Source organism: Pelodiscus sinensis, chromosome 1 (assembly GCF_052426305.1).
Source record: "Pelodiscus sinensis isolate ZL-2025 chromosome 1, ASM5242630v1, whole genome shotgun sequence".
NCBI lineage: Eukaryota > Metazoa > Chordata > Testudines > Trionychidae > Pelodiscus > Pelodiscus sinensis.
Genome location: NC_143052.1, coordinates 103552986 through 103668846, shown reverse-complemented (window position 1 = coordinate 103668846; position 115861 = coordinate 103552986). Strand labels below are relative to the sequence as shown.

The 115861-nt window shown below is 43.3% G+C and overlaps 1 protein-coding gene across 2 annotated transcripts; it reads left to right on the top strand.

The window, feature by feature from the left end:
* The first annotated feature begins 15502 nt into the window (after positions 1-15502).
* KDM7A (lysine demethylase 7A) lies at positions 15503-102708 on the top strand. 2 transcript variants are annotated; one of them, XM_075939680.2, is made up of 20 exons: positions 15503-16023; positions 41608-41693; positions 51718-51835; positions 52811-52971; positions 56589-56730; positions 57002-57188; positions 57782-57944; positions 61492-61579; positions 63488-63594; positions 68440-68531; positions 75710-75799; positions 77191-77400; positions 79501-79625; positions 80277-80437; positions 85261-85358; positions 86497-86642; positions 87015-87220; positions 95206-95291; positions 96728-97004; positions 97593-102708. In XM_075939680.2, the coding sequence occupies exons 1-20, from the start codon at positions 15917-15919 to the stop codon at positions 97685-97687; spliced, it is 2745 nt and encodes a 914-aa protein (XP_075795795.2). In that variant the 5' UTR covers positions 15503-15916; the 3' UTR covers positions 97688-102708. The 2 variants fall into 2 exon arrangements, with proteins under 2 accessions (XP_075795795.2, XP_089638078.1); XM_089781952.1 differs by lacking the exon at positions 15503-16023 and adding an exon at positions 16133-16467.
* The last annotated feature ends 13153 nt before the right edge of the window (positions 102709-115861 follow it).

Sequence of the window (115861 nt, the reverse complement as noted above, 5' to 3'; positions counted from 1 at the left end):
TGTTCTTATTTCAGGCATAAGCTTCAAGACAGAGACAAAGTCTTTTACTCTGACTTGGGTCTCCAGCTCTTTTAAAAGTTCTTTATATCCTTTTAGGGTGTGCCAGGCAGTTTGCAAAACCAGCGCAAAAAAAAACGGGCTTTGCTTAAATAGAATTTCCGCCATGGTGGGAATCTTTTGTTTGGCATCCTCCCTTCCAATGAAAAAACACCAAGTTCAAAATGGATTCCAGTACCAGGTGGCGTGGTCACATGTTTTCCTAGGACCAACCACCATTTAGACTTATTGGACAAACAAGGATGTTTACAAGTCATTGAGTCGATCGCCAAGCCATTAGGTTTCCAGGGCACCAGTAATGGCTCTCATTAGCACATTTAAAACTAAGCAGATTCACACTTCGTATTTCTAACTTCACATATAACGATACATGCACCAAAATAGGAAATACAGATCCAGCGGATTGTAACTATGAAATTGATGGGTGACATGAGGTATTTTGCATAAAGCATCTTTGAGTTATACAAATTCATATTCATATGCCAATGTTCACATCATGGGGGGGGCCTCACAAGGAGGAGCTCAGGGCAAGGGCCGGGAATGTGATGGGGTGCTGCAGGAGTCAGGACAGATGGTTGGAAGATATGGGGGGCTCAGGGCAGGGAGGGGGGATGTGTGACGAGCTCGGGGCTGGGGATTTAGTGGCTGTGCTTTCCAAGCATGGGAGCTGAAGCCTGGATGTGCTATGGTCAAGTAGCCCAGGGTGCTAGCAGGGTTCAAACCCTGCTCCCAGCTAGTCAGTCTTACTGGTGCACCACCCTGGGGCTCACTGGCTTACTTTCACCTTTGCATTTGATAGACTTTGTCATAGTGCATTGGTGTAATCTCCAGGATGTCAACTAACCAGGGTGATGAGGTACCAACAGTTGGTCTGACCTGAGATTGGTGCAGAGTAAAGTGCAGCTAGCTCTATGTTCCAGAAAGCTTTGGCAGCCTGCCAAAATCATAACGAAACTCAATGTCCAGAAGCTCAAGTTCTTCATATTCAGAGGCTTTCCCATCATCAGACAGCTCTGTAATGGATATTGAAGCCAAGTGAGGCCAGCTTTGTGATATAACCCTGAATTCCGCCAGCGACATGCTAGGCTTTAGCATAAGAAGACGCTGACATTGGTTTGACAAGAACGACTCAGAGATTGCATGTACTTAACTGCATGAGGTGCATAAAGCATGTTTATCTGATAAGACTTCGAACACTAAGAAAGCTGCCTATCTCAGCTTCAAACAATAGGCCCAGTCTAAGCTGCGTGTAATGAAAGCACACAGTAGAAAGTATCCAACAAGCTGCAGACCAGGAACATCTCTTCTCAACTGCTTTTACTCTCAATTCAAAACAGTTTTTGGTTCCAAATCTCACAGTAGCAATCCCATCCCTGGGGCAGATTGCAGCATACTACACACAGACAAGAAAGCCACTCTTAAGTCTATTCAATTGTCTGTCTGCAATTTTGGAAGCTATTGACGGTATACCACAGTTCTTGATACACAAAGAAGTTGTTGGACTGCCAAGTACTATTCAGACAGAAGCTGACAAACAATTGTTGTGAGGGTAGGCAACTGACTTGGAATACCACCTGAAGTTTGTAAGCATGGTGGCTATCACATATCTCAAATCTCATATGGTTCTTCATTGTCATCTGGGAGCAGGAGCCCATGTCTCAAAACTTTAGTTATTTATATGCACAAAGCAGTCTGCCACAATAGTTATGATATCTTGCTTCTTTCCATGGTTAGGATGATTTGGTGCATTTCTTCCTCAACAGATTCTCCTCCATCCTTGATAACAGCATTTCAAAGAGTCAGAGTGGCTTTGGTGCAGGATGCAAAATGTTATGATTTTTGCTGCTCACCAAATACAGGAAAAGTGCTGAGAAGAAAACAGTGACCTCTTTATGGTGTTTGCAAAGGCCTTTGTCAGGTCTACAATGTTAATCACTAAGGTCTCTGGCAGATCTTGCACAAAGTTGGGTGCCTGCATAAATTCAGCCCATTATGTGCTAATTCCAGAAGGGTACAACGGCTAGAGTGCTGGAAAATGGTGTTTCCTAAGAGCCTTTCTATGTCACAGTGTTAAACAGGGCTTTGTATTTGCAGCTACACTGTTTACCATTCTCTCTGGTACTATGCTGCTAGATTTTTCCAAAGACTGCACGTACTTAAATGGTTCCACACAGATGGCAGCACCTTTTGTCTCCAGCATTTTTGAGCTTGTACTAAAGTGATTGGTTTGCTTCATAGGGGATGGTCATTTTATAAGTTGCCAGTAATACTCAAGACGGATGCATGTGTTGGTTGCTTCTTTGGTAAATGGATCAAGAACCTATACAACAGTGTTGTCTTCAAGGCGTCATTGTCAAGTCCAAGTCGAGTCTCAAGTCATTACAGGTTGAGTCTCGAGTCCCTAAAGTCACTTTCGAGTCAAGTTCCAAGTTGAGTCTCAAGTCTTAATTTAAAAAATGTCAAGTCACTTTTGTACAAGCCATCAATATCATTTTTGGACAATTTTTTCATCAAGTTGATTTAACAAAATGAGCAAGTCTCAAGTCGAGTCTCAAGTCGGGTCACCTAGGCAACTAAAGTCAGACTTGAGTTCAAGTCGTGGGACTTGAGTCAACAGCTCTGCTATACGATTCATTTTTCCCAACCACTTGGTTTTCAACAAGACAATATGTTCCATGCTTTCAGCTGAAATCAAAGAAGTAGCAGTCAAAGCACATTTAGAATCAACTCATTTACTGTGTTAGATCATCTCTAATTTGGGTTTATGAAGGAAACATTTTGCTCGCTGAGTGACAAATCCAGAATTATGCAAGCTTCTTTGGGATTCTCTTGTATTTGGGAACAGGCCTTTGTCTGTTACGAATCCGAACAAATCAAACAATGCAATTGCCTAACTGCCTGCCTCAGACCTTCACTTTGTACAACATGTAGTCCCTGAATGATAAATCATGAATTTGGGTATAGAGAAATTGTGCCAGTCTTGTTCACGATTTTTTCCTCTGCTGCCGTCAAAGCTTGTTCTATCTATGTGTCTTGTGAAACAGTTTTTGTTTACAGCACTCTGCGCCTTTTGCTCTGATTAAAATCATGTTATGTAAAAGGAGATACAAAGTAGGCATGGCTGTGGGGCTCTTGACAAGTTTCATATGCAGCATTCAGAGCTGTAAAGCTTGCATGACTCAACGCACCATTTCCCCTTCCTTCACAAGCTGGAATTGGCTAATGCAGAGCCTTATTTTACCCATTAATATTTCAGTAATTTCCTTCCATTAAAAGAGGAAGTATTCATTCCAACAGCAGGTTCTCCCCTGCTTGGATAAAGTAATTTATATAATATTATACGTAGGAAGAAGGTGGAAAGGAAGTACTTTCCCTTGTTAATTATTTACTAGTCAAATCCTGACATTTGCACGAACACTTCCAAGTCACTATACTGTAACGATTGACTTTCCTCTGAGAGATACTGAACTGTCACGTATGCCCAGAGTTGCTGTTGCTTTGAGTACCTAACATTTCAGTACAGGGAAGAAAAGCTGGGCAACATGCACGTCTCTGAAAGAACCAGGCGCTTTGGCCACTTTTTAAGCATTGTTCCACAGGTTTGCCAATTCTCCCAGACTTAGAAATGCAAGACACTTTCAAGCCTGCCCTGAGGGTTTGATGTCAGTCTTGTAGAATATATGACCTTGCTCATCTTGCCTCATAAGTTTAGTGTGTCTTGATCTCACATGAAGCTGCAAATAACATGTTAATTTTTTGGCAAAAAGCATTTCGTTTTTTGGCAGAAAGTCCCCTTCTGGGCACACCCAACAAACACAATCAAGATCCAATAGTGAATGAGCTTAAAATGGCATTGCTAGTGCGTAGGCAGAATGTGGGTGAGAGTTGCTGTGCAATGGGAGGTCTCTAAAGGTCTCTGAAGCATGCAGAATGACTGAATGATTTGTATTTTCTTCAAATGACGAGTGGGTGTATCTTTGGGCTGCTTTTCTTTTTGTAAGACCTGTGTGGGTGGATGACATGACTCAGTATTTTCTTCGCAGATGCAAAGATCACATTGCCAGTTTTGAGTAGATTCATGCTGAGATCTGGGAAGTTTCAGAGCTTTGCTTTTTGGCAGCTTGAAACATCTTGATTTTAAGCAAAATCACAATGAAGTAACTTTTGCAAAATGTGCAAAATACATTGAAAGACTATTTAAGACTGTGAATCCTTTTTCACCCAGCAATCTCCTAAATCTCTTGCTATTCAGAATGTTACTTCTGGTATTTATGTGTAACTAGAGGTTAGACCTCCTCACTGGTTCTGAGTGAGGGGATTTGCTGAACCAGGGGAGGTCTCCTGCCACCGGCCCCTCCAGCCCACCACTTCCGCCTTCGGCTGGTCACCCTGCTGCCTGCCATGGCCAGGCTACCTCCCACTAGCCCTAGCTCAGCTGGCTGCCAGGCTGCTGTGGCCTGAATCCCCCTGCTGGGCTAACAGGTTGCTGCTGCCCTGATCCCAGCTCCACTGCCAAGCTGCTGCCAGACCCAGCAGGCAGGGCTCCCACCTGCCGGCCCTTCTGCTGCCTGACTCCCAGCCACTGGGGCTCTCGACCCAGAAACATCTGTGGTCCTGCCATGCCATGGATGTTGCTGGACCAGAGAGTCCTGGTTTAAGGAGGTGCATCCTATACTGTCCTGCCTAATTGCAGCACTACTATTGAGTGGATTAAGGCCCTGATTCTGTGAACTGACTCACTTGCTTAATTTTAATATTTAGAGTCAAGCCCAAGCATAAATGTTTGCAAAAGATCAAGTCCTAAATGAGGATCACATCTGGTTTGCCTAATTAGCTACTTGTAGTTTTTTATACTCAATGTTGTTAGTATGAAATTTTAGTTTTTAAATGCATTTGATTTAATGGTTAAATAAATGATATTCTCAGTGCTGGGAAATATATATATTGAAGGTGTTTTTAAAGTTTTTTATTTTTCACCTATTGTACAATCTCAGTCTTTTATGACCTTTTTGCTGAATATTCATGTATAGCACTTTGTTGAGTTAGAATCTGACAGACAGAAAGGAGCTGTGAAAGAGCAGATCTAGAGCTATCTTAGGACTATTTTATTTCTCATATTTTACAGGACATGAACTAGTTTTTCCCCCCCTCTCCAATGAGTTCCTACCAATCACCAATATCCCCTCATCCTTAATTATGAGTCAATGACCAATGAAATAATGTTTGCAATTGTACCTGAATTCTGGCTGAACTCCAGTTGTTTCCGTTCTCTGCACTAAATCAATCAATGCTGAGCCACCCCCAAAGAAAACAAATCCTGCTCACCTAGTAAATAAAGTCTAAATCAATTCATGCTCTCCCCCACCATAGGCCTCTACTGGAATGATGGGCGAGGTGGATAAAGGCCCTCCACAAACACAAACCGTTGCTGGGATTGTGTCTAAGGTTTCTTTTCTGTGCCAGACCTTCATCCCTTCCAAACAATGAAGCAATGGCTAATGAGCAGGGAAATCCTGGCCATAGCTTGCTTGAAGATCAATGACAGCCAACATCTGCCTGCCATCCTAGTAGTAAAGCACAGTTTCAGACGCTTCCAACCACACCCCACCTCTCCAACCAGAGAGCCCTGTCTGTGAGATTTTTATTGTTTCCCCAGCAGAGCTGTTTGCTTGCATGATAGTAGTGGTGGCGGGAAACCTCTCATACCCCAAAGAATGTGAGTGACTGGAGACCCCCACATGCATATGTAACTAGGGTAACACTGTTCCTCTGTTTTTGGGGGGGGATAACACTATTCACTTCTGTTTCTGGGTGCACTACTCCTATAATGTGGTCCTCATTGTGAAAAAGTTTGAGAACACCTGGTTTTAGAGAGTTTTTGAGACACATTTAGCTCAAGTGGGAATTCATATGTCAAATGGTTATGTTCTTTGACCTGATGTTCCATCATATTCTTACATAACCCAAACTGAACTGGCTGTTTTGTTTCTCAGTTTGTATATGCAATAATTGCTCTTGCAGGATCTTGTGGGTCCAGCCAGGAAGGTCCAACCAAATAGGCATTAGGATAAGATTCATACGTTAATAATAGATTATGCTGTTGATTGTTACCTCACTGGTTATTACCTCACTGGTTATCATAAGCCTTTAGGTCTTGAAATGTATTTATTTCTCTACAGATTGTTTAAACCTGTACAATACTCATACTAATTTACGTTTGTGTGTTTGTGTCATAAGCTGCTGAAATGAAGGAATATTTTGCAGAAGTAGCACTGAAGCGACTTGTTAAAACACCCCCTTATACAATTATGTATGCTTTGTAGCAAGGTCAAATTTTGGACCAGTCTCCTTTATCATTGTTTAAAAGTACTACACTTTTTCTGTTTTTATTTTTCCATTAGTTTTGATTACCAAGAAACTTGTGTTGGGGTGTTTTGTGGGTTTTTTTTGGTTGTTGTTCGTATAAAAATGCTTTGCTGCCCAGTTTTTCAGTGATATTATAATCTAAAGTTACCACCGTTTTTAAATATTAACATTAGCTTGCCTTACAATGGCAGGCTGCAAATGAAACATTTACTTCATAGCATTCCCTACCCAAATGCAAGTACAGGAATTTGTGGAGTTGCTGGTTATGCATGACAAGCGATGTAAACTAAAAAATTCGGATATTCTATAACCATAATGATCATGGTAACATGCACTATACCATGTCATAATTGTTATTGTTCTACTATTTACTTGCTATAATTATTATGGAATCCCCCTGTGGAAGCATAATCTATGCCCCACGAGGTGCTAGTTGCCTGATAGAAGACTGAAAAATACAAGGTTTTTCAAGTAGATGGAAAATCAGGGTTAGTGAAAATACCTATTAGGAATTTTCAAGTGCATTATTTATTGAGCAGTAAGGAACTACAAGAAACAAGTAATTCCAAGAAAGCTTAAATATTTGGATTTAAACTATATCCTCATCCCCAGATTGGCATATCAGGTGTCGACATTTCTTTTTGGCCATGAAATGAAGGACAACTTTATAAAGTACTAGAAGTCATACTCAGCATTTCTTTGGGTCTGTGAGGGAAGAGGGCTGGTGGTGGAGGGGATTCAGGAGTCAGGGTAGGGGTCTCGGATCTCGGGCAGGTAGTGGTGGGTGCAGGAGTCAGGGCAGCAGGTTAGGGAGGCTGAGAGCAGGGGTGGAGGAGTCAGGTCAGGTGGCTGGGAGGTGTGGGGGATCTCAGGATAGAGGGTGGGGATGCAGGAGTCAGGACAGGTGATGAGGGCTCAAGGCAGGAGACTGAGAGGTCTGGGAGGGCCTACCAGGGTGGTGAAGATGGAACTGCAGCTGCCACCCACCCCACCGGCTCCTCTAGGTTAGGGAGGGCTGTGGATGTGGTGCCTGACCCTGGCAGATTTTCTGGGAGTGTGGGTTGGGGGGTCTGAGGCTGCTCAACCCGGACCTAGCAGCTTTTCTGGGACTGAGGGAGCAGGACGGTGCTGGTCAGCCCTAATGGTGCTCCTAGGGGAGGTCGCAGTGGTGGGTCTGCTGGGTGGCAGGGACCCACTTCTGATGCTGGGGCTAAAGGCTGGGGGGGATGGCTTTTGGGACAGAGGATCTACTTACTCGTGGTTGGTGGCCAGCAATATGGAAAGCGCTGGTCCCAGCAGGCCATTCTTTTCCTGATGCGGCTGCATCCTTGGTCACTCTGCAGTGTTTCCTGCACTCACTGTCCCCAGTGGTCATTGCAGAGCATAGCTGTCCCTGCTCCCAGCCCCCTCCCTTTCTGTGTTATGGAAAACAATTGGATTCTAGGCACATCCCATTTTCCTGACACAACCAAACCCTGACCTTGCTTTAAGCTAGGATAAGAGGGACCTGCATACCAAATTTGGTGGTCCTAGCTCTTACCATTTAGGAGGAGTTCTTGAACAAATGGACTTATGGACAAACAGACAGACGCACAAACTGGCACACATATTTATCAATATATAAATAAAATGTGGAATAGCCTTGAAAACATCCCTCAGGACTTCCACAACAGTTAAAGTAATTACAAAACCACCTGTACAGAATAAGAGCAGTGTACCTTATTCCATATAAATAAGGCTGCAAGTCTGTCTCAGAGGTTGAGAGAGTCATGGATCCTGTGACTTTCTGTGATCTCCATGCAATTCTGCAACTGCAGGAGTGAGAGTGGCTGATCCCAGGGCCATACAACCAACTGACCTGGGAGCCAGCTTCTGTAGTGGCTCTGGGGAGAGCCAGAGCTGCGGCCCCAGAGGCGGGTGGAACAGTGGGCAGAGTAGCAGCCGCAGGAGCAGCCACACCAACCACTGCTTGGTGGTCCTGGGCAGCTGGCCCTTGGGGCCACTCAAGCAGCAGCTAGGGCAGTTGGCCCTTGGGCCTATCCAACAGCAGCCAGTGCTGCTGACCCTATGGAGCTCTCTAGCAGTGACCAATAGACTAGTCCAGAGGCCCCCGTAAAGCAGTGGTGCCATGGGAGCCCCCAGAGCAGCTGGGCCCTGGGGCAGCTAAGATTTAGTCAGAGGTATTTGTAGTAAAAGTCATGGACAGGTCATAAATTTTTGTTTATTGCCCATGACCTGGCCATAATTTTTACTTAAAATACCTATGACTAAATCTTAGTCTTACTGGTAAGTTAGATGTGCCTCAGAGCTTACAGATCTCCCAAGGAAAAATGGAACTGCAGACCTATTACAGCCATATAATGGTCCAAAGATAATCCTTGCTTGGGTCAGTGGGCTCTTCAAAGGACAGTCAGCAAGTGCTGTTTCACTGTGTTTCCATGCCCCTTGGCTGGCTCATCACCCACTTTCACAGAACCCCTGCAGTGAACAAATAACACATTACCATTTTATGAAAATACTTCTGTTGCAGTTCAGGACAATGGCATCTGTCTTCCCTCTCCAGCAAAGAGACTCACTCTTAGGCTTCTGGCTGGTTCTCAGCCATCACTTTTCTTGGGCAGAGAAACATATCTCTTTCTCCCCTGCCTGTTTTTTTTTCAGATGGCACAGATCCCCGACATAAGGTGAAAGCATTACAGAGAAAATATACTTAAAACAATGCACTACAGTGTGCTAAAAAGCTTACCAGAGATCACCCCCAATTCCAGCCTGGGCTTTGATTGGAATCAGTCCTTCGAACCTCACCAAGGGTTTTTTTTTTTTCTGTGATTACAAGCTCATAGCAGTCTCATCTCAGAAGAAGCACACCATACATAGGTTAGTTTTTCCTTTATACAGGTCAGCCAGGGCCTTTGATCTTCAGGTTCTGTGAATGGGTGATCATCAGGAAATGGTCTCTTTCTCAGGGCCTAGCTTCAAAAGGCTAGATCTAAGGTAACTGAGGTGGGAAGGGGAGCAAAAGAATTTACTTTCAACCCCAGATACTTCTCAATAAATCTACTTCACACATATTGTTCCAAAAAACATTCTTGTCTGCCACATTGCTCAATAGAGTCCTTTGATCATCCTGGCCCACAATAATATATAAGCTTTGCATTAAACACACTGGACCCCAAGGATATTTACACTTAATTCAATAAGATTTTTCAAGGATATTGCAGGAAATTGCCACATCTGTCACAATTTCCTTCAGCTGTCTGATCTCTGCAAGTAGTGCACAGAAGTAGTAAAATGGATCCCCTCGGCTCCTGGCAACCACACCAAAGAGCTAATGACTGGCGATCATGTTCAATATCTTTCAGGGTATAGAAAGCAGAAGAAAGCATTAGATGATTCCCAAGTTCTGCAGCTGACAAACCTCACATAGTTCATCAGAAGCCAAGTCCTATTTCTGCAAACAACAGTTGGATCACTGACTGAAGAAAATAAGTAAGCACTTACATTCCTCCCTCTTTATCTTCTCCAGGTCTACTACATTACTCCTGCTTGCTTCCTCAGCCCAGCTGGGTCATTCCACTCTTGACAACCCAACTTCTCAGTTCAGCAGATCTGTAGTCTGATTTTTCCCAGGACATCTGCACAGGGGAAGATAGGAGGGAAGAGTGAGGTTGTTTGGGTGCCTTTTTGAAAAGTGCAACATTAACTGAATTTTCAGGGGTTCAAAGATTTTTTTTTTTATTTGAAAACTACTATTCTTGAAATGTAATATTTTCACATCACTGATGTGCCTACACACTTACCAAGGTTTTTTTGTATGAGATTAATATTGAACTGTTAAATAAGTATTTTGTAGCTCTTAAAAGGTATGGATTAGTTTGATGTAAATATTCTGAAGGACCTAATGTCAGGGACAGATGCTGAAAATCAAAATAAATGAATACCTATAGCAAGTTATGCATAGGTCCACTCAGAGACTTATTCAAGTCAAGACCACTGTACAGTAGATTGTTCCATTACTACTTCGTATCTTAAATCACTCCTTTATAGAAAATATAGTGTGCAATGTAAAGAAATGCAAATATGCCACAGCAATCTGTTCCTTTTTCAAACATATGGATGGGGGTGGGTGGGAAATCCTTCACCATTTCAAATGGAAGAACTATCTTTCTATATGTGTTGTAATGATTTTTCTTTGTCACAGAAAAATCATAAGGCATCCCTCTTGAAACTTCCCTCAGTAGTAGTTCATGTCCCCACTGTAACCGTCAATTTCGGGCTCGGATTGGACTAATCAGCCATCTCCGAACCCACCCCCAACTAAACTGATGACACTGGGTGGTCCTCATCGACCTCGATGGACGAACAGCATGTCTACTCAGCAGCATTATTTTGGAATAACTGACATAGTACACATCTACACTACAAGCCTTTATTTCAAAATAATGTCGAGCTGGAGAACTTCTTACTATGACTCATGGTAACCCTCATTTCATGAGGAGTAAGGGAAGTTGGAGGAAGAGTGTTCTTCTTCGAGTTCCTGCTGTATAGATAGTACCAACTGCCAAGTTAAGCTATTTTGACGTAAGCTACGCAACTGACGTAGCTGAAGTTGTGTAGCTTATTCCAACTTTAGTCCTGCTGTGTAAATGTGCCCTGTTCTGCTTGGTTCTAAGCCCTACACGTCCTTATAATGCTGTACCCCTCCCAGCAGATGCTCTGTGCCTCTTTGCACCAGCTCCTACCTGTGCACAGGGTACACTGATTTAAACCAACATGATTTAAATCACCAAGTGGAAAATGTCAATTTAAATACATTTTAATCAATTTTTCCATTTATACTGCAGTTATTTTATAAATAAAGGTGCATTTTCTTTAGCTGGTATGACCTTCGAAACATGTTGATTTACCATGCGGTTGAGCCTTTACACTAGATTTGGTACATCATTTTGATCCCTGGGAAAGTATATTATAACTATATACTTTTAAGTAGTGATATAGCTTAATATTTTCTATTTATTTAATATACGTATTTAGTATACTAGAAAATGATGAATATCATCTCCTCTTATTTCTAAGATAATTTAATATTTTGCTCATGATTTGTGTCAAGCTGCATTAGAAAGGTAACTGGAATTTAATTAAATCTAGCATATTACATTTATTTTTATTAAATGAAAGAACCTTAATAATTTTGGATAAATAAACTTCTCTTTTCAAAACAAGTTTCACATTTGCAGCTAAATGATTTATTAAAGGAACAGCAGGATTAGCTGTATTCTTTGTATCAAAATGATTATTTCAAGTCAGCCTGGGAAGATTTTCAAATGTGCCTACATGAAAGTGGCAAGTTCTTAATTGCCTAAGTTTCTTTCCTCAGTGTCCAAATTTCAACAGAATCACGAGGAAGGGATAAACACCAGGGAGAGACAGGATATATTATAAGAAGGGGTGGATGAAGTTCTGTGTACTGCAGGAGGTCAGATCACATGACCATGACGTTCCCATCTGGCCTTAACGTCTATTTAGGCTTAATTTTTCTGAGTTTGTCCAAGGGGAGTATAGATCAATGTTCACATATCACACCATGTCAGTGCCTGTCCTGGGGCCAACTGATCTAACCTGTGGACCAAATTCTGTGAAGAATCCCAGCTGTGTATCACATGGGGCACATTGTGCATACAGTAAAACGTGTGAAGCTCATCTTCTATGTTTCCCTTTAGTCTGAGGCTGACTATCTTGACTATCATAATTGCACCTATTTTGTCACGTTCTTCACAAATTTTCATCTGAACAGTTTTAAACTATTTCTTAATAAATAGTTTAAAACAGTCAACTACTGAATTTCATTGTATATCTCAGGGGAGAATTAATTTGGCTCTTCCTGCTCTCTCTTCATCGAAGCTGAAGCAAAGTTGTTGTTGCAGAAGTAGTCTGCAATTTCAACACTATTGTATTTTATTCCTGGAGTAGTTATACTTAAATTTTGGCTAAAAGATGCAACAAATAAGCAGGTTCCCTACATTAGCTTCTTCTAGATTTGCTGGTCCTGACTACAACCCATTCATGGTTTTAGTGGATAATGAAGTATTTTTGATAGAGGTAATTTACTGCCTAATGCTTGTTTAGCTATTGCTGGTACTAATAGAGGACTAAAATTGTGGATGCTGCAAATTATGCCTAAGCTGGACTTTGAAACAAAATGGTAAATCGCTCATATATTGAAAATTACTCACTACAGCACTTTAAAAAACTCTGATGCTCCCACTCAGGAATAAGCCCTCTTGCGCAACTGTTCTTGGCAACATGAATTTCTTGCGCAAGAAAGCCCTATGGTTAAAATGGCCATCAGAGCTTTCTTGCACAAGAGAGCATCTACAGTGGCATGGATGCGCTTGTGCAAAAGCACATCTCTTGCGTAAACACACATGCCAGTGTAGACGCTGTCTTCTGGAAGAATTTTTGCACAAGAACTCTTCCGCAAAAGATCATGCCAGTGTAGACGTAGCCTAGACTTTTGCTAGAGTAATTCAAGTATTGAGAGAATGAGAGGGAAGCAGTTGAGAAATTAATGAGTTTCTGTTTGTACAGTGCATGGAAACAGAGCAATGCCATTTGTCTGAAGTGTCCAGACCCATTCATAAGCAAGGACTAGTAGTTACTGGGCAGAGGTCAGTATTTTTCCATGAGCCGGAGAGAAAATTTCCATGGTGGATGAAGTCATAATAGTCACAATGTGAGTACTGAGCTGATCATACATTACACTGGGAGAAACTATAAAACAGGAGTGGGAGAGCAGCCAGATGAGCTTAATGGAGGGTAATGAGATATTTAATGGTGTCTCCGGTAGGCAGAGGCCAGACCCTGATGTCTGTGATGACTTTATCAGACCCTGTCACCCTGTAGCAAAGCCCCCTGGATCTTCCTCCACAGAGTTAAGCCCTTAATACAACACATGACCTATTTGCCATATTTATAAAGCTTGACCTCAAACATTAGGGCTATGTCTACACTCGCGGCTTCTTGAGCAAGAACATCTTGCGCAAAGGTTCTTGCGCAAGAAGTCTTGTACAAGAAAACGTCTAGACTGCCATGTCCGTGCTGTGCTTTTGCGCAAGAACTCCCATGGCAGTATGGACGCTCTCTTCTGCAAGAAAGCTCTGACGGCCATTTTAGACATAGGCCTTTCTTGTGCAAGAAATCCCTGCTGAGCGTCCACACTGTCCTCTTGCACAAGAGCTCCTGCGCAAGAGGGCTTACACCTGTGGAAAAAAAAGAGTGTAGCTCTTGCGCAAGAAGCCCCCTCTTACCACGCCGTACTATAAATTTCCTTGCGCAAGAGCAGGCGGGCAGTGTAGACGCTCTGCAGATTCTTGCACAAGAACAGCCATACTTGAGCAAGAAGCCGTGAGTGTAGACCTAGCCTAGATGTTTTCCTCATGACTCTTTCTTTATACAGAAAAGAAGCATTTCACTCAAAAGTTTTTGATACAGATTCATGGATTCATCATCTTTTTTTATTGAATGTTTTAAAAGACTGTTATAATTGTGGGCCTTAACATATTTTGTATTAAAATCAACTTTTATTTAAACATTTATTTTTAAAAGGAAAAACCTATTATAATTTAAATAGCAAAATAAAAATCCAACTAAAACAAATTGGGGTTTTGTTTTTCAATTGATTTTTTTTTTTTACTCATCCTACATGTAGTGCGCAGGTTTCAACCTTTTTTTTTTTTATATGCAAACTCCCTAAAACAATTCAAAGTGGGCATGGACCCTTTTGGAAATCTTAGGCATAATCCGCAGCCCATCAGGCGTCCAAGGACCACAGGCTGAACTTCACTGCCCTATATCCTAGTGCCCAGTGGGCCTCTAAAGCAATGCCCAGTGCCACCCTCTGGCCCTAGCACAGGCGTGGACAATAAAGAGGTGGGTGGCAGTTCATCAAGGTTAGCCCCGGGTGGGTTGCCTCCATTGTATTTAGCTGCATCTCCACATATAGGGTGATAGCAGCAGCACTTCCCACAGCCCCAACAGCAGCTACAAGTGCCTGCACCCGTGGAGGTGCAGGTAACTAAAGTAGCAGCAGCAGCAGCAGCCTGCCAGGTGCTAACCCTGAGGAACCGGATGTGGCCCGTGGGCCACTATTTGCCCACCTCTAGCATCACAGGGGGGAGGTGTGTGTGTGTCAGTCACAGGGGGAGGGGTGTGTGTCACAGGAGGAGGGGTGTGTGTGTGTGTGTCAGTCACAGGGGGGAGGTGTGTGTGTGTCAGTCACAGGGGGAGGGGTGTGTGTGTGTGTGTGTGTGTGTCAGTCACAGGGGGGAGGTGTGTGTGTCAGTCACAGGGAGAGGTGTGTGTGTGTGTGTGTCACAGGAGGAGGTGTGTGTGTGTCAGTCACAGGGGGGAGGTGTGTGTGTGTGTGTCACAGGAGGAGGTGTGTGTGTGTCAGTCACAGGGGGGAGGTGTGTGTGTGTGTGTCACAGGAGGAGGTGTGTGTGTGTGTGTCACAGGGGGGAGGGTGTGTGTGTGTGTGTGTGTCAGTCACAGGGGGAGGTGTGTGTGTGTGTCAGTCACAGGGGGGAGGGGTGTGTGTGTGTGTGTGTCAGTCAGTCACAGGGGGGAGGGTGTGTTTGTGTGTGTGTGTGTGAGAGAGAGAGAGAGAGAGGCGCCTGTGTGAGATAAAGCCCCAACTCTCGGGGCTGTCCCTATCACATCAAGCCATCTGCTCACCCGACTCCCAGCAAATGCCTCGTGCCCCCCTAGCCCCGTTGCACCAGGCCCCACAGAAATCCCAGCGAGCCAATGTCCCTCCCCTGCTCGTGCTCCGCATGCCCCAGCGCCCGGGCAGGGCCCCGCCCCCGCGACAGGGAATCCCCCCCGTGTCATTCAGCAGCGTGGAAAACAAAGTCGAGCGCTTCGGGCAAGTCCGGCAGCTGTCGGCACTTTCCGTAAGGGGGAAGCGGCAGCTCCCTCCCACAGGCGGCCCCGCTCGCTTACATAAGGGAGACGCTTCAGCTCCTCCCCCTCCCAGCGCTCGAGCTCTTTCTCTCTGTGTCCTCGCGGAACCCTTCGCTCCCCTCTCTCTCGCCCCCCTCCCCCGCCCGGAACTGTCACGCGAGAGGGGGAGGGAGGGGCAGAGAGGAAGGAGGGGCGAGCGCGTGCCCGGACTGCCCGCCTGCTCCGCCTCCGAAGGGGATTGTGGCACGTGCTTTTTCTGTCGCGCATCCAATTAGCGTAGACGGGCTGGCGGGCACGCTCGAGAGTCGCATCCGCTCGTACGTCTGCGAGCGGCCGCTTGTTCTCGGGAGGCGAAGTGCCCCGGCGCGCATGCTCAGCGCTGGAAGCGAGCACGGGCTGAAGGACGGCAAGGGGGGGGGGGAGGTGGCGCGCGCTCTGCTAGGCTGGCGCGCGCGCTGTTGTTATTGGTGCCGCCGGCGGCGGCGGCGGCTGTTGGAGGGGGAGGGTGGCTCAGTCAGTGAGTTCTTTAAAGATGGCCGGAGCGGCGGCGACCCCCGTGTACTGCGTGTGCCGGGAGCCCTACGACGTGAGCCGCTTCATGATCGAGTGCGACATCTGCAAGGACTGGTTCCACGGCAGGTAGGGGCCGCGGGGCGAGCAGAGCCCCCGCCGGGGCCGGGTGCCGGGGGGGGGGGGGGTGAGGGGAACGGTCGGGGGTGTCAGCAACCCCGGTCACAACAACCGCCCCCCCCAGTGGGGAACAATGCGGGGGGGGGGGGGGAGCCCGGCGGCTCCTCGTGTCCCTGCTGCCGCACTTCCAGGCAGGGGCAGCTGCGAGCGAGCTCCCCTGACCCGGCTTAGCGGAGCCGGGTCCCGCCGACGAGCCCCCCCCCCTGAAGCCCTCTTGCCCCGCGCTGCGGAGCCGCAGAATTGCTCGTCCCTCGCTGCGCCTCCGCCGGGAGCCGCGCGCCGGGCTCCGCTGCCCGCTACTCCGGCGGTGTCACCGGCAAAAGTAACGCGAGCAACAGCTGAGGGCTGGAGCGCGGGGGCAGGAGCTGTCCAGAAGTTGGGCTCGCGGCTGCGGTGGGTCGGGGCGCGGAATGTGGTGGGGAGGGGGGGGGGTTTCTCTCACTTCCCCCGACTGCCTCTGTCATGCAGGGCGTGGGAGCTGCCGGCGGCCGGTTACGGTACGTGGGGGGAGGGGGCGGAAGAGCAACATCCCCTTGCCTGCCCCGGGGTGTCAGAGCTGCCCCGGGCCGGGAGCACCCGGCTGCGGCCGTGCCTGGGCTTCCTGCCTCGCTTTGTGTTTGGGGTCCGTTCCTGTCTTATCTGGGTTTGACGTTTCTTGTCCGGTCCCAAGCGGCTTCCCAGGCCGCCGCCGCCGACTCGCGTGTGTTTTGTAAGCTGTGTGTGTGCCTGAGAGAGGCCCGAGGCAGCGGCAGCCCGGTGTGTGTGTTTGGGGGGGGGGGGGGAGTCATGAACGTTTAAACAAAGAAACAAGTTGGGGGCTCGGCGGCCCAAGTGGCTGTCCGGCTCTGTTCCCAGCTGCCTGGCTGAGGTTAAGAGTCTGTTGTTTGTAGCGACTAAGCGCTGGGATATTTACTGAGGAACTGGTTGTGATTGTAGGAAGTACGTTTTGATTGACAGCAGGACATTTAAATACCCCCCATTTAACAAAAACAGACTCACGATGTAAAGCAGGCTAGACAGCCGAGTCTCCCTCTGCTGGATGTGCCTGGGAAGCTGAATTTAAAAGAACAAGCACATGCTTTTAGTACTCATTCCTAGATTAAAGGAACACTGGAGGCAGTGATAGGCTCAAAAGTTATCTCTGAAATTTTTTTTAAAAATCAGTCAATTATTCTGCTGCTTAGTAAGCGCTGAAATTTCTTCAGGGGTTTGTTTGCTGTTTCAGGTATGTTTGTGTCCCCATATCCCCAGCACATGTGGTCGTATTGTAAGCAGGGAGTGTGCCTTTAACAGTGACAGCAAATCCAATAATAGTTGCTGGGTGTAGGTTTCAGTCCCGTGTTTAAGTTCTGTTAGAAAATAAAAGCAATATTTGGTTCCTTTTTTTGCTGGGAGCATGGAATATTAATGACTTCAATATTTTTTTTGTTAATTGTGTTCTGTGAAGTCAATCAGACGTCATTTGTATGAGTCTTTCACACATCAGAAACAACTGAGAAAATTGGAACTAGTTTTAAAACCACAAACATTTGCAAGGGGTTTCAGAAAGAGATGTAAGGTTTGAAACTATTTTTAGTTGACTAGATTTCAAACTGATAGTGATTACATCTTTATTCTCCAGCACATATAGGATTTTTTATTTGCTCAGCACTTTTCAGAGCACAGTGGGATTAGACCTTGTGTATGCTCACCTGGCTTGCTATGTTTGTAATAAGCTAAACAATGCATCCTGATACTGTCCTTTTGATTTTAAATTTTTATTGAGAAAGGGGCAGTTGTGTGGAAGGTGTCTTTTTGTTCTGTTTTCTAATATTTTCTGTTTAAATGGGGATGTACTATGTTTTCTTGATATAGAGAAAGGCAATATTATGGTAAGAGTCGTTTTTTTTTTTTGTTTTTTTTTTAAACAGTTGCATACAAGGCTATAGATCATTGCCATGGAAAATTTGTTATCCAGTATCATGAAGTAGCTGCGTCTTGCTCTTACAATTTTCTGCTGTTTTCTATATTCTATGTTCCAATTAGTATGCCATCCCTTTGAGTATTGTAATCTTATTTGGGCATATGGTAGTATAATACATGTTTTACCAAAGTTAAAAGTACACTGTGTTTTGCAGGGTACATGAAAGGTAACCTTCACTTGGGCTATATCAGAAGAAGGTGGGAAGCAAGTCTTCACAAAGGAGACTCTTCCAACTTCCTACCACCTTTTTTTAAAATAAACATGAGGAAGAGTTCAGTTTGGATGCCCAACTGACTGCAGTTGTAGTAGGGGAAAGAGGCATTTGCTTGGCTAGGCCAGTCACAAGCCACTTAGAGTATAAGGTACAGGTTATAACCTACTTGCAGACCAGTGGGTGGCTCCTGTAGATCCCAGTGAGATGCCCCCACACAATAAATGAACTGCTTCATTCTACACTAGCGTCAGTCTCTCTGGTTTTAAGGTGTGGGTTATAGAGTGCATTGTAGTAGCCTGATCACTTAGAGTAAAGGTTTCAAGGAAGTACAAAATGTTAATGAAAACTTAAAATGTTTTAAATAGCTGAATTACTGTACTTGAGAATTTGTATTTTTTTTATATTCTGCTCACTGACAAAGGTAAGAAATTGCTGTCCACTTACCCTTCTGCTTTCTTCTTTCATGTATTCTATCCACCAGAACCCCTTGGCAGCTGTATTCAAGAGAGTGCAAAAAAACTTACAATTTTTGTCACGTGCTTCTTGCCCGTTTTGGCCTCCAGATCCAGAAGGGAAAAATTCATGAAATTATTTTTCTATTTTTTTTAAATGGCTAGGTTTTTGCCCAGTTTTGTTGTAATCTTGTTAAAATATACATTCATGTGAGTGCTTTATGTACCTCTTGTTACATATTATCTGAAAATCTATAATACATTTTTGATTGTAGTGATGTTGCAATTGAATATTAGCCTTGTTACAGTCTCCTGTAATCGATTACCTTTCAGTGACTCAAAGACATAACAAAAATGTATACTTTTATAAATAGGATAGATAACAATTTAAAAGTTGTGTGCGGTGTTATATCTTTTATTAGACCAGTTTCAAGCTAGCATGAGTCTGTCTTCCTGGGATAGGGAGTTCTCTCACAGACCCAGTGCAGATGTACCCTCTTGCGCCCAAACCCCCTTTTTGTACTACATTTGTATTGTCAGTATCTTATAAGCCTCTCAAAACATATTGTGCAGAACCTACACAAATCCTATTCTCCTCCTAGGATCTCAGGATTAAAATTTCAAAAGACCTTGACAAATGGAGAAATGGTCTGAAATCAGCAAGATGAAATTCGGTGAAGATAAGTGCAAAGTACTTCATTTAGGAAGGAATAATCAAATGGGGAGTAACTGGCTAGATGGTAGTACTGATGAAAAGGCTTTGGGGTTTATAGTGGATTATAAATTGAATATTCATCAACGACATGATGCAGTTGCAATAAAGCCAAATATGATTGTGGGGAGAATTAGTGAGAGTGTTGTAGGTAAGAAATGTGAGGTGATTGGGACCAGAGAGCTGTGCAGCTGGAGTACTATGTCCAATTCAGGATGCCACATTTAGGAAAAATGTAGACAAGTTGGAAAGAGTCCAAGTGAAAGAAAACCTGACATATGAGATTTTTAAAAAGTGCATATTTAGCCCTGTGAGAAGAAGACTGAAGAAAGACTGTTGGGTCCATCCGTGAATATATAGTGCTATTATAAAAAAGGCCGATGGCCAATTGTTCTTAGTGTTCACTGAAGGGAGAAGTAGAAATGGGCTTAAAATGCAGCAAGGGAGATATAGGTTAGATATATTAGGAAAGCTTCCTTACTACTGTAAGTGTTAAACTCTAAAACGGGTGGAGAACCTAAGGCTCAGGGGCTGGCTGTGGCCCTTGGCTTGCCTGGATCTGGCCCCCAGGGCTCTCCCACCCCCAGCATTGGGGAGTGCATGCTGATGCTCCATCCTCATCCCCTCCTTCCCCTTGCTGGGATGGAGCACACAAAATCTATTAGCCTGGGCCCCACTAAGCTCTGGTTTGTGAGGAGAATGTGCGGAGGGTCTTTCTCCTCAGTCGGGGTTCACATAGTGAGAATTTGGGGTCTTTTTTGCTTCGCACTTGGGTGCAGCCCCCAACTGACTTTTTGGGGATCAGCGGGCCGTGACCCAAAAAAAGATTACTCACCCCTGCTCTAGAATAAGCTTCAAATGTAGAGTGCAGAATCCCCATTGTTGGAGGTGTTTAAGAGCAAAGCAGAAGAAACCAGTCGGAGATTATCTGGGTTTACTGATACTGTACCAAGTACAGGGGGCTGTACTTGATGACTACTCAAGTAAGGTGTTTTCTGATTATACATTTGTATGATTGTTTTGTTATTTTTATAATAGTACCGTCCACTATTTACTGCTCTATGCACATACCGTATAGGCTTCTTTCATTTCTTTACTTTTTGTTCACATCCATCGTACATTTACACTGCAAAACTTTGTGCTTTTACTTTATTTTTAGCACAAAAAAATACAAGAAACTTTCAGGAACAAAACAAAACCAAAACTCCAAACAACAACCCTCCTAGCCTCCCAAAAAACTAAAAAAAAATTAGCCCTTAGAGACTTAAAATCTGATTTCTATGCTTGCTACTTTTTGAATTTGTAAAATTGAATAATTGAGACATAACCAATATATGCTATTAGAAGATTTACCCAGTGTTGCTCAGGTCTTTAACTCGATTATCTTTTTTGTTTTTCTTCATTTAAATCATTGTTCTGGGGGTGAGGCTGGGGATGAGGCATTCAGTATGCAGGCTGCCCTGGGAGAGAGGACTAACACAGCCCTTTCTCACTATAGCAGCTTGAGGCCAGGTGAGAAGTACCTTTCCAGGGCTGCTGCAGCTCCATTGGGCACAACTAGGGGAGGGGTACATGTCCCTGAGCTGGAGCAGGTCCAGCTTCATCTACTCCCTGCAGTCCTCAGCCTGAGTGAGGAATGCAGCAAACTGTGCACTTTCTCCTCACTCCCTGATGAAGGGGAACAGCCAGCAATGTCCTTTGTGAATTGGAGGGTGGGCGGGGAGGGAGAAGTAGAGCTTCAGTTCCTGCCATTCCTAAAAGGTGCATGGAGGTGGGAAGACTTGGGGCTAGGGCAGTCCTGGATAGACAGTAGTGATACTGTCTCTTTTCTGTATGGTTTTATGAAAAGCCATCCCATTCCAGGCACATCCAGTTTTACTGGCACAACAAAACCCTTAGGTTGCTTTAAGTTATAAGAGGAAGCTGAATACTGAATTTGGTGGTCCTTGCAATTAGCATTTAAGAGTTCTTAGACTCTCTCAAATACATACTAGTTAAAGAGCTACAGACAACTTTGTCAATTTTTAAGTTAAAAATAGTTTGATGCAATAGCTGACTTAGATCTTCTGTCCATTTTTTGGTGACATTTTCCTGCCCTCTTCCCCTCCCCTTCCATCCTCCCAATTTTTGGTTTGCTGCAATAGTGCGGGACCCACTGTGCAGTGGGATACATAACTATATATAGGCTGATACCAATGCATAGAACAAAAGCTAATTCAGATATAGTAGTGTTAAGGTTTTTTTAAAAAAAGGCAGAATTATGATTGTTCTTAAACTAAATTCTCCTAGTGGAAAGTTCTAGGAGTTGTAGTATGAGGAAAAGTCTTCTTCGTTGCTGAATAATTGTCATAACTTGTTTGAAAATCTTTTTGTGTTATTTTTTTCAGTGTTAATTGTGTTGATCTAAGTTGATCATCCAAAAAGAGAGATATTTTGCTACAAACTAAGGATGTTAAATGGCTAATCGTGTAGTCGATACAATTTGTTTCTACTGCTTGATTATTTGATAAGGGGCCGCTATGCAGAGCCGCAGCAGGGGTAGCTGCTGGCGCCAGCTCTGGGAGGCACCCGTGCTGCAGCTCTGCATTTTAAATGTAGTAAGAGCCACTGGATCTTACTACATTTAAAATGGAGAGATGCAGCGTTCCAAACCAGTGCGAACAGTCTGTCTGCTCCCTGCGGACAGGTGCTGCTGCTGGAGCAGCTTCTGCCTGCGGCAAGCCTCGGCCTGCTGCAGGCAGAGGTTGCTTCGCAGCAGCCTCCCTTATTCCCGCCTCCCTCCCCCGGCTGTCTCTGATAGAGACAGTGAGGGCAGGGAGGGCGCAGAGGCACTGTGGAGACGGTGCTGGGGGGAGCTGTCTTTTAAGCCGGCTCCCCCCAGCACCTGTTGCTGTTTTCCTCTCCCGGCAGGAAGGGGTGGGGAAAGCAAATAGCTAAGTACTCCACTCGACTACCCAATAAGTTTATGCTTATTGGTTAGTCGAGTAGTCGACTACTTGCTAACATCCTTACTACAAACGTGGTGCACTTTACAATTGAATGTGTGTTTCTTCTTAGGTCTGTTTTTAGATTTAGACGTTTATATTCATATCTGTTTAAAATGCTCATTATTTAACAAATGAAGTCATCCTGGTGACTATATTCCAAAGTGAGCGAGTTATAGAGTATCGTAAAGAGAAAAATTGTGGCACCATTTGTATGAGCGTAATGTACACTACTTCTGAGGTAAACAGGATGAAGACAAATGCAAAATGCTCCACTTAGGAAGGAACAATCAGTTTCACACATACAGAATGGGAAGTGACTGTCTGGGAAGGAGTACGGCAGAAAGGGATCTAGGGGTTATAGTGGACCACAAGCTGAATGAGTCAGCAGTGTGATGCTGTTGCAAAAAAAGCAAACATGATTCTGGGATGCATTAACAGGTGTGTTGTGAGCAAGACACGAGAAGTCATTCTTCCGCTCTACTCTGCGCTAGTTAGGCCTCAGTTGGAGTATTGTGTCCAGTTCTGGGCACCGCATTTCAAGAAGGATGTGGAGAAATTGGAGAGGGTCCAGAGAAGAGAAACAAGAATGATTAAAGGTCTCGAGAACATGACCTATGAAGGAAGGCTGAAAGAATTGGGTTTGTTTAGTTTAGAAAAGAGAAGATTGAGGGGGGACATGATAGCAGTTTTCAGGTATCTAAAAGGGTGTCATAAGGAGGAGGGAGAAAACTTGTTCATCTTGGCCTCTGAGGATAGAACAAGAAGCAATGGGTTTAAACTGCAGCAAGGGAGGTTTAGGTTGGACATTAGGAAAAAGTTCCTAACTGTCAGGGTAGTCAAACACTGGAATAAATTGCCCAGGGAGGTTGTGGAATCTCCATCTGTGGAGGTATTTAAGAGTAGGTTAGATAAATGTCTATCAAGGATGGTCTAGACAGTATTTGGTCCTGCCATGAGGGCAGGGGAATGGACTTGATGACCTCTCGAGGTCCCTTCTAGTCCTAATATTCTAAGATTCTATGATTCTGGTATAATGAAGAACCTTTAATCAGGGGTGGGGAACCTTTTTCTGGATTGGGGCCACTGACCCACAGAAAAATCATTCCGGGTCAAACACAAGTGAGAAGCAGGGAAAAAAAACCCTCACTGCGGTCCTCAACTGAGAAGGAGAAAGACACTCACCACACTCCTTTCACACACCAGAGCTTAGGAGGTCCCAGCTTAGTAGATTTTGTGTGCTGCAGCCCCCAGGGAATAGCAGGGGGGCTGGAGCACCAGTGTCGGCTTGCCAATGCTGGGAAAGAGAGGGGCAGGGAAGGGAGGCTGAGCTTTGGGGGTTAGGTCCAGACAAGCGGAGGGCTGCATCTGGCTCCCAGGCCTAAGGTTCCCCATCCCTGCCTTAAATGATTAAACTTCAGTTTTGGTCATCTCTGAATTCACAGCATTGATTTGTAGTTCTTATCCCCAGAAACTTATTCCGTATTTAATCTAACCTGCTGAAAAGAAATACAGGTTGAATCTCTAGTCCGGCACCTTTGAGACCTGACCAGTGCTGAACCAAAGAATTTGCCAAACCATGGGAGGTCAGTATTGTCTAGCCGCATTACCAACACTTCCATTGTTTACTCGTAGAAGACATTTAGGGGGTAAATTAGAGCCTAATAACAGCACAGAACACAGAGCCAGGACTGGTGGCTGTAAACAAACTTTGTGGGAAACTTGGCCACATGGAGGGTAAGTGGACATCCAGCTAGCCAAAATCATGCCGGACAATAGATGTTGCCGGACCGGAGAGTGCTGAACTAGAAGTTCAGCCTGTAACTTCATATCCATCGTGGTGACAGTTATTACCGGTACAAAGTTCTGCCATGAGTTCTGCTCTTTAGCTTTCAGTTGTGCCTTAGATCTTTTCCAAAATGTGTCTGTGGTGACAGTTCATTTGAAAAGGTAGAATGTGTGTGTTTGGTTTTTTGGGGGTGTTTTTTTGTACTTTGAGGACTGGTTAGTATAAAAAGTCTCTTTTTTGCTTTTTAGAACAATTCCTTATATTAATTCTTGGGTCTAAGAATAAATAGAATTTGTACTTGATTCTAACTTGTAAAAAAAAAAATTACTTAGAGTAAGTATAGTCTATAGATTCTGAGGATGGTGAATATCTGCTTCCTGACACCAAGATGTTCTCAGATCCATTCATTAATAAAATATCCACCTCAAAACCAGTTTTGTGTTTCTGTGACTGTCAGCATGAACTACATCATGAATCCTAATTACAGTACTTGGCAGATTGAGGATGAGATTTCTTCCTTCTGGGTAATCCGAGAGAATGTTATAGTGACTTTTTATTTTTTTTCTGAAATCTGCCTGGTGTGAAGGGCCAACCTTCAGAATACAAGTTGGTGGAGGATGCCTTTTGGAATGCCATTCATTCTCTAGCTCAGGGGTTGGCAATGTGTGGCATTCAGGCTGATTTTGAGTGGCATGCGGCAGGACTGTATGATTGGTGGCTGCCCCGTGTGCCACGGCTGGAGCTGGATTGTGGTGAGGCTGTCTCTGCTGAGGCAGGGCTGTGTGGCATAGAGGGGCTGCTCTGGGAGCTGCAGCTGGAGCCGGGCAATGGTGAGGCTGTCCCTCTGGGACAGCCTCACCACAGCCCCGGTTCCTTCTCCGTGGCAGCTACATGGCCTATGGTGGGCAGCTGTTTCAGGGACTGTGGCTGCTCTGGTGATGGCCAGGCCATGTGGCAGAACAGGGCTGCTCCGGGGGTGGGTAGGCCAAGTGCAGGAGCGGGGTACCCCCAAGCTGGCTGCCAGGGGCAGGTGGAGCTGGGCTTGGGTGCGACAGTCACAGAGAAGAGGGTGGCTAGCTCTGGGTCTCTGTTTCCCTGCTTTGGAGGAAGATGGAGTGTGCAGAGCTGCCTTCCAGCCCCTCTGCTGCTTCCTCTAGCCCTCCACTCTGTTGCCCAGCCCCAGCCCTGCAGCCTTGGCGCTTCCCACTCCGCTCGCCTCCTTTTCTGCCTTGCGATGCCCCTGGGAGGTGGGCTAAAGACAGCACAGCCACCAGCACCACTGCTGCTGGGCCCCCACTAGAGGATGAGAGCTGCTTGGGCTGTGGCTTGGGGCTGAGCGGTGATGGCTGAGGGAAGAAGAGAGTGTGTGTGTGTGTGTGGGGGGGGGGGTGTCTCCCTGCCACAAACCCACGTTGGCGCCTGGGTCCCTGGCAGGAAGGCAGGGGCGCTATGGACTGGACTCTCATGGGACTCCAATGCCAGTGTGGCTGGATACCCCTGGATTACCCACCATCAACCCCCGCCTTGCCCATTTCCCTTAACACTCCTCCCCTCCCCTCCCCCCAGCCACCTCGTCTGCAGTCCATGCTGGTGATACAGCATTGTGCCTCCTGCAAGATTGCAGTCAATGCTGGCTTCCTGCAGGAGGGGAAGCCCAGAGGCTCCGCCCTGCATCCAGCTTCTGGGGAAGCGCTCTGTGCTGCTCCTCTCATCCCCACAGGAAAAGCTCTTCTTTTTTTCCCCCGTAGGAAGAGCTGGAGCCCAGGGCAGGAGACCAAGTGAGGCATGCAGTGGAGAGAGCCCCTCCCCCCTCCCAGGAGAGCTGCGTGGCCCAGGGCAGGAGGGTTAAATCTTGGTGCACCTCTTCAGAAAGATGCTGACCCCCTGTGTAGCCTGTCATGGATGCTTCCAAAACAGGTTGCACAGTAATGCAACAATTTATGACATTCTGACCATTTATGGATGCTGAAAAATCAAAAGTTACAAATAAAGTGTAAAAAGGAAGTGTTTTAATTGGCCAGGAAAGGTTCAAACTTTACCAAGACAGGATACATTTAACTAATTTTTATTTCCAGAAATTATTCCTTTTGAAATGGGAAAGTTACTTTACATTTTTATTTTAAAAACTAAAATTGAATCACTCCAGACTAGGGCAATTGTGACTGTATGCTTAGTTTATATAACCCACATTTGTTGCTGTAATCAACAAGTGAGATTTTGCTTCTAGGTTCTGAGTGTTTCGGCAGAAACTGGGGTTAGACTGGCAAATGTAAGGTGAGGGAAGGTTTTTTTAAATTTTATTTTCCCTAATTGAGCACTATTTCCACAGAAGTAAGAACTACCTCTATTGTAGTACAAAAAGGCTGTACCCATGCCCTTCCTCCCCCGAATAAAAACAGTGTTTTTCTGTTGACTTTACAACTTTTTAAAAACAAATCTCCCTGTGTTAACAAGCTCACTTTTAGGTACATTTTGGTAGTTTGATTAGTGGATAAAATATCAGATTAGTACTTAGATTAGGACATCTGGTGTCTGATTTCAGCCCTGCCACAAATTTCCTATTCTTTTTGTGCCTCAGTTCCCTTTCTGTGACATGACTTCTCTTTTCTCAATAAACTCATTAATCTGTGTGAAATGCTCATATACAACAGTGCTGAGCATTGTAGAAAATGCTTGGAATTGTGTGGATGTACGTTTTGAGTGCAGTTGTCTTGACAAACTGCTCTGATTTGAAAGCAATGTATTATCTTTTCCTTAAGATCAATACACGTTGAACCTCCCAAATCCAGGGCTCACTGGACCGGCAATATCCATGGTCCAGATCAAAGAGCTGTGGGAGCAGGAGTCAGCTGGAAAATGCAGGACTGGGGAGCCCTGGAGCCCAGCAGTAGCTGGGCTAGGTGGTGGCTGGGGAGTCCTTGCCCAGCTGGGGAACTCCTGGCATCTGTGGTGCTGGGCAGGGGTGAGGAGCCCACCCCAACTGGAGAACCCCCAGCATCAGCGGGACCAGGCAGCAAACAGGGAACCCACACCCCGATCAGGGAAACCCTGGTGTCAGCTGGGCCAGACAATGAGCGAGCAGCTCCTGCCCTTGCTGGGGAACTTGCTGAAGCAGTGGGGCTAGGCAGAAGCCTGGCTTCCCTATGCCGGGGAACCCCTGGCGACAGCAGGACTGGCTTTATCAGTGGCGCTGGGACCAGCTGGCCAGGGCCAGCCAAGGAACTCTGGAAGCAGCCAGCAGGGTAGCCCCAGCCAGGGAACTCCCCAGTGTTATATGGGCCAGGAGTGGCCAGAGAACCCCAGCATCAATGTGTCCGGGGAGCCCCAGTCAGGGAACCCAGGGAATCCCCAGTGGCGGTGGGACTTGGGTGGTCAGACAACCTTCAGTGGCAGGAGGGGAGCCTTGGCTGGGCAGCCCGGAGGAATCCCCAGCGGCAGGGGGCGGACAGCTTCTGAACGGGGCTCGGGGAAGCTGGGTGGCCCTGGGAAACCTGATGGCAATGGGGCCAGCAGCAGCCAGGTGGTCCTGGCTGGAAAGTGGGGAACTCTGGCGGCTTTGAGTGGCAGCAGGGTGGGAACCCCAGCCTTGAGAGCCCGGGAGTGGGGCAGCTAGCAGATGAGCATTGACTTTCCCTGGTCTGGCAAACTCCCTGGTTCAGGACAGTTCAGGTCCTCAGGGTGCTGGACCAGGGAGATCCAAGCTGTAGTACAGGGGTGGCCAACCCATTTTGGGCAAAGAGCCAAGATATCCGTGGGTCCAGTGCGAAGAGTCGGGCCAAAGTTGTCAAGCAACAACAACAACAAAAAAAGACTGCCCCTTTAAAAGGAGCCCTTGGTTGTGTTTGGTCAAGCAAAAACAAACAAAAAAACCTCTGCCCCTTTGAGAAAACATATTTAGAGGCTTTTTGGACACATCAGGCTCCCGCTGGCCAACGCCATCTTTAATTCTCCTTCTTTAATGGCTCCCCAGCCCAGGTCAGCACAGGGAGCCAGGAGGAGAGGGTCATTTTTGGGGATGCAGGGGGTCTTTATGAGCCACACGAGGAGTGGGTGGTCTTTGCGAGCTGCACTCGGGGGGAGGGGGAGGGGAGAAGAGCTGCATGTAGCGTGAGAGCCGCAGGTTGGCCACGGCTGCTGTAGTATGTTCCCGGTGCACATATTTATTTTATTTAAATCCTCAGCACCTTGAATCACAGTAGGAATCACTCCCGTGTTTTTTAAGTAAACTTTTCACCTCATGGTTGTTGGAGAGAGAGACTCTGAAAATATGAATGTTAACTTGGAAGGCAAATAAGCACTCTGAAGCTTATTTTCTAAATTGATTTTTTTGAAGATACTCTTCACTTTTTGAAGCCTGACTTATAATTGTTGTCTTAAATTCATTTTGTTTCAGCAAATGTTTTTATAATATTTTTAAAATTACTGTGGGAGGACAAATAAGGTGATTTCACCATGCTACAGTAGGTGGTGGTTAATTGAGTTTTTAATAGTACTTTTCATCTGAGAAGAATCAAAGTATCTTGTATACACTATCCATTACTGAATGTTCTTTGTTGAATAGCAGCTGTATTTCACCCATGTCTGCAGTGCAAAATTTAGAACATGAAGTGAAGAATACAGTTAAAATCTCTAAAACTCTAGGTAGGCATAACTCTAGTTTCCAGATTAGAATCAGGCCAGGACATATTAAGCATGCATTTGTTTGTTAGAACATTGCTAACATATAATATAGTACAAATGAATTATCTAAATTAAGATTCCAGGATTGTCACTCTGTGGGCACACTGTGAGGTAAGGTCAAATCTAATGTGGTTGATTTCTTACCACCTAATAAGTAGATGGTCTGTGTCCTCACTGTGGGGAAGAATTGAATATAGTCTGAAGTAGCACATCCCCATTAGGGAGCCTAATTGACTCAGAGTGAGGCTCTGTGGGCAGCTTTGCATATTGGGCTATGCTTACGGTGCCACTGCAACCAGAATTGTGCAGCGGTTGGTTATGGGCTCATGTCACACCGCGGTGTTCCATAATTCACTTGTCTAGTCCCTTCTTCCTTGTGTGAGATAATGGGGTGGCAGTATGCTCATGCCTTTTTGTTCCCTGGTCGCCCCCACAGACACACCATAGCAGCATGAGCATGAAGCCCGTTTGGAGTAAGCCATTGTGATGGATGTGTGTTGTGGTTCATCTAATGGCGCAGTACTTGGAGAGCATATGCATGTCGCTTCTCCACGAAGAGAACGAGGACAACTCAATGTGGTGTGGAGGTGCTGCTCATGCAAGTCTTTGTGCTGATGCTAGTGCAGCCACCAGTCAGTCCTCTGGACACAGTGGAATGCTGTTTCTGGTGCCATGAGACATGCTCAGACAGTTGGGACTGTATCATGATGCGGATATGGGACTTCAGCTGTGGCTGCAGAACTTCCAAATGCACAAGGCCACATTCCTGGATCCTTACAAATTGCTTTCCCCTGCCCTGAGGTGCCAAATTACCTGAATGAGACCTGCTCGGGCCATGGAGAAATGTGTGGCTATTCCTCTATTGAAGCTTGCAACACCAGACAACTATCAGTCAGTGGAGAAAGAGTTCAGAGTGGGGAAAATCTACAGTGGGGGCTGCTGTTAGTTAAGTAGTCAAGGTGATCGATACTATTACGCTACGGAGGGTTTTGACTCTGGGAAATGTGGACACCATAGTGGATGGCTTTGGTACGATGGAGTTCCCTAAGTGCAGTGGGGCTGTAGACAGAACACACATCCCCATCTTGGCCCCGACCACCTTGCCTTGGAGTACATCAGCCATAAGCGGTACTTCTCCATGGTGCTGCAGGTGCCGGTGAATCACAAGGGCTGTTTCACCAACGTCAATGTGGGATGGTCGGAACACATGCCTCTTCAGAAAGATGCTGTCAGGGCTGTTCCCCACTCTGGCACTCTGAGTGCGGGGGGGAGAGGGGGGTGTCCCCGCAAGAGACCTTAAATATCTTGCCTCGATAGGCTTCTGCTTACAGAAATTCCTTAAGGTCACAGTTTTACTGGTCTTGGGGGAGAGGCTGCCACCAAGTGAATTAAAACCCTGAAAACCAGGAAGAAACACTTGAACTTCTTCCCAAGGGGTACACCAATCTCTTTTACCACAAGAAAGTGTGAAAAAACAAGAGAAAAACCTACAGAAAACATACTTGTTGTCTTGGATAGCTGACCTCTGAGTCTAGGCAGGCGCACACACAGACCTCCTGTTTACTTTTCAGGACACAAGAATCAAATCATTGCCTTAAAAGTGATTTTTAACAACAAAACAAAAAGATATATTTGATAAAGCATAATTAGTTGCTAGGTGTTACAGAGCAACTAAGAAAAGAACAGATCAAAACACAGAGAAACATAGCCTCTTTGGGCTGCAGCTTGGATACGGTGGATGGGAGAGGGGGAGTGCACATGAATTAGCACAGAGAAGTTAACCAAACAACAAAACAAAGAAAATAACCTGATTGTGACTCAATATACATTTCCCCCTCTATTTACTCATGATCCCTTCACGGGCCAGTTAATTTTCATGCCCAGTATTCTTTGGTAGTCCTGCCTGGATTTAAATCATCCTGCTTCTCTCACCTCACATAAAGAGAAAGGGCAAGCAGGTAATCTTTACAATTTAAATTTCAGCACTATATTCCATGCTTCTGGCTTCTTGCCAACACCCCCTAGCTACCTGAGTTTAACCCTTTAGTCATCATCATAGATGCACAAAAGCACTTTTTTCTCAGCCAGGGAAGTCAGAGTCAGAAAAGTGAAAGTGCCAATAGTGTTCCTTGGCAGCCAAGCCTACCCTTTGCTTCTGCGCCTCATGAAGCTGTATACAGGCAGCCTGGACCCTAGCAAGGAAGGAGTTCAACAACGGGCTGAGCAAGTGCAGAGTAGTGTTTGAATGTGCATTTGGATGTTTAAAGGGTAGGTTTAAGAATCTCCTGACTGTTCTGGACCTCAGCAAATGCACCACTTCCCTTTGTGGTGGTAGCATGGTGTGTGCACCATAATCTGTGTGAGTGCAGGGGGGAATCTTTTCCGATGCGTGGGTGGTAGACGCAGAGCACCTAGCCAGAGACAGTGGGAAGCCACTCCTTCCCCTCCCACTTGCAGGCTCCTGCCCTGGCCTCTTACCATGTTGCCTGCCTTCAGGCTGAGGGCATCCTGATGCTCCCCTGAGAAGTCTGTGCACCTGCTGTAAGTGCCCGCTTCAAAGCAAACATTTGGACATGCACGGAACACATCTCCTTTGTCTTTACAGAAATCTTCAGTGAAGCCTAACCCTGATCTGTTAGCTTAAACACAATGTATGTGCTGTACAGTTTGCCCTTGTAACTTTTCTTTGCAGCTGGGACAACAGCCAGCTCGGTGCATACTCCCCTCTTCCAGCATCTGCCCACGTGGCTTTGATCCATATATGAAAGCTGACCAGGGAGGATATGTTCTGGGAGCAGATGGGCTGTGTGCACTCCCTTATGGAGGAGATGTGGGCAGAGCACCTGGACCAGACTGCAGAGCACCAGGAGAGAACCACCACCAGATTAAGCAGCAGGAGACCATCTTTGCCTCCTCTACCACTGTGAAGGAGCACCTGACTTCATTTCTAGAAAGAGCCTCCTCCAAGAACCCCATCCTCCCCAATGACAACCCCAGTTCCTCCACTTCCAGCCCCGTTGCTTCCACACACCCCAGGGGCCACCAGGGCTGAGGGGAACTCAAGGGCAGCCATACTCTCCAGGATGTTGGGAGGCAGAAAGTCCCATTCATGTTTCTAAGCCCTCCCTCCCTCCCCACTTCCAGTTCCCTCATTTTTCCTTTCCCTACTGTTTTCCCCAAATAAGAACTCTTGTCCCTTGAACAACTGTCTCTTTATTGCTTGAACTACAGGGGTGGGATAAGGGAATTAAAGGCAAACACAGGGAATGTAGGGGCAACTTGGAGAGCCACACAGGCAGCAGAACAGAGCAACAGGCAGCCGGTCTGTAGGGGGAGCTGGTTTTTAAACGGGCTTCCCTCGCAGACCAGCTCCTGCCTGACACCTAGTGCTGCTGCCTCTGATATGCAGGCAGCAGCGCGGGGTGGCAGGAATTTCCTTGGGAGTGCAGCCGGAGGGCATTGGCTGCCGCCTTGCTCTCAAGGACTATTGAATAATTGTGTAACCACATGAATATTTATTGGCTACATTACTATTCAGTTACCCAATGGGCAACATCACTACCAGAAGGCACAGGGCCTCAAGTGAAAGGGAGAGAGCTGGAGGCTAGTCTCTCCCAGCCAGCCCTTTAGTGCTGCTTGGCCTGTGCTGCCTGGGGCTCTGGTGGCGTTTTAAAGGACCTGAGGCTCTGGCCATTGCAGTGGTAATGGTGATGCTATGGAGGAGCCCTGAGTTCTTTTAAATCACCAGGCTCCAGGGCAGCTGCCTCAGTTTCTGGGAGAAATGGTATGGCAGGGGAAAATGTTAGGTTATAGTCGGCCTATGTGCTCTATTTTGCCCATCCTGGGGATAATTTTATGATTGGAAATGCAGTTGTATATCATAATTTGGGCTTCTAACAGCCTAGCTGTTAGAAATTAAGTTCCTAGGTCTTCAAATGTAAGTAAACTGTTAAGTGACTTTCTTAGCATTTAGTAGCAAAATGGCTAGACTTACAGTAATGTTTTTCTGTTTTACAGTGTTTGCACTATTCATTGTGTTTTCAGGACTTAATTTGATTTCTAACATTTTCTGTGTACTGATCATATTCACAAAGGACTATATTGTAAGTAGTGAATATTTCAAACATCTGGTAAAATTCTGTGCTCTTTTCATAGAAAGACAATAGATGTGCATTGCCAATTACTACTTATATGTGAGTTTGTATACTTGTAGTTAGCAGACATGTTGCCTTTTGTACAAATTCTTGTATTTTCAAGTACATTGTTCTTTCTTTTCAGAATCAATGTCTAAACAATTTTGATTAACCTGTAAAGACTTTCATATATTCAGTTCAGACTTGAAAAACATTCCACAGTGTAAAAAATATTTTATTTGTTTAATAACAGAATTTCAATCAACTATTTATCTGTTTGAGACAGAAGGATGGTTAAATTGTTGTGGTGAAATATTTAGGGAATTGCTGAACCATTTCTCATTTATCAGTCTTTATTCATATTGTGACACAGTTCTGTGTATTCACATGTCAAACATGAAATTCTGAAATGCAAGTGTCTTCAGGTGTGTTTCTGCTTCATGCCAATAGCATGGATTTAAATGGATAGTTCTGCCTTTCCAGGTCAGTTCTGCTTTGAATTAAATTAATATTTAATAGGTCTCTCTCCATTACTTTGGCATTATATAAAGTAGATTTTCTTGTTGAAAATGTTGAGATGCAGGATATAAGTGCTGAGATTTGCGACAAAAGCACAAAGCTTCTAGTGGCAACCATTCTTGTAAAAGCCAAACACATTGAGTCAAAATATTTTAAATTTTTAATATGTTGTAGTATTAAATCTGTGTATTTTCATTTTAAATTCAGTAGACAGACTGCAACTAGCCTGCTAAACTCACTCCAACATTTAATTATATTGGTTTTTTTTACATTAAATTTTTTTCCTATTCACTTTGTCAGTCTTGAAAACACTATTCATGAAAGTAGGGGGAGGGAAGAAAGCATGAGAACTGAATATTTTAGTGTGTGTTTTCTTTCGTTCGTTCTTTCTTTCAAGACACAGATCCTTCTAGAAGGTGAGCTCTTGACGTTTTCCCAACAGACTTGGATCCATAGCTTTGTCGGTTTTCTAAGAGCTAAACATGAAGGAAAAACTGGATGAATGAGATGTAGCCAAATTGCTCTGTGTGATTACCTAATATGTTTTGTAAAATAGCTGTAGCTAATAACGAAAACTCTTAAAGCTTTTCCTCAGAGATCACTCAGCACTTTTTACCCGTTTTTTAGTTATGACTTTGGGTCCTCCATAAAATGAAGGAAATGAGAATATCTGTAAAATTTTCAGAAGTACTTGAGGGACTTAAGAGCCCAAGTCACTTAAGCTTTTAAGTCCTGTTTACCCACACATGCTTGACTTTCAGAATAGTGATAGAAATGTAGCCGTGTTAGTCTGGTGTAGCTGAAACAAAATACAGGACTAACAAGATGGTTTATTAGATGATGAGCTTTCGTAGGCCAGACCCACTATTTGATCTGAGGAAGTGGGTCTGGCCCACGAAAGCTCATCATCTAATAAACCATCTTGTTAGTCTTTAAAGTGCTACATAGTCATGCTTGACTTTCAGTGAGGCTTTGTTTCCAAAACCAGGGGTGGGGAATCTCAGGCCCAGGGGCCAGATGTGGCCCCCGGCTTGCCTGGATCCAGCCCCCAAGGCTCAGAGACTTCTCCTCCCCCCAGCACTGGAGAGTCTGCGCTGGTGCTCCAGGCCTCCCCTCCAACTCCCCCACCCCCTACAGGGCTGGAGTACACAATGTACTAGGCTGGGTCCTCCTAGGCTCTGATGTGTGAGGGGGAATGTGGGAAGTGTCTTTCTCCTTCTCAGTTGGGGGGCCACATCAGTGAAGATATTGCATGTGTTGCAGGGTTTTTTTCTCACTTGAGTGCAGCCCCTGACTGATTTTTTTTTTTTTTTTTTTTCCCTGTGGGTCAGTAGTCCCTGACCCAAAAACTGTTCACCACTTTGTTCTAAAGTATGTGTTGCTTTTGAAAATTTTGACTTCTATTTTGTAGCTTGCTCCCGGAATAAGGGATAATGTCATTTGCCTTTTGAAGATGAACTGTTTTAGCTGTGCAAAACAATGAAAATTTATCAGTCTGTTTTTGTTTACCAGCATTTCCTCTGTCCCTCAGAATAATATAAAACAAACAAACACAAAAGACTGTGCCCCAGGGTAGTGACTAAGTAACAGTTCGCTATTTCGGTCAATGTGGTGCTTTGCCTGCTGTTGGAGAAAACTGATAAATGAGATGGAATCCATAAGGACCAGAACACTGGATCCCAGAGTTTTGCTGTATATACCGTATTTTCCGGTGTATAAGGCGACTGGGCGTATAAGACGACCCCCTAATTTTCTAGTTAAAACATAGGTTTTCACCTATACTCGCCGTATAAGACTACCCCCCCTTAAGAGGCCAACCGGCAGCGCCCCAGCTGCTCTGCCCCAGGGTCCACAACAAAAGCCTGGTCTGCTACGGCTTTGCTCCCAGTGCCCCTGGTCTGCTGGGGACCGTCCCCAGCAGACCAGGGACACCGGGAGCAAAGCCTCTGAGGACGCCAGCAGTGGGACAGCCGCGATGCGTCTGGGCTGTCCCGCTGCCGGAGCCCCTCCGTGGCTTTGCTCTGCAGCTTCCTGGTCTGCAGACCAGGGAGACGCGGAGCAGCTTTTCTCACCCCGGAGTACACGGGCAGCGGGACTGCGAGGTCCCGCAGTCCATGTCCTCCGGGGCGAGAAAAGCCCCGTTCGTACCTGCAAGTCGGGGACTGCCTGTGTGTTTATACCCGGCGTATAAGAAGAGTTTCTGTCGACATAAGGTGTTATTGCATGTAAACTGTCCTTTGCGTCTACACTACCATGTCGACAAAGCAGCTTGCTTTGTCGACAGAACTGAATGTAGTGTAGACTCTCTTTGTCGACAGAAGTTTTGTCGACAGTATCTGTCAACAAAACTTCTGTCGACAAAAGCCTGTAGTCTAGACGTACCCTTAGTGGCCAGACTGGGACCCTTAGGATATGTCTAGACTGCGTCCCTCTGTCAGCAGAGGGATGCAGATTAGGCAGGTCAACATTGCAAATGAGGCAGGGATTTAAATATCCAGTGCCTAATTTGCATAAAAATGGCCGATGCGTTTTGCTGACTCAGCACTTTGTTGGCAAAAAGCAGCATCCCAGAGGGGGATCTGTTGAGAGAGAGAGAGAGCCTTTTTCGACAGATCCTTTATGCCTCCTGCCCAGAACTGGACACACTACTCTGCCCCGATTAGGCCTCAATTGGTGTATAACAGAAGAATGACTTCTCGTGTCTTGCTCACAACACATCTGTTAATGCATCCCAGAATCATGTTTGCTTTTTTGGCAACAGCATCACACTGCTGACTCATATTCAGCTTGTGGTCCACTATAACCCCTAGATCCCTTTCTGCCATACTCCTTTCTAGACAGTCGCTTCCCACCCTGTATGTGTGAAACTGATTGTTCCTTCCTAAGTTGAGTACTTTGCATTTGTCCGTATTAAACTTTATCGTATTTACTTCAGACCATTTCTCCAATTTGTTCATGCTGTCCTGGGCTGCCCTAGAGGCCAGAGGCCCTGCTGCCGGTGCCATGCAGTCCAGGGCTGACCTTGGAGTCCCTGCTGTCACTGTTGACAGGGTCCGGGGCTAGCCTGGAAACCAGAGGCACCGCTGCTGGTGCCATGCAGTTCCAGGCTGGCTCCGGACTACGTGGCCACTGTAGCGGCATCTCTATAAGCTGGCCCAGACTGCGTGGTCACAGCAGCAGCACCTCTGGGGCTGGCTGCGGCTCCTCTGAGGAGCCTCAGCCCCAGTGCTGCAGCCTAACCTGCTGCAGGGAGAAGGGAGTGCTCTCCAGCAGCTACGCGGGGGAGGAGGCGCGGGGATGAGCTCCTTCCTCCATGCCATGGAAAATTGGCTCGTGTGCCATAAACGGTGTGTGCTGTAGGTTGCCGACCCCTGAAATTCATTGTTGATAAATGCAAAGTAGTGCTCATTGGAAACCTTAATCTCAACTATACATAAAAAATTATCGGGTCAAAGTTAGTTGTTACCATTCAAGAAAAAAAGCTTGGCATCATTGTGAATAGTTCTCTCAAAATCCACTCAATATGCGGACAATGTGAATTGTTAAGAAAGGGATAGTTAATAAGACAGAAAATACTATATTGCATCTATATAACTCTATGGTATGCCCTCATCTTGAATACTGCATGCAGATGTAGTCACTCCTCTTCAAGGAGATATATTGGAAAAGGTACAGAAAAGGGCAACAGGGGGAGGTGGGACTTGAACGCATGACCCTCTCCTCCCCAGGCAAGTGCCCTAGCTCCTAGGCCATGCAGGAACCCACCACCTTGGGATAGCTTCCTTATTAATAAGCAATTAATAAGATTGGGACTTTTCAGCTTGGAAAAGTGATGAATTAGAGGGGATATGGTAGAGGTGTATAAAATCATGGCTGGTGTGGAGAAAGTAAATAATCTAAGTGTTATTTACTCCTCATAACACAAGTAATGGGGGTCACCAATTGAAATTAATATACTGTACAGCGGGTTTAAAATAAAATGAAGTATTTCTTCAGACCTCTGTAACCCAAGCGCTAAAATCTTTCAGTTGTTTAATTTCCTCCCTGAAGGAGTGACAAATCGTGACTTACACAAAATACTTTCTGCTTATAGACTATCTCCAGAGTCATTTGGTGGGTTGGGACATTGACGTCTTTTTAGCACTTTCTATTGTCTGAATCTTCAGATTTTGCTCACTTGGCATCCTTTTGACACTTGGAGGCAATTGTCTTGACTTAATGATTAACCAGATTTCCATGGAATCTGCCAAACTAATTCAATATCTCTATCCCCCATTCTTCTGGATGAAAATGCTCACTTTGGCATTCTTTTCTAGGAATAAGGAGTGGGAGGGATTATTCTTTGCTTAGCTTGCAGCAGTTGAAAACGGGTTTTGCTAATAAAGGTACAACTACTATAAGTGTTTTTAGTAGTTTTAGTCAAAATATAATGGAAAAATTGGTGAAAGTTTGTAATAGGAAAACCTTTTTGTATAGTAAATCAGAAATCTTTTTTCATTTGTAACTGCTTGGAGATTAACAGTAATATGCCTTTTTAAAAATAGAGTATCAATCTTGGACATGAGAATAACTATTGAAAGCCCAAATTAGCTAAAATGGGGATTTTATTTTCCTATTGTGTACAGAAGCATCTTTTGGAGAGACAAATCATGTCGATGTCATTTAAAAATTATTTTAAGACCTCTTTAAAAGATCAGCTTTATATTCTACTAGAAGACTACCCAGCTTTTCAGAGCAGGACGCTGGGGGTTTGAGGGATGCAGGAATCCATGCTGAGGTATGAAGAGGGGTTCAGGGCAGGGAATGGGGACTGCAGGAGTCAAGGATGTAGGTTGGGGTGTGAGTGTGGGGGCTGCCGCTGTGATCCCCTGTGATCATTCTGTGGTATAATTGTCCCTGCTGTCACATCCCTCCCTTTCTGTTTGAGAAACAATCACATTCTATGCACATCCCATTGTTTGGCACAACTAAACTCTAACCTTTAAGTTATGAGAGGAATCTACATATCAAATTTGGTGTTCCTAGCTCTTACCATTTAGGAGTTCTTGAACAAACAGGCTCATGGACAGACACAGCCAAAAGCACAAACTCTTGTGCATATAGTAGATGTTATGTGAAGTTAAATAATTTTGTTTTAAGGTTCTCTTCATTTTTGTACAAAAAAAATACAACCTTCATATAACCTCTTAGCTCATATAACAAACTTACTTTGAAAGAGTTCTGTTATTGGTGGGGGTGGGAAAGATGTACAGTACAGGTAGTCCCCGAGTTACGCGGATCCGACTTATGTCGGATCCGTAGTTACGAACGGGGATTTCTCGCCCCGGAGAACTAGAGCAGCGGGACGCCTGGTCCCGCCGCCCGCCTTCTCCGGGGCGAGAAAAGCTGCTCCCCGTCTCCCTGGTCTGCTGGCGGAGCCAGCAGACCAGGGAGACGCTGAACAAAGCGGCGGAGCACCCGGGGCCGGACCCGCGCCGCTTCCAACTGATCTGGAAGCGCGCGGGTACGGCCCCGGGTGCTCCGCTGCTTTGTTCAGCGTCTCCCTGTTCTGCAGACCAGGGAGACGCTGAACAGAGCGGCGGAGCACCCGGCAGGACCCGCGCCGCTTCCAGATCAGCTGGAAGCGGCGTGGGTCCGGCCCCGGGTGCTCCGCCGCTCTGTTCAGCGTCTCCCTGGTCTGGAGACTAGGGGGACGCTGAGCAGAGCGGCGGAGGACCCGGGCAGGACCCGCAGCGCTTTCAGCTGATCTGGAAGCTGCGGGTCCGCCCGCGTTCTCTGTGGCTTTGCTCAGCGTCTCCCTGGTTTGCAGACCAGGGAGACACTGAGCAAAGCCGCGGAGGACCCGGGCCGGACCGCGGCGCTGATCTGGAAGCGCCACGGTTCGGCCCGGGTCCTCCGCAGCTTTGCTCCACGTCTCCCTGGTCTGTTGGGGGGTGACGCAGTTAGTGCCCCCCCAGCAGACCAGGGAGACATGGAGCAAAGCCGGGGGCCTGTGGTAGAGCAGGTGGGGCACTGCCGGTTGGTCCCGCAGCACCGCTTCTTGGCGCTACTGGACCAACCCGGCAGCACCCCAGCTGCTCTGCCCCAGGCGTCCTGATTCAGCTGCTGATCAGTTTCAGCAGTGGCTGAATCAGGATGCCTGGGGCAGAGCAGCTGGGGTGCTGCTGGGTTGGTCCAGTAGCTCCGAGGAGCAGCCGCGCTACTGGATCAAGCCAGCAGCACCCAAGCTGCTCTGCCCCAGGCGTCCCAAAGTCAGCCGCTGCTGAAACTGACCAGCGGCTGACTACAGGAAGCCCGAGGCAGAGTTGCTCTGCCCTGGGCTTCCTGGAATCAGCTGCTGATCAGTTTCAGCAGCAGCTGACTTGGGGACGCCTGGTGTTCTTATCTTGAATCTGTATGTAAGTGGAACTGGTGTCCAGATTCAGCGGCTGTTGAAACTGATCAGTTTCAGCAGCGGCTGATGCCAGTTCCGACTTACATACAGATTCAACTTAAGAACAAACCTACAGTCCCTATCTTGTACGTAACCCGGGGACTACCTGTATTCGAAAAAAAGGTGAATGTTTATTATCCTCAAGTATTTTGCGCATATATTTTCTTATCTTTGATTTTTTTTTATGCCCAAGATATTGAAGACAGTGATAGCTAAGCTACCAGTCACTGAGTCATTTTGTACGGCAGACAATGGAGAGGTATCTCTAGTATTGACTTAATCTCCTACACAGGGAGGACACAGAAAAGTCATGACAGGACAACTTTGCTCTCCTTTCTCACCCTTGTGGAGCACAGTGAGAGTCAAGGATTCTGGGGAGGACTTTTTCAGCAGAAAACAAACTGGGGTTCCAAAACACATCTCTTGTAGTACTTGTTTCCTTTTCTCTGTTGTATATCCTAGGACAGTGGTTCTTAACCTTACTGCAACCTGCACCCCTTTGGTTCTCAAAATAAGTTCTCGCACTCCTTATTAAAAATTGTTGAAGTAGGTCAGTTTTAAACCTAAGATATATCATAAAAATCTGGCATGTCTCGCACCCTCAGAGGGTGCATGCACCCCAGCTTAAGAACCACTGACCTAGGACATAGAGCTTTATTCGTGCAAACTGTCATTTTCTGCTCCTTCCAGTGTTACATCCTCCTTGCCAAAAAGGTGGAGTAGATCATACTAGCTAGGAGAACTGAGATCATAGAAAGGTGGACAAAGAAAATGAGAAGTAACATTTACAAGGGGGAAATAACTTATCTCTCTGAAATCTTCTTATCCTTGAAGCCTTAATCTCATCATCAGTCCAGTGACTTGAAAATTTTCCAAGACCCAACAGGCTAAACACATTATAAAAAAAGTTGCCAGTTAAAATTAAAACACTTTTTCCTAATTTATCTGGAAAAATGTACATTAAATGCATTGTCTTTCAAACTCTTTGACATATGGGTGCATTTATTCAAAAGGATGCACCTGTTTTACAGAGCAGAAGAATATACTTAGTGTGGTCACTCTTAAATAGCTGCTGTTGCAAGGGAAGTTATGAGGGAAAATGAATAGTTTACCTTTTTTCCTTATATCTGAGAATAGCAGTTGGTGTGCTTTTGTTGTTTTTACAGTATGCTAACGAAGACATGCATTGCCACATGGAATGCAACAAAACTTATTTGCTGTCTTCTGTAAACTATCAGCACTTAGACGTCAGTTATACATTTTTTTCAACTTGGATTTAATGACCTTGCACACCCTGCTTCTTGTAATTATGATCCAAGAATCACTGTTTCTTGCTTTGTATAGTTACTGTGAATTTTACTTCCATCTGGTTACTTTTTATTAGATACTATTAAAGTATTCCCAGTTAAACTTTGATTTGCATATTGTTAAAGAAGCTATATAGAAACTAAAAGTGACACACACAAGTTTGATGGCTTTAGAGTGGTGTATGTAGCTTTGACAGTGTAGAGTTGCAATATGGTCTGGTAACTGTTGCTAGACTTAACATTGATTCATGGATAGAGAGGAGAATAAAAGGACCTGGACTATTGACATTATACAACAACAACAAAATCATTCTCATGAGCACTGAAAACAATTATTTTCTTTTCAGCTGTGTCAGAGTAGAAGAGCACCATGCTGTTGACATTGATCTGTACCACTGCCCAAATTGTGCAGTTCTGCATGGACCCTCCTTAAGTAAGTACTGAATTCTCAAAGATCAAAGGTATAAATAACTATGTGTATTCTTTCCCCAACATGGAACTGGAAAAAATTAAGAAGGACATTCAAAATTCAACAGGCTATTTATGACTAATGTTAAGTGGTTTTTTTTGTTTTGTTTTGTTTTTTTAAAGTCTGACGAGGGTCATATGATGCAGGGCAGCAGATATGCAGATACTCCAATCCAGCTTACTTTGTTTCCTATCTGTCATTAAAAATGTTAATAGCGACTAAAGATCAAATATTAAGTTAAATTTCTCTGTTTTGGAGTCTGACTGGAGTTTGAAGAAAACAAAATTGAGTTTAAGAAGAGGGATCACAGTGGTGGCTTTTTAGGTAGCCTGAATTTGGCCACTGGTAAAAATAACAGGCAAGCGAAAATTTACAACATTCAACAGTAGCAACTTATAAAAAAGAATTTAGTCAATTCTGTAATAACTGGAAATTGGGAGGGACGGCAGATTAATTTCCAGTTTCAAATCCAGAAGAAGCCAGCAGTTGAAAGGACAGCCCAACAGGCTCTATGTCTTTCTTCCATGGATAGCAGGCCTCGCACAAATTGCAGTCAAAGAAATCTGAGTCTTGCAACTGCAAAAGGGATCTGTTCTCTTATGTCTTTGTAATTTTTCTTATTTTTGTCTCCATTCCAGTTTCCTGATTTTTTTATATAATATATATAATTTATTTATAATATATTTAATATATATAATAAACAAATCCTCACACGTTGCTGTGCGATCCTAAGTCTCCTAGGAATTGCATAAGAATCCATCATTCAAACACAATGGCAGCAGAGACTTCCTCTCCATCCATTCCTCTTCATTAAATCTATTTGTGGTGCAGGTTATACATAAAAAGAGGGGAAGAAAAAACTTGACTTTATTCCTTGATGAATTACTTGAAAATCTCAGTATGCAGATTTCCTAAGCAAGTGAAAAAGCAGAGTTTGGATGCAACTTGGAATCAGCGGTGGTGGTAGTAGTAGTAGTAGCAGCACTGCGTTCTCTGCTAAGAGCTGAGCCAATTAAATGTACAGGGTACTAGAACAAGCTAGTACCTTGTGTCTTATCAAACTCTACTTTTTATAAAGCAAAAATTTGAAGATTGTTTGCCACTAGGCACTGAAGATCCTCCCTGAATATTCAATTTCTTCTCCAAAACAAGGCAAAGTGCAAATCAGCATGGCTGTCATAGGTTTGGGAGATGCTGCAGTACCCCCAAGGTTTTGTATTTGGCTACCTCATGCCCAGTGCCTGGCCCTGTTTCCTACCCAGGACCCCACCAACTTCACTACCCCGGGGTCCCACTGCCCACCATCCCCGCAGGCTCTCCAGCCCACTGTCCCTAGGGTCCAGGCCACCAGCATTGGAAGTTCTGCAGCTGCTCGGGTTCCCGCTGCCAACCCAGGGCTCTGCAGCTGTCTCCATTTGTAGCTTGGTTGCCAACTTTCTGCGAATGGACATGCTGGATGCCATTTGCAGCAATGGCGCCTGGTCTGGGAGAGTTGACAGCCCTAGGTGTGATCCTAGACTGGTATAGTAAGGGGCACAGACAGATCTGTGGGAGAACACAATTCAGCACTCCAACCTAAGAATAGTTCCAGCGCCACTGTGGCCTGTAGTCTTCTGGTTTCCCATCCAGTAGAGAATATGGTTCTGCCTACTGCTCTTAAGACATTTTAAATGCAGAGCCACAGCGGTCCAGAGCTGGTGCATGCCAGAAATGTTCAGTCCTGGCTCGAACAGGCTTCTGTTGTGGCTCTGCAGAGGGCCCCTTTGTCAACTAATTGTAGTATTGACTACACGATTAGCCAGATAACTGCTATGTAACATGCTTAGTTTTAACCTTTTTAATACCATGGGTCCAGCATTTAGGCACCTAAAGACCTTAAACAGGATTAAATCCCTATTGTACAAACAAATAACACTGATCACTCCAGTCTAAAATCTAGATTGTGATTGTGCAATCGGCAAGGGTCAAGAAAGACAAGCGGAGGGGAGGGCAGGTAGAAATCATAAAAGTGTGCTTACATAAGTTAATTGGAAGTGGTTACTGGTCTGGTGTGCCAAATGTAAAAATCTTGATTAAAACAATAAATTAAAATTAAATAAAGTTTTCTCCTGTTCTATCTTAAAGTCAACTTCTGACCTGTTCTGTTGCTCCATTTCCTAAACGATTATCTACTCCAACTGATTTCTTTAATCCATTTTTAGTGTTGTAATTTTGGCAGGCCTTTCTTGTTTACATTGGTGAATGGACAAATATTTTTTTTCTTTCTACTTAGGGTTAAAACATTTTTACATTACACATCCATTCTAAATCAGAAAAATCAACACATTTGTTTTTAAACAAAGTTATTTTGTGTATTGTTCTAGTCTGTCTTACTGGATTTTACCAACTTAGAAAATAATTTGACACTTAAATAGGTATTTTTTCATACTGCTTTGTATTCTTCAATATTTTCTCCTATGTGAGAGGTCGTGGTATACCTCCCTAACTACCAAGTGATGAAAAAGAATTAACCAAAATAAAATTAATTTCCAGCTCTCGGATTTTAAAAACTGATTATAAATATCAGTTCTACTCTGTAAAAATAAATGTACAGTGCAATTACTGTATTCTTTCATTGCCGTATACTACATCACAGATGAATTTTGATGGAAGTTGTGTGTTGCAAATCAGAATATTAGCTGCTGATTTGTTGCATTTTTCAAATATTTGTGATTTGAGGAAGTAGATTTGGAAAGTTAATTAAAACTTCAAGTGGTACTGAATTTTATTTGAATAGTTGACTCATTAAACTAGCTATACAACACTGATTTTTCAGGTTAACAAGTCACTATAAATTTCACATGTTTAATTGAGCCAATTTATTTTCCTAAGTGTCTTTTAAAGAGTACAGTTTGTTGCCTCAACAGAAAATAATACATCACTGGAATAATTACCTATCACGTATAATGACTGGGAGATGCAAATAGATTAATTAGCTGTCAATCGGTGTTGGACTGCAGCTGCTATTTCTGGAAAAACCGCAACAAATTCCAGAGCTTATTTTAATAAAGTGAAGACAGATATAGATTTATATTTATATTTTTAATAATTGAGTGGTCAGTCTTGCTAAGTTTTGTTGCAATCTGGATACAGTATGGGTGCATCTAAACTACATCCCTTTTTCGATAAAGGGATGTAAATTAGATGTATCGAAATTGTAAATGGTTGGGATTTGAATTTCCCGTGCTTCATTTACATAATGGTGGCTGCAAGCTTTTTTCGGAAAGCCACAGTTAAGATGGGGCATTTTTTTACAGAAATGCCCCATTTTGAAAGATCCTGTAAACCTCAAAGAATGAAAAAAGGTAAAATAATGGAGATTGCCTATCTCCTAGAACTGGAAGGGTCCTTGAAAGGTCATCTAGTCCAGTCCCCTGCCTTCTCAGCAGGACCAAGTACCATCCCTGATGAATTTTTGCCCCAAATCCCTAAAAGGCTTCTGCAAGGATTGAACTCAGAACCCTGGGTTTAGCAGGCCAATGCTCAAACCACTGAGCTATCCCTCCCCCCACCTTAGCAACACCCGGACACTCACCCCAGGTTTACAGGATCTTTCAAAACGGGGCATTTCTGTTGAAAATGCCCTGTCTTAATCGTGGCTTTTTTTCAAAAAGCGGCTTTTCGGAAAAAAGCCGCGGCCACCATTATGTAACTGAAGTGCGGGAAATTCAAATCCCGGCTTCATTTACAATTTCGATACATCTAATTTACATCCCTTTATCGAAAAAGGGATGTAGTTTAGATGTACCCTAGGACCCCTCTATTAGGAGCTTATCCTAAATTTATTTCCTATTTGGATAAGATTTAATTTGTTTTGGATTGAATTAAGTTCCAGTAATATTAAAACTGCTTGGATGTCAGATTTTCTTAGCCAGACTATTTTGTATCAGTTTTTGACATACCATTTGTGTGACCAGGGTAGCAACCTAAGGAGGGACGTAAAACCCCATTTAATTAGTTAACTGGTTAAATGTTAAGTAAAACGGTTAACTGATTAAACAGGTGCAAATGGGGGGGGGGGGGTCGGCAGCCTTGCCGGGGAGGGGTAAGTGGGAGGGATGGACAGAAGTGGCAGCCCCCCGCTCCTCACTCCAGTTGCTGCTTTCAGTCCTACGCAAAGGTGCAGATTTCTAGCCTGCCTAGGCTGGCAGCTGGCAGCATGGGGCTGCTCCCGTTACTCAGTAAGCATCAACCTTAACGGATGATGCTTACTGGGTAACCTGCTATCCGTTTGCATCCCTAAACCCGAGCTTTTTGCTTTTCATCATATGTAACAAAGTTCCTGCTTTTAGTACTAGTTTAGTAATTTTAAACATTACACACTTGGTTTCTTGGGTGCGGTTGTCTTTATTAGCATCTATCAAATACTAGTGAGCACAGTTTGGTATAGTTTTTTGTTTTTAGAATTAATCAGAAAAAAAATAATCATAGCCTGAGTGATAAGCTCTGTTCAGTTTCCCTCAAGTGGTAACTGGTATGTTGCCGATCAATAAAAAGATAAGACACTATGGCTAAACTCAACACAAGTTCATTCAAAGCTCATGTGGTATAATCCTTTTTGCTCAGACATCTGGTTGGGAATGTAGTTGGGATCCGCAACCTCTGAAATGATAGAATCTGAGTGAAAGAACATTACAGTATTCATTGTGTCGGTAGAAAGTGCTATTGAAGTGTTGCCAGACATATTCAGATTTGTAAATGAACTTCTGTTGCTTCTGAAGGAAGTCACAATGTTACATTTTGCGTGACTTGTGGTACCAAGTGATTGATAGAAATTAAATGATTTATTAAAGGTTTAAATGGGTTTGAGGAGAGGTGATTGTGATGGATTCGATCACAGGGGTCCCCTTGAAACTGTCACTCAAGTGTGCTGATAGTGCCACTGAGTTCACCTACTTACTGGGCCAAAAGCTCTGGTTTTCCCTAGCCAAGGCATGGAGTTGTGATAACAGCCCTCCAGCAGAGCAACATAGATGCTGGATCAGTTCAGCTCTGGGTGGGCTCAGCTATAAGGCCATTGACAGCATCCAAAAATACAGCCCCAAAGAGGACCAAATCTCCAGATAAATCAGTTTTTATTCTGTATAAAAGTTTTACACAGAGAGCTCATAAGGTCAGTTCTCTTTATCAATGAAACATAGAGATGAACAGTGTTTGCTCCTCTCTCCCTAGGTAACAATTATTCTTTGAAGGTATGTCTACACTTCCACCCTCTTTTGACAGAGGGATGCAAATACAGCTGAGAGAAATTGAAAATGAAGTGCGAATTTGAATTTCCCACACTTCATTTGCATATTTGCGTTATGGTGCTATTTCGAAATAACAAACGCTGTGTAGACGCAGTTATTTCAAAAGAAAACCTTCTGAAATAACCTTTATTCCTCCTACAATGAGGTTTACCAGTTATTTTGGAAGAAAGGTTTTCTTTTGAAATAACCGTGCCTATACAGCGTTTGCTATTTCGAAATAGCACCATAATGCGAGTATGCAAATGAAGTGCGGGAAATTCAAATCCGCGCTTCCTTTGCAATTTTGCTCAGCTGCATTTGCATCCCTCTCTTGAAAGAGGGTGCAAGTGTAGACATACCCTGAGAGATGTCCCTGTGGGTACACCACATCAGGTTGGTGTGCTGCCTCCGAGTCTTTTGAGCGGAGTTTTCAGAGCAGTGTCCCTAGGGCTGTGCATATGTGCGTCCGCAGCTGCATGCTCCTACTTTGCTGGCGTTGTGCATACGTGATCCCCCTCCCCCACAATTCCTTCTCTACCGCCTCCAGCCAGATGGAGCTTGGCAGTGTTCCTTACCTCATCCTGAGTGTTACATAAGTAATCCCCTTTTCAACCTGTTTTTATTTCCCCAGTTAGTTAGTTTAGCAGTTTATAGTTTGTAGTTATTGAAAAAAGAGGGTTTTTTTTCCCCTCCCTGTTAATCCCTTCTGTTAGTTAGAAGCTCACCGGGCTTTAAGTGCAGTTCCTCATGCAAATACCCCATACTGGTGTCTGACGGATACACAAAATGTGTCCAATGCCTTGGCAAGGCACATGTTTCCCAAAAGTGCCTGCATTGTGTGAAGTTAAAATCCAGAACTGAGACTGAGACTTGTAACTCAAACTCATCCTCCTTGAGAAATCTTTAAGACCAGCTTCCGATCCAGGCCAGCAGTCTGAAAACACAGACAAAAAGCCAGCGAAAAAGTGAGCTTCTACTCTGCCTCAGGAGGCCTCTGCACTGAAATGGCCTTCACCAACACATTCAGTGACAAGAGGCACAGTGGCACTATGCCTGAGCACTCATGACTCAATGGGCATCTTTGGCACAACAATCAAAGTGGATAGTTCAAAACCCCATTCCGAGGCCTCAGGCTTTGTTGACTGCCTCTGCTGCTGCAGCACCATCCAGCACTGAGAACATTTTTACAGCACTGCAAAAAACCTTGGTGCCAACTTTGATAATCTGCACGAATACTGGCACCACAGCGCGACACAGGCACCAACCACATTGCCTGGCTGATCGGTACCAAGACACCATCTGGCAGATAGCAGATAGCATCGGTGCAGCCAACCACAGCACTGTTGATGCCAGCACAGCAATATATGCAACATAGGGACTTTTGGTTTCCTCCACTTTTAATTCACCTTTCCTCGGTATCAACGTTTCTCCTGGTACACAGGTACCACAATCAATTTTATCACTGGAAAGTTTTTCCACTGACTCTGAAGAGGACGTGAATGTAGTTTTCTCTCCAAATAATTCTCCCCCCACTGACAAATCCATCTACTCTGCCAGAACCCATCCATCGCATTCCAGGCATAGAAGCATGCCATGGTACAATAACCGCTGGATGCTACCCCTCATGCCATACCTGCAGGAGCAGTACTGGAGCCCCTGTCAATCTTGACCCAGACACCACTACATTCGGAAACACCATAGTGTACTGCAACATTCCCCACGACTGCAGTCCCCGTCTCCCCAGCGTCAGCAAGCCCTAAAAGGGGACCACTGTAACCTAACATCTTGCCGGACGCAAACGAATCCTCGTCACCAGATGAAGAAGTCTTTCCTCCTTCTCTGACTTCTGCAGATAATTTTGCACATTTTCAGGACCTTTTTAAATGAGCATCTGCAGAGCTGAACGTGCCCCTCCAAGAGGTCAACGAAACCAAAATGAGCTGACGGATGTTCTGCCTTCTTTGACATCTTCTAAAGTAGCACTACCTATTAATCCAGCCATCATGGCAAAGACGATTTGGCAAACTCCAGCAACAGCAATGCCTACTTGTAAGAAGGCTAACAAAAAATATTAGGTTCCACCCAAGTGCTGTGAGTTTACTCGCCCTGTGCCTAATTCGTTGGTGGTAGAAGCTGCATACCAAAAGAACAAGCATCAGCATTTCAGATTCACACCATTGGAATGCGACAGCAAGAGGCTCGATTTGTTTGAACGCGAAGTATACATGTGCTCAACATTGCAATTCTGAATGGCCAATTATGCTGCTCTAAATAAATACAACTATATTTCGGACATTCTGGAGGCAAAAAAACAACAGTTCAGAGCCATAATTACTAAGGGCCCTACAGGCTCCACTAGACATGGCCAACACAGCCGCACGGTCTACTGCAACTGTGGTGGTAATGAGGAGAGCCTTCTGGTTTAATTCCGCTTCTTTTCCCAGGGAAATGCAGTCTACCATCAAAGATTTCCTATTCGGCAGTCAGAAGCTCTTTACAGCCAACACGAATGACATCGTCCACTCAATGAAAGATCTTTCACAAGCTAGGCAGCCTCCTAGCCTGGGCCCAATCCTTCTCTCTGTTCAGTCTTAGATGTTTTCAGCAGGCATTTTGAGTGGTAAGTTGGGGTCCACTAGTATCTGGACACCCCTATTGTTTTCCCCCTTTTTATATCCCTTTTACCAAAGGTGGGAATGATTTGTGTTCAGTTCATATTTTTTCTCACCTTGAGTGGAAAAGTGCCAGATCCAAAATGGATTCCAACATCAGTTGGCCTGACCAACCACCATTTGGTATTACAGGAAAAACTAACCCATTTATAGATCATTGTCTTGAATGCTGGTCCATTATGTTCCTGGAGTATCAGTAATGGCTCTCATTAGCACATTTAGAATTATAAACAGATCCACAGTTCATATTTCTAACTTCACATGCTAGAGTGCTACATGCACAAAAATAGAATATACACATTCAGCAGATTAAAAATGTCTCAAGATGAATTTTGCTTAATACGTCTTTAAGTTATATATAATCATATTCATAAGATAATTTTCATGAAGCATGGCAGAGGCCATGAGTCATATTCAATCATTTTATGTTAAAACTTGGAAGCTTTTAAGATTAAGTAAATTTGTCAGTTTTTCAACCCTATTAAAATAAAAAAATGACATGGGAGACTGTATAATTCCTTTGTGACTTTGTGTATCATTTTCAGTAGTGTCCCTGTAATTTGTGTCGGTGCAACTGGCAAAGCAATTCATATGAGAACTTAGATTTACATTTGTGTGTTAGCTCTAGAAGTCTAAAGCCTCTGTATCAATATACCATGCAGCTAGTAGAAGAGAACCAAAGTCAGTTGCCCTAAACCACAAGAGAATGCCTATTGATTCTTAAGTTTTTATTGATATAAAACCATCCATCTCAAACCTGATGATTGCATGTAGTAGTTGCACCTAATGGCTTCAGTCAGGCCTGGCCACTTTGTGCTAGGCACTGTACAAACATGAAAAATGACAGTCCCTACTAGGGATCAACTATCTGATAAGCTTAAGTGAAAGCTTATTGGATAGTCGACTAGTCCCTTGACTAATTGTCCCCCTCCAGCCATAGAGGCAGAAAGGGGGGGAGCAGGAGCCGGTGCTGGGGGGGAGGTGGCTTAAAAGCTGTCTTTTTTCCCCCATTACTGCCCGAGGCAGGGAAGGCAGGGAGTAGCGGGGACTGGGCATGAGCCAGGAATCAGTTGAATGTCGGCTCGTGCCCAGTCCCAGATGCTGTGCCTCTGCTTTTAAATGTATTGAGCCCGCCAGCTCTTAATACATTTAAAAGGCTGAAGTGCAGTGTGTGTGTGTGGGGGGGGGGGGGGGGGAGGCGGGGGGAGACCTAGTACTTGCTGGGAATCAGCTGTCCCGGCTCACACCGGGTTCTCCCTGCTACTGGCTCTTAATACATTTAAAAGGCAGAGCTGCAGCTGGGTTAACTCCCATTCTGGGAGCTAACCCTGCCGCAGCTCCCCTGCTTATTGACTAATTGATGGAAAATCCATTGATTAGTTGATTAAACTAAATTTAACATTCCTAGTTCCTACCCAAAAGAATTTATAATCTAAAAGACAAGATATAATCTATGGACAAGGCAAACAAATGGGGTTGGAGATATGAGTGGATGAGGATGGATTAACAAAAAATAGCCATTTGAACAATATGCAAAGATTAGACTTTTGTATGTCCATATAACTGCTAGCATATTAGGAAGCCCAATAAAGATTATTAGGCTTTATTGGTCTATTGTAAACTAAATTATTACTTAATAAAATATCTTGAAGATGTAGGATGATGTAATTCAAGTGTGTGATGTGAGCATTAGGAATTCTTCAGTTCTGTTCTGGCTCTGCTGTAGGCTTCCTCTTTAGTTTCCTGGGCAAAGTTCAGGCTGTCAGTGTTTGTATTGCCTTACTATAGGAGTATTGAATCTTAAATCATTATTCATAAACTGCTTTGAGATTCCCAAATGGAAGGAATTATAGAAATGCAAAGGATTAATATTTTGTTATGATCACCATAATATTTTAAAGAGACTTTGTTTATAAAACAGATTAATTCAGCTAAATTAAAAAGATGGTCAGTTGTAGCACAGTTGGTTCATTGATGGAATAGCAGCCAGTGTAACCTATGCCATCAACACTAATATTACGTTAATCCTTTTAAAAAAAACAAATCTAGTGAAGAAGAGGAGAAACTGGCATAGACATGACTACACAGAGTTTGATGATGGTACCAAACCAGTCCAAGCTGGAACACGAACTTTTGTTAAACAGCTACGAGCTCGCTCATTCCCAAGGTATGGAAATTTCCTTAGAACTCAGATCACAAAAAGGAGGAAAACCTTGGCTATTAATCATGTCTAACAGGCCTTCCTAACATGCCTCCAGAACCCTTTGCCCTCTCTCCAAAACCCTCCTCCATATGAAATCTTTTTTCATGTCTTCCGGTGTTTCATATGCATATGTTTATCTTCAAGGCAAATAGCATCCACCAAGCAAATTACTACACATGGATGTACTTTCTGTGGCGTCTGTCACTAGCACCCACATTGTTAGCTGTGTTGCCTCTTCAGCATTTTCCACTCATCTGATGCAAGAAACAAGAGACTCAGAAATTACTTCCCATTTTCTCTATAGTAGACCATGAACATTGACTCATTGGTTTATTTAGTCCCAGATGCTTCAGAAGAAGGTGAAGGAGCTGCATAGCTATGTAGTAATGTGTCCATAAAAGCAATTTTCCCCTTTATTCCAGCAGTTAAGGATTGACTTACTCTGTCTAAAGCATGATGACTTATATTCCTTTTAAAAGAAAATGCTTTTTATTCTAATATACCAGTCTGTTGTCATTATCCACATAAGTGACTTTTTTAAATCCTCCTCAGTTCTTTGCTTCAATGACATTAATTGGCAGAGTTCCCCAGATTAGACATCAATTGGTTTTAAATTTGTTGTCTTTTGGTTTGATTAAATGTAACCAGCAGAATTGCTTTCACCTTGAGTGCTTAATTATATACAATTGTATCCACTTATTTTAATTTGATTTATATTAGCTATATAACTCCATGGATTTTTATATATAAAAATAAGTCTCTAAGGTGCTACAGGACTACTCCTTTTTTGTGTGTGGTTAATTTACAGGCTAACACAGCTACCCCTCTGAGTCAATAAGATGTTTTCTAGAAATCTAACAAAGCTTTTGTTAACTTCTTTCAAAACTGGTGTACTGTTTTTTTTTCAGTGCTAATATTTTGATTTCCCCCTCCACCCAGTGCTGACGAAATCATTTTGAAAATGCATGGCAGCCAGCTGACACAAAGGTACCTGGAAAAACATGGGTTTGATGTCCCTATTATGGTTCCTAAATTAGATGGTCTAGGACTCAGACTCCCTCCCCCTACTTTTTCCGTGTTGGATGTGGAACGCTATGTTGGTAAGTGATTTCCTGGAATACATGTAAATGCTTCAGCATAGAGTGAATTAAATTCAATAAATATTTGCACGTTTTCAAAAGCTTAAGGATACTATATGCCTAACCTAAGTTGAACAGTTCTTACCAGAAGTCTAGCAAGGGTAAATTTGATCTACCAATTTGGGTTTTGTTCATGGGTATACATGTGACAATTGTATGCCCATAGCCCTCAACATTCACTCTTGTCTACCTGTGGCACAAGCTGTGAAAAAGTGTGCTAAATGATTGAAATATTAAACAGCTGTATTTTGTTCTGCAGCATACCATAAGAAACAGATTGTAGTAGTCTGAGGATGTTTTCTCACACTGTGAATCAGATAAGTTAGTTTTGCACTCGGCAGTCTAATGATGGGGAGTCTTTATTGCAGATTTGAAAAATGGTTTGTAACACAATGAGAATGTCTTTTAAAGGATTTTACACTTAAAAAACATCTGTTACTGATGGTGCATTGCAAAACAAAACTTTTGCTTATGTTGTCCTGTGTTTGCCTATGGCATCCCTACTCAGGGTTTCTGGGATGTTCGTGATCCTTGTCTGGACTTCTTGTGTAGTTTGAGGAAGAGGAGGGATGTATTTAGGAAGAAAGGGCTGCTACCTTCACAGCTGCCCCCAAATATAAAAGTTAATACATTGAGGTTATAGTGCTGCTTGGTTTCAGGGACTTCCAACTGCTGTATCTTTGGGACTCCTTGCTCCTCTGCCCTGGCCTCTCTGAGGAGTAGACAGTAGATTTCAGACAGAAGAGAGCTGCACTGCAGAAATATTCACAGTAGGGGCACAAGGACAGAAGGAGACTGGCAGCTCAGGGCCAGATCAATTCCCTCCTGCCTCACCTCATCTATATCTGTAAATTGTTGGCTCTCCAGTCTCTGATCCTTTTCCTTTATAAGCTTTTTTTCTGCTCCTTGGAGGAGAAATTCAGGGAGTACTGTAGCTTCAGTGGGAGCATTTTGTATTCTGTCAGACTTTCTGGGCAGTCTCTGACCACCTCTTGACCACCTGAATATGTATCTCAGTGGGGCTATAACATTAAGCCAGCTGTAATGTGGACTGTACAGTTGAGAATTGTGTGTGCTTTGCATTAACTCTTGTAGACTTTTGGTGGCATATTTAAATGCAATATAAACAGCACTTTTGTGCTTATCACTGATTTTTGGACTGGGCTTTGGAATATACAATATGCATTATATTGAATGACCCGCCTATATACTCCATTCCCTTACTGATGCTCGGAAGAATAGCTGGTAATAATCACCCTGCTTTCACAAGGTGAATTCACTTTAGGTGACTGTGCATCTCTGCACCTATGATCAGAGAATTTCAATGGCAGTGGCTTTTGGGATCTCTCACTCGCTCTTCCCATCTTGTGCCACTCCTGGTAGCTACATAACACTATATGGATAAACAGCCCTCATTTTCTTCTCATTCATCCTTGAGCTGAGAGCCGGGGCAGCATCTCTTTGATGTGGACATCATGCCATCCACCAGTGCCAGTTTTGCTGCAATAGCCTTATTGGGCTTCATGGGCTGCATACAGGCAACAGTATTTTAGGACTTCTAGCACTTGCAAGGAGAGACTGAGATGTACTCCATCCTCAGTAGGTGGACCTTCTGAGCCTCCAGAGGAGACTTTGGAAGAGCAGGAGGAGATATCTGCTAAGACCTGCCTGCAATTATTAGATCATGTGGCAGCAACCATATTAGTTGTATGACATGCCAAGCTACTTATATGTTGTCTTCATGGCTGTCTCAAGACAATATAGGCACTGCACAGATATAGGTTGAACAAGTGTCTCAATGACAATCAGAAATTCTCTACACAGCGGACTTGAGCTCACAAAATGTGTTGGAGTTTCCCTTAAGCCACTCCATCAATTATATTTACAGTGGCCACATATCTGTTAGATTGGGGAGCACACTTGCATAACCACACAGGGAACCACTCGCCATTGACGGTCTGAGACAACATTACACATCAAACTTTGGGGAACTCCGAGCAGTCCTCAATGCATGCTCACTCTTTTTTATCTCTGATTAAGAACAAGACCATAAGAAGGTACCAATATTAAAAACATACAAGCAATATTGTCTATAAACCATCAAGGAGGGCCAAGGTCACTCTCCCATATTCTCAGCCTTTTGGTGCAAAGGAACTGGTGCGTCCATTACAACATCAACATATTAGCTACCTGTTTACTAGGATGTCATAACACTGCAGAACTATAAGGCTACATCTACACTGGCATCCCTTTCCGGAAAAGGGATGCTAATGAGACGAGTCGGAATTGCAGATCCGCGTGGGATTTAAATATCCCCCGCGGCATTTGCATTTACATGGCTGCCGCTTTTTTCCGGCTTGGGGATAAGCCGGAGAAAAGTGCCAGTCTACACGCGATTCTCCGGAAAATAAGCCCTTTTCCGGAGGATTTCTTATTCCTACTTTCAAGAATAAGAAATCCTCCGGAAAAGGGCTTATTTTCCGGAGGATTTCTTATTCTTGAAAGTAGGAATAAGAAATCCTCCGGAAAAGGGCTTATTTTCCGGAGAATCGCGTGTAGACTGGCACTTTTCTCCGGCTTATCCCCAAGCCGGAAAAAAGCGGCAGCCATGTAAATGCAAATGCCGCGGGGGATGTTTAAATCCCCCCGCGGATTTGCAATTCCGAAGTGTCTCATTAGCATCCCTTTTCTGAAAAGGGATGCCAATGTAGACACAGCCTAACAGTAACAGATAGACTTTGAATATCTTTTTCATTCTCCACTATTTTCTGTTTAATGGCCCTTCACAAAGCTATATTATGCTTACTCTTTTTTGGGTTGAGGATCATTGGACAGCACTGCCTTTAAGAGTCAACATATTCTGTAATCTAATGAAGAGGGGAGGCAGTGTTGGTTGTTAAATAAGTCTCTTTATTTACTGACTCTCTGAAAATAGATATTTCCTTACTTACACTGTTCCATGATGTATCACTACAGATACTCAGAAGAAAATCCATAGACATAGGACCAAATCCTAAAGCGAATTAAGTATGTGCCTAGCTTTGAGCATGCATGAATTCCATTGTGGTTACTCCATGCTTAGTTATTCCTGTAGAATCATAGGGCTGGAAGAGACTTCAGGAGGCTGAGCCCCGATTAAACGTTTGTAGGATCCAAGCTATAAGCTTTGTTATTACTTGTCAAAAATTTGCAGTGCACGTTGAAGTAAGTGTTCAGATATTGTGGTGATGACCACTATTGAAATATGCAAAAATGTATTTTTGATAACTTCCTCTGATTTGTTCTTCCTTTTGGTGAAAGAAGCCACAAAGCCAAGTGTATGAACTAGTCATAATCATGTTGGGATCTTCCTTTTTCTTTTTGTTAACCACAGAAGTAGTGACTTAAGAATATTACTGAAACTAATCTAAAATAAAGTAAAGGTAATAAGTTATAGCTAAGATCTTGCTTTATTCTTGTACTTTTGTGTTCTGGGGAGGGTAGGATAATAGTGAAGTTTATTTGTGTTGAAATTGATTGTCATATCTTGCAGACAATATTAAACATATGTTAAAATGTTAATTTTCTTGTTTTTACAGGCGGTGACAAAGTGATAGATGTAATTGATGTGGCAAGGCAGGCAGACAGTAAAATGAAGCTTCATAATTATATTAAGTATTTCATGAATCCTGATCGACCAAAAGTATTAAATGTGATCAGTCTGGAGTTTTCAGACACCAAGTGAGTAAATGACTTTGAGACAACTTGACTTGAACTCCTTTGAAGTAGAAAATGTGGTTTCTCTCCTCACTTCCTAAAACAAAGAATAAATGTAGAAATCTAAGTAGATAATACTCCAAAACTGTGTCTAGTAGAAAGATCTGAGTTGGGATTTGGGGACTATATGGAATCCTATAGAAATACAATTTTATGGTTATTTAAGAAAGGTAAATATTGAAAGATGTCTCTCCTCATTACTTGTACTTACTTCATCATTTACTTACTTTTTAAGGATGTCTGAATTGGTGGAAGTCCCAGACATTGCTACAAAGCTTTCATGGGTGGAAAACTACTGGCCAGATGACTCTGTCTTCCCAAAACCTTTTGTTCAGAAATATTGTTTGATGGGAGTTCAGGACAGCTACACTGATTTCCATATTGATTTTGGGGGCACATCAGTCTGGTACCATGTTCTGTGGGTAAGAAAGTTCTTGCTTTCTGAATGCTTGAAAACTATTCTGTCCTGTGTGTATCTTTTTGCCACAAAAGAAACCTGTGTTCAAGGACTTCCTTTCATATTTTGAATGAAACAATTAGTTTGAAAAGGGGATAGAGGAGGATTGACTGTGCACTGTCTTTCAGTATTCCGTACATGTTTATCTGTAGAAAGAAAATGCCAGTCTCTGAGCTTTCTAGCAGACAGGTGGATGCTATACTGAGCATTTTGTAGGAGAAAATAAATAAACTGTTCTCTAACACTAGCTCACACTGCTTTCTGAGTTGCAGCAACCATGTAGCTCAGGATGACTGGACACGATTTTGATCTGAATTAATAAATTGTTCCTTAAAGTGACACTTTCCTGGTCCCCAAATTCCAAAAGTTTAGAATGGACTACATAGTTGCTTCTGGTAGACCAACATGTGAAATATGAGGGCTGGAAAACCTAGGGAGCTCACATGGAAGTACGGTATATTACGATTAGATAACAGAGCTTTCCTAACAAAATACCGTTCACATAAAAAAATTAAGAAGTTGTAACTTATCTCATATGGGACACCTTTTTGTGTACAGGGTGAGAAGATCTTCTACTTGATCAAACCTACTGATGAAAACCTGGCTCGCTATGAATCTTGGAGTTCCTCTGTCACTCAAAGTGAAGTCTATTTTGGGGATAAAATAGATAAATGTTACAAATGTGTGGTGAAACAAGGACATACCTTATTTGTTCCTACAGGTAAGATTTTACCTCTACCCAGCCCCTGCAGTTTGCATGCTTCATTGTATCACTAGTAAATTCCTGATACCAAAACATCTTGCTTAAATTGTAACTTTTAGAAATATCCTGAAGTTTGAAGAAGAGAATGTCTTAAAAATATCAGCAGTGTATCAGCCTTTAAAATGTTTAACTACAGGTTGAAACTCTAAACGAGGACTCTCTTGTATGGCAACATTTGTGGTCCACTGGACCATGGGTGTTGGTGAACTAGAGTCTCAGTGGAGGACCCAGAGGCAGGAGCCCAGCAGGAACTGGGAGCCCAGCTGGGCTGTCTGCAGGGGGTCCCAGTGGCCTGGAGCCCTGCTGTGGGAGTCTGGCTGAGTTGACTGCAGGATAGCTGGAGCACCAATGGGCTCTGGTGGGGTAGCAGTCTGCTCTGGTAGGGCTAGCAGCCCCAGCGACAGGGTAGCAGTCAGCCACAGTGGGACTGGGAACCCTGCTGGTGGAGCAGCAATCAGCCATGGTAGGACTGGAGGGGCTGGGAGCGCTGGTGGTGGGGCTGTGGTCAGCCATGGTGGGGCTGGGAGCCCAGCATTGCAGCGGGCTATCTGCAGTGCAGCAGGGTTGGTGGCAGGGGGAGCCACTGGGCTGGGGAGGCAGAAATAACCTCTCCTGGTCTGGCAAAATCCCTTGTTTGGGACCAGTCAGGTCCCGAGGGAGCCAGATGCGGGAGGTTTAACCTGTAGTTGGAAAGTTTCTTAAGAAATTGTTCTGGGTTTTTGTTACTTGATTCACAGTAGTAACATTTTAAGGAGACAAGGACAAGATTAGAGTTTGATAACCAGGGCCAGGTTTATTATTGTGGGGCCTAGAGCTACCAGATTTTATAACACTCCCTAGGCTCTGTGGTGGGGCCAAAATTAGGGAATCAATGTGCAGGAGGGGGCTGCAGGTTGAGGTAGAAAGGTGGATGCAGTGCAGGAGTAGGTGATGGCACTGACTGGGGTGCAGGCTCCAGGGTGTGGCTGGAGATAAGGGGTTTGGGGTGAAGGGTGTGTCCAGGGTGGGTTTGATGTGATTGGAATGAAAGAGGGTGCCTGGGGCAAGACATTGAGGTGGGGGTGTGAGATCTCAGAGGAAGATAGGATGTAGGAGAGAATTGGGATAGGGAGTTGAGGTGTGGGCACTTATCAGGGGCAGCTCCCATTTAGTGAATGGGGGGAATAGGTGGCTCCACACAGCCTGTGGTCTCTTGTAGGCTCCACTCCCTGCAACTCTCATTGGCCAGAAATTGTGGCCAATGGGAGCTATGGGGCTGGAGTCTTCAGGCAAGGGCAATGCTCAAACAGAGCTTCCTGGAGCAGCGCTCATCATTGTGATGTGGCTCTGGGGGACATAGAGGGGCCCTGGGCTACAGCCCCTAAAGTACCTTTCTTAATCCTGCCCTGTTAATTTCTCAGCATGAATAGAGATTTTTCCAGCTGTTTCTGCAGCAAAACATTGAAAACCTATTTCCTCTTATGTTGCAGCCAGTCACTTCATGCAACATTTTGGCCATTTCTGTGTCTCTGGCCAGATTACTTGTTGGACAACCTCCAAATTACATTAGCAGATGAGTTGTAATTCATATTTAATCTTGTATTTGGACAAGTACTTTTTAATGGGTATGCTCTACTCCGTCACTTAAACATAGTTGAACAGCCATTCTTGCATAAGGCGCAAATAACAGATATGAATGTCAAAGACTGAAATTAGAAGTTGCTAACAGATAAGTACTTGCGGAAATTAAATAGGAAGTCTAGGAATAGTTGACTGAACTTCACTGAATTAATTCTACCAGTAGTATACATCTTGAATTAACTAATTTTTGGGAGGGGCGGGAAGAGGAAGATGAGTTTATGCTATTTTCCAGAATTAAATTTGATTAAATCTGTTGAAGGCAAACTTAAACTACATCCTATTTTAAACAAGAATCTAATAGATACAGGCAGTTCCCGGGTTACGTGGATCCGACTTACATCGGATCCCTACTTACAAACGGGGTGAGGCAACCCCGCACTAGCTGCTTCCCCCCAGCAGACCAGGGAGACGTGGAGCGGCTTTTCTCAGCAGACACCTCAGCTTGAGAATAAAGGACTGAGGGAAGTGAGGTATGGGAGAATAAAACTGAGCTCTGGAGAAATGTTTGGCTAGAGTTTCCCCTACAATATGTACCAGTTCCGACTTACATAGAAATTCAACTTAAGAACAAACCTACAGTCCCCATCTTGTACGTAACCCGGGGACTGCCTGTATATGCTTTTATGTGCTTATTTAAAGTTCAGTAATAGCTAGGTAGAGATGAACGGTATTATTGGCCTGTGCTGTTCATATTAAATTGTGTTATAAGAACAGGCTTCCAATCACTTAGCAAATTAGTATTGTAAGAATAATTACCAGTCTAATTTTATTTTGATCATAGTTATATTGAGCTATTATATAATGGATACCATTTAGGATAATTAGTGGAAACATCTTCTAATTCTTATCTGAGTAACTCAGATAGGGCTATAATTACTTGTAAATATTTGTTTATAAGATTACAATGAACTGAAAAATAAGAGATTTTTTTATTTTAATTACTTTGTTCATAGTCTGTTTCACTAAAGTCAATTTCCTTGGGTTTATGGGTTTTTCACATAGCAAATGGGGAGAGGGGAGGAGAGAGGAGACAGGAGGAGAGAACATTTTGTTTTTAATAAGAATGTGATTTTAATACCAAAAAGGCCTTGTACAAGTAGAACATATGTAACTACCAGTAATTAACTCCCCTCCTGCCCAAACACAAATCTAGATGTCAGATTTCATAATAGGGTGTAATAGTGTAGTCAATTAACCGATAAGCAAAAGTTTATAGGTTAATGTATTAAAATTAACTAAAACTACACACATTTCCCCCACCCCATCTTCTAGTACCTTTTTTTTTTTTTTTTTTTTTTTTAAGCAGGCTGGCCAGCAGCCCAGCTCAGTCCTGGCTTGTGCTGGGTCCAGGACTTACCCCTGATGCATCTCTGCATTTAAAGTGTATTAGGAGCCAGGCGGGTAGGCATCCTGGTTCAGTTCAGGCTTGTGCTAGGTCCAGGAGCTGAGCCCCCTCAGAGAGGGGCTGCTGCCGCCCTGCGCTGCTGCCTCTGTACCATGCAGTTGGTCTGCAAGGAGAGCTGGCTTTTAAACTGGCTCCCCTCATGGATCAGCTCCCACCTGGCACTCCACACTGCTGCCTCTGATACAGAGGCAGCAGTGTGGTGTGGGGCTGGAATGCACTAGCTGCCAGCCCCACTCTGGGACTATAGAATAGAATAGTTGAGTAACCGATAAGAATTCATGAGGTTAATTGACTATTCACTTAACCAATCTTTAGCATCCCTAATTCATAATATCCCTTTAACTTGTATTTTTCTGAAATGCAAATTAGTTGCTCTCTGACCTTGTATACACATGCAATCGATTGTTTGTTCCCAAACCCAGGTACAACAATTTGTAGTATAGATGCATATTATTAAACTTCATGTTTTTGTCAATTCAGGCTGGATTCATGCAGTGCTTACATCTCAGGACTGTATGGCTTTTGGAGGAAACTTTTTGCACAACCTCAATATTGGCATGCAGCTCAGGTTAGTGTTCTGACTACAACTTACCTCCACAAGAAGGACATCTTTTAATATATGAGTTGTACCTCCCTGGTCCGGTACCATTGGGACCCGACTGATCCCGAATCAGGGAATTTGCCAGACAGAGAGAGTTCAATGTGGGAGTGGGGGAAGGTCTACTTCCTCTCTGGCTCCACTGCTACCCAGGGCTCTGCTATCCTCACAGTGCCAACAGGGAGGGAGCTCTTATTTCCCCCTCCCCACCCCCCCAATCTTAGCTGTTGCCTGGGGCTCCACACTCTTGCTGAGGTTCTGCTATCCCTGTATTGGCTGGAGATTCCTGTGCTGTCCAGAGCCCCACTACTCCCCTCCCCCCCAGGCCCCATGGAGGGGGCTCCATTCTCTCCCCGGTAGCTATATTGCCACCCGGGGCTCTATGTTCTTGCTGGTGGCTAGGGACACTGCTTTCTCCCCAGAGACTCTGCTGCCTCCCGGGGGCTCTGCTATTGCTTGGTGGCTCCACATTTCCCACAGCGTCCTACTGCTGCCTGGGGCTTCACTCTCCACCCAGAAGCTTTGCTGCTTCCTGGTGGGCTCTGCACTGCACTGCTCTGCTGTCACTTGGGGGGTTCTGTGCTCCTCTAAGCAGTTGCGCATTCACCCCAGCATCCTTGCTATGGTGCAGGGGCTCCATGCTCATTTCCAGCAGCTATGTTGCTGCCCTCCCCTCAGTGACAGGAAGCTCCACTTCCCGTCCCCTCCCCCCCACCCGAAACTGGGGGCTCTGCATTCGTCTTGACAGCTCTGCTGCCCCTGGGGCTCTGACTTGGTCCCCTAGTTTGGCTGTACTCCTGGCCACCTCAGCCTGATGGATTCTCCTAATGAGTGCTCTCACAGAGTCACCCAACGATGCCGGACCAGGGAAGCCCAGATTATAGAGTTTCAACCTGTACTAGGTAGTTTTCATTATGCTTGTTAAATGGGATTAAGTAGAAACAGGCTCAAGTTATGGACAGTAGTGGTTTTTTTTGTAGTTTGATAGTGCCAGAAGCAGACTTTGATCCACAGTGAAACCTTTGTTATCCATCACTCTGTTAATCAGAAAACTTTGTTAACCGGCATTGCCCCCAGCCACAATACTGTCACATCTTCAGGCACATAGGCCTGGCTTGGTTTACCATAATTGGCTTAACAATTTTTTTATTTGAGAAGTACTAATTATATTTAACTCAAAATAGAAATGTGAGACAAACTGCCTCACGCTACAAAACTACCAATATTAAAAACTTGAATTTTACTATTATTGTCCATTGGTTTTTCCTACTTTGATAGGACCCTCAGATAACCGGAATGCCCTAATCCCCGAGTGTGCCGGGTAACACAGGTTTTACTGTATTTCACTTCCAAAAGAATCTTCTCCAAAGCAGAATGAGTAGTCTGCACAAATTTAATTACACACTAAAATCAGATAAGCTCTATTTTGTAGATTAGTGCAAATGGGAGATACTAAAACAAGTTAAGCTTGGATGTGAAATTTTGAACTGAAAGGAGCAACCTTCAGTCAGGATTGCTGTTGGGACAGCTATATTATTTATTGTCCAAAATGTGGAATTGTCGTCTAAGCATACTGTTTTTGTTTATTACAGTGGAATCCCAATAAAATTCCATGTGTTAAAATATTACACATTAAGTTTGTACTATAGTTTTATGAAATCCAACTTTATTTTTGAAAGTGCTTGAGAGGGACCAAATAAGATCATAGTTCAGTCTTTTTCAAATGTGGTTTTTATTGGGGTTTGACTATGTGGTACTTGATTGGTTCTGTTTATGACAACCTGTTGATTTTATTTTCTGAACATTGTATGAGTTGGATATTGTATTGGTTAATTCTAAAATGCACACAGACCGTAACGTTGTAAATTATTTGTTTAGGTGTTATGAAATGGAGAAAAGGCTAAAAACCCCAGATCTTTTCAAATTTCCTTTCTTTGAAGCCATCTGTTGGTTTGTGGCCAAAAATTTACTGGAAACTTTAAAAGGTAACTAATTTCATGCTTCAATAAGATTTTGAGTATCTTGGCTTTTTTTCTTTCACCTTGGGAAGGTCATGATCTCCATCTCATGATAAACATCCTATCTGCAGGAAGTCTGGTGAGTTGGCCAAGATCATCTCTGTATGGCTTGAGCTCTAACTGGGAATAGATTGTATAATTTCTTTATCAAAATGTGTTCTTTGGGTTTTTTCAAACTTGTTTATGTCCATTCAACGTAGGTATGTGTGCTTGCCACATGCACTGGTAACAAAATATTTTCCCTTAGCAGTACCTGTAGAGGGAGCCAGTTCAGGCTCCCCCTGGAATGGTGCACACAGGCTGCACTGCAAAGGGCTCCTCTGGTTCCCTTCACCCTCAGTTCCTTCTTGCCACCAGTGATGATGCTTGGAACTTTCTCATCTCAGCATTAGCTGTTGCTCCCTTTTCTAGTTGATTGGACTCTGTTTTCCCTGTAAATAGTTCTCATTGTTAGTTTACTGTTACAAGTTAGTGTAATTGACTAATCAGGATTTTACATCCCTACATCTAGTATGGCATTCAGCTGGAGGCTTGCCAGCTCCTGGAAACAGGGAATCTCTTAGCCGACAAGTTGAGCAAGCAGTTTTCTTCTCACAAATGGGCTCTCTGTTCACAGGTTGCTGACATGCTCTTCTGGAATTGGGATGTGAATGGATAACTAGTTAATCAGTAATAGAAATGGTTAATCAGTTAACTGGTAAACATCACCCTTACCAGGTGATGTTTACTAGTAACTGGTTTCTAATAGCAGTGTGGGATCCCACGTAATCAGTTAAACATAACATTTAACCGGTTAACTGATTAAATAGGATTTTACATCCCTATTCTGGAACTGAAGCACTCTGCCAGCGCTGGTTTACCATTCTAATGAGTCTCGTGGTGCTTGCTCTATGGCCCTTGCCTCTCCACACAGACCTACTTTCTCAGGGCAGTGTCTGCCTGCTTCAGCCAGGCTGCTTCTGAGTCTGCCTCACAGCATGGCTGCTCCATGGCTGAATGTGTAAGAACAGTCCTGCTCAGCAGTGGTTCAGCAGGTTCTCTTTGGAAGCTGAAAGCCATTGACCAGGCAAATATATGTGATCAAGTGGATTAGGTTTTCAGTGTGGACAGAGCAGAGAGGTCTCTTTCTAGCAAAGGCTCATCCTTCATTATCTTCTCTATTTAGAGGAGGAAGGCCTGGAGCTTACATCTATGCGAGCGCACCCAGTAGTGATCTCTGCTTTCCATCTGCCAGTACAAGGCCAGTCTGTTTTTTCATGACGTGATTGTCTGGTTATGTCCATTCAACATCCCTCCCCTCCTTCCCACTGTCAGAGTTTTCTGGCAAGAAGGAACTCGGAATGAAAGGGGACTGGAGTTGTCTTATATAGCCTGGCATGTGTGTGCTACTCCAGGGAATGCCTGAGCTGGCTCCTCCTATGGGTAATGCTAAGGGAAAATTTTCTAGCTCTAGTGCATATGGTGAGCATACACATCTACGTTGAATGGACATGAGCAACGCATCTCAAACACAGTTACGGGAACAGGTAACTGTCTTTTCTCTAAGCAGTGTTAAGTTTCAAGTTTGGACACACTGCATATCTAAGATCCTGGGACAATACAGCCTTACTAGGAAGAGTATACCCCGCCTACTAGACTTAGTTCCTGATTGAGCGAAAAAACCATATTAATCCTGATGGTTGTAAAATGTGTTCTAATTCCTCTAGATCACCTCTTTGAGGTACCTTCCAAAGATATTAAGCAATTGAGATACGTAACATCATGCATTATATTGCTCTGTAAAACTCTTGTTTTCCTTGGTGAGATTCTTGATTCAGTTTGATCAGAGACTTCTTCAAGACATCAGAGTTTCACATTATCATCTTGAGGTGCTTAATGTGGTAACTAAATGTTTGAGAAGAAATTATTGATCCAATATAACTCTCCAAAGCACTCCAGTAACTTGTAAGAGATTTCTGTTTTTCTGGTGACAGTCTCTTTGCCTTGTAGAAGCAGAGAGCTCCACTTTCAATGACACAGGCAGCACATATTCATTTAAAAAAATTTTTACATTCTTTCTTTTGAGGTGTCATTTTTATCAAGTCGCATTTATTCCCTTCCATTGACATTTTCCCTTTTCATGGGAGTCCATTGCTCATGTCCTCAGAATTGATTAATCCTTCTTGAACTTCAGCTCTATCAGGCCCTTATAGATCATAGAATCATAGGTCTGAAAAGAACCTTGAGAGGTAGAGTCCAGTCCCCTGTTCTCATGGCAGGACCAAGCACCATCTAGACCATCCCTGACAGATGTTTGTCTAACCTGCTTGTAAAAAACTCCAAAGATGGAGATTCCACATCCTTTCTCAGCTATTTCTTGCAGTGCTTAACTGTTTTAGTCAGCTAAACTGTAAAATTTTTCAAAAGCACTGAAGTGATGTAGGAGCCTAAGCCCATTGAAAGGATTCAAGGTTCTAAATTGTGTCTGCATTTCTGAAAATTTTACTAAAGATCTTGTCCCCATTAGCTCAAGCAGTATCCTCACAATACTTTGTGGACTGCAAGATTGAAATGGCTTTTAAGAGAGTCTTGAATCTTCCTCCCTTATTTTTATGTGCTGAAATAGCATTGTTGTTAACTCATGTGGCTCAGGCAATCACTCCTTCATATTCTCCCTCTCTTCCTCCCCTCTGCCCCCCAATTCCATCACAGCTGATGAGAGAAGAAGCTTTCTTCTTCAAGGGCTGTCCCTGGGGTGCTCGACTTTAAGTGTTCATGTGCCCCTGTGCTCATACTTGGAGACTTTTGGTAGCAATGCCTGGTTGGGTTGTATATGTGTGGTTCCCATCTTGACAGCTTCAGGCTTGTATCTGCTACTGTGTGACAAACCTCCAAGCTCCCCTCAGTTTCTTCTCTACTCCCTTGGCTAGGAGGCAGAACAGTTAGGAGTGCCTTGCTACTTAATAGTTAATTATTTTAACAGTTAGTTACTTGTGTCATTAGCAGTTAATCGGTTTCCTTTTTCATTTGTCCCAGTTACCTTGTTTAAAAACCAAAAACAAATCTAAAACCTTGTTTTTTACTTTCCTTTTGCAGTTTAACATTACATGACTAAGGTGAACCTGTGCATGCACAGCTGCTCTGAGGTCAAAAGCTCCCCTGATAAGAATGCCCTGTTCCCCAGTCTTTAAACACTGTCTCACCTGCAAGCTTGCATTACCTGTCAGATGGACACAATCAGTGTGATTGCTGCCTAGGTGAAACACACGCAAGACAGAAGCGCCTGCTCATTGACACTGGGGTAGAGATTTGCAACTAAAGCTCTTCTTCATGGAGAAGTCTCTCAGGCCTGTCTATGAGCGTGAAGCCTGGATCTCCTCTGCCCTGGATAATCTTTGCTGACCGCTGCTTCTTACAGGGTCCCTTCTCAACCCAGGTGGCTGACCAACCTGCCAAAAAACTGTCAAAAAGGAAAGCACCTGTGTCCCCAATGCAGGAATTGGGTAGGAAGTGCCTTTCTGTGAGTGGACAGTCAGCACTGGTAGCACATACAATGGAACCACATTTTACCATCAATATCACTAAGAGCCGGGAATTCTAAAAGAACAGCTCTGACAGAGATGCAAAGGCATAAGGAGGCCAATTATGGCCTTTAGGCCACATCTGGCTTACCAGACCTTTCTGTCTGGTCCCTGAGCTCCTGTCCAGTGATGCTAGCTCCCAGACCCATCTCTTCTGTCCCCTCTTCCCTACAGCCTCAGCTCCCCCAGCATATGGACAGTGCACTTGCAGTGCTGCTAGTCCCAGTGCTCCCAGTAGCATGGCTGTGACCTCCTGCTGCTCTTTTCCTCCTTTATTCCATAAGGTGTGGAAGTGAGAACATCTTGGAGAAGAAGAAACAGAGTTGTCTTGAAACTGAAAGGAGTCTTCACATAGGGAAGAAGAAAAAACCAAGGACCGGGTGCATACCTTATTCAAGGGAGGAAGGATCAGAGTACAGCAGCTCCAAATCTGTTCCTTCTTTATGAAGGTGTTGGAGTTAGCAGCCACCTCCTTCCTCACTTCGACTCTGTCTGTAAAGGGGGAATAAACCTGCTGAGTATTTCTGGCCAACTTTCCTTTCATCACAGGCATTTCTACTACAGTGAAGGGAGTGAAAGGGAAGATTGAGCACTGTCCCACAGGAGAATTTGGGAGTCCCCAGAACCACAGCAGCCACCGTCTTTAAGGGAAGAAGAGGGTGGTCACTCACCTTCGGGGAGACTGCATTAATATTGTGTGTAAGCTTGTGTGTGCAGCACTAATTGGGAGGTTGGCAGAGATTTGGGGTTGGTATAAGGCAGCTGGTTGAATTGTATGAATTTTATGTAGGTGAGGAGGAGGGATTGCATGAGCTTGAGGCATTTTATACAGAAACTGTTCAACCGCACCACTCTTGATGTGGTCCAAAATAGAAAAATGTAGCACACCTATGTGGTGGTGAACTATAAGCTACAGATTGTTGCAGCACGAAATGTCATTAAGGATATTTTCTTTAAACCAGTTCTGCAGTATGTTGCATGCTGCGATCCTCGGTCCAAAGTAACCTATAACACATTGTAAAACTTGTAATTATTTCAAGCAGAAAGAAGCCATTCTTGAAAACAGACTTTGTATTTCTAAAATATTTTTTCTTATGGTTTGATATATACAAAAAGTAATACATTTGATTTATTACATGTTTTGTTGGTTGTGTAATACATTGGCAGGTATATTAAAGGTTGAAAGATATATGTCTGATTGTCATTTTACATTGCAATGTGCATATAATTGAAGCCTCTCTGTCCTTTTTAGAACTGAGGGAAGATGGTTTCCAGCCCCAGAACTTCTTAGTACAAGGAGTGAAGGCTTTACTTAGTGCTTTAAAGTTATGGATGAAAAAAGACGTAAGTGCAAGTGGGTTTTTGTTGTTTTTAGTGGATTGCTTTTAATTTTAAACCTACATAAAAATGTGACTCCTTAGAGTATTTCCTCTTTATAGATATTTTTTCCATCCCTTAGCGATTATTAGGAAACTTGATAGAAGTTATGGGAAAAACCTGTCTGAGGTAGTGGCATACAACATAAAACCATCAATAATTACAGACCAATTACTATATTTAACTCTTGGATTTCATTTAATCCTGTTTTCTCTTTCCAGTATATGGTAAAGGAATTAGATACCAATCATATGCAGATTTGCCATGTGAAATGATTATTGCATGTTGGGAAAATGTACTAGGAGTCTCCCAGAGCACTTAAGAGTTAATCGGGGTGTTTATAGTATAAGTCATGGGCAGGTCACAGGCCGTGAATTTTTCTTGATTGCCTATGACTTGTCCGTGACTTTTACTAAAAATACCATGACTAAAATATAGTCTTAACCATAAACTAGAAGGTGTCCTGACATCACCCTCTCCAACTTCTCAAAGAAAACAGTACTTTTTTTTTTTTTAAGGGGGAGGCATATGTGTGGGGTTTTTTTATTTTGTTTTTTTTTAGTGGGAGATTTAGAGTTCAATGCTTTATTCTTCACCTTCTCCCTCTTCCCATGGTCATTGGCCTGGTCTACAGGGTTATGCTGAAAACTCAGAGGGAACTTCTCTGACTTCAGGCCTTCTCATCCATGTTTCAATGAAACTAATCACTATGTATCATAATCTCCTGTCATGCTTTTCTTTGAATGTTCACAGTGAACTAAAAAATGAGAGAAGCTTGAATTGTAATTTTTCACAAAGATGAGATTTTTTTGGTCACCTCTGCATATTCCCATTTGTGGGATATATAGGTACTTTGGAATTTTTCTAGTGAACAATGTCTGTTGGGGCTGTTCTCCTCTTCCCTTCTTCACCCCCAGAAAGATGTCAGTGGCTATGAAAGGGGGACTGGCCACATTTACTCTTCAGTTCCCTTTTAATTAACCACTGAAGGTGTAGTAAGGTAGAATCACATGTAGTGTCTTTTATATGTTCCTTATCTGCTTTATATTTTTTGATTCTGCCCTTCTCAGGCTATATTCTTTTTAGTTAGATAAACAGCATTGGTTTCGTCAGAACGAAGAATAAAGAAAAATGGTATTTATTGGTCCCAGGTATCATCTGGATGACCTGTTGGAGCCAGAAGGCTGCCTCACACCCTTTCTAACAAGGGAGGCTCTTGAGATCCAGCTGACTAAGTTTGGATGTGTGCAAGTTCAGCATGATTTCAGACATCTGCTGACCTTAATTGGTTCTGTGTTCATCTAAAACAACATCCATCTCTCTAATCTTACTTGAGTGAACCTAGTACTGAGGTCTTCAGATCCCTCCAGATCAAGATAATTCATTTTTAAGATTATAGCATTGCCAGTATCGAGGTTAACTGCTCAAATGGGGTGGGTGGGGGACTTTGTGAACGGGAGCCACTCTGGTCAGGCTGGAATAGCCCCCTGCGAGGCAGGCTGCTCCGGCTGGGACGAGGGGCTACCATGGTGCAGCAGGCTGCTCCCACCAGGACAGGCCACTGATTATGCTTACTGGTAACAGGTGATTCTTACTGGTTAACCGTTGACATTCCTGAATCTTGAGAGTTCATTTCACTTTTTTGGAGTGGTTCCTGAGAACATTCTGTCTTCTTGCATGAAGGAGGTTTAGCTTCATTGTGTAGTGTTCCATTGCACAAGAGAAGCCAAGTTGTCTGCCTCAGTCTTCATCCTGGAGCTTTAGGCAGTCTTGTAGATATATGGTGCCCAGACCATGAAGTACCTTGAAGATGAGGATCAAGACCTTAAATTCAATTCCCTATATTTGCTTCTCATAGAACAGTGAACAGAGGACAGGGTTGATGTGCTCACAGTAGTGTCTATTGCTAAAAAGATGTGCTGCACAGCATTCTATTCTAGTTGTTGGAGCTTGCAGAGTTCTGAAAGCTTCATATCCATATATATTGGCTGCTATATTCCAACTTGAGAGTTAAAAGAAGTGTAAATAACTAAAGCCAGGTAGACATCTGCCAGGAATGGGATGGAGACTGCTAGCCAACTGGAGATAATAGAAGGAATGACCTGTACTACTGTGTGAGAGTCTAGTGTCGCCAAGAAATCCAAGAGTAGTCCTAAACTGCAGATAGATTTGGACCAATTGTAGATCTGTGCCTTCAGTCAAAGGCCATTGCACTGTGGATATGTACTCTTTTTTTTCATCTGCTCACCAGCATCATCTATGTCTTGCTTGGGTTTCCATTTGGCCAGCTGTTCTTCACCTTTGAGTTCATCTAATCCATGCAGTGGGCCATCTTGATTGAGGTAGTATGTATAGTAAAGGGGTGATATAGATGTATACCATCTGCATATTCCTGACACTCGAGTCCATGCTATCTGACCAGTTAAATTAGTGCCTTCCTAAAAATGTTGAAAAGGAGTGGAGGGAGAACTAATCTTTGTGGGACTCTACAAGTGAGGAGTCTAGTGTGGGAGGTGCTGCTCTTAAAGAGAAATGTCCTTATGGGTGCTCCACTCCAGGCATTGGTGCATTCCTGTGCCTTTGCTTTGAGATTTCTGCAGCAGTGTCCCTCCAGGTGTTACTTGTTCAGGATCTGTCTCATGACACCTTGGTGCTTAAATTACCACACACATGACCCTGAACCCTCAATTCCCTTTCTGCCTGAGATGAAGTGCAGTAGTCCCACTGTCAAATTTCTCTCCTTGGCCATCTTCTAGTTGTTGTTGTTGTTCTTCTTAGTTTAGTTTGCTATAATTAAAAAACAAACAAACAAAAAACAGATCCCTCCACTTCAGTGGACTTTTCATTGACCTCAGTCAGTAGGATGCCTTGCTCCCCAGACTTCAAGAGATGTGCTTCCTGCAGAGAGGCTATGCCCATCTCTGACTCACGTAGCCAGTGTGTCTGATGTCTGGAAGAATCATATATTCCCTACAAACATACTCATTGTTCCAAATTGATGTCCAGGGCTGGAGGAGATCGAAACCTGAGGTCACTTAGACCGGCCTTTGACTTGGGACAGGAGGGATGATCAAAAGGCAGCTCCCCAGTCAGGTCACACACATGGTCCCTGAACTCTGAAAAAGTGGCTGACAGCTTCACCATACAGAGCACAAAAAATGCTCTCCAATGAGGGCTTTGCCAGCATCGCAGACTGTTCCCAGGGTACGCACTTAGGTGCTACATGTCCCACGCACAGTACTGAGGCTGAAACTACTGCATCCACTCCCCTCTGTCAGTTTCCCACCTGCAGTACCACAGATAGACTTGGCACCGACAGCCAGTCTGCTTTCAGCTCAGCAAAACTGTACTGATGTAGTGGCACAACTCTAGAGGCACCACAGCTGGCCACCCCAAGAGCATATACCTATTAAAGGGATCTGTGGGTATCCCCACCACCAACATCCTTCCTTTCCCTCCTCCTCCCTCCTCACGGCACGCCTCTCACCCACTTCAGGCACTGCAGTTCTCCAGAGGCTTCCCCTTTTTCTAGTGGGGAGGAGGTAGGCTTTTCTTCTTGCTGCTCATTTCCTCTCCTTCCTCCCCCCCTCCAGCCCATATACCAGACAAACCAGTGGGTTATCCACCCCACTATGACTGCCTACTGCTGTGGTATAGGCACCCCTCCACCTTTCTCTGGCCCATGGCCATTTTGGAATCTCTGGGGACCCTATAGATTGCACTATGACAGGCATCACACTCTCCACAGCAGCAGTATCAGATCTCCACCATCAACTCCAGAGCCCACTGAGGCAGGGGAATGGGATTTATCTGTGGATGGCCATCCTGAAGACACCATCCAGAACAGATTTGTCCAGTCAATAATTCACCTATGTCACCAGAGTATTCTGGTCTGCCCTTACCACCACATATTGCAGACGATATTACCCATTTTCAAGATCTATTTAAAAGCAGGGCAGTGGAACTCCAGATCACTGTGGAAGAGATGCCCAACATCCAGCACAAATTGACTGATCTATTGCAACCACCCTTGTTGGCTAAGATAGCTCTGCCAATCAAAAGTGCCATTTTCTAGACCCAGTGAAAACGGCATGGAAGAATCTAGCCACAGCACTATCGACTTGAAAGAGAGCAGGTTGCAAATACTATGTCCCCGCCAAGGGATTTTTCCATCACAGCTCTTTAGGTATGCCTCTCTAGGAGGATCTCAAGCCATTTTTTGTGCATAACTCTGTACCCTGCCACCTCTCTCAAGCAAAACCGCAGTATTGGATGGTCAGCTGTGTCAAATACTTCAGAGAAGTCCAGGAAGATAAGAATGGATGTTTGCTCTTTATCCATTGACAAGGCTACTGAAGTTTCAGTTCAGTGTCCTGGCCAGAATTCAGATTGTGCTGTGTCTAGAATATTCCTATTATAATAACCATGCACTCCCTCTGATTGCATTGGTTCCGAAAATCTGTCAGCAGGCTAAGACATAGCAAGGATGTTGTCATGGCTGTAACTAGCTCTTGGAGATTTGATTCAGACTTTCTAGGTCTGATGGTAGAACCACTTTCCTGATTACAGGTTCTTTGTCTCAATGTTGGAGTAAGAATTTCTACCTGATGTTGAATCCTGTCAGGTTGATGCTCTGACTTCAAGGTAGCTGATGCACTTGATGAGTTTTTTTCTGAAGTTACGTGATTTGCATACCTCTACTTTTTAACATTTCTAAGTGTTACACCTCAAGCGTTCAGAAACATGTTGCAAGTTTGCTGAGCTGCCTGGGTTGTGATTTCAGCTTCCATCCTTGTGCTCAGGCAATGGTCTTGATTCACCCTGCAATACCCTAGCTTTTGAAAGTCTCTCTCTGTGTACCACTAGAATGGCATAACACAGTTGCTCTATCTTCATGGCTGCTCCACAAGAATCTGGTTTTATTTGGATCTATATATTTGTTTGTGTTGTGATTACCACAGGTTGGATGTGTTCATTTACCTGTTCTCAAGAATATTTCCTCTAGTGTGATGCTTTTTTATGTAGATTTGCTGCTTTTGTTTACTTAGAATTCCTCTGCTCACTTTTCTAGAAGGATTGAACTGCTTGCTAAACTCCCATAAATAGGAATATACAGAGGCTTTTCAAAGAAGAAAGAAGTTACTTCCAATAACTGTTGTTTCTCAGATATTGCCTCTGCATATTAATACCTTTTCCTCTTCTTTAGAGTCCCAGGTCTGGTTCTGCGTTTACATTCTGCTGACTTAGATTTGTTGGTTAGGAGTGTGAAATGAATCACACCTTTGCCTGGTAGATGCAGCTGGCAAAGGAGCCTTTTTGCTGCCATAGTGTTGAGGTAATTTGTATAAACTATATCAGCAACTCTGTGTGCTGATTTAGCTACACCAGCAAATGCTTTCTAATGTAGACAAGGACTCTGGTAAATAAATAAATTTAGGAAATGAAGGGCAGTTGGGGCCACTCCACTTTCAGATCACCTGGGAGGAAAGGGGTGGAAGGAATGAGTAGCCCCAATGTGCACTGCTTGCTCAAAGTAATCTCACCACAGTCAATTTAATATTTTTCCATACAGTCAGTGGTAACTATGGCATTAAAGCTGTATTAAATATTGCTGTGTACTACATCATCAGTTAAAGGAGAAGCCTGCTCTTTCCAACTATCAAAAGAAAACTAGGTTCTTAGAATGGTGTTAGAAATATAAAATTGGTGCATGTTCCATGCAGAATGTTTTGTAAGGAAAGAAGGCATTCCTTCTCAACTAAGGTGGTCTCTGATTTCATCCCAGTAATTCTGTATACCTGTGCTTTCTCCCTAATTGACTCTTGGAAAAAGTTAGGTTATACAGTTCAGATGTTAAGCAAATTCTCAATTCTCTAACTAGAACTAAGCCTTAGTGTAGGTCAGTTAGACTACTTATACTGAGTGAGGAGAAATCTATGGGGGAAGCCCATCTATGTTCAGATATTGTCTAAACGGATTAAACTGAACATACACTGGGGCTTACAGGCTTTTCAGTAGGTAAGGCCTTGGATCATAATCTGCTATATTTAAAACAGGCTCTGTCACTGAAATACACAGGGATGCCACCTGGAGATAAATTTGTGCATTTACTCAGCGTTGCTTTAGATTTAGCTTCTATGTCTGAGGCCTAATTCAGATTGTGACCTTTACGTAACTGAATTCTGTTCAGACCCCACTTGCTTTAACATTATTACTACTAATCGCCTCACAAAGTAGGGTTCCATACTGACCATGCTCAAAGGAGAAAGAGAAGCTATTCCCAGTACAAGTAGTCAGTTAAATAAATGGTCAGTATGACTTCATCTGAAGAAGTGGGTTGCGCCCACGAAAGCTCATGATACCATCTACATGTTTTGATAGTCTTTAAGGTGCTACTAGACTATTTGTTGTTTAAGTGTAATTTCCAAAGAATTAGAATAAAATATAAATAAATAAAATAGCATACAGGTACTCATCCGTCCTGTAAGAGTACTGCATCAGAGTGGTTGGTTTCTTGAAGCAGTTAGGTGTATACAGGTGAACTTTTCTATATAATAGGTCCTTATAATGCTAGGTATCACTAAAGGCAGTGCTAAAAGTAACTTATCACTAAAATTATACTGAACATAATTTAATCTGATTCAGAAGGCACTTCAGGATCTTAGATTGCCTCAGGGTCATCACTATCAACATATGTAGATGTTGGAGATTAGATCATTACAGATTCAGTCTAACGACACACCCTGGAAGCTGTTCTTTTGAATAAATCCTTGAGTTCTGCTTGCTTTCTTGTCTTCTGCCTCTTTTGCGTAAGAGTAGAGTACAGAATATGCACTTTCACAATCTGAAGAAGTGGGTCTGCCCCACGAAAGCTCATCACCTAATAAACCATCTTGTTGGTCTTTAAAGTGCTACATGACTTTTTTGTTTTACCTAGATCAGACTAACACAGCTATTTCTCTCTTACTTTTCTCTATAGCTTTTACTGTATATTGATTCATACTGACAATGTACTCTAGTTTTAGTAAGTACTCTGGGTTAATTGAATAGGTTTTCTTTGGTCTAGACTTTCCATAGTTTGATCTACGTTATAGTACTTTATTGATTTTTATCTTATTTTATCTTTTTCCACTCTTCATATACAGCTTGTAACCGAACATGCCTTTGAAATTCCAGACAATGTTAGGCCTGGGCATCTCATTAAAGAACTCTCTAAGGTGATTCGCTCTGTAGAGGTAAGACCAGAAAACATTACTTATCTGCACGCAAGTTGCTCTTACGTCCTCAAATTATTTTAAAAGCTGACATATTTGCAGAAAGGGTAATTAGTCACTCTGGGCCTTCAGGGTTTACAGTAGTTGCACTTTATGATCAGTTTTCAGCAGTGTCACTCTCTGAGGGTTTGTCAACACAGCAGTGTTATTTCAGAATAACTGACGTTTTTTCGAAATAACACAATGTATGTCTACACAGCAAGCCATTATTTTGAAATAATGTCGAGATGGAGGACGACTCATTCTGACTTCTGCAAACCTCATTTCACAAGGAGTAAGGGAAATTGAATGAAGAGTGTTCTTCCTTCGACTTCCTGCTGTGTAGACCTCACCAAAATCCGAATTAATCTATTTCGACTTTAGCTATACAATTGTCAGCTGAAATTGTGTATCTTAATTTGACTTTTGACCTGCAGCGTAGAAATGCTCTAAGTATCCTGTGATTTGAAAGTAGAAGGCCAGGTGAAAAATTTTTGGAGGTTTCTAACTGGAGATTCCTTAGTCTAAAATTAGAAAACTTAAAATCGCTTCAAAAGTAAGCAAAAACAGAGGTTTTAAATATTTTATATATATTTTGATTATGCTATTGTTCTGTTGTACATTTGAGAGTCCTGTATTTTCCAAGATCTTAATGTTTCTATCTCCTTCCTTTCCCCCTTGTATGTCCTTTTTCTTTTTAACATATTCTGCTCTTTTGTCTGGTATATCATCATCTTTTTTCTCTTTCCTTCATTTTTCCTTCTCTTTATTTTGCGTTGGGCATATTGTGCTCCTTTACTACTTAACAGTCCTTCAATGATTTGGATCCCTACTTTATTTGAAATAATATGGTAAGAGCAGTGCTGGAAACTGAAGAGCGTAGAGGTCTGCTGAGTATAGTGTTTATATGCCCTGTACTTCCTTAGTGTAAACAATGGTTAGGGCAGCAGACGTGACGTGACAATTTTTATAAAATTTCACAGTGACAATAAATAAGTCACTGGATTTAGAAGAAATGATATGTGAAGTCATGGAAATAGCATTTAAAGAATACTATTGTGGGAGGATTGGGTTGGATCATGGACACATAGGAAAAAATAGCATGATTTTTCTGTTCATCCCTATGTAACATTTTTACCGCTGTTACCAACTTGCTGCTCTTATAGATGTATTTAGTGATGGTGGTTATATTGTGATAAAACCTATGGGCCCAAATTAGAAGAGAGGTCTCACTTTACAGAGTATCTCCTCCAAAGACCTTTTGTTTGTCTTTTTATGATTAATTTTCATTCATTTATGTAAATGGGAAACAGTTTAAATGTGTGCGCTTGCTCTTGACAGACCCTACTGAAAATACTTGTTTTCACTTAAAGGAGGAGAACAGCAAACCAGTTAAAACTCAGGGAATTCTTGGTATTTGCCCAGTTTCACGATCCTCACACGAAGCAACCTCTCCTCCCCATTCCAGAAGAAAAGTGAGGAAACTGCGAGATCATGCAACCAAAGTTCCTTCTAATCTGGATATTCTGGAGCTTCACACAAGGGAGGTACTCAAAAGGCTGGAGATGTCTCCCTGGGAGGAGGCAAGTATTACATTTCATGGACATAAAAGGCAGAAATTAGAATGTATAAAAAGTTTAAGCCTTGTATTAAGATGTGAAAAACCGCATAAGATATTGGATTAAAAATATATTATAATGACACTTTATACATTAAGTACCTGTTACTTGAACTATTGTATTGATATCTGTCATCCTATCTCAAAAAGGATATAGCAAAACATAGGCGATTTAAAGAATAAAAATAATTATGGCTTGAAAGGCCACCTAACCCAGTAAAAATATTGGGAATATTTAGTTCAGACTAGAGAGGTTGAGAGAGTATGTTAGAAGTATGCAAGACCATGAGTGTCATAAAGAAAAGTGAATTAAATGCTCTTACTTGCCTTTTTCTCATAATACAAGATCAAGAGACATTCTATTAAATTAAAAGGTAACAAGTTAAACTTCATTTTTACTAATAATATAATAAGCTTGTGAAAGTCGTTGCCACAAGATGTAATTGACAATTAGCCTAGAAAGATTCAAAATATTTTGCATGTATGTGGTTGAGGGCAGTTTTTCATCTGTAAATTCTCCTGAGTCAGAGGATTAGCCATCCTTGAAGTTAGGAAGAAAGTTTAGTTTATGGGCAAGTTACTAGGAATTGTGGGATTATGGGCAGATACTAGCTATTGGATATGATTTGGAGTTCTGTCATTCCCTGGCCTGTAACTTTGGGGGTTTTATGCTGATTGTTCACCTCGGCTGGTGAAAGGCAGAGTACTCTTTGTTAGGTGACATTAGCAACCCTACCAGTTCCAAGTTTCCCCAAATAAATTTTTCTCCAAGTTGAGTTATCAGATACTTGAACCATTCCCCTGTGATTGTCACACCCAAGGAAATTAAGCGAGACCCAAATTATCAGATAATTATGGTATAGACGTGCTTCACATCATTTGCACACTAGAGAGTTGCTTAGGGTACAAATTAATAAAACATTTATTTAATAGAAAAAACACAGATTCATAGTTGGAAAAGTAATGAAAAGCAAACATATGCAATTCAAATACAAGATAGAGATGCACCTTCAAGCTTTTCACTTTCATATTAGATAGAAACTAACTAGAAAAGAGATTTTATTTCCTTAAAATTTCCCATCATGGATCCTAGTTATAGGAGGGATCCAGTGTTGATGAACAGTCTTCCCCCAAGTTCTGGATGATCTTTAAATCAAACTTGTTTCATTTTAAGAGTTTGGAGACGTTTTTAATTGAGGTATTATATAGATACTCAAAATGTGGGAAATTCCCTCCTTTTAGTTTCCAAAGACGGAGATTTTCTTTTTGTGTTGAAACTGTTCTCATTTTCTCTGATTCTTCATTTTTACCTGGACTGGGCAGTTGCTAGGTGCTTGAATTCAAGGTAATCTCTTTGGGGAGGTAGCCCCTCTGCCTGGTTGCTTCACTGCATTGCTGAAGTTGCACCACAGTTAGTTAAGACTTTACACACACGTGAATGTGTATACACATACCCCTGTCTTTATAACCATAACCTCTATATTTAGGACATAATGACTATTAAGTTCAGTACATTACAAGTTTTCTTAAAAGAGCTCACTCAGTAAACTCTTACAGTAATATAACATAGTATGTAAATCATTTGAATTCACTGTTTAGTTTGTTGAGTTTAAGCCTTCTTTCCTCCTCTTGGGTGCCTAGACCTGATTGTTGCTGTGGGCTAGGTAGTAGTTGCAATACCAGTTCCCTGTTTGGCCTTTGGTTTCCATCACCTTGTTGCTGTTCTTATGATTCAAGGAGGAGGATAACTTCTTTAGAGGGAGTAATTTTCAATGTACTTGTCTAGAAGAATGTTTGTTGTGACCACAATGGAGTGGTCACAATAAGCAGAAAAAATTCACAGGTGATGGAATGAACTCAGCAACTTTGTATTACCTTTATCCAAAACTGTTCTATCCCAACCACTCCAGCCATTGATAGCTAGCTTAAGCTTTCCTCTGCTGTCTGTCTGAAATATTCCTTTGATCTTTTGGGGAGAAATGCTGTTGTGGATTGCTGAGAAGAAATATGTGTAAATTCTTGTAATTTGAAGAAATAATTAACAGTCCTGCTTTGGATTTTTTAGGACACAGCAAACTCTAAAATGAAAGGAAGATTTAACAAGCCCTTTCAGCCATCTTCTACGGTACCTGAATGGAGAACAAAGGACAATGATCTACGCCTTCTACTTTCAAATGGAAGAATAATTAGGTATAAAAAGTTGCTTATGAATCACTTGTTCCCAGACATTTTGGATGGGCACATTCTCATTTTGTAACCGATATCTTTCCTTCTACAAACCTATGACAAGGCTTCATGCTAGAATCAGAGTAGAGAAGGACCCACTAGCACCTCTGTGCTTTCTATTCCTCTTGAGGAGCAAAGGAGCCCTTGCATGGCGGGGAGGGGAAAAGGAGGGGTCTTGCCTGTTCAGTTAGATAGCATTACATTCAGTTATTTGATCAAACTTCAAATTGTGAATATTTTTAAATCTACAGATTTGTTACAGAGGGGCAAACACCCTCCAAACAAGTAATTCTCATAAAAATATCATAAGATCAAATTTAACCTGTTCAGCATCCAGGTTCCAGGAGGAACATGAATGGATTCATAATTGTGAGAGCACATTTAAGGAAGATTAAGATACACAAAGAAGTATCTTTTCTGTGGCTGTTGCTGCAGATGGAATGCAGCAGGAAAATGTTTGGTAAAAGCAGAAAAAAAGGGCAGATAGTATAAGCCTGATATTCTTGCCTCTAAAAGTATTGCAAATAATAAAGAATGGAAACAATTTGATGTAGCTCTATACCATAATCTGCAAATCAGCAAATAACTTTAACATTTCAATATCTTCTGAGCTAGAGATGAGCGACGACCATTTACAGATCAAAGTCTTTACACGGCAGATAGTGAGGATGAGGATGACAGGACGAGGTCAAAAATGACAAAGACTATTAAGATGGAAGACCAGAGTTCAGAGTTGGAAGAACAAGGGACTGCAGATGCCCAGAAACCACTGAACAGTAAGTAAGCTTTTGTTTGCTTGCACTGAACAATTCAGCACCTTTTTATGACCAGAACAAAGTCCACTTGTGAAACTTATCTGTGGAACTTTGACTGAAGTTTTGCCATGAGCAAAAGGTGGAGAAAAGCTACAGGCTAGAGGTAGTAATTCTAGGAGTTGAAGGACCTTCATTTCGAACAGCAACATATTTGCTGATGAACTACCAACTAGAATAAGACTCTTGCTCTCGGTATATTTGTCTATTTGTGTGTATATAGATAATTATGGACCAGAAACTGGTGCTGCTGTCAGTTAAGGTTGAATTTAGCTTTTCATTTAGAGGGAATTCAACAGCACTTATTCTGAGGAAAGAATAAATGTTCTGAGAATTTTCAAGTAAATATGGTAAATGTTTGGAGTGTAAATTAATTTTAAAATGGGTCCTTTGAGAGACTTAGTTCTTGGTCTTAGCACCTTCTCTATCAGGTTCATGTAACATGAACACTCTAATTCACTATTTCTCACCCCTTTCCCCTTTTCTTCTCCCCCACTCCATCCTCTTTTTATTTTGGAACTGGACTTTTATACTCCATTCATCTGAAGAAGTGGGTTGTACCCATAAAAGCTCATGATATCATCTGTGTGTTTTGTTAGTTTTTAAGGTGCTGCTAGACTATTTATTTAAGGGTTTTTTTTAGTACTTGGTGTCAGACATGATCACTAGTGATCTTAATTGAACAGCAGATTTTTTTTTAACTTCCTTTATAATTAAAACTCAGATTTTGTGCATAGACTGTTGTTGAATGAAAGGGTTATAGTCAGTTTTGCCATTTTTCTTCATATCTAAAATTATATGTGAAGGCTAAAGAATAGTTTCATGCAGAGATTTCCATGAAGAAATTGCCCTCTTTTAAAAGAGCTGCCGTTTTCCATTGCTTTCAATGGGGCCAAGGGCACAGTTTGTCCTTGGCAAAGATTGTCCACTATCTCATTAATTTGTGCCTCAGAGTGTTCCCTTCTGTCCCATTGACAACATAAAGAGCCATCATCTTCCATGGGGATATAAGGCATCATTTTCACAGAAGGTGATGGGAGTAATTCTGAAAGAGGGTAGTTCTTTGACAGGTTCTCTGAAGATGTCATGCCCCAGTTTCTGCTGCTTGGTAACATTTCAGTTATAAAAGGTTTAAAAAAACCTTAAATATGTTTTCAAAAGCTATCCCTTGCACCAGATTTGCTTGATGGTAGTGTGTGTGGCTGGGTGGAAAGAAGGGTATATATGTAGATAGTGTAAGGGAGGGGAAAACTGGGGCAGATCTTTGAGGAATGTAGAAGTGAGGTGATAAGAGGTAATTTGGAATGTATGCAGAGGAATGTAGGAAGTTGCAACAGGTAGGGGAACTTGAAAGACAAGAGGGAGAAGGATATTGGGATGTACATTCTAGCGGTTTTGCACTGCCCTGGAAAAACAAGCTGTAAAACTGCCTGGTGCAATCTGGCTGCTGATGTTGCACACATTAGGTCTCATAGTTCAAGACTGGTTAAGCTCTAAAGCAGCGTTTCCCAAACTATGGGCCAGGCCGTGGGGAAAAAAATACTGGGCCTCAGCATGCCTGCTGGCTGCTGGCAGGGCCAGCCTTAAGCCGATTCGGGCCCCGCGCCCCCGAACCCGGAAGTGCCGGCCAGTTACAGAGCCGGGGGCCCTGCTGCACCGGTATGTGGAGCTGGGTCTCTCCCCCGGCTCTGCCTGGTGCGGATGCGGGTCTCCCCGTGTGTCCTTCCACCCCGCCCCCTAAGCATCCCTGCTGTGCGCGGCTCCTCCTCACCGCCTGCTGCTGCCGCCCATGTGTGGCGTAGCACGTGGGCGGGGAGGACGCCCGGGTGTGACGTGACATCACGGCCCGGGATTTTAAAAGTCTTTGGAGGCACGTGGCGGGGCCACACTGGCTCTGGCGGCCTCCGGCCCCGCAATGTGGAAGGCAGAAGGAAGGGAACAGGCTTGGGGGAGGCGGCGGCGGCGGCGGGCTTGCGCGGAGGGGGAGGAGTGGAAGGAGAGAAGGGGTTTGGGAGGGGAAGGCACCAAGGGACAGGGTGCAGGAGAGAGACACAAATGCCAGGGGGCCAAGTGCAGACAATGAGGAAAAGGGTAGGAGGAGAGGTGTCAGTGGGACAGGGGACAGGGTGATGCTGGGGGAGGAGAGGAGAGTGGAAGGGCATGGGGGGCTGGAGGAGGAGGTGCTGGGAGAGGGGCAGGAGGGGGATGGGGTAGAGAGTGCTGAGTGGGTGGGTATCAGGGAAAGAGGGCGAAGGGGGCAGAGGCAGTAAGGAAAGGGGGAGGCACCAGGAGGGTGCAGGGCTAAGGGAAGGTGCAGGTACCAGGGGATTCTGGGGTGAGGAGGAGGAGAGGAGAGCTGGCCACTGGAAGCAGCACTGGATGGGGGACTCGGGGCAGGCTGGGGAGATTGGGGGGCTGGTGGAAACAGGGCTGCTGGGGGGTGCGAGGTTGGGGGCAGGGAGCTGGCTGGGGAAGATATGGGGTGGGGGAAAAGAAGCGGCTGCTGAAAGGAGGGCTGGATGCGGGCAGCGGGGCTGGCCAAGGGAGATTGGGAGGAGAAGCGGGGGGGGACCCAGCTGCCTGGGAGGGGTTTGGGGGAAGTGGGGATGGCCAGAGGCACAGCGGGGGGAGCAGGGGGGAGGAATGAATTGGCCTGCGGGGAGTGGGACTGACCCGGCCATATGTAGATCTTGGGACGCTGCCCCTATATTTCTCCCCCCCCCCCCCCCGCAAAGCACAAAGCATGATTTAGTCCGGCCTGGGGATTCTATTGCCCCCCCCCAACCCCTCCCTCGAGTAGTTGCGAACTGTCTGGCTGGTAGACACACTCATGCAGCCTGAACACATTTACCAGCCAGGCAATTCGAAACTTACAAACTGATACATCTAGTAATAATACAACTTACCTAATGAGAAAATACCAGACATGTTATATGTCTGGTATTTTCTCAGTTTGTTTTTTATATGTGTATATTTTTGGGCTGCAAAAAGCAGTATTGGAAAAAAGGGGTTCCAACTAAAGGAAAAGCTTGGGAAACCCTGGTCTAACCAGCTTTCTGTCTCTTACAGTCCATTTATCCAATACATATTCCTTAACTTGCTGGCAAGAATATTGTGGGCGACCATATCAAAAGCTTTGCTAAAGCTGGCACTGGGGTTTTGAGAGGACCAGAAACAACTTATTTGAATATTCATCATTTTATTAATGAATATGCAAATATGCAAATGAACATTACCAGTCCTCCAAAAGTTCGTGAATGGATTTACTGGTCCCTGTGTCAAAACGTTTGGGAATCCCTGCCCTAAAGCATGAGAGATAATATTCCTTTTAAAATTTTTGCTAGCATTAAGTATGATAATTCTTGATATTTTTGTTACCCAAATGTCTCTTTGAATCATCAGTAGTTTCCAGGAGCAATGCATTTTATAGCCCAAGTTAGGGATGTTAAAATGCATTTGATTTTTGTAAATGGGTACACACTGGGGGAGAGGGAAGGTGAGCAGCCGCTCCTTCCCCCCCCCCTCCCGCCCCCTCCCCCCGTAAGCTGCTGCCTGTAACAGAGGCAGCAGCATTGGAGGTGGAGGGCGGGAGGGATGCATGTAAGCATGAGAATTAACTGATGAACCTGTTCACATCCCTAGTCCAAGTACACATTATGTGATATAAATATTTCTTTTCATCAGATTTGCTACATGTTATCAAGTGTACTCTCTCTCATTCTTGTGTTACAAGACAGATCAGGCACTTCTATTTTCTCAGTACTTTTTCTAAGCCACTTGTTGTTTTATGTATATTTATCAGACTCCTTTTTGTCTTTTTTCTAAGGTGGACAGTTTGACACATGAGTTTTTCCATACCTCAGATGTTCTTGCTATTCTCTGAATTCCCTTTAATTCTTCAGTATTCCTTTAGAAATTGACTGACCAGTAATACGTAGTGGATGAGGCTTTACCATTTAAATGATATATAATGGCATTTTAATTTCCCTAATGTTCTCCATCATGCCTTATCGCAGGGTTGGAAGCCATTGACACAGATAAATCAGACTGGGCTCTGGGGCTGCAGGGATGTGGCAGGGGCTGGGATGCCAACGTGGGCTCCCCAATGCTGGGGGAGGCCTTAAGCCTAAGAGGCCAGATCCAGACAATCCAGGGGCTGAGTTTGGCCCCTGGGCCTTAAGTTCCCCACCCCTGCCTTATCCTAACACTTTGTTGTTTTTCACAGAAGTTGCACATTGGCAGCTGTCTACAGTGTTAGCTAGGTCCCTTTCCTGAGTTGATAGTTAGGACCTTATAAGGTTTATATTCCGCTGCCACCGTGTGCGTTACTTCACTATTGTCAACTTCAGAATTCATTTGCCCATCCACCCAGGTTGTTAGGACTGAAATTCTTAGATCTTGATTAACCTAAATAGTGTGTGTTCATCTCTTCAGACCATTAAAAATATCTCATGGCAGTAGTGTCTTTGAGATTCTTGCTTAGCCTTCATGTATGAAATTTATAATTAGAAACAACAGGGAAATTCCAAGACACAAACTGTTAGATGTAGTTAAGACTTAGACTACACATCAGTGATTTGGGGTAAAGGAATCTAGAGAGAGATTTCTCTAAAAAGGAAAGCAGCTTCTCTCAATAGCATAACATTAGATTTTATAGGTTGATTTGTTTTTTTGTTTTTTGGGTTTTTTTTGGACAGTCAGTGGAGCTTTTGAAGCTAAATGTTGAAAAATGCTGAAGACAAATGTGAAATGATAGATTAAATAATTAATTCTGTCCTTTTTTCCAGTGTTCTTTGAAAGTGTGAAATCAGAACTCAGGAATGGATCTTCAGAATATTCTGATATTTCCGATTCAGAAGAATCTGAGCCTGATTGCACTACTCAGGTAAATGATAGAGAAGAAAATAGTAGTTGGTCAGTGAACATCAAAATAGTATTTTATTTATATTCATGCTTTTAAATCTCGGGGTACATGTACAAAATGGTCAGTTAAGAAATTCATTCATGTACAGATTGGGCCAATATCTCTAAAATTACAAACTGTCCCAAATTTGCTCATCTACCTACTTCTTGTGTCAACTCCAATATTGAAGTCACCATAAGATGCAGTTTCTTGAGCAAGGATTTTTGAGGGTTGAACCACAAAGAAGTTTATGTATGATACCAAGGAAACTGAAGTACACGTGCTATGAACTCTAGTGAGTGAGGTAGGTCACAGGCTTGCAATGTTTGGCCAAAACACCCTATTCTAGGGGTTGGTTTTGCTGGGAAACTGTTGTGTAGCTTGGGACAGATGATTTGTTACATCAAACTGATTAAAAAATAGAGATGAGGTGATTGTAGGGAGGATCTGGAATATATTGTGAGCAGTTCTAAGGAAGGACACCCAGAAGAAACTAAGTCTGTGGAAAAGACTTAAGCTTAGCTGCTTTGTTTTGATGCCAAAGCTCAGGAATAGGGATATAAGATTTGACTATACACTTTTTGTAAAGCAGGTTGAATAAAGGTACCTCTCATTCCCTCAACTGCTTTTGTAAGCATAGTGCTCCCCTGTAAAGACTTCTTGTAGTATTACATTGAGACTGATTCAGAATTGTGTTGCATCTTTTTTGTTTTATACTCAATAAGCTATATATAAATTTCAACAATGTACATCCAGATACACATTTCCATTATAGAACCAAAGGGGCATAAGTAAGTGATGGATCATCTCACAGACAAACTGGGTGGATTCTTTAACTACCTGTTTTCAGATTTTAATTTTTGAAGTTTAAAAAATATAAAGCTTTTGTTAGATAACTTGGGTTCTTAGAGGTTGTTAGTTGTATTTCACTGAAGCACACTTTTAACCTTTTGAACACATTTTCTAAAATATATTAGACCTCTGTGTGTGTTCATTGTTACGGCATTCTGTGGGCTATAATTTTCTGAAAAAAATGAATTAGCCGAAAGATTCTTAGAATAGCAAATGTATCTTTAGAATTGACAATAACCATCTTATATACTATTTGCTGTTGTTCTAGCAAAAGAATTCCTCTACAGAGGAGTCAGAATGCTCAGGTGATGAAGAGAAACAGGAGGTAACATCAAATTTCAATGAGGAATCTAAAATAAGGGACCTCTGTCAAACTACCCAGAAGCCATCAAAAAATGAAACTCCAAGTAAAGGGTGAGACAAATGATGTTAGAGTTCCGTTTTCATAAATTGATAAGAACTAATAATGTAAAATCCCATTTAGTCAGTTAACAGGTTGAAGTTACATTTATCCAATTAACTGCTTAAATGGGTGGGTGAAGGGAATAGGGGGCTGGCGCGCTGGTTAACTATTAACTGTAAGTATCACCAGAAAGGGTGATGCTTATCAGTTAATTGGTTAACCACTGACATCTTTAATAAGAACTTCTAGACAAACATATTCGTAAGCCTTTGTTTAATATGAATATAAAAATCTCCATTAAATTAAATTAAAATTAAATTAATGATGGTGAAATTAATGGTGAAATTAAAATTCCCTCTGTATTCTCTAATCTTTTTTTCTAGGGAATGTCCTACCTCGACAAGTACAGAAGAAGAAGCTATTCAGGGCATGCTTTCTATGGCAGGATTGCACTATACCACATGTTTACCAGGTCATACACAAAGCACAGACTGCACAGTTAAAAGAACCTCTCATCAGGAACACAAAAGTTACCCCAGAAGTCGGCATAAGGACAGGCAGCCATCCCAGAGTCATAAAACAGAATGTGGTAAGTTCTTATATTAACTGTCATTACCATGTTATGTTATACTAGGGCTAAGATTTCAAAAAATAAATGCCTAAAATTAGGTTCCTAGATCTATAGTCAAGTTCCTAAATAAGTCTGGCATACTTTCAAGAAGTCAGTAAGACAAAAGGAGGCTCCACACCTCTATAAACCAGGCAAAATCTGTTCAGGAGACTAGCTTTAATGAGGCCTTAGCCATCAACATAAAAGTTTCTTTAGAATCTTTTGGCTTTACAAGAGTTACATGGATACGGATGAACAGAAAGCTATGATTCCTTCGGGGGGAGGGGGGGGAGCGGGAGTGGGAGGCGGGCAGGAAGCAGTAGTTCACAAGCGCTCTCTAGCTTCTGCTTTCATGGCATGTGCCTCAATAGATAAACCTTAGATTCTCAATCTGTTTGATTGCATCTCATACAGTTTCTATAAAAAGCACATCTAGATTTGTTCCAGGAATAAAGATGTGGAGACTAGACAGTTAATGGCAGCATCCTTATTCTTATATGGAAATCATCTTAGTAAATCTTAGAAAATGCTATAGCTGAAGCAGCTGATAAAGGAAACTTTTACCTTTGAAATGCAAAAGAAAAAATCAGTCTATTGTGGGAATTGGGAAGTCATTTTGTAGTCCACAGTGTTCAGATAACTACAAAAAGAGTTTAAAAAAGGAGAAGGTCCTGCAGAGTTGGAGTAGAAGGTATGTTAAGAGGAAAAATGCCCTATCCAAGCCTATTTCCATACACACAAGTACACTCTGACTAAATGTGGCCTCTCTACATGAGTGCAGCTCATTGGGTAATGCTAAAAGTTTTATCCATTACAAATGAACTATGCTAGAGAAATGAGTTCTACACATAATATAGAAATGGATATTTAATAGAATTTAAGATAGCATCAGAAGTTTTAAAAAATAATGCCCAAAGAAGAAATTTAGGATCAAAGCCATATTAGAAGCATCTATTTCAGCAGAGCTAGGAACTAGAGATTTCTCCACTTTTTGTGGTCGGGCTGAGTAGGTTGCAAGGAATCTGTGCTGATACTGGACCAGGGTACCAAGGCAACTTAAATTTCATGGGGAGACTTTTTGAAGACTATAATGTCTTCAAATTCTCAGTAAACCTAAAAGAAACACATGATTATTCTAAACCTCCACATGGAATTTCTCCATTTTTCTCATAACAATTTGTATTTACATTACAAATTCTTGAGATTATTGACCTGTCTCATAAACTTTGCAGATGTCTTAGTGATCAACATTAGCAGCTCTTTACCAAGAGAATCCATACTATCCTTTCTTAAACTGTTTATTGGAAGACTAAACCAGAGAGTACAGTAACACCACAGTTCAGTTATTAAAAATATGACTTCTGATAAACAAGAAATAGTTTCAGCCAGAAAGATCATCACTCACCTAGGTGTCCAGATAGTTACAAAAAGAGAGAATTTATTATGCAGGGAACACAGTCAAAGATTACATCTATACTTAGAGGCTGTGTCTAGACTGCATCCCTTTTTCGTAAAAGGGATGCAAATTAGACATTGCAATAGCAAATCATAGAATCATAGAACTGGAAGAGACCTCAGAAGGTCATCAAGTCCAGCCCCCTGCTCTAGGCAGGACCAATTCCAACTAAATCAACCCGGCCAGGGCTTTGTCAAGCCGAGACTTAAACACTTCTAGGGATGGAGACTACACTACTTCCCTAGGTAACCCATTCCAGTGCTTCACCACCCTCCTAGTGAAATAGTTTTTCCTAATATCCAACCTGGACCTCTCCCACCACAACTTGAGACCATTGCTCCTTGTTCTGCCATCTGTCACTGCTGAGAACAGCCTCTCTCCATCCTCTTTGGAACCTCCCTTCAGGAAGTTGAAGGCTGCTATCAAATCCCCCCTCACTCTTCACTTCTGCAGACTAAACAGACCCAAGTCCCTCAGCCTCTCCTCATAAGTCATATGCTCCAGCCCCCTAATCATTTTGGTTGCCCTCCGCTGGACCCTCTCCAATGCATCTACATCCTTTTTGTAGTGGGGGGCCCAGAACTGGACACAATACTCCAGATGCGGCCTCACCAAAGCCGAATAAAGGGGAATGATGACATCTCTGGATCTGCTGGCAATGCTCCTCTTAATGCAACCTAATATGCCATTAGCCTTCTTGGCTACAAGCGCTCACTGTTGACTCATATCTAGCTTCCCATCCACTGTAACCCCCAGGTCCTTTTCTGCAGAACTACTATTTAACCGGTTGGTCCCCAGCTTGTAACTATGCTTGGGATTCTTCTGTCCCAAGTGCAGGACTCTACACTTGTCCTTGTTGAACCACATCAGATTTCTTGTGGCCCAATCCTCCAATTTGTCTAAGTCATTCTGTACCCTATCTCTGCCCTTAAGCGTATCTACCTCTCCCCCCAGCTTAGTGTCATCCGCAAACTTGCTGAGGGTGCAATCCATCCCCTCATCCAGATCATTAATAAAGATATTGAACAAAACCGGTCCTAGAACCGAACCTTGGGGCACTCCGCTAGAAACCGACCGCCATCCTGACATCGAGCCATTGATCACTACCCGCTGGGCCCGGCCTTCTAGCCATCTTTCTATCCATCTTACCGTCCATTTATCCAATCCACAATCCTTAACTTGCTGGCAAGAATATTGTGGGAGACGGTATCAAAAGCCTTGCTAAAGTCAAGGTATATAACATCCACTGACTTCCCCATGTCCACCGAGCCAGTTACCTCATCATAGAAGCTAATCAGATTGGTCAGGCACGACTTGCCCTTTGTGAATCCATGCTGACTATCCCTAATCACTTTGCTCTCATCCAAGTGCCTCAATATGGATTCCTTAAGGATCCCTTCCATGATTTTTCCAGGAACCGAGGTAAGACTGACCAGCCTATAGTTCCCTGGATCATCCTTCTTCCCTTTTTTGAAGCTGGGCACTACATTTGCCTTTTTCCAGTCATCCGGGATTTCTCCCGATCTCCACGACTTTTCAAAGATAATAACCAAAGGCTCCACGATGACATTTGCCAACTCCCTCATTACCCTCGGATGCACTAAGTCCGGACCCATGGATTTCTGTACGTTTAGCTTTTCTAAATAGTTCCTAACCTGTTCTTTACCCACCACGGGCTGTCCATCTTCATCCCATCTTGCGTCACTTGGCGCAGAAGTCCAGGAGCCGACCTTGTCCGTGAATACAGAGGCAAATAAAGCATTGAGTACTTCAGCTTTCCCCACATCATCTGTCACTAGGTTACCTCCTTCATCCCTTAGGGGCCTCACACCCTCTCTGATCACCTTCTTCTTGTTAACATGCCTGTAGAAACCTTTCTTGTTATCCTTCACATCCTTAGCCAGTCGCAATTCCATTTGTGCTTTCGCCTTCCTGATAACCCCCCGGCATTCTCGAGCTATACCTTTAAACGCCTCCTTGGTCATTTGTCCAAGTTTCCACTCTTTGTAAGCTTCCTTTTTGTGCTTAAGTTCACCAAGGATTTCCCCTGTAAGCCAGTCCGGGCTCCTACCATGTTTGCCTCTCTTGCTACGCGTCGGGATGGTTTCTTTCTGTGCCTTCAATAAGGCTTCTTTAAAATACTGCCAGCTGTCCTGGACTCCTTTCCCCTTCATGTTAACATCCCAGGGGATTCTGCCCATCATATCTCGGAGGGAGTCAAAATCTGCTTTTTTGAAGTCCAAGGTGTGTATTTTACTACTCTCTTTTCTTCCTTTCATCAGGATCCTGAAATCTACCATCTCATGATCACTGCTTCCCAGGTTGTCACCCACCTCCACTTCCCCTATTAGTTCCTCCCTGTTTGTGAGCAGAAGGTCAAGCTGCGCATGGCTCCGGTTGGATCCTTCAGCACCTGTGTCAAGAAGTTATCCCCAACATTCTCCAAAAACTTCTTGGATTGCCTGTGTACTGCCGTATAGGTTTCCCAGCAGATGTCAGGGTGATTAAAGTCCCCCACGAGACCCAGGGCCTGCGATCTGGAAGCTTCGCTCAGTTGTCCGAAGAAAGCCTCATCTACCTCATCCACCTGATTCGGTGGCCTGTAGCAAACACAAACCACAACATCAATGCTGTTGTTTGCTCCTTTAAACTTAACCCATAGACTCTCAACAGGTTTTTCTCCCTCTTTATACTGGAGTTCAGAGCAATCGTAGTGCTCTCTTACATATAGTGCAACTCCTCCTCCTTTTCTCCCCTGCCTGTTGTTCCTGAACAGTCTATACCCTTCCATGACAGCGCTCCAGTCATGTGAGTCATCCCACCAAGTCTCTGTTATCCCAATTAAATCATATTTCTTGGTCTGGGCCATGGCCTCCAGTTCTTCCTGTTTGTTGCCCAGGCTTCTCGCATTAGTGTACAAACACTTCAGGTAACCAGTTGATCGTCCTATCTTCTCCATTCGAAACATGGGTCCTCCTTTCTTGCCCCTTCCTCTCTGCATTTCTTCCCGGTATCCGACTTTCCCACTCCCCTCAGGGTTTTGGTCACCGTCCCCCGACGAACCTGGTTTAAAGCCCTCCTCACTAGGTTTGCAAGCCTGCCCGCGAAGATGCTCCTTCCTCTCTTCTTTAGGTGGATCCCATCTTTTCCTAACAATCCTTGCGCCCGGAACAGAGTCCCATGGTCGAAGAAACCAAAGCCCTCTCTGTGACACCATCTGCGCAACCACGCATTTACGTCCTCAATTCGACGATCCCTGCCCAGTCCTTTCCCTTCAACAGGGAGGATGGAGGAGAATTCCACTTGCGCTCCAAATTCGTGGATCCTTCTTCCTAGCGCTACGTAATCCGCAGTAATACGCTCAAGATCATTCTTGTCTGTATCATTAGTTCCCACGTGGAGAAGCAGGAAGGGGTAGCAATCTGAAGGTTTGATCAGCTTGGTAAGCCTCTCAGTGACATCCTGAATGCGAGCTCCCGGCAAGCAGCACACCTCCCTGAGCAGAGGGATGGCTCAGTCCCTCTTAGAAGGGAGTCCCCGACCACCACCACCCGTCGTTTCCTTTTGGGCGTGGTGGCTGTGGAACCCCCATCCGTAGGGAATCCCTCCCCGCTTCATTAGCATAAAAATGGCTGCCGCTTTTTTCCAGCTCTGAGCTTTGCCGGGAAAATAGCGCGAGTCTAGACACAGATCTTTCGGAAAATAAAGCCTTTTCCGAAAGATTCCTTATCCCTCATTTTAAGGGGGATAAGGGATCTTTCGGAAAAGGCTTTATTTTCTAAAAGATCCGCGTCTACACTGGCGCTTTCTTCTGGCAAAACTCCGAGCCAGAAAAAAGCGGCAGCCATTTTTATGCTAATGAAGCGGGGAGGGGGGGATTTAAATGCTCGCTTCATTTTCAATTGCAATATGTCTAATTTGCATCCCTTTTCCGTAAAAGGGGATGCAGTCTAGACACAGCCAGACTGTTTCAGCAGAAATCAGAAGTCAGAATATCACCTTGTGAGTTCCCTTGGGATGTTTGGATCTTCCATTGAATCTTATCTAAACAAGATAACACAGTTGCTACAGATCTTTACCCTGTCCATTCTTCTTTGGACATCAATCACTCTGGGGGAAAAAGTAGATATTCCAAAATACAGGCCTATCATTCAAGAAAAAACATACAACAGTACTTACCACGGACACAATTTGGGGGCCTACATTAGTAAACTGGTTATGGGGTTATTACTTTCAGGTGAGGTAAAAAAAAAAAAGTAACGTGAGTAGAGTTGAGACAATTTTGATTAGGTTTATGATAGTGTGTCTACACTACGTGTTAAGGTTGAATTAAGATACACAACTTCAGTTATGTTAATGGCGTAGCTGAAGTCCAAGTACCTTAACTCCAGTTTTGGTGCTGTCTGCACTTCAGGAAGTCAAAGGAAGCACTTTCTCCCTTCGACTTCCGTTACTCCTTGTGGAAGCAGGACTGCCAGCATCAACTGGAGAGCCCCTCTCAGTTCAAATTAGCATGTCTTCACTTGACCTGTAATTTGAACAGTGGCAGCTTCGATTTTCTCTGTAGTGTAGTCGTACCCTATGAGTTTTAGGAAAATACACCAGGAATGATAGATACTACCACTGTAATGACATGCATTGTTTCCCAAGGAAGAAAGAAATCCATTTGGCCTTTGTCTAAAAGGGAGTCCACAGTCCATCATGGGGAGAGACATTTTATTTTAAACCATTCATGTGAAAAAGAAAGGTGAGATCAGCACAGCCTGGCTGTGATACAAGAATTAGAACAAGTGGAATGAAGTCTCAGCCAAAGACATGTTACCATGATGATTCGTCAGAGTCATATCACTGATTCTTCTTAGAGTGACTTCTGTGTGGTCCCAGATGTGGGATACAACAGCCACGTTTAGTTCAGAAAGCAGTATGTAACTAGCATTGCCAATTGGATTTCACTCACATTCTTCTGTGCTTGTGCCTTATCTGTTCTTGAGCATTCTAGGACAGGGGTGGCCAACCTGCGGCTCTTCAAAGAAAAAAATTGCGGCTCCCGCACTCACGGCTCTGAAAGGGGCAGCGTGTTTCTTTCTGAAAGAGAGAGAGATGGAGTCGCAGCATCCCGTGCAGACTTCAAAATGGCCACCTTAAAAGGGGCAATGCCTGCTCTGCTCAAAAGGGTTGCAGCTGGGGCCCCTTTTCTCTCCCCCCCCCTTCAATAACTTTTTCCCCCTCGGCTCTTTGCGCTTTATTCACCGCTATTTTGGCTCTTCAGCTGTAACGGGTTGGCCACCCCTGTTCTAGGGCATGGCTGTAAAAGGAGGCATAGCACTCCAATGACATCTACTCCATCCGTATGCCAGAAATGACAGACCAGAAACTGGTCTGGAAAAAATGATCCCAAAGCTCTTAAAACAGCGCTCTAGTTTTTATTAAAGGTCAGATTTTTGGTCCTCTCAAACTGACCCTGCAATTTCCTAGATCCTATCACACACTATCTAAGTGAAAAAGGGTTATTTGAATAAAACTGTACTCATAAGAAGGCTGTGATTCTCCAGCCTGATACCGGTTAAGTCCTTGTATTCTGCTCCCAGCCCACATTTTGTTTTCTCTAGGGATGTTAGATATCATATATTTTAGTAATTGTGTAGCCACAACAATGTTTAGTTAGTCCTAATTTAGTTTGTCCTCACTTTTCCTGGAATGTGGTACTCAGAATTGGATACGGTATACTCCAGTTGAGGCTACCAACTCCCAGCAGTACTTTAAAAAAAACAAAAACAAAAAACGGTGAATGTGAGTTGCTGAAGTCTTGCACCTTTTGTGGACTTTCTTACAAGGATGCAGAAAAGTCAAGAAACAGATATTAAGGATGCATATTTTGGTGGTACTTTGACAGTACTATGGCAGGGCATTTATTTTCAACATCAGTGCTTTCAACATAGCAGTGTTTATCAGATTTTCATATGGAGATTCGACAAATGTGGGCTACTATGATGTGCCAAATAGCTATGGGGAAGTGAGAAATCTGATACTTCTGATGTGTGCAAACCATAGTAACAGACATTTTGTATTATGAGAGAATTGTTTTTAGGAAGTCTTACACAACAAAGGTGGAATCTCTCTGGTCTGGCAATGTCTTTGGTCCAGCATGGTTTTAGTTAGCTGGATGTCCACTTATCATGGGTGTGGCCAAGTTTCCCACAGTCCTGTAAAGTTTGTTTACAGCCACCTGTCCTGGCTCTCAGTGTTCTTTGCTGTTGCTTAGCTGTAATTTACCCCAAATGTCTTTTAAGAGCCTAGTAAGAAGTGGAAATGTTGGTAGTGCTGCTAGTTAATGTAGATCTCCCATGGTCCAGCCAATTCTCTGGTTTGGCACCAATTAGGTCCCGCGGGTGCCAGACTAGAGAGGTTCAACATGTACTTTCTTTCTCTTACATCTGAATTGTAGGTTTCAAGTTTTTCAATTACAATTAAGAATTTCAAGGTTTCAGCTTGCTACATTTCTTTTTAGGTAAGCTCATGAAAGAAGAGGAAAGAGGCTTGGGGTCTTCAGTATGGGCAAGACAGCTAAATGCAACTTCCAGGGTTACTCCTCAGGTACGACAATATGTTTAACCCTTGTTATAGAACAAGGAGTATGCAGCTGTCAACAGAAAACAAAAATCATAAACCTGATGAAGGTATCTCCTTCCTGCATGTCTGGTAATTGATAACTTTGGAGTTGATGTCTATCTGTATCATGTTTTATCTGAGCTGTTCTGCATTTCTGGATGTTTTACTAAACCTAAGTAGATTATAAAATTACTATAAAGATACTGAGTATCTTTGAAAAGATGTGAATTTTCTGTTCGTGATAGATTCTAGATTGATGATCCATGGGGCGGCCTGTGAGCCTAGGCAAACTAGGCAGTTGCTTAGGGCGCTGCCGGCCCAGGCGCCCAATGATGACATGCCGGGGTGCCCCGTGATTGTCACGGCCGTGCAGGCGGGGGTGCCGATTGTGCCTTTCGCCTGGGGCGCCAGCTGCCGCAGCTGGCCTCGGGCCGCTCCTGATGTTCCATATCCATGGAATCTTACTTCAGAGAGAGTAAGTTCTAGCTTTCCCATATTGCTCACTCAAACTTTATTTGGAAACTTCACCTCTTTCTTCACTCTTCTTGTCTGTCATCTCTAGTCATACTGCCAACAAGGTTGTCAATTATACAGAGGTTTTTGAGATGTGGACAGTTCCCCATTAGAAATTGAATTAAGGCACCTCAACTCATTTCACATTGGCTGCATTCAGTAGTTTGCATTTTTAATCTGGGCTGTATTCAAGGCAGAGGCCTAAAGATTGAAAGACTCTAAATCCTATTGATAATTCTCCGAGCCTTTCAATGTTTACTGATTCTTAAATGCTGACCATCTTATCCCTTTGTTATATTCACTGGAAATATTACTAATACTTTAAGTTAAAGAATACTGCTACTACTTACTAACGATAACATAATTGCATGGTAATTTACTATTCTACAGGAACATGTAATTACATGGTATAGCTTATGGTTTTATAGTTTCTAATTTAGAATTGGTTGGGTTTCAGCTACAGAATATTCAAGACAAATTGCCACTTTAAAAATTCACTGGTTGTGATATTCATTATAGCTAGGGTTTGTCTGTGATATCAAGGATGTTATGGTAACACTTTAGTTATTTTGTGGTGGCTAAAGCGGAAAAAGTTGGTTATATATTTTTGTTTATTTCCCTGTATCTGTATTGGCAACAGTTAAACACTCTTCTACTGTCTTCAATAACTGTGTATGAAAAAAGTTGTGCAGAAATATCATATTGTTATACCTTAAGTTTTTGAACAGGCATATATAGTATGGAAATGAACAGAATGTTAAAACAGATAAGATTTATTCCTGTTAGAAGTGTATTTTCTTGCAGAAATATCAAATTTGTCCAGTAGTACAATAAGAAGAATTAAAAAAGCATTTCCATTCAGAAATTATAAGTCCTCATATGTGACTTTTTCCCCCTTTCTGCTCCAGGATACAAATAAATCTCAGAAATATATTAAGAAGATGTGTGCATCAGAAGCTAGTCATAAGGTTCAGGAGAATAGAAATTTTACACACAGCAATGGCTTGAGCTTCCAACATGGCAAGTACACGCGGGACTCCACCTTGATCCAAGGGGAGTGTCGGTTGAGTGATGGCAGTCTCAGCCCTGACAGGCCATACGGTGAGACGTCCTTATCTGTACCCCTTCACCCAACCAAGAGGCCAGCATCAAATCCACCCCCTATCAGCAACCAGGCCACAAAAGGTAACATTTTCTTTGTCCTCTTGTCACCTGGCTCCCTCTTTTTCTTTATAAACTTGTTTGAAGCAGAAATGGCAGAAAGTGCAGACATAGACTTTGAGAAAAAAATTTAACATAAGCAAGCATCATCTTGTCAGATTTTGTCATGGAATAGTTATATAGTGAAAAGGGAAGGCTTTAATGGAGTTATGCCCAATTTGAGCTTCCCCTACTTAATGTCGAGAGCCTCTAAAAATTTAGCAGCAATGAAATAATATCTAGTTTAAGTATCTCATTTTTTCTTCCTTTTTCGGAGTAGAAATACTCAAAGTATGAGGCTTTAAAAAGTAACGTCTTCCTAATTATCTCTTTAGTTGTGTTATTTTCTTGAGTACAAATCTGAGGAAAGTGCACAATTCAGAGGTTTTCCCATTTAAACTAGGAAAATCTGGAAGTATATAATCAAATTCTTTATTATAGTGCTTATTGTAATGTAGGAAAAGTAACTTTTGATTTCATGTATGTCCAAGAATCTTCTTTCCATTTAGGGTTCTCTGTTCTAAAAATAGATTTGGTAAAAATCAAACTGAGATATTGGTTTCAATTTTCCAGGCAAGCGTCCAAAGAAAGGAATGGCAACTGCCAAACAGCGCCTTGGGAAGATCCTTAAGCTGAACCGAAATGGCCATGCACGCTTCTTTGTTTGATGTAGCTGCTACTACTACTACTGCTGTCTTTTCTTCACAGCCAGTATTGAGGACAGCAGAGCCTGGAGCTGCTGCTGTTCCTATGCCTGAAGCAGACTTGCATGTACCTTGTAGAACACTGCCTAATGAACAAAAAAACCAATGCTGCATTTTCACTGTGCCACACCTGCTCAGCAATAACCATTTGGGAATGGGGAAATCTTCAGAGAGACAATGGACTAGGAAACAGTCTCTCATCAGGGCTTGAATATCACTTTGTTGCTGGTAGTGTCTGAGCTAATTCATGAGGGGAAGGTGATAAAGGTGGTATCCATAATTTATTTCTGACAGATTTTTACAACTTTTAAATTCCTTTTAATTATTTATTTGGAAATTTTTTTTGTGGGGTTTGTTAATTTAGATTAAAGAATGTGAAGGTTTTTAATTGTTCTTGATAATGTATGTTTGGTGCAGTGGAGAGCCACGTTAATGGTGATTAGTCTGGACTCCTAAATTTGATATTCAGGTTATAGTCTTAAACAGGGATGTGATGCATTATTAATTTTAAATGAAGTCATATGGAATCATATTATATTTTTTCTGCTCTTTATAAGCTATTGGTTAGACTTCTGTTGACTTGTAAGGTACATGGTCTCTGCCAGTTTAGTTCCCTTAGCCTCTCCCCATTATGCACACATTACTGATTCATCCAAAATGAAGAAGCAAAGACTTTTCTGGCTACAAGGAGAGTATGATTATTCAAATTCAATAGCTAATATATCTTCCTTCCCTAAAATTGGGGTTTCTGCTCTTCTTCCTGATGTGGTTGGTGTTCGGTCCAGGCCTTAGAAAATAAAATGGTTGAGATTTTTTGTTTACACAATTTAGTATAAATGTTAGTACATAGGAAAGCAGCTTTTATTTTTTTCCCTCAAGTATGGGAGAGAGTGCAATATAATGGGCTAAGTTTCATATTTTAGAATAATTTTGTTGATTGAAGAAACAGTTCTTAAAATATCAATTGCAGAATTAAGATTTAGCTGATTACTTCCTGTGGTGGGTTGAGGGAACATAAAAATCAGTGATAGTCATTAGTATACTTCAGAAATATTTTCTACTGAGGAACTAAGGAGGCAGTTAACATGTGCTGCTTGCAAGGCTGCAGTTGACAGCCAATGAGAGTCTTAACTGGTGCATATGTAAGTGTTGAGTTTAGTAGCTAGCTGATCTCAGAATGATCATTTGTGCCATGCTTTACATAGAGCTGATAGTAAATGCCAATTCTGAATTACCTGTAAATAATGTTGATTTTAAATTTGTATTTTTCTGTAATATAAAATTAAATATTTAAACTTTTCAGGGTGGGGTGAGAGGGGAACCACTTTACTTGATTCTGTAAAAAGGGCATTTTGCAGGGTCCAGCCAAAAGTAAAACATTGCTGTACTAGAGTTACCATCTTGGATTTTTCCTGTATAGTGAGAGTGAAATGGTTTGACTCAGCTATCGAATTTCTTGATTTGTCTTCACTCCACTCAGTTTGCCTGTCCTCCATATTCTGTCCTAGATAGCTTCTCCCTGCTGCGCTTAAACAAATTCAGTTTTAGTTTCCAGATTTACATGTAGATATATATCCTTGTATACAGTAGATTAGAGTATGAATAGTGCCCTTGGGAATGTATGGATATGTATGCTGTCAGGATTTCATGAGTATTACAAGTTCAGTACTAGCTAGTTGAGGATCAAAATGCACTCTGGTTATGTATAGGGCAAATAGAATTTGTCTCTTTTCTTTTTCCAGAACTTGCAAATTATTGTTTTTCTTTATCCCAGCTCAGCTTTTGGATTTGATTTGAAAGTAGTGTATGCATCAAAGTTAGTTTATTATTCTAATCCACAGCCAAAAACACATGAATTCATACTCTGGCAGGCCATTTTTATTAGTACATGCCACCAGCTTTGTTTAGAATGCTGGGGAAAGAAAACAATAAAAATGATGCTAACTACCAACTACCAAGAAGACAAGGAGAAGTGACTATACAGGTTCCAAAAGTGACAATGAATATAGTTGTTCTCGGACAACAAATTTTCCCATTAATAATGATGAGAGGAAAAAGTACTTTCAACATAGAATTAAAATTTCACATTGCATCTTCTGATACATTTTCATGGATATATTTGATAAATGTGTACCATGTTATCAATACTAGTTTAAATGATAAGAAAAGTCTTTTCAGGGAAAACCAGGTCGTATTTGCCAGGTTTTGATTGACTGGCTCAGTTCTGGCAAACCAAACCAAACTGCTGTTCCAGTACTGGCTATCTATTTATTCAGAGAAGTATTTCCTAAGGGACATCAAGCAGAATTGGAGGGGAGTAAAGACTGAATTGTAAAAATTCAGTAGATTTTGAGAAAGGTATTTAATGAAACAAAAATATGCCCTAATGAAATCTGGAATAAGGAGACTTGGAGTATGGAACATATACAATGATGCTGTCCCTGTGACTTGTCTGCAACAGGTCTCTCTTCTAAGCCTCTTCATTAGCAAAGTATATATAGCTTCATCTTATTAGTGGAAAAAGTACTTGGCTGGACCCATATATGTCAAATGGTTATTTTCCAAGGTTTTTTTTTCCCCTTCTCTCCCAATTTCTCAAGGTGGCTCTCCATTGTAGTGAGTGTATTAATATCTCTTCATAGGCTGTCAACAGGCAGAGGTTCATTTCCATTTTCTCCTGATTTCTATGCTTCCAGCAGAAGTCTCTAAGAGACTAAAACATTTTGGGGTGAGAGGGAACCTCAGTCAATTATTTTAAAAGAAATTGTCTTAATTGATAACCAATGAGTCTCCTTTTGGTAGCTTGATGAAGATGATGTGTTGACCTCACGATGTATTTGTATGTTGGGATGTTTATTATATTCTTGGAAGAAAGCACTGTTGCACCAAGTTTTTTGTAGATGGGCTGAACCTGGTGCTGTAGAGGTGGAGAGAAAAACACTGTTCTTCCCCTCCCCCTCACATTACAGTTTTTGGGGGTATTGGAAGCTGAATAGATAGGAGCACTCATAGTGGGCAACCCAGGGACTGAGTCCTCCTAACGGGAATGGATTTTCAGGGAGGATTTAAAAAGGACATGAAGAATTTGGACTTTTAAGATAAAATTATTGTACTTATTTTTTTAAACTTTCTATTGCTAGAAGGAAAAATGTTATGAAATGACACACTTGCAGTTTGCTTTTCTCCAGGTACTCTTTTATAATTTTTAAAAGAAAAATGTAAAAATGATAAGACCACCTAGAAATTATATCAAGGAGACTTCCAGCAACTTTCCCCTTTCTTCCTCTACTATACTTGTTAATTAAACCTGGCTACAAGGTAGCCTTTATGACCTCTGAGGTAGATTACCTATGCAACCTTTAATATTCTACATGAAATAATTCCTGAAGAAATCATTTAAAAAAGGTTTGATGTTAAGAATGAGAAATTGTTACTTTATGACCAAATTTTAAAGCCGAAGTATCTCTATTAATTTTAATAGAGATAACAGAGCACAGTGTCATGGCCACCCTTTAAAGAGCTTCAGCTCTCCTAAGCTTCGTTATATGGCTTAGGCTGCTTTCGTTCAGCAGGGCATGAAGTTCTAAATGTTGAAACGTTTGAAGGCATATAATCCATGGCTAAGTCATTATCTTGCTGACCGTTGGTTGGTAATTGTGAGGACTAAGCAAGACTGAGGTTAGGACCAAACCACAGCTGCTGGCCCTTCTCTAGACTCCATGCCACCAAAAATCTTAATGTCTTTTAAAAGCTAATTTACATAATGCTTCCAGATCATTAAAGGCTGTCCATGGCCCTGGGACTAAGCAACCCTAAAGCTATTTTATTTTGCAGAAGGAATATAAATGAAACCAAGGCCTTACTGTATGTGGTTAAACTGGATTAAAAAGCTGCAACATCCATTTTTCCAACAAAACAAAACAAAAACCCTATTTCTGGGTGCAAAGAAAGTGGTTAATCATGCAGTGGGTGGAAAATCTGAATAGCACTGATTAGGAAATGCACATGTTTCTTCATAAGCTGCATTTCCCTTTGGAAATGACTTTTTTCTACTTTTAATAAAAATTAAGCCATAATAGTTTCATGCTGTGGGAAGGGAATGAAAGGGACCACTTTAAGAGATTATATTAATATGAATTATCGCTTCTGCTGGAAAATGTCTAATTTTGTCAATACTTTGGCAGTTATTTCTTTTTTTAAATCCATGAAATTTGAAAAAGGGGGCAGTTCTTGGCTCTGTTTACTAATTTTTGTAATGTTTTGCTGGTCTTTGTCTTTTCCTCTCCCATTTCTACTCTATTTTCTGTCCTTTTTTGAATATCTGTGGAAAATCCTAGCTTGTCTGCCTGAATAGGGGTCTCTGTTTGTCTTTTTACAGAAACGCACTACAATGTTGAGTATTTGGCTGGGAAAGGGGGTGCTGCAGCTTTAAGAGCATTTTTTTCAATTCATAACAGTATTTCCCATCCTCTTTTGCCTGCAGGCAGGGAAAATGTATGTACAGTATTTATTTTTGTTTCAATTTACTTTAAATTTGTAAGTTTCTATAAGTAGCTCACATTGATTATTCTAGGGGAGGACAAGTGGCTTGTTTAAATTTGTATTTGATATTCATAGTTTCCAGTTTCTGTACTTTAAAATATTGAAATTAAAAAGTTGTATTACATATGTTTTGATTTTAGCAATCTATAGTGTTTAATTTCTACAGATTTTTGTTCACTTGCTTAAAAGTGTAAATACAGAAAGTTGTACAGGATGTCTTATGATGGAAAAAATGTTTAATTCTATTTCTAGGTCTGATTTTTTTTGTGTGTGTGTGTGTGCCTATTATTAGAGTCTTGATTTTAATGAAGATGTGCCAGAGAGATTTGGGGAATGCAACATATTGTCTTGCTATTTGAATTTTTCTGTCAAAATATTCTCTGGGAGCTGGATGTATTTTGTGAGGATATATAAAGTCTTTTTTTTTTTTTTTTTTTTTTTTTTGACACCTGCATGTAAAAAAAAAAAAAAATTAGAACTTCCAGCAGTCCATCATTTACTAAATTGCAAATAACTGATCCAATTTGGAAGCATTTTAATGCTAAAAGATTTTTCCCCCCATCATGCCTTGTTTTTATATTTTTACTTTTTGGTCAATTTTGCCTTATGTTCCTGATAACTCAGGCTTTTCTAGAAGCAGCTTTTCCTGTAACTGACAAGATGTATGATTTCTGATAGAATGGGTTTCTGTCTCATTGATGCATCTTTTTTTTCTTTTCTTTATCTTTACTAACATTGTCTCATTTCCTTTTATTCTTACCTGCTTTTCTGTCTGTTGTACCTGCAACTGTAAAATGTTTTATTTTACAATCGTCATTAGTCTCCAATTTGTATTCATGTGTTGCTTGCCACTTGGAGGAAGAAGCACTGCATTTAGAATTAAATCTGGTCTACACTAGGAGTTCAGGTCGAATTTAGCTGCATAAGGTTGATTTTTTTTTTCTAAACAATGAGTCCACACTGCCAAGCCTGTTCCATCAACTTTAAGGGCCACTCAATTTGATTTTGGTACTGCTGCTTTTCATGAGGGCTGTGTCTACACTGGGCCACTTATTCAGGAAAATCAGCCGCTTTTCCGGAATAAGCTGCGAGCTGTCTACACTGGCCCTTGAATTTCCGGAAAAGCAACGACGCTCTACTGTACAAAATCAGCCGCTATTCCGGAAAAGCTATGCTGCTCCTGCTCGGGCATAAGTCCTTATTCCGGAACACTGTTCCAGAAAAGGGCCAGTGTAGACAGCCCAGTAGTCTTTTCTGGAAAAAAGCCCCGATTGCGAAAATGACGATCGGGGCTCTTTTCCAGAAAAGCGCGTCTACATTGGCCACAGATGCTTTTCCGGAAAAGCCCTTTTTCCGGAAAAGCATCCTGCCAATGTAGACGCTCTTTTTCCGGAAATACTTATAATGAAATCTAATCTGTTTTAAGCATTTCCAGAAATTCATGCCAGTGTACACGCAGCCGAGGAGTAACATTAAATTCAACCTTGCGTTGTGGACTTCACGGTAGAGAACATGCAGTATTGCAAAAATGTGGCCTCCCAGGAAGTATCCCACAGTACCCTGCTGTGATCACTCTGGCCAGGACTTCACCTGGAAAGCAGTAGAGTTAACAGGAAAAGCCCCAGAAAACTTTGAATTTCATTTGCGATGTGGACAGTGTGGTGAGCACACCTCCGAGCAGGCAGCACACTTGAGCAGCACACCTAACTGTGAGTTCAAGTCTCATGACTTTCAGTTCCCAGGGGCACAGATGAGCACCAACATGGAGTGTGAAGGAGATCTTGGATGTTATCAAGTCATGGGTGGAGGAGTCTGTTCTCCCAGAGCTCCAAACCAGCAAACAAAATGCAGGTATCTATGTGAAGATCTCAAAGTCCATGGTGGAGAAAGGGCATGTGAGGGATGCCCAGCAGTGCTGAGTGAAAATAAAGGAGCTGAGGCAGTCCCATCAAAAGAAGAAGGCAAACGGACAGTCTGGAGTATGACTGCAAACATGCTGCTTCTACAAGCAGTTGCATTTGATCCTAGTGTGGGTCCTGAGCAGCTTTCCAAGTCAGGCCGTGAAATCCTTCCAAGACACTCTTCAGGGCAGCATCGTGGAAGACAGTGTGGTGGTGGTGGAGGGGAATGTTCAGTAGGAGAGTGCGGGGAGTCAAGAACTTTTCAGCACTTTGGAGACAATCCCCTCCTAGGAAGTCTATCAGGCACTGATGCGGGGAGGGCACTTCTGGTGAGTTAATTTTTTTTTCTTGCTACAGGCAGCTTAAGGCAATTGGGTATGATGAGTGGTATGCTCCACGCCTATGGGAGGGAGCTGGAACAGCTTGTTAACATGTTTGTAGATGGAGCAGGAATCCTCCCTGGAAATCTCCATGAAGCTCTTATAGAGGAACTTTTTGATCCTTCTCACAAAGTTCTGGGGAGGCCAGCCTTATTCTGTCCTCCATGGTAGGACACCTTCTCATGCCAAGCCAGCAATAAGTGGTCTGGAGTCATTGCAGCATGAAGCATTGCAGCATAAGGCTCAGGTTTCTGGCCACATGCAGTCAGCATCAGGTCCCTATCACTCTGTGGGATCTGGAGAAGACTGGTATCTCCTGGAAACCTGGATGGAAGAGGAAGAAAAGTTATTAGCTGCTGTCTTCACAGCTAGGATGGCTACAGCCTGTGGCACCCCCTCCATCCCTGCTTCTCTCCCACCTGCAAGATGGGGAAAATAGCACTCTCTCCCAGGAAGCAGGGTGTTCTAGACACAGAGGGAAGCCGCATGAACCTCTAGCCAGCACAACCTGACCATGTTGCCCCCTCCTGCCCACAGGCTCTTGCAGTATGGGAAAGTAGCATTCATTTGGGAAGCCATAAATGGTGGACACAGAAGAGAAAAGGAGCATGAGCCTCTGCCCTGCCCTGCCCTGCCCTGCTCCTCCCACAGGATCATGCCCTGTCAGGTCCTTTACCATACCTGCCTTTAAGCTGCATGAGTCCAGGTGTTCTCTTGAGAATTCTGCTGTGTATCTGCTGTACTGTGGCCACGTTAAAGCATAACATTGGCCTTGCACAGAACACGTCTCCATTGTCTTTAGGAGACCTTTCCTGTATGTTAATACATTGTGGAGCCTAAAACCTAATCTATCTCCTGGAATGTGTGCCCTTGTAACTTTTTGTTACAGCTGGAATAGCAGAGATCTTGCTGTGTACTTCCCTAGCTCCTCTAGCTGTTCAGCTCTCAAAAATCCAGAGGTGAAAATGGACATGGGAAGACATGTTATTCTTGGAGTGTCCCTGTGGGAGCTCGACTGTAGGTGTCTTGGTGCTCTTGTGCTTGAAATCCAAACTTTTTAGCAGCAGTATGCCCCCTGGGTGCCGGCACACATGTGTGGCACTGTTGGCACCATAGTGAATGTGCCAACATAGGCATGCCATCAACTGTCCCATGCACGCTGTCAACTGTTGTTTCTCAACCGCTTCCAGTTTGGTCGGAACACAGCAGCGCTCTGTGTTAAATCATAGATAGTGTAATTATAGTAGTAATTAGTGTTAGTTTAGATCCTATTCCTGTTCACGGTTCTCCCCTCCCTCCGTTAATTGTTAGTTTAAAAAAAAATTCTCTTGTTCATAGTTGTTCGATTAGAATAGGCATGCCAGGATTCAAACACTGCCTGACATGCAGAATATCTCTTCCCATCTCTGTTGGGCATACCCAGTGTATTTGGTGCCTGGGCCAGGACCATTCACCTAAGGCCTGCTACCATTGAAAGAAGCTCACATCGAGGTCCATGAAGGCATGGGAGCTACAGTTAAAGCTCCTCACTATGGAGAAGGTAGAGAGGCCAGCTTCGGAACTGGCACCCATGACCTCTCCAACCCGGACCTCCCCAACAGTGGCTTCTGACAAAGGTCCTGCCACACTGAAGGAGGCTCTGGCCGAAAAAAAGGCCAAGAGAAAACGCACTTCACCTTCGGCAGAGAGGCCACCAAAGAGATGATCTCAGCACAAGTCTTCCTCACCTCATGGTACAGGCTTCAGGAGATGAGTTGGCACCGGGGATATGGTACCATAACAACCACAGCCCTCCACACTGATGGTACCGAACTTAGCGCCACCAAGGCTGCTGACTGCACATCAAGACCTGTCAGTAGCATCAGTAACTGTTGTTCAGTACTGACGCCACCCCAACATTAGAGAGACCAAGCAGGCTCGCAACACCATCACATACAGCCCCTCTTCTCAAGTGACAGTAGTGATGAGGAGATAACCTGCTCCCCCACAACATTCTTCTCCAAAACCAACCACCCAGGTACAGCAACAACAGGTGACTCAGCCCCAGATGTGGCAATCTTTCTCATGGCTGCCTTCCATTCCACTCACACAACCTTGGCAAGGATGGGATTCTTTAAAGCTTAAGCGCCAGCATCACAGTTGTTGGTGCCACCTAGACCTCAGTCAGTGGTCCCCAGCCCACCAGCAGTCACAGGATCCAACATCACACAGGAGGAGATGGAAGGTCTGGATGACTCCCAAGAGGAAGACACATTTCCTCCTTCACATGTCTCATCTTCTCCGGATGAGTTGATAATGCCCTTTCCCCCAACAGTGGGGGATGACTTCAGGTCTTTTCAAGACCTTTAGAAGAGTGTGATCAGTACTCTGGACATATCCTTAGTCGAGGTTTCTGAGATTCATCACAAACTGACCAACTTCTTATGGGCCTCGCCTTCATAAAAAATAGTCCTGCCAGTCAACGAGGCCATACCTGACCCAGCAAAAATATTGTGGCAAACACCGGTTTCCATTTCTCCAACATAAAAAAAGAGCTGACAGGAAGTATTATGTTCCTGCTAATGTGGCTGAATTTTTGTTCACTGATTCAGCATCAAATTCATTGGTAGTTGATGCAGCCCACAATAGGGGTAAGCAAACCCAATACAAATCCACCCCTTATTCCAAAGAATGGAAGAGATTAGATGTTCTGGGCAGGGAATTGTACTCCTCTGCCTCCCCTAAGATAAGGATAGCGAACTGTGTGGTGCGGTTAGCAAAATACACATACCACCATTTTGAAAAAATGAAAACCTTTGAGCAGCTGCCTGGGGACCGCAAATCTTCCTTCCAATCCAATATAAATGAAGGCATCTTCATAGCAAAGACAGCACTGCAAGTGTCCCTCAACACAGTGGACACTGCTTCACGCTCCTTGGCCACATCAGTGGTCTTGCGTCACGTCGCCTGTCTGCACCTCTTTGGATTTCCTAGGTAGGTGCAGAACAGTGTTGAAGTCCTGCCCTTTGAGGGACAGAAGCTGTTTTCCACTGCCACAGGCTCTTCACTGCACTCTCTCAAGACTCACAAGTGATGTTAAAGACCCTGGGGATGTATGTTCTCCAGCCCAAAAAGAAACTGAACTGACTGTTCACACTGTGGGGCAGAGGATCATCCTCATACTCCTCTCAGAGAAGCTATGACCTTAGGAGGTGACAGAAGCAACAATAACGTCGGCAGCCTCAAGACCAACCTGCCACGTCCCAGTCTTCCAATAACCAGCACACATTTTGAGCATCTGATTGCGTTTTCCTACAAATGTTTGGTCTGCAGCCCTTTTATCATGCATGGGGCACCCGCACAACAGACAGTCCTTGGAAGTTATAGATCTTTCCCCCCACCCAATCCCCTTCCCTGTCCCTCTTCAGGGACCCTTCTCATGAGTCCCTGCTACAACATGAGATTCTCAGACTGCTGTAGATGGGAGCAATAGAGATTGTACCACCACATCACAGGGGAAAGAGTTTTTACTCAGATACTTCTTCACCCCCCAAAAAATTGGGGGGGTTGGAGACCCATCCTGGACTTGCGCAAACGGAACAAGTATCTGGGATAATTCTGCCCTAGAAAAAGGAAACTAGATAATGTCTTTCGACCTGCAGGATGCTTATTTTCACATAGCAATTCGGCCTTCATACAGAAAGTTCTTGAGATTCACACTAAAGGATCAACATTATCGGTACAGTGTTCTACCATTCAGCCTATGTTTGGCACCCAGAGTTTTTTCCAAGATTCTTTCTGTAGCAGTGGCCCACCTATGAAAATTAGGCGCAGTAATCTTCCCTTACTTACACATTGCCTGATTGTAGCACCTACAGACCAAGAGGCCATACAATCCATCACAAGAACAATCCAACTGCTCAGAACTCTGGGACTTCAGATAAACGCACAAGTCACAACTCATTCCATCTCAGGAGTTGGAGTTCATAGGCACCACATCAGATTGCGTACAGGCACGACTATCACTGCAGAGGTTCCACACACTGGCTGCTCTAGCAAGGACTGTTACATACAGCCCCACAGTATCTGCCAAACAGTGCCTCCAGCTTTTCTGTCACATATCCACAACCACATACATGGTTCCTCACTTCAGGCTCTGTATGAGATATCTACATGCTTTCAGCCTCACAAGCACCAGTTATACAAACAACTAAGCCCTCCAAAAGAAGGTCAGAGAATCCCTCACATGCTGGTTATAGGCCAACAACTTCTGTTCGGGAGTCCCCTTCCAACAAACGCCCCCCTCTATACCTATAATTACAGATGCTTCATTTGATGTGTGCACCCCAGACCTCCATGGTCACAGCACCCAAGGAAGATGGGCTCTTGCAGAGTTAAGGCTGCACATCATCATCCTGGAACTTTGCATAGTAAGAAAAAGCATGCGAGTATTTTCTTTCCTTAATTCAAGGCATGTCTGTGGGAATACTCCTCAACAACACCGCCTGCATATTCTACATAAATTGCCAAGGTGGGGCCAGATCATTCCACTTCTGCAAGAGGCAACAGTACTGTGATGGTGGTGCATTCACCACCAGATTAGTGGTATACCTCCTAGGCAAGCAAAATGTCACCACGGACCAACTAAGTTGCATATTTCATCACAAGTACAAATGGGAGATACATCTCAGGCCCCACGTATCCTTTTCCTCAGGTGGGGCTTTACAGAATTCAACTTATTCACCACATTACACAATACCTCAAGTATTGTTCCAGGGAAAGACTGAGCAGGAGTTCCATGGGGGATGCCATGTTGATCAGCTGTCTCAGTCTTCTATATGCCTTTCCACTTCTTCCTCTCCTTGGCAAAGTCATACAAAAGATAAATTAGGACAGGGTCAGGTTTATCGTGATAGCACCCGCATGGTCCAAGGAGACCTGGTTCCCTTACCTATCACAACTGTCAGTAGCTCCTCTGATTCCTCTTCCACAGTGGCTGGGCATACTGTCACAGTGTGCAGGGAATTGCAAGCAAAGCACCAGGAGAACGTCTTGTTGTCTCTGACATCTGTGAAGGCTGCATGGCAGCTTTCCAAGACACATACCTGGAGAGGCTCTCCTCCCTTGTAGAACAAGTTTCCTTCCTACCCCTGGAGCCCTAAGACACAGTGGGGAAGGGATGGACCTCCAGGGAAGTCTCTCTCAATCTCCAGGATGTTATGAAGCAAAAGGCTATCGTTCTTGGATTTCTGATTTCCGCCCCCCAATCGAAGGTCCCAACATGGACTATTTTTCTGTCCCTGCTGTGTTCCCTAAATAAAAATGGAGGATTTCTGAACATCTTTTTTGCTTGTATACTGGGGGTGGGGGGTATTACAGGCAAATACACTGAATGCAGGGCCACCTCATTTAGAGCAGTGTGTGTGACTCTCAAAACTGCCATTCATAAAACTTTCAAAGCCTGTCTGATTTGGACTGCCCAGTGCTGTGCTCTCCTTATTGCCTTGGTGTCTGGCTGCTCAAAATCTATCTAGGTTCTCTGCTTCAGACCCCCACCCTTTCCCCCTTACTCTCTTATATTATGGAACACACTGCCACTACAAAGGTAATGTTGCATTTGCTGGGGTCTAACCTAGTCAGTAGACTCTTCAGTCTTCCCTTTAAATGCGCAAAGGCATGTTCCACCACCATTCTGCACTTGCCCAACTTGTAATAGAACTGCTCCTCACTGCGATCCAGGCTGGCTTTGTACGGCTTCATGAGCCATGGGAGCAAAGGGTAAGGTGGGTTGCCAAGGGATACTATTGGCATTTCCACCTCTCAGATTCTAATTTTCCTGTCTGGGATAAAATGTTCCAGTTTGCAGCTTTCTGAAGACGCAGGAGTTCCTGAAGATGCATGCATCATGCACCTTTCCTGAACATCCCACGTTGATGATGGTGAAACAGCCCTTGTGATCAACAGTGCCTGGAATACTGTTGAGAAGTACCCTTGAGGTTTATGTACTCCTTGACAAAGTAGTCTGGTGCCAAGATGGGGATATGCATTCTGTCCTTTGCCCCACTGCAGTTAAAGAACCCTAACTCCACAAAGCCCTCCACTGTGGCATCCACGTTTCCCAGAGTCACTACCCTCGGTATCATAATAGTATTGATTGCTTTGGCTACTTGTATAACAGCATCCCCCACTGTAGATTTCCCCACTACAAAGTGATTCCCAATAGACCAGCAGCTTTCTGACACTGGATGCTTCTACAGGGCAATTGCCACATGCTTCTCCACTGTCAGAGTGGGTCGCATTCAGGAGTTTCTATGCTTAAGGGGACAGGAGGAAAGCAATTTTCAAAGGGGGGAGGGATAGCTCAGTGGTTTGAGCATTGGCCTACTAAACCCAGGGTTGTGAGTTCAATCCTTGCGGAAGCCATTTAGGGATTTGGGGCAAAAAATTGTCAGGGATGGTACTTGGTCCTGCTGTGAAGGCAGGGGACTGGACTCAATGACCTTTCAAGGTTCCTTCCAGTTCTAGGAGATAGTCAATCTCCATTATTAGTATTATTATTATTGTAAGTTCCATGAAAATTGTCTTGTGCACTCAGAAGTTTTGTAGCCACTGCTGATCATCCCATACTTGAAGCACTATGCAGTTGCATCAGTCTGTGCTTGTCTGACGGCACCAGAACCGGCATCCCACTGTTTCTAGCGGACTTAATGCTGGCAGCATTTCCAATTCGCTCAAGTACTTGCATGAACAGCGTGTCCATGGTCTACAGCAAGAGGATGAATCTCTAAGTGCCATTCATATGCTCTTGACATACTTCATTAGGTACACCAAGGTAAACAACACCACAATGTTTTGATGCACAACAGGAACTGTGGGAGGGAGGGACATTCTCATGCTGCTATGGCATCTGCACAGGTAACCAGTGCCAAAAATGGCGTCGAAAGACTGTTTCCCATCGATCTCAAGCAAGGGGGGGAGGTAGTAGATGAGCATATTATGGGCCACTGTGACCACATGAACCCAGAACCACCTGCTTCGTGGCTTTGGTGCCAACATGGGCTAGGAGCATAATTAAGAATCCAAAGCAGCACAGGCACTGAGAGAGAGCTACTTTAAGCTACGTGGCATTCTTGAAGTAAAGAATCAATCTTAAAGTCGATGGCATCTCCCTACTGGGGATGAGCTACTTCAAACTACATGGCATTCTTGAGCACAGTGGGGACATGGACCTTCAACTTCTTCGAGTGGTGTCCCCATGGGTGCTCCACTCCAGGTGAAGGGTCACTGTGAGCCTCAGATCAGAGCCTTGCAAAGCACTTTTCCCCCATTGGGCCACACATGCACTGGGGTCATCTTGAGATGCTCCCACCTCATTGCTAGCATGTGGCTCAACCCCCTCCCTTTCAGTTCCTTTTCAACTGCCCTTGTCAGCGGACGGAGCTAATAGGAGCTCCCTGTCAGCCTCTACTATCTTACTGTTAGTCAGGTGTAGTCATAGCTAGTTCCTCTGTTTTATTTCCAAGTTAGTTTCCCTCGTTTTCTTTAAAAATAAAAAAAGAATAATAAGAATAAGAAATCTAATTAATCTCCCCACGGTCCCTACGTCCTACAAAGCATTTGGAGGAGGATGAAAAAACTTTGGATAATGAATCAGACATTCACACGATGTGATACACTCTGAAAACCTGATGTCACAAGCAGATGAGGCGGTTATACCATCTGACACTGTAGCAATTGACAACCTCAAACAATTTCAAGAATTATTTAAAAGAGTAGCGACAAATCAACAAGTTTCCCTGCAAAAAGTACAGGAAACCAACAGATTCAACCAATTAATAAAAGGGTTGACAGAAAGTACTTTGTTCCCCCAAAGGACAATGAATTTTGTTTGCACATCCACAAGCAAACTCATCAATTGTGGAATCAGCACAACAAAGAGCTAAATTACCACAATACAGAACCGGCAACCAGGACAAGGACTACAAGAAGTTACCTTTATTCAGCAAGAAAATCTACTGCTCTTCCACCTTACAACTAAGAATCTCAAATTATTCTGCTCTGCTAACAAATCATGATTTTGACAATTATTCTAAATTAGGAGAACTGATGCCTCATCTCCCTAAATCCAAAAGATCAATTCTTAAAGCAATAGTCCATGAAGGGCATACAATCTCTCGTACCGCTCTACAGACTGCAATGGATATAGCAGACACTGCAGCCAAAGAGACAGCTACAGCAGTGGTGATGCATATAGGGCCTCCTGGCTACAGTCTTGTGGGGTTCCCCGTGAACTCCAACCCAAAGTAGAAGACTTGCCATTCGACAAACTAAAGTTATTTCCGGCTACGACAGATGAAATTCTCCATAACAGCAAAAATTCAAGAACCACACTTCGCACTTTGGGCATGTGTACACCCCCACCTTATAAATGGAAACATTACAACCCATATAATCCATGCAACTGAAACAGATACGGCAATACAGTTGACCACAGAGTATGGTATGGGCTCAGAGAAGGCGCTTCAACCAAGGCCACCCTCCAACTACTCAGTCCTCAAAGCACCAAATTTGAAGATGTGATCAAGGGTCTGCAAGACCTCCCTCACGATCTGACGTCAGGACAACATGGCCATCTTTTTACCCACCGGTTATGTCTGTTCCTTCCACAATGGGAATCTATAACATTGGACCGCTGGGTTCTAGAGATTATTCAGTTAGGCTATACCATCCCATTTACTACTGTCCCACCAACCTTACCCCCTACCTTGTCTCTCTTCAGGGACCACTCTCATGAGACCCTACTAAAACAAGAGATCGATTGCCATAAAGAGGGTACCCAAGGAATTCCATGGAAAGGGGTTCTACTTGAACTTTTTTTTTCTGTCAAGAAATAGTGTTGGAGACCTATATTAGAACTCCGCAAATTGAACAAGTTTCTCAAGAAACAAGTTTCAAGATGGTCACACTCACAACAATCATTCCTGCCCTAGATCAAGGGGACTGGTTCACAGCCCTCGACCTGCAACACGTGTACTTTAACGTAGCCATCCATCCAGCACACAGAGGTTACCTATGCTTTACCCTTGGACTAGAACATTTCCAATACAAAGTTCTCCCTTTCAGCCTTTTATCAGCTCCGAGAGTATTTTTGATGGTACTAGTAGTTGTTGCTGCATACCTCAGACAACAGGACATCATCATATTTCCCTACCTACATGACTGCCTTATAAAGGGATCATCACAGGACAAACCCGCCTCCATGAGAAGCACAACCAGAGCTCTCCTCAGTTGTCTGGGCCTTGTAATCAATGAACACAAAGCAACATTGCATCCAGTCCAAGACATAGAGTTTATTGGCACACACTTGAACTCAATCACAGCTCGAGCATACCTACCTCAGCAACCTTTTACAACTATACAAGAAATTACAAACGTGATATTTACAACCCCTACCACCACAATATTTACCTGCCTCCAGCTAATGGGCCACATGGCTGCCACTGCTTACGTAGTTCACCATGCTTGCCTACACTTTTGCTGTTTTCAACTTTGGGTAGCAACTGTTTACATCCCATCACGACACCCTTGGAACAAGAGGATTACCGTTCCACCAAATGTCCTCGCAGCCCTACAATGGTGGACAGTACTGAACAATCTTCTGGCAGGGGTTCCATTCTAACAAACCGAACCTAGGGTATGTCTACACTTGCAGCCTATTTCGGAATAGGGCTGCAAATGTAGGCATTTGGAATTGCAAATCAAGCCCGGGATTTAAATATCCCGCGCTTGATTTGCATCTTCCCGGCCAGGCGCCTTTTTGAAATTTAGAAGCCCGGAGTAACTGCCCGTGTCTACACGTGGCAGTGAAACGGGCATTTGAAATAAAGCCCTATTTCGAACTACCTGTTAAACCTCATTGCAGGAGGAATAACAGGTAGTTCGAAATAGGGCTTTAATTTGAACGTCCGTTTCACTGCCGCGTGTAGACACGGGCAGTTACTCCGGGCTTCTAAATTTCAAAAAGGCGCCTGGCCGGGAAGATGCAAATCAAGCGCGGGATATTTAAATCCCGGGCTTGATTTGCAATTCCGAATGCCTACATTTGCAGCCCTATTCCGAAATAGGCTGCAAGTGTAGACATACCATTACTATAAAAATTACCACAGACCCATCCCTCCTCAGCTGGCGAGCTCATATGGACAACCAAGAGGTTCAGGGCAGGTGGACTCCAAGCGAGACATCACTACACATCAACCTCCTCAAACTGAGGGCAGTAAGAAGCGGCTGTGCACATTTTGATCCCAAAATTGCCAATCGCACAGTCCGCATCCTAACGGACAACATCTGCTGCACAATGTTCCACAAAAACAGGCAAGGCAGAGCCCACTCCCGCTCCCTCTGTGCAGAAGCTATCTGCCTGTGGAATTGGTGCATCCGCAACCAAGTCACTCACCGCATCCTACCTATCTGGGGTGAATAATACCCAAGCAGATTCTCTCAGCCACAAATTTACCTTCGACCACGAGTGGGAGTTACACACAGAGGTCACCAGTTCAATATTCCACCAATGGGGATGGCCATCTATAGACCTCTTTGCTTCTACGCAGAATACCAACTGTCCCCAATTCTGCTCATGAGCAGGACTTGGCAAGCATTCTCTGGGGGGATGCCTTTCTCATGAAATGGACAGCCCCTTTACACTACACCTCCCACCCCCCATACCGCTCATTTCAAGAGTCCTACACAAAATCTGCAGAGACAAAGCCCTAGTCATCCTGATAGCTCCATCATGGTCCTGTCAAACTTGGTATCCATACTTCTACAGGCTAGCGGTTCAGCCTCCCTATCCATTACCACACTGGACAGACCACCTATCTCAGGACAACGGGAGGATACTGCACCCACAACTCCATACCCTACATCTTCAGGCATGGCATCTCTCTGGTTCACAGAGATAGAAGACCGGTGTTCTCAGCAAGTGAAGGAGAGCCTCCTCCATAGTAGGAGACCGTCCAAATGCAAAACTTACCTGCAAAAATGGGCACAATTCTCCCACTGGTGTCAATGGGCCTAAGTATAACCCGTGTCTCTCCATTAAATATCAACTTCGATTACATTCTAGACCTTAAAGAATTGGGACTGTCAGTTTCTTCTCTGAGTCCACCTCTCTGCAATAGCAGCATTCCACACCTCGGTGGGTGGCTTCTCCATATTTGCCCATGCTATCACAAAGAGATTCCTTAAGGGAATTCACAATGTATACCCGCCCCACAGGGCCCCACCCCCCCTTATAGGACCTAAATCTTGTCCTGGATCACCTCACCAGGCCTCTCTTC

Excerpts from the sequence above, each read along its gene's own strand:
- KDM7A (XM_089781952.1), top strand. The coding sequence starts at position 16,148 with ATGCGGGGGGGGGGGGGGAGCCCGGCGGCTCCTCGTGTCCCTGCTGCC. Across the intron at positions 57,945-61,491 it reads TACCTTATTTGTTCCTACAG|GCTGGATTCATGCAGTGCTT; the intron begins GTAAGATTTTAC and ends TTGTCAATTCAG. Across the intron at positions 68,532-75,709 it reads AGTTATGGATGAAAAAAGAC|CTTGTAACCGAACATGCCTT; the intron begins GTAAGTGCAAGT and ends CTTCATATACAG.